The sequence below is a fragment of the Chelmon rostratus genome, chromosome 19 (assembly GCF_017976325.1).
Source record: "Chelmon rostratus isolate fCheRos1 chromosome 19, fCheRos1.pri, whole genome shotgun sequence".
NCBI classification, from domain to species: Eukaryota; Metazoa; Chordata; class Actinopteri; order Chaetodontiformes; family Chaetodontidae; genus Chelmon; species Chelmon rostratus.
The window spans coordinates 17,372,737-17,510,629 of record NC_055676.1 but is presented as its reverse complement, the minus strand read 5'-3'; the positions used below and the strand labels follow the sequence as shown (position 1 = coordinate 17,510,629).

General features: G+C 41.7%; 8 protein-coding genes and 2 non-coding genes across 17 annotated transcripts; 4 read left to right on the top strand and 6 right to left on the bottom strand.

Moving 5' to 3' along the window:
* The first annotated feature begins 17,659 nt into the window (after positions 1-17,659).
* On the top strand, positions 17,660-35,984 carry sec16a (SEC16 homolog A, endoplasmic reticulum export factor). 5 transcript variants are annotated; one of them, XM_041959866.1, is made up of 32 exons: positions 17,660-17,717; positions 19,280-21,588; positions 22,195-22,719; positions 22,840-22,988; positions 23,211-23,299; positions 23,498-23,615; positions 23,939-24,137; positions 25,004-25,187; positions 25,358-25,500; positions 26,042-26,103; positions 26,387-26,525; positions 26,645-26,887; positions 26,979-27,076; positions 27,172-27,253; positions 27,354-27,471; positions 27,593-27,704; positions 27,810-27,915; positions 28,148-28,288; positions 28,717-28,830; positions 29,038-29,239; positions 29,349-29,809; positions 29,955-30,002; positions 30,267-30,431; positions 30,522-30,602; positions 30,710-30,766; positions 30,914-31,034; positions 31,167-31,304; positions 31,447-31,529; positions 32,389-32,460; positions 32,878-32,937; positions 34,228-34,296; positions 34,399-35,984. In XM_041959866.1, the coding sequence occupies exons 2-32, from the start codon at positions 19,354-19,356 to the stop codon at positions 34,471-34,473; spliced, it is 6,489 nt and encodes a 2,162-aa protein (XP_041815800.1). In that variant the 5' UTR covers positions 17,660-17,717; positions 19,280-19,353; the 3' UTR covers positions 34,474-35,984. The 5 variants fall into 5 exon arrangements, with proteins under 5 accessions (XP_041815800.1, XP_041815798.1, XP_041815796.1 ...); XM_041959864.1 differs by having other exon boundaries at positions 19,280-22,719; positions 32,878-32,916; XM_041959862.1 differs by having other exon boundaries at positions 19,280-22,719.
* Positions 35,985-37,129: 1,145 nt separating this feature from the next.
* LOC121623469 (embryonic polyadenylate-binding protein A) lies at positions 37,130-39,859 on the bottom strand. 2 transcript variants are annotated; one of them, XM_041960740.1, is made up of 6 exons: positions 39,446-39,859; positions 39,228-39,360; positions 38,742-38,854; positions 38,437-38,536; positions 37,851-37,972; positions 37,130-37,666 (listed from the first exon to the last, which is right to left on the bottom strand). In XM_041960740.1, exons 1-6 carry the CDS (start codon positions 39,534-39,536, stop codon positions 37,557-37,559), a joined length of 669 nt encoding a protein of 222 aa, XP_041816674.1. In that variant the 5' UTR covers positions 39,537-39,859; the 3' UTR covers positions 37,130-37,556. The 2 variants fall into 2 exon arrangements, with proteins under 2 accessions (XP_041816674.1, XP_041816675.1); XM_041960741.1 differs by having other exon boundaries at positions 39,228-39,342.
* An 806-nt stretch (positions 39,860-40,665) lies between these two features.
* rpl28 (ribosomal protein L28) lies at positions 40,666-42,854 on the top strand. Of its 2 annotated transcripts, none has more exons than XM_041960378.1 (4): positions 40,666-40,800; positions 41,322-41,445; positions 41,989-42,107; positions 42,251-42,854. In XM_041960378.1, exons 1-4 carry the CDS (start codon positions 40,705-40,707, stop codon positions 42,323-42,325), a joined length of 414 nt encoding a protein of 137 aa, XP_041816312.1. In that variant the 5' UTR covers positions 40,666-40,704; the 3' UTR covers positions 42,326-42,854. The 2 variants fall into 2 exon arrangements, with proteins under 2 accessions (XP_041816312.1, XP_041816311.1); XM_041960377.1 differs by having other exon boundaries at positions 42,231-42,854.
* A 3,703-nt stretch (positions 42,855-46,557) lies between these two features.
* pdcl (phosducin-like) lies at positions 46,558-64,111 on the bottom strand. The gene is made up of 14 exons (XM_041960702.1): positions 63,923-64,111; positions 63,755-63,838; positions 60,065-60,181; positions 57,947-58,087; positions 57,715-57,858; positions 56,201-56,382; positions 55,149-55,232; positions 54,601-54,847; positions 53,484-53,770; positions 52,803-52,950; positions 51,290-51,644; positions 48,547-48,731; positions 47,983-48,164; positions 46,558-47,646 (listed from the first exon to the last, which is right to left on the bottom strand). Exons 1-14 carry the CDS (start codon positions 63,927-63,929, stop codon positions 47,083-47,085), a joined length of 2,727 nt encoding a protein of 908 aa, XP_041816636.1. The 5' UTR covers positions 63,930-64,111; the 3' UTR covers positions 46,558-47,082.
* A 2,873-nt stretch (positions 64,112-66,984) lies between these two features.
* rpl37 (ribosomal protein L37) lies at positions 66,985-70,400 on the bottom strand. Its single transcript, XM_041960098.1, has 4 exons — positions 70,354-70,400; positions 69,481-69,616; positions 68,874-68,958; positions 66,985-67,095 (listed from the first exon to the last, which is right to left on the bottom strand). The coding sequence occupies exons 1-4, from the start codon at positions 70,354-70,356 to the stop codon at positions 67,026-67,028; spliced, it is 294 nt and encodes a 97-aa protein (XP_041816032.1). The 5' UTR covers positions 70,357-70,400; the 3' UTR covers positions 66,985-67,025.
* LOC121623594 lies at positions 67,843-67,923 on the bottom strand. The gene has a single exon (XR_006007836.1). It is a non-coding gene; the product is annotated as a small nucleolar RNA SNORD72 (small nucleolar RNA).
* On the bottom strand, positions 69,685-69,765 carry LOC121623595. Its single transcript, XR_006007837.1, has one exon. It is a non-coding gene; the product is annotated as a small nucleolar RNA SNORD72 (small nucleolar RNA).
* Positions 70,401-73,329: 2,929 nt separating the features above from the next.
* On the top strand, positions 73,330-88,040 carry st8sia5 (ST8 alpha-N-acetyl-neuraminide alpha-2,8-sialyltransferase 5). Of its 2 annotated transcripts, XM_041959997.1 has the most exons (9): positions 73,330-73,917; positions 78,806-78,913; positions 79,240-79,335; positions 81,912-82,004; positions 83,661-83,747; positions 84,498-84,642; positions 84,798-84,910; positions 85,616-85,708; positions 85,817-88,040. In XM_041959997.1, exons 1-9 carry the CDS (start codon positions 73,772-73,774, stop codon positions 86,277-86,279), a joined length of 1,344 nt encoding a protein of 447 aa, XP_041815931.1. In that variant the 5' UTR covers positions 73,330-73,771; the 3' UTR covers positions 86,280-88,040. The 2 variants fall into 2 exon arrangements, with proteins under 2 accessions (XP_041815931.1, XP_041815932.1); XM_041959998.1 differs by lacking the exon at positions 79,240-79,335.
* A 2,371-nt stretch (positions 88,041-90,411) lies between these two features.
* Positions 90,412-118,857, top strand: LOC121623290 (lipoxygenase homology domain-containing protein 1). The gene is made up of 41 exons (XM_041960532.1): positions 90,412-91,138; positions 93,672-93,786; positions 95,569-95,649; positions 97,107-97,291; positions 98,085-98,183; positions 98,668-98,816; positions 98,909-99,032; positions 99,222-99,472; positions 99,550-99,685; positions 99,895-100,055; positions 100,137-100,223; positions 101,056-101,191; positions 101,317-101,471; positions 101,576-101,736; positions 103,115-103,191; positions 103,288-103,484; positions 103,564-103,756; positions 103,873-104,033; positions 104,120-104,453; positions 104,578-104,729; positions 105,407-105,540; positions 105,999-106,147; positions 106,266-106,370; positions 106,452-106,580; positions 106,681-106,848; positions 106,945-107,126; positions 107,288-107,404; positions 107,989-108,151; positions 108,404-108,558; positions 108,675-108,884; positions 109,429-109,552; positions 109,699-109,907; positions 110,042-110,227; positions 110,889-111,016; positions 111,115-111,232; positions 113,547-113,724; positions 116,192-116,377; positions 116,773-116,943; positions 117,702-117,840; positions 118,120-118,275; positions 118,377-118,857. Exons 1-41 carry the CDS (start codon positions 90,412-90,414, stop codon positions 118,855-118,857), a joined length of 7,269 nt encoding a protein of 2,422 aa, XP_041816466.1.
* A 4,876-nt stretch (positions 118,858-123,733) lies between these two features.
* Positions 123,734-134,844, bottom strand: rnf165a (ring finger protein 165a). The gene is made up of 8 exons (XM_041960517.1): positions 134,736-134,844; positions 127,483-127,783; positions 127,265-127,393; positions 126,995-127,124; positions 126,272-126,376; positions 125,810-125,905; positions 125,610-125,710; positions 123,734-124,650 (listed from the first exon to the last, which is right to left on the bottom strand). The coding sequence occupies exons 1-8, from the start codon at positions 134,794-134,796 to the stop codon at positions 124,533-124,535; spliced, it is 1,041 nt and encodes a 346-aa protein (XP_041816451.1). The 5' UTR covers positions 134,797-134,844; the 3' UTR covers positions 123,734-124,532.
* Positions 134,845-137,893: the final 3,049 nt, after the last annotated feature.

The window sequence follows — 137,893 nt, the reverse complement described above, 5'->3', positions numbered from 1 at the left end:
CTTCATGGCTTTTATTGCTACATTTATCTGACTGCTATGAACAGTGAGGCTACTTTACAAATTAAGATGGTAAGTTATTAAAATATGTTGCATCATTTCAGATTTACCCAAAAATATTTCAGATGAGCTCCACTTTGACCAGATAGAGCAGAAAAATGCTAATTACACATTAAGTCATCATAAATATCCAATAATAATGCAACAACATTACAGTATAACACTCAGGGGCCACTTTCTTGTGTGGAGTACTTTTACTTTAAAGACACTTCACACATGACACTTAGGTGCTTTTATGTACTTTAAGTTGCATTTTCTGTGCAAGACTTTTACTAGTTTCTAAGTAAGGATCTGGAGACTTTTTCCACTGCTGAGAGTAACTATAAGTATATTTACTGAAGTGCTGTACTTAAGTACAATTTAGCAGCACTTTTGGTAACATCCAAAACATATAAACTTGTAAAACTTAACCAGCTTCAACTCAATCAGATGATAAAATATTATACATTTTTTTCAGATTAAGCCTCCAAATAGTACAATGTTACAATCTTCATCAATCAACCTTGACTATCAGTTGTGATAACATGATTTATTAATTATATGTCTCTAAGTAAAAATGAGTACTTTTACTTTTGATACTCCAAGTACATTTTCCTGATAATAGTTCCTTGCTTTTACTTATAATCATGTTTTTTAAAGTTTTATGTGTTTTGCTTTTACTTGAGCAGAAGATCGGAACACTTTTTTTTTTGCAGCGCTGACATTAAAGAAGCAGAACATCATATTCTGTGTAACATCAGACACGAAAGGTAGAACCGGAGAAGCCAGTCGGTCGTGTTTTGTTCTACAAACACTCTTGTGCATCTGATGTGAGAATCCTGATCTTCACGTATCTGCTTGAAATTTGGTCACCTGGACTCCAAACCACAAAATCTTTATTTAATGAAACAAGGACACATTGGTTGGTTACCATCTTCATGGATCCTTGTTCCACAAAATCCTCCAAACGCGTGACAGCTTGTAATCTTTCCAGTTAAGTCTTCCCACAAGCATTGCATGATATATGATATTTCTACACAATGTACAGTATTGCTGACTGACAGTGAGTGAGCATGTCTGTTCCTATTTTCTTTTTTTTCTCTCTCTCAGGGCAAGTGAAACTGTCAGGGAGTAGCTGCAGAGTTTCAGCACCCCAGGGCAAAGATTATTTTATTATGAAGCCCACGCACATGCTGGCCCTTCTGTTGGTGTGACTGCCAAATGGGCCGGCGCCAAAAGGGGATAGGTCTCTTGAGGTGCACGAAGTGTGGGAACCACCGGGAGAACGGGGAAGGAAAGAGGGAGTGTGAGCAATCAGCTACAAATTTATTGCATAACAGAAAAGCAAATACGAATTGTTGAGGGAAGGTGTCGGGAGAATGAAATAAAAGAGATGTGTACGGGCTTGTAGTGTGGTAGTAGAAAAACACCTGACCCACCGTGAGAAATGTCAAATCTATCAGGCACACGCTCAGATCAAGACATGCTGTTAACACATGCCCTCCTGCATCCTCGGTGCACGTAGTGAGGTGTGGTTTGGTCTTTAAATCAGAAAGTGCTGATTTGAGGTGCTGGCAGAGCTGGTTGTCTTTTATCCGTCATGAAATCTGAACTCCTGTTTCTGCTTGCGAGACTCTCCCTGACTTGAGACACTTATTTGTTTTTCGAGGGGGAAATTTAAGGCCATGAGAAAATGCTCTGTAATGGATTCACAAGGTTGGAAAGGGGAAGACCCAAAGCTCGGAAAACAAACTCTATCAAAGCTTAATATAGAAGCAAAACCCGGAGAGGTCAGTGCTAAGTGCAAGAAAACAGTGATTTCTTTGAGATTAAATATAAATGCGACTGCCCTCTGCAGAATGAACCGTGGCCGCTCAGACCTGCAGTCTGACCTGCAGCACATTGCATTTAATTCCTTCAACTCAGACTCCCTTCCTTCCTTCTTTGGGAGCAGGAATGGAGCGAGGCCAGAGGTGATGATAAAAAGTAGTTCCTTCTCAACTACATGATGTCATCTCACTATCTGACCTCAAAGTGTGACCAGAGCTGGACGTATTATTCTTGGTTCACATTCAACAAGTGGCAAAAAAGCGCAATGACACAGGGGAGTGTATGTGTTGCTGGACAAAACAGGCATTGAACACTGTTATTTAGCACCCAGACAAAATTGTTTAATTCTCTTTAGAATAACGATCAAGTCCAATTACATGATTTTTTTTAAACAGGATTTTCATTAATTGAATATTTAAATGATTTAAAACAAAATGTTGCCCAAGCTGTGCTCAAGTTCATCTAAACATAAATTAGCAGCTTTACATGTTTTGTGCATTTTGGGGTGACTTTTGCTGAAATGACAGTGTTTTCTTCTCTCCTGTTAGACTTCATTTGTGACAAAACCATGAATAAAAAGAATTTTAATTCTCTCTGATTGTTTTTTGCTTTTCATATAAAAGTAGACATTTAGAATTTAAAAGTGTCAAATTTTCCATCTTATATATGATACATTTAATGACACAGATTTGACTTGATTCTATATGTGTATGTGGCACAATCCTGAAATTATGAGGCTGACAACAAGATTTGTGTCATCGATTTTTGTGTGTGTGCTGCTGTTGGTTTATGTGTGTTTACTAAGATGAACATCAGATGAACTGACCAGAAAAATCAGTCAGCATTTTAGTTAACTAAATGGCTGATCAGCCTCGAAAAAGGAGGTTCCTTTTAGTCAAAACTTCTTAATCCTCATTCGGCCTTTGAATAAAAACTGTTCAGGTGATGCTTTGGTTGCAGAAGTTGCCGGTTTTCTAGCTGCTATAGATTTTCTAACTGAATAACCTCATTTATAAATTCACCAATAATTCAAAAACCCATCTTATTGATTTATATCTAAAAAACAATGCCTCTTCTCCAGCCCAGAGAAAAGAATTGTGCCTAATCTGCTGTTGCTAAAGGCACTTCACACCTTTGACTAGCCCAATCTGATGGCTCAGTATTTACCTGGCCCCGGGCTCAATTGGCTGCTGTTTGTTGGAAAACAAACCCTCTGTTGGTTATTTGAAGATAAGTGATTGGAAAAGCACATCACTTTATCAGGAGGAACACTGACCCCCCCTGTGGTGTGGAGCCCCTCTCGAGTCCTGGATCAGAGAACAGAGGTCTGCAGGTGTTCCAATTATCACCCTCCACTGATGGCCTTCACATTCAGTTTTTAGACAAGCCTCTCATATGTATGGAAGCCATGCTGATGTCAAACATGCCCAGACACAGAGCATGAGAAAAGGGTATTACAGATCAAGCGCTTTGCCACATGTGCATCATTTAATCCCCAGTGGCAGGACACCATAGAAGACAGACCCCACTTTTCACAGCATGTCTGAATATTGTTGAAAATTACTAGAATGGATATAGAATAGATACAAAAATAATTAAAAGAGTATTCCACAGATTTAGCATTGCACTCCTTTAACATCGTCAGACTCATGACGTACAGTTAAAAAAGGGGTCAAAACTGATGCAGGAGAGCAAGAGGTCTTTATGATTAATCTATGTCAAAACGATGCCTACATTTCCCATAATGCAACTCGGCCACTGCCAGTTTGGTCAGAGATTCATGTGTGTTATGCTAACAGCTGCTAATGTGCTGCTATCCTCGAGCAGATGACTCCCTCAAGTGACATCACTTGAGGCAATTTATCAATTTCATGTAGCTCCCTCTGGAGGCAAAAAGGACACAAAAAGAAAGCTGCTTCATTAATTTTCTGTCAACAAAACTCAAAAAAAGCCACTGGACACAAAGCCCATCTAATATAGCGTGGACTACCTGACATTGTCATGTACATCACATTATCACTAGATCAGATTAAAAAATTCTGTTGAAAATGTTGTGAATTTTCTCTTTAGGGTAGATTAGTTTGACTAGAGATGATTTCTACACCAGTGTGCTGCAGGCTAGTATATCTCTGGCTACATGTATGGTTTCGAGTGTGTATGTGTATCCGTACGTTTGCTGAAAGACAATACAATGCAGGAAGGGCCTGGCTCCGTGCTGTCCTAGACAAGGCATACATACCTACACACACCACACACACACAAACACACACACACACAACGTTATTTTGGGTCCTTCCCCCATCAACACGGCCCAGAGTGAGAACAGTGCAGGAAATGGGCCACCATTCACAACCTTGTGACAGAAACGACAACTGGAGAAACACACACATACAAACACACTCACACACAGTTGTGTTTCCATCACTTTTGGGGACACTACACAGACTTGCGTTCATTTCCCGGAGCCTTACCCCAACCTTAACCCAAGCCTTCACACTAAAATTGAATGATTTATGTTATGGGGACTTTCTTTTTGGCCTCATAAGGAAGACGAGTCCCCACAATACAATGTAAGCAGATTTATGGCCCCACAACGTGAGTAATCACATCCACACACACACACACACACACACACACACACACACACACACATACACCAAATACAGAAAATCAAAGCAAATCACCAAAAACCATAAATTAAATTTGCTGCCCTACTAAACAGAGTTCAAGGCCTTGAGAAGGGGACATTGGGTGGTTTTGGCTGGAGTCTGGAGCAGTGCAGCAGGCCATGCAGTTGGCCTTTACAGGCCCACTGAGCCGATCCATAATAGCTGCGCGAACGGGTCAGGGTCACACAGTTGGAGGCCTGTGCTTCACTCTGCGGCTCACTAACAACCCATAACCACCCCTATCTCTCTGTCTGTCTGTCTATCTGTCTTTCTGTCCATCCAGCCTTTCATATCCACCTCCCCATCCCACCCCGACATCTCTCTCTGGGTAGTGTGTCGATGTGTCTCTCCTGTCAGCCAAAAGCTGCAACGCTAGAACAAAGATCCTCGTTATCCCGCTGAACCCACAGCCACCCGCAACCCGTCCGACCACAGCCTGATTCCCTCTACTGCGACCAGTCTGTAATAACTGTCTCTGACTCCTGTCCTTCAGCCGAGAGAGCCGAGGGGAAAGAAAGAGTGAGAGAGTGACACAATGAAAATGAAAGCAAGAAGTGAGAATGTGACCTCAGCACTAATTTGGCGCTGACGTGCTGCTAGTCCACAGCATAGAGGAGACACAAACCAAAGTCTCAGTCTAGCAAAGGGATCAAACTAACTGGATCTATAAGCCTGGAAGCTCTATGTGTGTGTGTGTCTGCACACGCACAATGTGTGTGTATGAGCACAAAGAGTGAGAATATTCACGATGAGAGGAGATATTTGTTCAGCCGGGGAATTTACTGATGAGATTAGCTCTGGTTAGGGGGTTTGGGGGTGTGGAATGTAAACAAGAGGCAAGCGGAGAGAAAGACTTTAGGAGAAGATTCAACTCCCCCCCTCCCTCCTTCCCCACCACCACCACCACCATTACTCTTTCTCCTCCTGTGGCTCCAAAGACAAGCGGGTTCAGGGACCAGCCCCTGAAGCTTGTGTTAACTTTATAAATTGTCTTTCCTGCAAACATTTGTGTGGGCATTTGTGAATACGCATACACACAAGTGAGACAGGAAGTACGAAAAACTCCATTCTAGCCTCAGCTGGAATGGTTGTGCACGACAATGACGGTTTAGTAACCGCACAGCTGGACCGTGTATTCGTCCTGAAAGAATTTTGAGTGCAGTCTAGCTTTTTTTCTTTTCTGTCATAACTGACTGAATGTGTTCATTTAGAGAACGGTGACAGTAAATAATGATCTCCCTCTACATCACTGATGGTACTAATGGACGCTAATGGATGCCAGTATGCTTTCTCCATCTCTCTTTGAGAGCAGGCCAAGTTTTGGGGCACAGAGAGAGGGTTTGTGCAGTGTCAGCCAAATTAGGACGGCAAATTCAGTCATTAGAGGAGTCATTTTGGTTTATGGCAACTTGATTATGTATTTTTGGTAATCACTTCTATCAGCTGAGATAACATTGTACTCACTGGCGTAGGTTTAAAGGATAACTTTCGTTTTTTTACAATCTGGACTTTATTTGTAGCATTAAATACGACCATTTAGACACCCAGACAACTTTGGTGGCATTTGGAGTCGTTTTGAAGAAATTAGCCCCAGCGGCGCGTATATCCGTATAATGCGAGTAATCGGGGCACGTAGCGGGGCATAGCCTCTATAAACGCATAATCTGCAGCGAAACTCGTTCATATTCCAATATTTTGTTGTGATATGCTGGTGCTATTCCCCTCTGAGCCCGTGGTGGCATGTTATCAATATACAGCGTCTCGAGGAACCTACCTCTGACGTGGATGATGTCATTTTCGAGCGAGGCGCGCTGCAAGCAACCAGCCACAACACGGCTAACTCTGCGGCGGTCGGCTCTGGGGCTAATTTCTTCAAAACGACTCCAAATGCCACCAAAGTTGTCTGGGTGTCTAAATGGTCGTAATTAATGCTACAAATAAAGTCCAGGTTGTAAAAAACGAAAGTTATCCTTTAAACTTGACTGCTCATGTTTCTTGCTTCTGACATCTTTTTAATGTGAACACATTCTAAAATCACAGCAATTAATTTTTTTTATTGATAGTGAGAGTGTACAGGCTCTGCTTTGAGCTAAATGCTAACATGGCTACAGTAGCAGGGAATATGTTCACCATGTTCACTGTCTTAATTCAGCATTTTAGCTTGCTAACATTTGCTAATTTGCACGAAACACAAACAACTGAGGCTGATGGGAATGTGATTAGTTAGCAGGTGTTTGCTCATAAACCAAAGTATTGGAAAGATTTCAATTTTGACCCAATGTTTCAAGATGAAACATTAGGATCACCAAGTTATAGCCGCTCATCCTGACTTCAATGGCCTTATAAAAATTCATAGCACTTCAACCAATATTTGAAGAGATGTTTCCTTTAAAGCCAACAAATTTCACAGTGGCACCAGTAGAAGAGAACCATGACTTTCTGGTAAAAAGTTGTGCCAATCCATCCAGGAAATGCGGCATTATTTCACCACTTTAAAACTGTGTTTTGGTGGCGCTGGATGAGAAGTCAGGGGAACGCTTAAGATTCAGCCTCTCGACACCATGGATATCGGTACCAAATGCCATGGCAACCCACCCCATAAATGACAAGACATTTCACTTTTAAAACAGTACTCCAATAAAGATAAGATAAGATAAGATAAGATGTAACAGGGAAATTTGAGTGTTACAGGCAGCAGGCAATAGTAGTAGGAATAAGAACAGAATAGAAAAATACAAAATACAAAATAAAAGTTGACTATATATGTACATTTTATACAAGAACTACAAGAAACTCGACTACCTACAGTTCGATTCGGGTATGTCAGTCGAGACTAACACAGACTTCAAGCAGGGATAAGGAGCAGGGCCTCGGCCTGCAGAGGTCTAGTCAGCTCACTTCTTTCTAACTTCACAAACCAGATTTAAACAGTTTTTTAACTTGCAGTCTTCAGCCTCAGCTGATGCTGCGTCAAGTGCTTTCACTTGAGGTGATTTATCAGACATTACACAGCTCAGTCTGCAATTTCAGAGAGGCTTACACAACAACGTACGCAGTATAACTCCCTAAGTCTTGTAAAAAGGCTTTGATGTGTGACATGTGTTCTCCTTCCACCAAAAGGTCAACCTCATGGCGTTGCCAGAGGAAAAGTCACAGCATCACTACAGTCAGCAGGCTGTTGAAGTATTTTAGTCTGGACCAAAGCGGTCAACCGACTGACACACCAACACTGGCATCCCTGGTCATGCCGCTAGCCTGGCTTAGAACAGCAATGTTGTAATATACCGGAAATATCCTTTAACAAAGACGTCACTGTACATCAACACACACGTTTTTGTTCAGTCATTGAAACTGGAACATGTGACCTTTTTTTAAAGAGAACATCCTCTACAGGGAAACAGTATATGTGCTGTACACTACGTATTATGTCTTGTCACTCATGATCACGCTGCGCTTAATCCATCCCCTTTATTTCTGCTTGAATCCACATGCTGGCGCTGAAGGTGTGTCAGGAACATGTTGGGTCCCATTAGAAGATTGTATACTGGTGTGATCCGTCTTCCTGGACCTCCTGAAATCCACAATGACCTCCGAACACAGGGAAGACCAAGGAGGTCATTGTGGATTTCAGGAGGTCCAGGAAGACGGATCACGCCCCCCTCCTCGTGGACGGAGAAGTGGTGGAGCGTGTGGACAACATCAGGTTCCTGGGTCTCCACATCACATCTGACCTCTCCTGGTCCATGAACACCTCCCACCTGGTGAAGAAGGCACAACAGCGGCTCTTCTTCCTCAGGAAACTGAAACGGGCTGGACTCTCCTCTCGGTTGCTCATCAATTTCTACAGGGCCACAATTGAAAGCATCCTCTGCCTCAGTGTGACAGTGTGGTATGGCAGCTGCACGGCACAGGAGAGGAAACAACTGGCACGGGTGGTTAAAACTGCACAGGGCATCGTGGGCTGCCCCCTCCCTGACCTAGACTCTATATATGAAGGCCGGGTCAGGAAGAGGGCAAGATCCATCGCCACGGACCCCAGCCATCCGGGCCGCAGACTGTTTGTACCGCTTCCATCAGGAAAGCGGTACAGGAACATCCGCACCACCACTAACAGACTGAGGGACAGCTTCTTCCCCAGAGCTGTTAGAGCTATCACCCCCAGCAGCCCCTCACTGGAGTGAGAGACTGTGAGAACTGTGAACCACTGCACACCGCACTTTACACCTACACCTCCACCTGCACCTTCTGTGTACTTAACTTTTAGGTACACACATTCACTTAACTAAGTTATATTCTTTTTTACTATATTGGCACATTTTCATTGGTATATTTTATTGTCCACTGGTATATTTTATTCTGTCGGTACATTTCACTGTGTATATTTTATTCTGCTTGTATATTTTATTCTGTTTGCACATTTCACTTCCATATTTTATTGTTTATTGTTTAGTATATTTTATTGCCTTAGTGTATTTTCATTCTGTTATATTTTTAATTGCTTTTACAAATATTTTGACTGCATGTTTATTTAATTTTATTGTAGTTATCTTAATTTTATTCTTTCTAGTCTTCTTATCTTTCTTACTATCTGTTCCTAAAATGGGGGTTACAATGAAAATTTCATTGACATGCTCAATGACAATAAAGACTCTTGAATCTTGAATCTTGAATCTGGTGTCCAAAAACACGCCTCATCCCATTTCCCAGCTGCTTATTTTGGGGACTTCCTGATATGCAGCCTGACTGTGGTGAAGAAGGGGTCTCTCATCACGAACTGGGCCCCAGGAGTGCGCGGGTGGGGCTGGAGGTATTCTGAAAGTTGATAGACTTTTCCACAATGTATATGATTGAAAGAGTTGTGGTCACTGCACCAGTCAAGAATCTGTTCCATGGCCTCGAGACGTTGACTGTTATTTGGCGTGCACATAAGTGTGTGTGAGAGAGACGTGAAGCAGACACAGACGCTGAGATTTCCATTTACCCCTGAGTTCCACGTTCATTACAAATCCGTCCAGAGCAAAGTGAATGTTAAGACGCTCCAAATTAACCCTGAGAGTGACAGAAGCAGCGTCAGCTGTCTGCGGTATCACTTTCCATCCAAATGGTATGGATGGGGGTCTGACAACTGTCACCCTGACCTTGCTTCTCTGCACCACTCTCTCAAGACTCACTAGACTCTCTGGGGCGGGTGGGATGAGATTACCAACATTCACAATCCCTGCTGTCTCTCCCAAATCACAGCCATCTGCCAATCACAGAGATATACCCATGATGGGGTAGTTCAAAGCATATGTAGACACTAACATGTTCGGCTCTCAAAGTATGTCTTCAAGTGGGTTTATATTTAAAAGACTTGTTTGTGTGTGTTTGTGGGCCTCCCTCGCACGTCCTTGAATCCCAGAAGGCGACGACTAGTCCGCCAGAATATGCTGACTGGTTTATTGGCTGATTAGCGAGCCGTGTCTGATTTGCAGACCTAAATGTCACAGAGATAAGTCACATACCTTCCTCTTTGCACGCTACATTTCACTAAGCAAGTTAGATATTACTCTACTGACTCGGCTCATCTTCTCTGTACCTTCATTCTCATCTAATCATCTGTCCATGTCTTTCACTGAACTTTTCAAACTTCTTTTGTTCTACATCTCTTTCATATTCCTAAACAAGACTATGGGTCTACAGCCATGCTAGCGGCTCTGTTTTGCTGCAGTTTTGCTGGGAGCTAAATGATAACACAGACTAATATGCACTGAACACTACAGGGAAAGTTAGCAGATCATCAATGTCATTGGGACATTTCATCTGGGGACCATCTGTACCAAATTTTCACAGCAATGTTTATATTTATAAATGTCATTAAAAACTAAAAATGCCATCACCAAAGTAGTTAGAATTAATTCCTCTGAGGACCTTGAATGTTTGTCCATGCAGTAGCTGTTGGGATATTTTAGTCTAACCAACCAGGCAACAGAATTAAATTGCCATCCCTTGAACCATGCCGCTAGTATGTCTAAATCAGAGGCCGTCATATGCAGTCTTGAGGTATAACTTCACGTTGGGTTTTTCCTTGAGCCCTGGTGGTCGTTACAGTTGTCAGGCCAATCAATGGAAGAGGTGACATGGAAAATGCAGCGACAGGGGCCCCGTAATCCTGCCAATGACAGACGTGATATTAGCTGTCGTGCTAGAATGCATCAAGTCTGTACATGTCAAAAAATGGATGCTCACGGTTGATGCTGAATTTACATTTTCAAGCTCCTGCTACGTTGGCTGCAGACAGTGACTATCATCCGGGAGCAATCAATTAAAGCCAGAACCCTGTTTTCACATTAACCTGGTATCTGATCCGATTGAGGCTACTGGTTTCAACCGAGGCCAAGCGAAGGGGGCGAGGGAGGGCAGCGTCCTCAGGGGGATGCTGCAGGGTGTGTGAAGCAGTGGCCTGCGTGCCGTCGGCCAGCCGCCCGAGGGGGAGGCACATGGTGCCAACAGCTGCCACTGTGAAACGCTAACCCCTCTAAATGCTCAGTCCAGTAAACAACGCTGGGCTGAACACATGCCAATGGGGGAGCCTGGGTGAGGAAAGGGTGAAGAGGGTGAATGGGGCAACCCAGCTGACGCCGTGGAGAAAGGAGAATTGACCCCTGTGAAATGGCTTATTAAAGTGTGGTGGTCGCCATTCTGGGGGGCCAAGGCAGGACAAGACAGAGAGGGAAACTCAAAACCCTCTTTGGCAAACTGAGTGTGGTGCAGGCCACAAGCCGCAGACAGGAAGCCCCAGATTCAGGAGATACTTTTATTGGATGCATTTACACAGACAGAACACACCACATGCATGAAATGCTGATGACTGATGCTTTTATTTTCCTTGCCGTACCCAAAGACTAAGCATGCAGAGTTTATTTTGTCTCATGACTGGACGATGGGTGGAACAAGATTTGAACTCTGCTAAGTATCCATCCTTTACTGATGCAAATATAATTCCATGAGGCCCATATATGCCTTCTTTTACCATTTAAATTGATAAATGAAGTGCACTCCGCGGCGTCTGTTGCAGCTATTGGAGCTACTGAAGGTTCCCATGCTCTCAGGCCGGGTAGGGAGTGGCAGGAACAGATGTGTCTCCCTCCTACCCTCAGTCTCTCCCTCTGCTGCTTGTAAAACAATCCATCTTCCACTTGCAAAAAAAAATACTTTCGCTTTAATCAACATGAACACAAAATTAGCCCTAATCTTGTAACGCAATAATTGCATCCAGTCCTCACTGATGGTCAAATGCAATACAGGGCCGTTGCAGTAATCTAATAAATGCTCTCCAATCTGTCTTCTCATTTCACTCTCACTACCTCTTTTCACTAACATACGCACTCAACCAGAAACACAGATCAACAGATTTAAAAACTAACTTTCTATAAATAAATGTAAAGCTAAATAGCTTGTTGTGAAAGGCAGAACAAATTCTGAATCAGCACGCTTTATAGATGGCATTTTACTCCAGTGCTTTTCATACATGTCTGTTGGCAAATCAGCTGAATTCACCATTGTCCTATGATAGATCACCTGAGCAACAACTCCCCCATCTGGTAGTTTTTCAAGAGCCTGAAGGCAGCGTATCCAGTTGGCTGCTGACTGACCACTTCTCACTCACAGCATGGCATCCTTTATATGGAATATACAAAATATACAGTATATGGACTATATGAATATAAAGAATGTACAGGATGCTTTCTCAAAGCAAAAACACAGGTGTATTTAATGACCTGAGTAAAGAATACACTGATTTATGTTTGTGCATGCTGGTTCACAGGCTTCTTTGAATGTTCTTAGTGACAGCTGTCTTGCTACAACAAGTCCAACTGTATATCTGGGAAAAAGGCCAGTTAGACTACAGCTTCTGCGTGAAATGTTTTAACACCACTTATTATTGTTGTTATTGCTTGTTAACAACAAGCATCCTCATTATGTAATGTCACCCTGGCAAACACAAGACCACCTTTAGACAGTGGCGCCACCAAGGAAGGGCCAGGGGGGCCATGGCCACCCTGATACAATCACTTTACATGAGTATTTCCATTTTATTCTACTTTACAATTCAACTTCACTATAATCCAGAGCATAATCTTGCATGTCTTTACTCTACTACACTTATTTTACAACTATAGCTGACAGTTAATTTTCAGTTTAAGATTTTCCATGCAAAACACAAACACATCATAACAATGATTCAATGATAAAATATTACATAATACTGAGTGGGACCATTCAGCATTAAGAATGCTTTCATTTGTAATGCATTTAAGTGCATTTTATTACAAATACTTGTGTAATTTAACTGAAATGCACAGTGTGAATTTTATACCTCTCATCTCAATCCTTCTTCACTCGCCCAAACATATAAAAGACATTTCAGGCCACTAAGTGTAACTTTCAGTAGTTCTGCTTCCCTCAAAAAGACTGCATCCATCCAAACAACAATGTTGAACCATTTCGGGAGTTGGGTTTCTCATGCCAGCAATGAATCCTAGTTTATTATTAAGGCATGTGAGAGATACTCTGATAGGAGGTCTTCTAACATCATCCTAATCTTTGCATCCTGTGGTGTAAAACCAGGCCCACACCTGCCCATGCAATCTTTCCTATCACTCCATTAACCACCAGTGTGTGTGTGCATGTGTGTGAAAGGCAGAGATAGATCGAGGACAACAAAGAGCATGGCAGTGTAGACCTAAATATCTGACTCTTCTGCTGAGCTCCTATCGCAGTCATCACACACCTGCCAAACCTGACAGCTGATTACAAGCATGCGTGCCTCAGCATGGATGGACTCACTCTGGGGGCTATTGTTCAGAGACCCTGTACCATTAACAAACCACAGGGCTCAGGTTGATATTCAAGGGCTTATCAGGAGTTTAGACAGTGGTTAACCAAACATTACCCACTCTCCTGGCTTTCCTGTAAACACGACCTTAATGACAGGGTAGGCAGAGTCTCTGAGGACAAACACTGTCAGTGGCACATAAACAGTGTACCCACAGGAAGTGATGTTGGCCACAGATATCACAGATTGGCCATGTGTTGGAGTCATGAGGTCTGCAGAGCGCCGCTTCAGCAGGAGGCCCAACTGCTGCCTTTCACTGAAACATGAGAATTGATATGGGTCCCTTAAGGATGCTAAATTCATTGAAAATTGGGTATTTCTACAGATTAAGTCAATAATGCTGAGCGTACGGCCTGCGGGCCAGGGATCATTGTCTAATTCACAATGAAAATAAACTGATTCACAGCGGAAATTTTTGTTTGTTTATACCAATTAGTCAGAACTGTAGAGAGGGACAGAAATGCCAGTTTTGCAGGGTGGGATGAATTAAGATGTTACTAACAGAGAGAAGGCTGATCTTTGTATGATGGCCTGTCAGGCTGTGCAAAGTGCTTTAGGATCAGATGGAGATCTTTGCAGAGAAGGACAACTATCAGCTGACGAGGGAAAGTTACACAGAAATTAGGACAATTTTGATCACATAATTGTGTATTTCACTCTAAAAGAGCGTAAATGTGCCTTTCATTCAGTCCCTGGAAGTAACAGTTTATGTTTATGAATCAACTTTTGAGTGACTGCATGGTGGAAGAGAATCAAGCAATATTTAAAATGTGACCAAATCATTTAGAATTAAAATGCAGGTGCAGCTTGTAAATGCAGTAAGAAATCTGATTTATCTGTCATATGTAAGCCAAGTGTCAATCAAGTTAATTTTGCTAACAAGCTAAGTTGAAAAGTCAGTTAAGAATTTTAATGAGAGATGAGTTATGGGCTTTAATGTTTGTAAATTTTATCTGATATATATTACTACTGTTTATTAACTGGTTCCTGGACCTGGCAAAGCAAATTGAGTATCATTGTTCTAAGCATTGTTTGTTTTTACATTCATACAAACATGGAACTTATATTTCTTTTATGCACTTTAATTTAAATAACTCAATCTTATTTCCAAATCCCCTTGTACTTCATTCTTTATCACAGCTCTGAATTGGCCTGTTGCAAACAGAGCCAGGGGGAGATGAACTGAGAGCAGTGGGGTATGTGATTGTGGTGTGTGTGCAGAGGTGGGTGGGTGTGAGAGACATAGTGTGTATGTACTGTATATGCATGTAAAACCTAACATGCAGCTTCAGTCACAGCACCACATCCTGAGTTATGTGGTTACACTTTTCTTAATCCTCTCTCATAAGCACAACAGAAACATTTAATAACAGTTTAACACACTATAATGAGGATGTGAGCAGATATGAGGACATTATAAGTGTTAATATCCAGTACTTGTCTTTCAGTCCTATACACACACACACACACACACTCAGTGTCCACTTTATTAGGTACACTTGTACAGTCTAATACGATCCAGCTGTTTTGCCATAAAGTCGACTTTACTGCCTGTAATGCTCAGTTTTCTTGCTAAAGTTATAGAATTTAAATCGTGTTTTAGCACTGAGGTCATACTAGACTAACAGACTGGTTTCTATTCACTGGTGTTTCTAATATTCTGCCCCCTCATAAATGTAGACACGTTGAAAAAATCTCTCAATATAATGCAATCCAGTAGAACACGACCTTTAAGTATGACCTCAGTAATTAACATAATGAAATTCACATATTGCCAATAATGTCAAAAAAAAAACAAAAAACCCCTGAACATTATGAGGTTTGTAAAGACAGAAGTTATGTCAGGGCTGTAGTATTGGACTGCAGATTGTACAGGTGTACCTAATAAAGTGGACATGCAGTGTATATACACAAAGAAGACATGCAACAGATGATGTAAGAACAGCTGGATTATTGAAGACTTTGTCAAAATTTGTCAGCTGGAAAAACTTAACCAGTATGTGTTATAATGTCATTTTATTTATACAAATAATATTGAGTGCTTAATGACTTGTGTTATTACACTTGTATATTTCTTACAAGTGATGACTGTCTTTCTTGTTATTACTAATAAATCCTGTATTATAATTGCGTTACATCAATTTAGAGGCAGCAACACCTAAAATAATGTAAAACAATCAAGTTAAGGATGGTTTAAATATGAATGGGATTAATCCAGAAACACGGTACTGTATTCTGACTAGTTGTTACATTATCAGCAACTACAAGGCTTTACGCAGACAGGATTACTCAACACACTCACCCTGCACCAAGAGGACCTCACAAGCCAGGGGGTTTTAGGTGTAAACGTGAAGGTCTGTTCCAACCTGCCCTGTGGCCCGTAGTCTCCAGACACAGTCTAGTGGGAGGGGAGGTTTCGGTTGACAAGTCTGAGCAAAAAGGAAAAGGAGGTGTGTGAACAAGATGTAGATCTGCATGGGTGTTTGAACACCACAAGTGTGTATCTGTCATTTCTTTTACTTGACCAGATTTTTCCATTCCTTTAACACGGGATGAGTTTCATGAATTTAAAAAAGCAGACCTCTGTAAGTCTCATGTGGCCTGCCCATGACGAGGGACTAGTGGTTGCATGGAAAGTTAGATAAAGCATCACTATTACTGTACTGAACGACTCATTTTGAATTGCATGTAGTGGAGATAACATGAATATAATATTATAAACAAATATTATAAACGAATGTAATATTATAAACAAAAATCAGGAGTGATGCGAATATGACTACATGTCTCTCAAACTTCAACAATTTTAACAGAAGCGTAATCAAATGGCTACAATTACATTTCTGTCCCTCTACACTATCAAAGCATTCAAAAACAGTCATTAGATGGGATTCTTAAACATATTAACACTGTGTTAATTTACTGCTAATGTCAACATACCACTTCCTGCTATTTATGATCCGTGTTCAAGTCTCCCACTGACGAACCGACACGATGCTTTTATTATGAAAACCCTACATGCTATGTTCTGTCGCGGAGTTAGCAAAGTCTCAATGGCAGTACGGGTAACAATATTCTTCGTATTTTAGCTCAGCCATAAAACACTTAGTGCTAACAACAGGTAATAAATGTATGAACATGCTTTGAACTCGACATGACATATTACGACCTGACGTGCTGAGTCAGGCGATCCGAGGGATATAAACCGGATATAATGAGCGTAGTTATCACATGGCGAGCACCTGAGGTCGTAACTGTCGTTCACATTGGCTAACAGAAATTATTTATAGCTGTATCAACACAAAGAAGTACAGTAACAAAGGTAATGCAGCGGATAAGTACTCACTCATTTTCATTCACGCACAAATCACTTGTAATGAAAGTTATTACAATAAACAACCGTAGACGGCAGCCCCCAACAGAATTAACACATTAGACATAGAAACACCGTCAGGGTAAGATCACTTAATAACACTAACTTGTAACTTTGGGGCCTTGTCTACATTGTATATTGTAGAGAGAATTATTATAATGTATCAGTGTACAACAGTGAGAAATTTATAGCACACTGCAAGACTACATTCAAGTGTCTAGTTTCATGACACAAATTAGTGGCTAATATGTAGATGACATCCGAGCGCCGCCCAGTGGACAAATGCACACGTTGCCTGCAACTCAAAATGTGCATAATGATGTGACACTTAAATAGAAAACTTAGATTTTTTTGTTGCATTGTTTTGCATTGTTATGTCTCTCTCTCTCTCTCTCTCTCTCTCTCTCTCACAAACACACACACACACACACACACACACACACACACACACACACACGCATTTCACATATTCTGTGTCTACTATAACTTTGATCTGGAATATAAAGAAACTCTATTGGTTTTGAACTTGATTTATTTGCTATTATGTGTTTTGAGCTATTGCAACACTAAAATGTGCAAATGTGCCAATGCCTTAACAAAGCCGCCCGTTTTTTAAAGTGCTCTCTAGCCCTCAATGAGAAATAATAGGTATATAGGTTGGGTACATAATGGTCACAATAAACATAGTAAGAGAAATGAAAAAGACAGAAGTACTGCAAGTCAAGAAAGTGAATAAAAAATATGTAAATGGCACTCCGATCAATTCAATAAATTGATTCAGGTGTAAATACACAGAAATGACCTTTAACAAGCCCTGCCCCTTCTTGACGCAATCGTTGTTTGGCCTGTGACGCTGCTTGTACACGTAGCCTAGTAGGATGTGTCCATTGAAGATGGTGGCGGTGTGTCAGACTCACTGTCCTGCACATTTGTAAGAATTTATTTATATCCGTATACATTTCCGACATCGGGTAAGAGTGAATATATACCATAATTAACAATGTTTTACACTGAACGTTTTAATCTGGCCTCTACAACAGGCAAGCAACTGTTACCCCTATAGTTAGCATAGGCTAGTTAGCCACCAATGCTAACGTTAGCTGACCAGGCAGTGAACCTGTTAAATTATGCTCGACGAGCGGCCAGCGACCTGTAACTGCTCGATATGTACCCCTGTTAGTGTTGAATATGTACAAAAAGGACAAATAATTCATTTTCGGGCAGTCTGTAGGAGTCTTGGCTTCGGGCAGATCAGGCGACTTTAGATAGCAGTGCTTTGCTGGTTATGGCGTTTAGGACATGTAGAGCAATGTAGCGATACCGTTAGCTGTTGAGCCAAGCACTCTGGACCTTTCCTCGGAGGCAGTTTAATGTGTAACATTAACCTGATGTCGTGTCAGACCAAAATGAGTGAGGTACCGATTCGAGTTCAATAATTGTGGGGTTGTGATCAGAAGTCGATAGGGTATTTGCCAGCAGGCTAACTTTGGGAGTTTAGTTTCATGTTGACTGTAGGTTAGTTGGCACGTCTCCGGCGCTAACGTTAGCTTACGGGTTGCAGCAGTTCCTGGTGAATTTGTAACCGGGGGTGCTTGAAAGATCCGGCTTCACGTTGGTTGTGATCATCTGGCCCAGACTACTTGCCTACTAGCTCTTCCCGTTGGAAAGATCTGATCTCCCTTTCTTAAATTTCAAATGCTCAATGCACAGTGTATATATCTAATAAATAATCTCATCAAGGCACAGCGAGTGGTTTTACGATCCTAGGTTTTGTATTTGTGGCATTTGTATTGAAACGTCTCGACAATTACTAACGTTTCAAGCAAAAGCAATAATGCTGCAAATGCCAAAGTTAGCAGCAGGACTTACGTGACGCTTGTTTGTTAAGAGTTAAGTAAGAAAGCTCCTGTTTAGAAAGTTAAACCCTCAGATCCGCATTCCCTTAACTTGAACAGTTAAACTTTCATGTTGTGCTATTATGTCAGTAGTTTCTAGAAGCCATCAGAATCAAAATGATCTTCTTGCAAAAGCTGAGGTGTGTTTTAATAAGTTGTTAAGATGATGAGGAATTTCTGATTTTCCTCTGCTGCAAAATGGCCTTGCTGCTTTGCACTTGTTTCTGAGATACTAACTTATGGACATTATTTTGCTTTTTTTTTAAAAAAACAATTCTAAATGTTTGACTCTGTTTGTATGATCTTGTTTCCTGTCATTGTTCGAGTAGGATGGACACCAGACTTTAAAAATAAAGCATTTGACTCAGATTTTGTGATGTAATCAAAGTTGGCATTCATTACAATTAGTCAGCTGTCTTGTACTCAGTATAGATCTGTATGTATTTATTTGTCATTGCATCTTAGAGTCCATGTAGAAATTGCCACGTTGTACCACTTGTTTAGATAGGACTGCAACACAAATAAAGGTGTGGTAAACTCCATCAGAGGCATGTGTAGCTCTTTGTAAACCACTCCATCTTTCCTTTTCTTTACCCAGCTTTGCCTGACTTCAGTCTCTTCAGTGACATCTACTAGAGTGACCTGGTCCTTGGACCTGTTAACACTGCAGCCATGCAGCCCCCTCCTCGGACTGGACCTCCAGGAGCATCAGGCCCTCCCCCCTCTGGGCCCAATATGTTCCGCAGGACCAGGCCGCACAAGCATACAGCAGCAGCTACTGCCACAATGCCACCCTCTACTCAACCCATGACAGACCCTTTCGCTTTTGTTAGAGCTCCTCCCCCTATGGCTGCAGGTGGTCTCCCGACAATACCCAACAGCAATCTTCCACCAATGCAAGCCCCACCTAACCCCATGTACTCTCAAGCTTGCTCAGCGCTGCCTCCACAACCACATGCAGTGGAGGATGTCCCAGCTGTTCCCCCTGGCCCACCACCATCGTCTTTGCCAGGGGTGACCCTGTTCAACCCTCACAGTACAGCATCCCCAGGTGTTTTCCAAGCACCCAGTCCCGCAGCATACGCATCCTCCTCACATAATGAACAGGGCTATTTTAATTCTAGAGAACAGACACCATCCATGGCCACAGAGCCACCACTTGTGGCCTCAGCCCCAGCACCAGGCCAGATACCTTTAAACCAAGAATTTCAAGGACATCCTCCTCAGCCTGTGCCCTTCCAGCCTGTGCCTCCCACCACCTCCTCTTCCCAATGGGCCCCTGATCATGGAAGTCGCCCTCCATCAGTTCAGAACTATTTCCAGCCTACCAGTGACCCTCCTCCACAGCCTTTTAATTTACCTCAGCAGACCCAGATGTACCCCACCCACACCCCTCCACCCCATCACGACACCTCCACCCCTCCAACACAACCTGGACATCCTCAGACGCAGGCCCCTCTTCCTCCCCAAAACGCTGTTAAGGCCCCTGGTTCTCAGTGGCCTGACCCAAATGCACCCCAACATCATAATTCCCACTTCCAAAGTCAGAGCTACTTCAGTCAGAGCTCTGCGCCCCAAGACTCATGGTTCAACCAACCTTCACAGGATTCAGGCTACCACCAAATGGGGACTGGTCTGGGCCATCCTCAGCCCCGGCCTGACTCTGCTGGATCTCACCATGCGTCCAATACAGGGCCTGGGCCTAGTTCTGCGCCTGCCCCAGTCCCAGTCCCATACTGTCAGGAGTCTGGTACACTCTCAATGTTCTTTAAAAACAATGATGTGGAAAATGAAGAAACTCTGGCTGGAGAGAGAAATAAGGCAGTAAATGGTAGTCCTGGATCTTTTCAGCAGAACAGCAACCCACAAGCCCACAGCGGCCATGCAGATGTTCCTTTGGATTACCAGGAACCTTCTGTACAAGATCATTCTCACCTACCATACATGAATGATGGCAACCATGCAACACAGGGGATTACCCAGAATCCCCCTGATTCCCAGTATGATCATGTGGAGAATTTGGAGTGTGTCCCAAACCAGGAGGTATTACCCAGTGAAACCCATGGCAGCCCTGCTGCTACTGCAGCCCATGGAGTAGACCAATTTGAAACTGGGCCTAACCTGGAGACTCCAGATTCTGTTCCAAGGCCAATGAGATCTGCCAGTGTGTCATCCAACTATAGTAATATGAGCCATGGAAGTGGAACTGGCAGTCGTCGGCATCAGGGAGTAGTAGGTACCTTTATTCAACAGGAAAGTCCACGTCTCACTGATGAAGCTAACCTGTCTGCTGCCACTGGAGGCTACTTTGAACAGATTGACACTTCTCCAGCTGGAGATATGGGTGCACAACAGAGCTCCCTGGAGCAGATGTGGCCTCCCACACCTAGCCCTCCTAAACCAACTGGTACCTTTCAGGCCAGTGCTAACAGCTCTTTTGAACCTGTGCGCTCACATGGGGTCGGGGTACGTCCTCCTGAAGTTGACAGGGCTAAAATGGTAGCAGAAGGAGGTGCTGATTCTACACCTGGAAACCTGGAGCAGCCACCAGATAATATGGAAAATATTTATGGCCCAGGGCACCCCCTACCTGCTGTGGCTGGAGGTAGTGCATCTCATCTAACACACCCTATGGTTCACTCTCACTCACGACCTTCATCCAGAGCTTTTGGGGCCAGTCGGCCCTGTGAGAGCCCTGCTACTACTCTGTGGGCTCAGAACGATCCAGCTAGCTTGGGAGCTAACATCCTGCTAGCCCCTGCTGCACCAACAGTTCTTGCCCCTCTACGAGAGCCCAGTGCTGATGTCATTCAGCCTCCAGAGGATGGCCCACTGGACCTCCAGCCCTCCCAGAGAGTCCAGCCAACTTCACAGCAACACTCAGAGAACCTAGAGAACCCACCAAAGGTGAGTGAGGAAGAGCCAACTGACTCTCAAGGCAACCTGGGCTATGCGTCTCTCCTTGTGCCTGACTCACTCCAACAGCCTGTTTTGATTGCTCCGCCAGTGTCCAATTACAGTGTGATTTCCCCCAGTACTCCTGCTCAAGCAGCCAGTCAAAGTAGCCTTAGGGAATCTACCCCACCTGTGAGATCACTTGCACAGGGGCATGGTGGCAGTCCCTCTCAACCACCTTCAGTAACCTCTAATCAGAATCCCCTGTGTGCCCCTGGACCAATAAGCTTCAGTTCTTCAGTTCCTTACCAGGGGCCACTCAATCTGACCCGAGACAACACAGAAGCCGCAACATCAGATGTCATAGCTCCATCACAGTCTCAGCCAGTCCGCCCTCTTCTTTCCAGGGGCCAATCATTGGGTGGAGACAGCCACTCTGCTCTCCAGGTTAATTCGCAGGCTTCTCTTGTGACTGCTTCTGTCTCTAATCATAATCAGCCAGCAAATTATGAACTGCTTGATTTTTCTATGCACCAATCACAACCCCAAAACCAATCATCTGGCCATCCTTCCTCTTTACATGAGTCTCCACAATCTAGTAATGGATTTTACCTACAGGTCACCAAAGATGCTCAGCAGGGGTTAAGTGTGAAAGGGAATGCCCCTGTCCAGACTTTGGCCTCTTCATCTACTCCACAGGCACCAACACCCTCCCAAGCAGCTGCAAACACCCAGCCGCCACCAGCTGAACCTACTAAGACATCAGACTCTCAGGCTGCACTGCAGGGACAAAATGTTGCCCCTCCTGTTCCAGTGAGTGGAGCACAACCCTCTCGTAGTCAGTATCCAACTCCAGTGCAGGGGCCTGCTGCAGGAAGTGGTCCTCCTCCTGCTTCTGGCTACCCTCCAGGGCCTCGTGGACCAGTCCCTCCAGGAGCTTCCCAGCAAGCTCCCGCAGAGCCACCTCGACCACCCTCCTCTGCAGGCAGCCAGCAAGGCTATGGGCCCCCTCCTCCAGTGCCAGGGCAGATGTATGGTGGCTATTATGGCAATTATGGAGAATACCCTGATGGCAGAGCACCTTATCCCCCTGGCCAATACCCACCTCTGCCCGGGGATCCTCGAGCACAGCAATATTATCAAGTATGTGCAAAGTCCTTTTTTCCTTCTATCTTCCGTCTATATTCATTGCAAAATGCACAAGAAGCTCACACATGAGCAACTGCTACCATTAAAATGCCTTTTTATGCTTTTATCTCTCAGGATGCTCAGTACAGGAGCAGAGCAGATTGGTATGGCAGATATGAAGGGCAGCCCTCAACTTACCGTGATCCAAACTACCAGTACAGAGAGCCTCCACCAGACCGACCCAGCTCCAGGGCCAGTCAGTACTCTGACAGGCCGTCATCCAGGTCAGTTGAGCAGTTTCTCAGCCTTACACCATCATGTTAGACATGTATTTTATGTCAAGCCAGCTCTGTTGTTGTTTTAGTAGTTAATTTTTGCCTTTTTGAAGTTTTTTACTTAAGAGATTATTGAGAACTTAAGAAATCCTCTATGGTGGGTGAGTTAGGTTTTGTTTGTTGTAATTGACCGACCTGTAAATTTTGCCCTTTGTTTGCTTTCCCCTGTAGGCAAGGCTATCCTGAAGATTTCCACAGAGCAAACCGAAGTGCCTATAGTGAATATTATGCAGATTACGCCAAGCACTATGATTATGGAGGTATGAGTCACTGAGTTCAAAGCTGTGATTACTTACTAGTATGAATCTGAACACATTTTTACCTTCTCGTACACTGAATTTGTTGTAAAACAATTAGTTCACAAAACACATTAATCTTTCTGTGTATATAAATGTTTTTTCATGTATATATTATTATATAAATCTCCCTCTCTTCCTCTGCATATTTTCTGTGGAAAGGATACAGCTATGGACAGTATGACCCACGATACAGAGGGTACTATGATCAGTCCTACTGGTCTAATTACAATGACAGCTACAGAGGCGACTACTATAATCAACAGATGTATCCTCCCAGGTATGCAGAGAAAACCAGTTGCACACTCCAGAAGTTGTACATCTGAAATATATTGTTGCTATTACATTGATGCATATTTGGTAACAGATCGAGCTGTGTAAGAAGGTGTTGTAGCTATTGATCTGTGTAGTGACGTTGTATAGCTTCTATTGATTTAAATGGAAAATGGAAGTTGAAGGTTATCTCAGTGCAATCTGTGCAGTCTGAGAATAACTACTTTTAGCTGTTTAAAAAATGTTTACATCTGCTTCTTCTACAAGCAGAGTTGGTTTATAAGGATGTAGTGCTGTTTGATTCACACACACTGTACACTTTACTCACAGGAAAGAGGGCTATGATGATCAGTGGCGGTACTATCCTGGTTATGATGCCAGTTTTGATGATGATTATCGGCGCCGTGGAGAAATGTACGGCGACGACTTTGACCGACGCAGCATCCACAGCGAGCAGTCGGCACACAGTGTGCACAGCTCTCACAGCCACCACAGCAGACGAAGCAGCTTCAGCTCACGGTCACAACAGGTAAATGTGCAGATTTTTCTTCTATGCATAGGTATTTTTACCTGTTATTATCTGGCTTAACCACAATACAGGAGAGTCCAAGGTTGAGGCACTTGTGGACATGCTGTAGATGCCGTGCTCCAAACTTGCGCCCTGCTCATTTAACAGGCAATTTGTCCTCTAATTGCTGAGGCCTCTGTGTTTTCTGATGGTGTTTGACCACAAATTAAGAAAAGAGAAGTCTGGGAATATATTGAATATATTGAGTTTGGGGTTCCAAGAGAAGACTAACATGCTCTTCATCTTCCCTTGGTTTATTGTAAGGTTGTTATTTTGTACTCAACTCAGATGCTTCTTTCCCTACAGTACAGAGCGGGAGAGTGAGGAGACTGAATTGCTAAATACAAAGCTTTAGCCAGCAGCTAGTTAGCACAAAGACTGAAAACAACAACAGCATCATATATTCATAGACATCAGAGTGGTATCGATCTTCTTGTCTGTCTCTCGGCAAGAAAGCAGATAAGTGTTTTTTCCAAAATGTGGAGCTGTTGCTTTAAGGGATTTCTTCTGTTATGTTTTACCATCACTTTTAAGGGTGCAGACAAAATGCAGCGAGTGGTTGCTTTCCTGTAATATCCCCTGTAGGAGCTACCCTTCATTATTAACTATGCTTTCAAGCAGTCTCATTATCATTGCTGGCTCTCAGCTGCTTCATTCATAACAGTTCCTTGGCCATTTTACAGTGGTCACCAATTTAGAAGCATAGCTTCTAAAGTGTAATGTGTCAAGTGCAATAGCTGATAACGGCTACATGATGTGTTTTCATGGTGTTAGACTTGTGTGAAAAGTATGTGCTGGCGTACTAAACTAGCCTTTGCACCCCGCAGAGCCAGGTTTATAGAAGCCAGCCTGACTTGGTGTCAGCAGTCTATGACACCACATCATCCACATTGGCTGTGGACTACTCCTATGGACAGTACGCGAACCAGACTGATGCTTCCCAGAACTACGGCCAGTACCTGTATCCCTCTGAGTACACCGCAGACAGCACCTGGATCGCCCCTGAGCAACGTAGCTAACAATCCTTAGTTTGCCTTTCAGTGATTAGTCTTGCTTTTAAAATGGCAATTGAATTTACAGAGTTTAGTAAATACTAATTACACCCCAAGATGTGGGACATTATACACTAGATCCTTTCTTTGTCTATCCCACTCTTAGTCTGACTTGTGTTTTCCCTCTAGCTCCTCCTCGTCCTGCAACCCCAGAGAAGTTCACCATACCCCACCGTTGTGCCCGCTTTGGGCCTGGTGGTCATCTGGTCCAAGTTCTGCCCAATCTCCCCTCAGCTGGGCAGCCTGCTCTCGTTGATATCCACAGCATGGAGGTACATTTTTAGCCGATTTCAGCACTTTACTGTGGGCAATTTTGGTCCATTGTTTTAATTTCATGAAGTGTCAGAAGGGATTTAGGGTGCATAGGGTGTTAATGATGCTGCTACACTATTTTTGATGTCATAGGTTATGATGTATCATCAGTGTCTATTCAGTGGGAAACAACAGAGTATGTTTTCCCTTAGCTAGACCTTTTGTTACTATAGTTGAAATACTGTCATTGAATATGGGTCAGTGTGACATTGAGAAGACCTGTTACTTTTCTTTTTTTAAGGTTATTATAAATACAGACAAATAATCCTCCTCACTGGACAGAAAATGTTTGATTTAACAGTAAATGAGCTGAATCCATTTCCTCACATTTACAGACTTGTGCTTTTTTAAGAGAAAGTGAGGTACTGTGTTACTCTTAATTTGAATTTGGTAGTTTTCCTTGTACTTGTTTTTCTTTATATACAGAACTTGCATAAGACTTTAAGTGAGCAATGTTAAGGCCGTATTAGGTTGTATTTTCAACCATGTCTGTATTTGCAGACCATGCTGCAGGATACCCCAGATCAGGCAGAACTGCGAGCTTTCCCTGGTCCTCTTGTAAAGTAAGTCTATTCTCCACCACAAATAGCTTTGCACTAAGTTTTAAAGGACGAGGCTGCAATACTCTGTATTTTTGTTACTGTCAACAAATTCTATGAAAAGACCAAAACCAAGAGTGATGTCTCTCAGTACTGTCGACCTTTAAGTAATGCCATATCATGTATAAATGCATACAAACATTTTTTTTGTTTCATTCTAGTGTTGATATCAGTGTGTATAATAGGTTGTGCTGCTTTCACTAGTCACTGCTAACACTCCATTCTGCTCGCCACTCCTGTCCATCAGGGAGGAGACCCATAAGGTGGACGTGATAAAGTTCTCCCAGAACAAAGCGCTGGAGTGTTCTCGTGACAACAACCTCTTGGACAGGGACTCTGCCCGCCTGCTTTGGGACTTCATTATGCTGCTCTGTAGACAGAACGGGGTAAGACTGTGCAGACATAACTGTGAATATGCGAGACATATAATTGAAAGCAGGAAGGTGACTTTGGATATTTGCCCAACACAACATTCTCACTGTCAAACTGTGTTTTTTTTCTTCAGACTGTGGTCGGCACGGACATCGCCGACCTCTTGCTGAAGGAACACCGTTCTGTCTGGCTACCTGGCAAAAGTCCCAATGAGGCCAACTTGATCGATTTTAACAACGAACCACTTGCACGAGCCGAGGAAGAGCCGGGGGCTGGACCGCTATCCCTCCTATCTGACACCTTCATGACCGTCCCGGAGAACGTTGGCAAGGAAACAGAACGCTTCAGGGAGCTGCTGCTGTTTGGCCGCAAGAAGGTAAAGACATACTCCTCTGTTACTGTGTTTTAGTAATTTAGCTAGTGTGTTGTAAAAATCTGAGATAAGTTCCTCTTTGTCTGTGTAATAGGATGCGTTAGAAGCAGCTATGAAAGGAGGTCTGTGGGGCCACGCTCTGCTGTTGGCCAGTAAAATGGACAATAGGACACATGCACGTGTCATGACAAGGTAAAGTATATAAAGAAGTAGTTGCACCTTTATTCTGTGGTCATTTTTACAAATTTATGGAAATAGAATTTGATTTGTCTGTCTTTGTTGTTTAGGTTTGCCAACAGTTTGCCCATCAATGACCCTCTCCAGACAGTGTACCAGCTCATGTCAGGGAGGATGCCGGCATCAGCCACTGTAAGTATTGCTTTGGCGTATTCTCGTTATTTTTTCACAATTATTCTTGGCAGTGTTTTTCCCCCTAAGCTGAGATGTTTTCTTTTTTGTATTCATTTAGTGCTGTGGAGAGGAGAAGTGGGGTGACTGGCGTCCTCACCTGGCCATGGTGCTGTCCAACCTCACACACACCCTGGACCTGGATACTCGCACAATCACCACTATGGGTGACACTCTTGGTAGGACTGAATCAAAAGGCAGTCTCTCACTGCACTGAACTACGAAGGGTTTTCATTCTTCACCCCAACAAACTCGCTGCCTCACATTTTGTCTGTCTGCACTTGTTTTGTGTTGTGGCAGCTTCCAAGGGGCTGATTGATGCTGCACATTTCTGCTACTTGATGGCCCAAGTTGGTCTGGGATTTTTCACAAAGAAGAGCACCAAGATGGTTCTGATTGGCTCCAACCACAGGTTAGAGACACAGGCAGGCACACACAGTTATAAGGGACCTTTTTAGACATCAGTACAGTTTGAACATAACATGCCGCACAAATAACCATATCCTTTTCTCTTCAGTTTGTCCTTCTACCAATTTGCAACCAATGAAGCCATCCAGAGGACTGAGGCCTATGAGTATGCTCAATCTCTGGGCTCCCAGCCGTGCTCACTACCCAATTTCCAGGTAGATTTTTTTAGGACTAAACCATCAGACACACACGTTATCTTTTACAGAGGTGTTCTACAAACCTAATAATTGATTGCACTGACTGTATTAAATAGTAGTAATACTAGTAGTCTCCACAGACTATGAAAGAAATGTTTACATTCTTCCACCTGTGAGGCATTGCACATGATTTTGAGACCGTACCACTGAAGAATAACACTGTTCTCTGCTCTTTATTGTCTCTTATTAGGTGTTCAAGTTGATCTATGCATGCCGCTTGGCTGAAGCAGGCCTGAGCGCTCAGGCTTTCCATTACTGTGAAGTTATTTCTAGGACTGTCCTCATGCAGCCTGCATACTACTCTCCTGTTTTCATAAGCCAAATCATACAGGTATGCACTCACTCTGCATCTCATCTTTCCCTCTCTACCTCCTCTACTCAGATTATTATTATTATTATATCCTTTACTTAACCATGTGAAAGTCTTATTGAGACTAAAATTATATTTTCAAGAGTGATCAGGCCAAGAGCAATGCAATACAGGTGTACAGGTTTACTTTTTTAATTTCACTGAAAATTTATGAGCAGTCACATAGACCAGGAGTGCTACTTTCTTGGTCCTTTAAAATTGACTTAAATTCCCTTGATGTTATCAACTGACAATATCATGTCTGTCTGTACATTGTTCTAGGAAGAAGGAGCAGCCCATTTAAAAGCTTTTTTTGCCTAAACTCTGGCAACTAACACATGTATAATGGTATGAGATGTGTACCAGTTTTAGCATTCTAAGTTGAAATTTTGTGGGTTTTTTGTTTATAGATGTCTGAAAAGCTGCGATTCTTTGATCCGCAACTGAAGGAGAAACCAGAGCAGGAGTTGTTCAATGAGCCTGAATGGCTGATCCACCTCAGACAGCTGGATGGACAGATCAGGGTGAGGAGGAGAAGGAGTTGTTGTTGTTTTATTTACACAAAGGATATTCAAAGTAAAACATTTCGTTTGTTATATATTTTTTCTCTTTAAATATTCAGATATTTTAATTGATGCAGAGTTTAAAGAATTCAACTTAAAATTTCCAGCATTTGAGTTATTCTCTGTAAATTGTTGCCATAACAAATGTTTGCTGCCTGACTTTTTCAGAAGGGGGTGATCACATACAGTGAAGACAGAACAACTCCTACTCAGTTCGACTGCAGCAGCCCCAGCTCTGACTTGGACCAGCCAAGTCCACCTGAACCTTACAACATGCCTGTGGAGTTGGACGGCCCCACACCTGACAACCCACTAATGAGCTCATTACTGCCCGGGCCTCCTCCGCAGGGAGTACAGCTTATGCCTCCAGGTGTGTGTGTGTGTAAATGTATTTGTGTGTTTGAAAAACTGCTCTTGCGGTCTTCTTTTTACTGTGAGCCATATCCAAAGTGCATCTCATTTCTTCCACTTTCTCTCAGCTCCCACCTCCATCCTCCAAGATGGCATGGCCCCGCCTCAGCCATTACCCTCCAATGATGTGCCCCAGTTCTACCCTGTACCCCCCAGTGGACCACCAGGCCAGATCCCCATCTCAGGCTACCCTCCACAGGATCCTGGCTTCGCCCCTCCTCCCTTCCAGCCTCAACCTGAGCAGCCAGAAATGTACCCAGGAGCCCATCAGCAGCAGTGTCCCCCTCCTCTTCAAGTGGGCCAGATGTCAACCCACATGCCCCCTCAGGTGCCGCATTCACCTGTACAGATGAACCACCCCCCACCCCAGATGCCTCAGCACATGCCCCCTTCTCCCGGTCATATGCCACCTGTAGAGCAGCTGCCCCAGGCTCCATCAGAGATGCACATTGCTCAACCAATATCATCCTCCCCACCCAGAAGCTCCTTCACACCGCAGATGGACTTCTATGACCATATGGCCCACATGGTCAGTGTCTGGATGTCTTAATGTCGAAAACATGATCTGTTAACCTTCTTTTGTTCAGTAACATCACAATTCTAGGTCCACAGATGTGTGCTTTCCGTTGTGTTGCATAAATTTGATGGAACATCATTCTATTCTGGCACTGCAGGGTCCTGGGAGGAGATCAAGGACTACTTCACAATCTTCAATGCATATGGTGCGTTTGTGTGTCACATATAAACTGTTGCAATACTAGCTGGTTTTTTTGTTGTCCTGTGGAAATTTATCTGTAGTTTTTAATTTAATTTGTATAAACTTACACATAAATTCATATGTACTGAATGCAGAAAACCAGCAAAACCCTAATGCTGTGGCACATGGTTTCAGATATGTTCTGTGCAGTTAGAGGCAGCCCAGAAACAAGTTCTTTCTTCTTGTGGCGCTAAAGAAAATATTCTGACCAGTATTTTCTTGTATTCAGGCTTCAGGACGTCGCTCCCGCACCACCTCTGAATCTTCCACTCACTCTGGCGGACGAGAGCGGAGCAACTCTGCAGTCAAGCAGGCCTCTCCACCTCCGCCTTCAATCCCTGAACAGCCCCGCAAAGAAGAGGCCAAGAAAGTCAAGAAAGACTCCCCGAAAAAGGTTCATATTCACACATGAGCATAAAAATGTTCAAATTGTGCTCCTATAACGTTCTCAAGTGATCAGTGCAATTTCTTTTCTTTCACACAGGGTGGTGGTGGTGGCTGGCTGAACTGGCTCTATAGGAAGGGGAAGAATGAGGCTCACTTGCCAGATGACAAAAACAAATCTGTAAGTTACAGCTTTTACATGTGCAGGTATTCAGTTTCACTATTATTATGTGCTTATGTACTACAAGTGACCAGTGCTGATAAGAATACTGTGTTCTTTATTGTCAGATTGTGTGGGATGAAGATAAGCAGAAATGGGTCGACTTGAACGAGCCCGAAGAGGAGGTGTGTAATGTTGTAAAACTGGTCTACAAGCAATGCATTTTTTTTTTTTTAAGCAGAGTGGTTTTTCTTGTCTAACCCGAGTAACTGAAAATGAAGGTTTATAGATAAAACAGGTCTGATGTTATGGCTTTCTTAATAATCCTTCAGAGTAAGCCCCCTCCACCACCCCCCTCTGGCTTCCCCATGATGCCTCACGTGCCTGGCCCTGGAGGGCCTGCTGCACCCCCGAATAGTGGTCCTCCTGTCAACATGTTCTCCAGGAAAGCAGGTGAGACGAGGGTTATACGCTGTGGCTTCCCAAACGCCATGTTTGACCTTGCATGATACATTGTCGAACAAGTTAGCATTTACACTCGTTTACTCTATTTCTTGCCACTCTGATGCGTTTCTTTCTTCTCAGGCACGAGGAGCAGATATGTGGATGTTCTGAACCCCAGCAGAACTGCGAAACCGGGCGGATTAGCTCCTGCTCCTGCAGACATCTTTGCTCCTTTGGCACCAATGCCGATGCCCGCAAACCTATTTGTGCCTAGTTCAGGTGCATGTCATGTGTTAAAACAGTATGGCCACAAGCAGGGGTCCCTGGTGGTTACAGATGTTTTTGTTTGATTTTGGAAAGAGAGGCCACTGTATAATTGAGGATTGAAGGAATGAAATATTCTTCTGTATCTCTTGTGTAGCTCCTGACGATCATCAGCCTCTAGAGGGCAGTGAAGGAGGAAATATGGAGCAGAATTCACCAAACACCAGCGCTGCTCCACAGGTATCTCTTTCTCTTTATTGGTGAACTTAGAGTGTTGATGTTTAAGCATGTTTGTTGGTCTAATGCTGAAATGCATTGTGGACTTAACATGTATCAGCAATCCTTCTGAAATAGTGTAATTACTATAGTTGTGTCAAAATAAATTCAGTACAATATCCTATATTTTGTGGAATGAATGACCTCACATATACGTTAGGAATCTCTGATTAAATAATAAATATTCAAATTCTGAACGTCGTGACTAATAGTTTGAGTGCCATAGCTGGTTGAAAGATGTCTCTGCTCTGTTTTTAAAGGAATAGTTCCACATTTTGGGTGTGATGATGAAATTGATATGACTCTTACATCTGTATTGTACATATGTAGCTGGAGCCAGCAGCCAGCTAACTTAGCTTAGCATAAAGACTGGAAATGGGGGAAACAGCTAGCCTGGCTGTGTCCAAAATCCACCTACCAGCACCCCCAATTCTTACTAAGTCTGTAACCTTAACACCTTTTGACAGAGCCTGGTTAGTGGTTTCAATCTTTATCCCAAGCTAAGTTAGCCTGCTGCTGGCAGTAGCTTCATATTTTCCATGCAGACCTGAGAGTGGTATCAATGTTCTCGTCAAACAAAAGCAAATAAGTGTATTTCCCAAGGTGCAGAACTTTCCTTTAAATAGCTCTGTTGGAGAGCTTTCTTCTTCAAATAGAGCACCTAAGATACAAAACCATACCGGAGATCCTTTAAAACATGTCAACATGAAAGGCAGTGTTTTTAGGAGGTCATTACAGATTACACAGCTTGTCAACATGAAGTACAAAGCTGAAGCTCTACTCATCCACATTCTCTTCTGTTGCACTTTAATCATCGGTTTAGGTGTTCAACCCAATGTTGTTACCACCTGCCCCAGAGGGTCCTCCTGTACCTGATGGCTCACAGTCAGGAGAGGTAAGACGTTGTTCCTGTCAACTGCTACTGCAGCTACCATCATGCCACCACTGAATCATGATGCTCGACACCCTAACAGCCAGTGTGTGCAGTTTGCTTATTTGTATGATTGTAAGGTACTGTCAGGGGGTGTATGAAAGAATGCATGCATGTCTACTTAAAATCTGTGCCCATAATCATGCTAAATGCGGAGCCTTGATATAATGTAAAATCCCTGCTCCATTTGCTGATATAATCTAATTCTCTCCATGTCTGTTTTTCAAGAATCATAATTTTCTAATGCTGATTTATTTTTCTTCCATTCTGAACTGGTGGATAGTGGATACACATCTAATCCAATGCATGGGAGATTATTAATATGGGTTTGTGGTTTGTGTTTCTGTTGTCTACTGTTTATTTCCCTCCTGCTGTCTTCAGCTCTCGCGTTCTAGCTCAATGAGTTCTTTATCACGCGAAGTGAGTCAGCATTTAAACCAGGTACCTCTAGCTGGGCCTCAAACGGTCCACTCTCACCCCTGCCTGCCACCCACCTAGCTCAACACATCGCTAGTCGCACTCTCCACCCTTTGCACCCGAAGCTTCACCGCCCATCCAACCCAGGATGCCTGCTCACCTGCCTGCTGTCTCCAGCATTAAAACTTAACTCTGTATCTGTTATGAACAACCAAACCCAGCAAATGGTCAACAAATTCAAACTAATCACAGTTACCCTGACTAGAATGTAGTTCCTTATTTTTAGCCACGCTAGCGTCGCTACTCTGTGGATAGTAATATTGGTCAGCTGTTCTACAGCTTTGGTCCAGACTGAAATATCTCACCAACTAATTGGATGGATTATCATGAACTGAAGTACAGACATTCATGGTCCTCAGAGGATTAAAAGGATTTTCCTTTAGTCCCATCAGCAGGTCATTTTTTTTACTCATTTGGTGAAATATATCAACATCTACTTATTGGATTAGCACAAAATTTTGTACAGACATTCATTTTTCCAAGACAATGAATCATCGTTTTGGTGATCTCCCCACTTTTCCTCTAGCGCCACAATGAGGCCGACCTTTGTGGTTTAAGGCAAAATGTCTCGACATCTGTTGGATGGATTGACTTGAAATTTGGAGTCCTCAGGATGAATACTATCAACAAGAATCTGAATTTGTCTGATACTCTGGTTTATGACAGACACCCACAAAACTAATGAAATTCCCATCAGCCTCAGTTATACTTTGTGTTTGGTGCGAATGAGCAAATGTCAGCATGCTAACATGCTAAACTACTATCTTGAACATTCCCTACATTATCATTGTGAGCATGTTAGCATGCTGATGTTAGCATTTAGCTCAAAGCACAGCTGTGCCTGCAGCCTCACAGAGCGGCTAGCGTGGCTGTAGATTTTAAGTCTTGTTTACTCTACAGTCGTTAACCATCTACTTGAAAGGCGCTGGGTAACTTTGAGCCATAGATCAGAGTGAAGCATGCTGGGGACAGTTGCAGGACGACTCCCTTGCTTGTTCTCATGGGAACACTCAGCTTCAATAACCCATCACAAAGCTTGCATGGTTACTAAAACAAGTGAAACAGTGGTTTGTAATGCTGCCTCACTGTGGATCCAAGCCCTCTCTGCCATTATTTTTCCCTGGCTTCTGTTGTATAATTTTGCCAAACCATTGTGTGGCAGTGGGAGTGCATCCACCTCTCCGTCTCCGCCCAGAGAACTAATGGGACAGCAAACAATGCACACCCTGTAGTAACTCTGTTTGTCCTCTGCAGAGTCATCCTGCCCAGGGAGCGGCACCCGCTGGAGGCGTCACCTTTTATAACCCTGCACAGTTTGCACAGGTGAGGATTAAAAAAAAGACGGTTTAATAGTAGTGCCGGTTGTGTGCTCCTTTTCACATCATAATGTTCTTCCCTTGCTGTTCTTTTTTCCCCTCTTCCCAGACGAGTGCACCGTCAGGAGGCGGACACCGCTCTGGTCGTTTGGGCGGTCAGCGCCAGTACCCAGTGTTGAAGTAAAATCATCTTGCAGAGAGATTGTGTAAACAGACTTGTTGGATAGAGTGATAGCCTACCTGGAAGTAAACGAAGCACATGGACATACTGCTCTCTGTCTAAAAGGACCCTTCTTTTGCCTGCACCTAAGAAGAGCATAATCACAGTCTCCATAACGTCGATCTTTGTCCAACAGCGTAAACCACTCTTTCATCTTTTTCTTTGGTTTATTAATTGTCACTGGTGTATTTTTAACAGGCACGGTTTCCCTGAAGGGCTTTTTTTCCTGCATCCAAACAGAAAACAGACACATGTACAATGGCTTTCAACACACACACACACACACACACATAAAGGTTTATCCACGGATGCATTCGTACATAAACTGTATGTCCACGAAAGGCATCATTTAGTGTACAGTAAGTATGTTGCCCCTCTAAGCTGTCCAGCTTCCCCTCACAGAACGATCATCCCAGGTCCTGTTTTAGGTTTCCTTTTGCATCTAAAGTCCAAATGTCCATGTTTGATTGATTGTATGTGTTTGTGTGATGGATAGAAAGAAAGTGGCACCTTTTTTTTATTTCATATTGTGAACTTGTATGTCCATTTGCAGCTCTTCAGTGTTCTTCTGTCAACTGGAGACAGCAGTTCGTGTGAGAATGAATCGTGTCAATAGTGCACTGTCTGCTGTGTTGTTTGCTTTTCCTCAGTCGCCCTCCTGTAAAGAAAGGATGTTTGATGACACGGGAAAGAGACTCGTTCTGGCCTTGCAACTCGAGAGTCAGAGCAAGTCTGCTTTGTTAGGACGCTGCTCGTTTCAGATATTTATTTAAATGTCCTCCCTGCCCATCAGCAACTCTTGATTTTAAAGATGTGTCAGGGTCTTTCGTCCAAGTTAGGCTTCAGTTTCTCCTCTGAGAAACTTGACAATATCACTGAAATGAGGGGTGGTCTTCAGAACAGCAGGAATTGGGATCGAAACTGCATTTTAAATGTCGCTAAAAAAATCTATCCAAATATTTGTATATCAGATTGATTGTATTTATGAGCTGTAGGCATAAAGGCGTGTGTGTGCGTGCGTTTGGAGAGCAACTAATTTTTTTCTGATTAGCTTTGAAGAAATGCATTTATGATTCACCAGAGATGACGTGGATTCATATTCTTATTTGTACTGGCCGCTTCTGCAGACAAATAAAACTTGATCTAAATTATGAAATGAGAGCTAACTGTACTCTAAATACTTCCCTGTCATTTTTAATTTAGTGATATGATTTTTAATTTAGTCATTTGTCAACCCAAATGTTTCCCACTCATTGATTTTGTAGACACCAGATTATGAGAAAAAGGTCCCCTTTCGTTTCACAGAAGCAATTGTTGTCACCAGTGTTTCCTCTTGTAAAATTCTTGGCATAAATCAGTAGATGCAAAAGGTGGAAACAAAATAGTAATAAAGTTATTTTTTGCGCTCTGTAGCACTTTGAAAGAGATGTCTGTTGGTTTCATTCATTCCAGAATTTTGTGTTAAAAAAATAAATGACCATTAAATATTAGATGTGTTAAATCTCAAATGCTTAACTTTATGCAAGCGTGTGTACTCGAGGAGAGTCTGTTAGTTTGGAGTCACAACAAAACCAGGGCTGCCACATTTTTCTGCACGTTACTAGTTATGCAGATGTGAAGGGAAATGGCTGCAACGTGGCCAATAACTGAATGATTCAAAGGCGTTTCAAAGCTGCTCTAACAAGAGAGTAAATGACTGTTCTGTGTGAGAGAGGCAGAGCATGTAACTAATGCATTGTGCATCTTACATTAGGAAATCCAAACGCAGGCTGCTCAGACCTTATCAGTGCTACAAGTTAAAACATTATATAGTCAATGATATGTAGCGGCGTGAAGATTTTGGATGGCTGATCGAGCACCAGTGTGACCAATCTATGAAGCCATCATTTTTAAAAAATGCTCATGATGCACATTTTCTTCCTATTTTTTGACAGAAAATATTAAAGTGACCACAGTTGACAGAGCCTATGAGAGGTGTTACTCAACTGATCTGACACAGTGCCAGAATGACGTGTGATTCTCAAACAACAAAACATTCAACATCAACTCATTTAACTCACATAAGTATATGTTTCTCATTGCTCTCAAGCAGAATTTAAATGTAGAGGTACAACCGTCCTCTGATGAGCATCTGTGGAGCTGAGAGCTGTTCTCAGTTTGGACACAGTGCTTAGAACTTAATTCTAACAGTGACAATTGTAACATACTGATGCTATCCATGCCACCATCTTAGTTTAGCATGTTAGCATGCTGACATTAACTAATTCCCACTAAACACAAAGAACTGCTGAGGCTGATGGGAATGTCATTAGTTTTGCAGATATTTGCTCATGAACCAAGTTTAAATTTCAACCTGGTGATGGAACTAGATGAAAGGTCAAGGGATCATTAAAGCTATGAGGATATCTTGTCTGAATGTCTGGACAAACAGGGAATCGACAAAGTCAGCAGGATTTACCTCTGGGGACCATGAAAGTCGTAGACTGACAGACCAACACTGCCCTCCATAGAGCCATGCCACCAGCGGGGCTAAAAAAACACGGAGCTTCCTTAATTCATGTATCATCTGTTGTATTTTCTCTTAGCAAAGACATTTCACCAACATTACACCATTATGAGTACAATACAAAAACAAAATCATATATAATCATAGCAGGAATGTTGGCAGCACTTAGATAAGCACTTCTTTTATAGACTCACAATCCTCTCTTACAGCCCGCTGTAAACATTTCCATCAAGCACAATGATTCTGATGTCGTGTTGTGGAAGTTTGGCTCCCAGGTGGAGCAATACTGATAAATATTTCTAATAAGACAACAGCACTTATGTTCAGTCCATTTAGACCATCCCGTACTGGCAAAGTGAGCACCCGTATTAGAAAGGGACAATGTCAATGTAATTGGCTAAGAAGTGGCTCACTGGACTCTTCAATTATTTACAGTAAATCCAGTCAAACAGTAAGTTCACTCCATTATATTTTCCAAGTTTGTCAAAGTCATTCATGTGTTATTCTGTGTGGAAAACGGTGTAGTTCAATCACAGGGAGTTTAATTCTGTGTGTCCAGTGCTGCCTGTGCTTTCTGCACAGCAGCCTCCAGCATTGTGTGGTCACTGATCAGCTGTTGGAGAGCAGCTGGGTCCATCTCCAGGAGCATACCTACACCAACAGATGCATAACAATACAGTGGAACCAAAATACAAGAGTTATACAGACAACAAGCCTTTATCCACACCTTACACAGACTATACAATAAGGACATGTATACATTTCCAGAATGTTACACCTTGGAGGATGGCTGATATTGACAGGGAGTGCCACTACAGACAGAGTATCAGGTCACCTGTGATATCATTTGCATGAAGTGGATCCAGTTCCTCCACCAGTGCGAACAGCTTCTCTCCCAGCCTCTCTGTGTCATCAGCGTCCGACGAATCACTAATATCAGTCTCCTCCATGCTTTGCCTGAAGGGAAGCAGCAGGAGCATTATTTTAAACTGTAACTTATCAATGAATACTGGTTCTTTTTTCCTCTTTCATTCTGCACTTTTAAATTGCAAGTGGCCTGTAAGGTGGAGAAATGGTTGGGCAAGAGATTTATGATGATGTACTTTAACAAGGAAAAGGGGGAGAATGCATTAATCTGCACCTGTATGCAAATATATTACAGAGTAATGAGAGCCAAGATATGTTCCACAGCTGGAATGTAGCTAATTACATTAACATAAGTACCTAAGGTAAGTACAAATTCCAGATACTTGCACTTTACTTGAGTAGTTCCATGTTATGCAACATTATCGCAGAGGCAATTTTTTGTACCCTTCCTGTCCAATGGAAACTACGTAACTCCAAATGTGCTCGAATTTACATTTGAAACTTTAAGAAAATTTTGCTGAAAATAATTAATAATGAATTAATAAGTAACATACTCTTTAAGTATCTTCAGGGCGAAGTTCACCTGCTCCTCTAGCAGTTTTGGATCTGCAAGAAGGTTCAAAACTGCATCTTTGTGCTGCTCCAGAAGCATCCCTGTAGCAGAACAGTGAATCATGTTTTAATACATTACTCACTTGTTGCTCATAAATTCATTTGCATATGGATGATAATGAGACTACGCACCCACAGCCATGCTAACAGCTCCGTAAGGCTGTAGTTAGGCACAGAAATACTTGTCTAAGCAGTATTTTGTGGCATTCTCTCTGGTGTCTGCTAAGTCATAAAACCGGTTGCTCACCTGTGATTTTCTGTGAATGGCCGGTGTTGTAAACATCCACCAACTCAAACAGCTGCTCACCCAGAGAGTCAGAGGACACAGACACATCATCCTCGTCCTTACATGTTACCTTGCTGCAAAGACGTGCAGTCACATGAGTACACAATCTGAAAGGTTTCTGACACTCAAATTCCATGCTGTGCCATTTTTAGGAATCTGACAACTGCTTCTTGTTCAACAATTATAGACTGACCTGAGCTTGGCAGCAAATAGCTGATGTTGCCTTCATGGCCGAACTACCCTTATGATTTCCTCAGACTGTTTAATGGTATAATAATCTTTTTTACATTAAATATGCCCTCCTGCACCTGCATACTACGTTGCTCCTCTGCTGGGAATGCATCTGGCTCAGGAGTCAGGACTAACCCACATGCTCTCTAAGACCAGCCTGTTCAGGATGATGGAGGAAGGAGAACAGATCTGACAGCCCCCTGCCCACTGCAGTACCTGGGCTCCTGTGCCGGCTGCAGGGCTCTGAGAGCTTTCTCCACAGCTGCGGTCAGCTTGGCCTCGTCGTGCAGCATCTGACTCAGGACAGGACCTGGCAGCTCCAGTAACATACCTGGAACGCACAGCCAGGCTTGGGAACTTTGTTTGTTTGTATTTTCAAAATCACTATCATGCACATTTTGCTGAGAGAAACAGTTTGAATCAGGTCACCTCACCTGTGAGTTTTCCAGCATTCTCTTTGTGTTTGGGGTAAATCAGAGTGTACAGTTGCTCACCAAGTGTCTCCAGATCTTCTTCCTCATCCATGTTTGACTTCTTACATTAAGACACTGCTTGTAGATGCCATGTTGCGCCACACAGTAACTTTGGAATGAGCGGTTTTATAAATTAATTTAACCATTGACAACTTTTTGATTCATAGCTTCCAATCACATCAACATTCAGACGACATCCACAAAATACTAAACAAAATACGTCTAAAAATGCACACTTTCTGTACAGTGTTCGTCCTATTTAATTTGTGCTTGTCCTCCACGTGCTTTGTCGTTAGAACTTAAAGCCGAGCTCTCATGTTTAAGTTTAAAACAGCTGACAATTACAAACAGAATTTTTTGACGTTCATCTGTAAACACGAGGCGCACATTAATGACGTCAAGCTTTCGCCGAGAGCGGTGAGGTATTCCTCCACCGGACTTGCAGATAAATAGTACCCCCCCCAAAAAATAACAAAAAAATGACATTCAAAATATGATATGTGAACACTCTGGCAGAACCACTTCTGTAAAAGAAAATATGAATTCTATGTATGTGTTTTAAATGTGTTTCATTGTAGATTCGATAGAAAATGCTTTTAAAAATGTATCCTTAAGCGCGCAATGATCTGTGACAGAGGTTCCGTAAAGCGGTTTCCGGTCTCTCCAGTCCTTTTCCTCTGCTAAAAGGTAACGTGGTCGCCTCGGCGGCTAATAGCCGGTTACTAAAGTATATTTGTTGTGTCTCCCTACTTGTATTTAGTCACAGAAAGTAAGCTATTATTGATGTGTTATTTGTTGTGTACATCCCAGGTGTAAGGAATTGTCCCTAAATAGCGTAGAAAGGGAAAGATAAATTTGAGAGTACGTCGCCCAAGTTGGGCCTCGTCGTGCTGCCTCAATACCTTGTGCTGAACTGAAGAGCTAACTTTAGCAAACCGTAATAGAATGTGTAGCAACGGCTCTATGTTTTCAAGATATGAGTGCTAACATAAAACACAGTCTGTATTTAGTGATACAGTACTTGAACATTGGGCCGAAATTTACCCATTCAATTCAAAACCCGGTAGTTAATCTACAAATCGAGAAACCAAGTGACCACGTTTAGCTGATGTTGGTCGCTAAGAGAATGACAGCATACGAAAATGACGACTGTCATTTGCAAGAATTACAGTTGCTTTTAGTTAGCCTTGTAAATTATTTCACTAACAGTTGGTCCTGTTATGTCCAGGTTCATCATGTCGTCCCATTTGCAGTGGATGGTCATCAGGAACTGCTCCAGCTTCCTCATCAAGAGGAACGGACAGACCTACAGCACTGTAAGTACACTGCCTGTCTCTGCTGAGATCACCTGACCTCACCTGTTACAATCTAACAGTAACTACTAATTCTAACTCTGGCTTGAGTATGTGCTGGGACTGTACTTGAAAAGTGACCAACATGGGTGTTCTCAAAAAGTCTGTATGATGCTATTGATTGTACAGTAAACTATTATTTCTTCTATGCTACTAAATTTCTGGAAAAACATGTTGCTTTCTCTTTTAACTTGAATTTGCAGTGGCATTCTAAAGTCTCTTTGATGTCCGTTGGTACTTACGTTTACATTGTCATTCTTTGTGGCTTGATTTCTTGTATACTATAAGGAAAGCTTATATAGTAACACCAAACTCTCAGTACACCAAAATAAGTGCTCAGTATGGACCCTGTAGCTAACAGGATGAGATTGGACAGATCTTGAAGGTGACATTAATGCGGAATTCTCTTGTCTTTAATGTTACTGTCAACTGTGACAACACAAGCTGTGTAGTCAGTGATCTAAATGAATCCATTCATGTGACAGGAGCCCAACAACCTGAAGTCCAGGAACTCCTTCCGCTTCAATGGTTTGGTGCACAAGAAGACTGTAGGTGTGCAGCCAGCGGCCGATGGCAAGGGAGTTGTCGTCGTGCTGAAGAAGCGTAGAGGTAAATTTTTGATGCAGTTTACAGTGTCAAGTGGTTTATTGTTTATTGGAATGAAAACGGGCTTAGCCTGATGTTCTTAGGGTATTTTAATAATTTGCTAGAAAAGTTAGAATAATAGTTGGAAGTATATTTCTTAGTTAGTTCCATTGTTAAGAGACAGCAGCAACTTTTTTGTGTTGCTTCCTTTGATCAAGTGTGCTTAATTTACACTGATTCAAAGTAGAGATGCTCATGCTCTGAATTGAAGATAGTGAAGAAATCAAATTGACTGCTTTAGGATGCTGCAGTCACAAACATAAATTTAAATGCTATCTGTCCAATAGTTTTATCTTTGCACTCACTAATTCCTGGAATCAGCTAACATGGACTAAGGATAAGAAACATGGTACACATGAGTCTTGGTGCAGATGAACACTGCCCTGACAGAAAGCTGCAGAGCAGGTTTACTTAACCTTAGACTTTTTACAGTCTTAGGTCATTTGTTGTTGTGTGGATCTTTGTAGCGAATGTGGTTACATTGGTATATGTTTTCTTTCTGCACAGGCCAACACAAACCTGCCAGCTCTTACGAGAAGATCACCATCAACAAGAACTCCCGTGCCACCCTCAACAGCCTGAGGCACATCATTAGCAAGAACAAGTACAGGAAGGACCTGCGCATGGTGAGCTTCATCTGTGATTTTTAGACGGCAAAATCTCAGGTGTAGTTACTACATTGATAACTACATCTGTAATTTGTTTTACTCATGTCAAGAACATAATTTAAGTCTAATTTATTTCCACAGGCTGCCCTGCGTCGTGCCAGTGCCATTCTGAAGAGCCAGAAGCCTGTTGTGGTCAAAAAGAAGCGCACCAGGGCTGCCAAGACAGCATAAAATGATACACATGATAAATAAATAAAAGCTTCTTGTTTGGAAAAAAAATAACTATATTGTCTCTTGATAACATCAGTATTTCTAATATGTAGGATTTAGCAGATATGACAACAGTCATTTGCTTTGGTAATTAATTAAGTTATACCCAACATTTGTCACTGTATAATTATCATGTAGTCACTAATTATTCTGAGATAGGGTGAATGCGTGAAACTTCCTGCTAAGATCTGATCAATGAAGGATTAAGTCCAGGTTAAAACATGGAGAAGTTGCAGAATTGGCACATTTTTGTTGTCCAATTGAGAAAATTATGCACACAAAGCAAGCTGATGGATTCCTTTTACTCACGTGTGGCAATTTAGATGTGCAGGTCTTGTGAGAACAGTTCAAAACCAGCAGCTGAGCAGACAGTAAATGCCTGAAAACAAGTACAAACTCATATAAATGCAATAAAGCTGTTTGTGTAGTGTGTAAATATTGATAATTCTGTAGACTTGTTCTTGAGGCCTGTGCATTAAACATCCCACAACCTGATCTAAGTAGTTTGGCTGTTGTGGTCAGAGATAGGTCAGTAAATGGGCACTTAGTTTTACTGACCTATTTCTAGTGGAGTGTGTATCACCTTTTGCTAAAAGTTCTCAACATCAGAACAAGCCAAGTGTAGCTGAAATTTACACAGTTATTGAGAGGCTATAATTACTACATTTTTTCCGGGCCTGTTAAAGCTCAAATAGGTCCAAAACAGGTTTTTCAAATAGTTATACATAGAAGGACCAGAAACACCTGATTTCATCTGATCCTCTTCACCACACTGTCCTGATGTCCCAGTGACGATGTGCATGCTGTACTACATGTGACATAAATGAGCTGCAGCTAATTAAATACCAGGAGGGTGCCTGACTGTATTGATTATCTGTGCACCCAGTTGGCACATTGCTCCCTTTTTTAACCTTATTTTTGTACTACATTTTACATAAATCCTAGAAGAACTGAACACTGCGTTAACATAGTTTATGTTTTAAGCATAAAATTCTCATTTGATTTGATTATACTGAAGCAAACAGGGCCTCTGTTGCTTTAGTCACTGTAACCACTGATGTAGAAACATTGGATAGATTTTAAAGCAGCCCACTGGCAGCTTTCCACTCATGGCTTTGGAAAGAAAGAACAAACTGTTGTCACCTCCCCTTCAGTTAGAGCTGATGAAGTATACTGCACCAGCCACTGCTGCGGTGAAGCGCATCTCGTTCAGATGGACACACCTACGAAAGGGATCGGTGTCTGTGAAGATGTGATGGTGTGTGGGCTGTGGTCGCTATGAGGGGACTAAGGCCATTGCTTTTCTTCATGACCTTGGCTCTGCTGGTCCTGCAAAGTCAGAGCTTTGAGCTACAGGACACAATTCATGCACTGATTGAGGAGAACATCCACCTTCATGACCAGCTGGAGAACCTCACCCAAGCCCTCAGGGAACTCAAACGGATGCTCTGGCATCACTCAAATGGTACAGAGTTGAACTTTTATATTTTCAATATAAATACACAAATGAGTAAAAACAAAACATTTAAAAGCTTTAACTACTTGCTCTAGTTATTTGAAAGTGAAATAATTATATTGGAAAGCTATTGTGGGTGTAACATAGAGCCTAATTAGAAACACTGCGATATTCAACAGTATTCTAAGAAATATTCAAATGATTCCTCAAGATTCACCATATTCATTAGATGAAAAACATTCATCTTAAAGAATATGAGGTTTCGCAAAATAACTGAAAAAGCACTTATTGTGTAAATCATGCAGGTTCACTGGCAGTTGTATTTTATGAAAAACAGTGTTTGTCTCGCTTTTTCTCAGAATTTATATCCTTTTAATTTCTTCACTCTCAGTCTTATTTTTTAATAAACTACTCTGCATTTCATTACACACATTGCCAGTGCATAAGCAAATGAAACCTATGAACTGAACTGAAAAACAGAACACATTATTTAGCATTCTTTTCTGATTTCGCAGAATTTAATCTCAAGACACAGGAATCAGAATCAGAATCTCCTTTACTGGCCAAGTATGTGTGCACATACAAGGAATCTGACTCTGGTTTAAACATTGCACTCAGTGTACTTGCACAGGAAAAAAGGACAAAAAAAAGAACAAAATCACTGAACAGTGAGTCAAGTAGTGCAAATGGATATGGACTATTTGCCCTTAAGTTCATCCTCTGAAACAGTTGGCCCCCAAGGTCAAATCTGCTTTGCTTTCATTTCCTGTTTGTGTCTGTTTTCACTTCGTCCTTTCCATGCTGTCTTCATTTGTTCATGTTCTCATGTTGCTTTCTCTGTTGTCGACCTCGCCCAGGGGACTGACATGTTTATTCATGCTGCCTGTTATTTACTTTTCATGCATTGCTCTTAAGTGCTTATGAGATATTTCAATCCGCTTCCACATCTACGTCTCGACATGTCCCTTCTGTTTGTTTGATGCAGACCAGGATCACCGTGAGCACCACGAACATCACGACGAGGACGTCCAGCACCTGTGGGATGAATGGTCAGAACACGGTGCGTGTCGCGACTGAAACGTCTCAGTGAATTTGAAGAGGTCAGGTAGCAGATGTGAAAAGCTTCCAGCAGATTCAACTGCATTGATCTTACAAGTTGTGGCGGAGCCCATACCATTAGTTGGCATTGATTTCATCGCTATGCAGGCTGCAGTTACCCTTACGGGTCATGCAAGCAGCAGAGGGATGAAGAAATGTTTGGTAATCAGCTCTGCCCTCTTGCAGCACCGTACTGTTGCACACAAATAATAGTTTAAAGGTGTGACAGATGTCTTCCCTCCTGGCAGGCATCAGCGCAGAGACCCATCTGCTGTTGGAGCACGCCTTTTGTGGACATGACCTGCACGGCTCAGCCGCTGCCCTCCAGGAAGAGACAACCCTCCTGCTGCTGACATTACCCTGTCTCACCCTGCTGCTGCTGCTGCTGCTGAGCTCTTTGTAGGCTGCACTGGCCTGGTGTCCACTGAAGAGCCACACATGACCGCAGCGGCCGTCGACGTCGGCGACAAGCGTAGACTACACAAAGTGAAACCTGAATAGTGAGCTTTGATATGGTTACAGGGATTAGCTCCAGCCCTGGCTCGTCCTGTCCCCAGTGATTATTGAGTGGACGGGATTGGGAGAGTTGACCAATCCACAATCTGTGTTAGATCAATCACCTCTGGGGAATTTACTGAAGTGGAAAGGAGCCAGTTGATGCTGGTGTATCATCACAGAGGAAGCTCTGTTATAGACAGTCAAGTCAAATTTTATTTATTGGCCCAAAAATCACAATTCAGCTTAAGGGGCTTTACACTCTGACACCCTCTGTACTTAGACCTTAAACCTGGTGACTCAGTTACTCTCATTCCAACGTAGGAGTTAGGAAGTTTGTGTTGTTATAATTGTGATGATAATTGAAATACAGAAAGATACTTAACTTTTGGCTACTCAGTGTACCCAAGGTCCAAATTTCTAGATGTCAACAAACAAAGCTCTGACTTTGCGAGTATTTCTTTAAGTAATTGTGAGTAGACCTTATTGACAGCAGACATTTTGACTTCTCACAGCAGGAAAAGCACAGGTGGAACTAATAACGTTCAGGGTGGTTTTGCTTCAGTAATGAACATGAACTACACCTGTGTTTAACAAGTCAAAATGTCTGCTGTGGAAAAGGTCCATCATGTGTGTAAATACTAACATTCATTTGAGCTGATCTGTAAATATAATAAATGGCTACAAATAGGATGAAGTCTGCAGCTGAATGTGTTTAACCTTTGATTATCAAAATGCTGTTGACTTGCACAACTTGCTGAATGAGAAGTTGATATTAAAGCTGCATTTGTGAACAGAAGAAGCTGCAAACACACGCTTCTGTACTACGGGCGACTCGTTCATGTCATTCTTAATCAATCAATCCACTGTTAGAGTGAAAACATTTAGTGCAGCTTTAAAGGTGGAGTGAGTCTTTCTGAAAACTGTTGATATTTGAACTCAACACCCAAACAAATACATCCCTCCCTTCAAAAGCTGCACCCCCGATATTCACAGACACACAGTGAACATGACTGTGAGGAGATATTTGCTGAAATTGACATAAATGTACTGGGTTGGAATGACTCACCCCACCTTTAACATTCCTGAGCTCCTTATTGTTTTATTGTCCATCATCTGTAACTTGGACAAATGAAGATACAACAGGCAGCGAGTCCAAACATTTGTTTATTTTTCCCACTATTTGAAATGGTGCCGCACATATAAAAGTTAGAAAATTAACTTAAAGTCAAGTCTGGGCTGAAGGGTTCGTATTCTCCAGAGTGGAACACGTTTCATACAATGAAGATGCACATGGAACACAACAGGGAAATGTGTTCTAACACAAGGAATAAATAGTCATAGCTCAAACAAAACATTTAACTTGACACCTACATCATTCTCACTGTGTATAGGAACAGGTTCTCAATATTAATAATGGCTAGAATTTACTCTTATTACAGTAAATATAACTCATGTTTGCCATGGAATGATATCATGATGAAACTTGGTGATTTGTGTGCATTTACTTTTGGCTTCAATGCTGGTTGTATGTTGCTGTGTGAGTAGTAAAATGGAAATCCTGGCTCAGTCAAGTCATCACTACGGGGATCCACATACATAAAAGTGATCTATAGTCCATGCAGACTGTACTCAACTTTTCCAAGCATATAATGTATGGTATATATTATGGCTCTAGTCTATATCAAGGTCAGAGTCCTCATCGCTGACAGTATTCTGTATGATGGCTCCATTGCGAACCGTCTTCGGGACAATGGCGGGCTTGTCGGGCAGCAGGCCGTACTCCTGCAGCAGGGCCTCCAGGTCTACAGCAAAGAAGTCTTCCCCGAGCTGGTCTGTGAGGCGCACAAAGTTACCGATGAGGTCCCCTCCTTTGTAAACGAGCAGAGCCGGCAGAGCACTGTCTCTGAACAGTGCGCTGGTGCTGATGGCTGAGCTGCGTACGCTGCAGAACTTGACCAGTGGGTATTCCTGAGCCAGACACAGCAGGCTGCCTCTCATGGCCTCACAGCCCGGGACATCAGGCTCATAGATGTGGATCATGACCAGTGTGCTTTTGTCTTCCTTGTCCAAAGCCTCCAGGAAGTCCTCTCCACTGTTAAGCTCATAGACTTGCGCAAAGCGTTTGCCACGGCAGAGCTGACGCCGCATCTCTTCAATGCGCTGCATACGGTAATGCTGGAGGAAGTCTTCATCATCCTCTTCTTCCTGGAGCATGTTGTACTCTTGCATGGTCATCTGTGGGGTAGACAAAGAGAACAATTACAGGTGGAACAGATGTTCCAATTAATCCAATTTCTATTCTGAACTGGTAGATTACTGGTCTCCTAATTGGCTATTTATAACTCTATGACAAGGACAAACATGTTTTTCAGGACATTAAGATAAACATATGTGTCAAATAGTTGGCAGGTGCATTGATGCAAAGTGAAATCAAGTGTGTCACTCAGTTTACTAATCCATACTTAGACTGTGTTAGAAAATAGAGGATAGGATAGAAGTTTAGGATAAGCAAGCATTTTACTAGCATTTCTCCAATGTGCATTGTTTGTATTTTGTCCCCATTCTACTTACTTTGCCTTTTATTTTGTCCTGCAGCTCTTTCTGTTTCTGTTCGTCTTTTTCCAAATCGAGGTCCGAGCGGCAGCTCATCGACAGCTTCTTGATCAGTCTTTCCATCTCTTTCTTCTGCTCTTGTTTCTGCTCCACCTCCAGCTGCTTGTACTTCCTCCAATCATTGATGACCCCCTTTGGTCCTGAGTAAGAGTAACCAACATCACTGTCATCGTGGAAACTACTGCAAACATGTATTATGCCATGAGTAAGTACTACTGTACGTTCATATAGTGTGGTCATTTTCTAACCACACAATTTAATGCATTACTTAAGTATTTTGTATTTAGCAAATATTTTATCCAGCAGTTAATAAATGATCAAGAACTAGATTGCTTGACAGAAAAAAAATCACTATTATTTGTGTTTAGAAATTAGAATTGAATTTTTTTGCATAACGTGCGTGACACTACAGGAATGATGTGAAGCATGTTCACAGCAAATCTTGCCTTCTCATTACCTGCTGTTCCTATACAAAATGATGCATGGTGGTCTCAGTTGGTGTATATGTGCTTGCATAAGTACCTGTGTTAACAGCACTCCCATCTGCACTGTAGTCTATCTCTGGCTCATTAACGTTAGCGTCCCGGATGGTCTTGTTCTCCCCATCCTCATCCTCGTTGTCGCTGCCTTCATCCTCACTGCTGCTGTAGTAGTACTGCAGCTTCTCTCCCAGAATTTTGTCATCCAGAGTCGTCATGACAACGGCTCACCTGAGGGCAGCAGTTATTCTTGTGTTAGATGAGGGTTCCGATGCACTTCACTAAAACAGTTTGTCTGGACTGACCTTAATGCTACCATATGAGTGTCATCAGGTTTCTGTTCATTAACATGACTAAGAGCTCATCCTTCATCTTTGTACTGCTTGCAGAAGAAAGTATGTACATTAAGTAATAATAATATAAATTAATCCTATTCCTTAAAGTCAGACTGTATTTAAAGAAAAACAGCAACCTTCATTTAGTTTGGTAATTTGACTAATAATTTTCATGAGCATTGCAATTGTGACAATACTGCCATTTGCTTAATCTTTATTTAGCCTCATAAATAAAACCTCTACAGATTAACAACAGTTTTGTTTCACAATAGTCCGGTAGAGCATATTAGGCAGTGGAGTGCAATAATCCAGATAGACAGCCATACAAGCCGTCAGAGCCCGATTAGAAAGGTCTTATTTAAAAAATAGGACATCTACACTATACATAGCTTATCGTAAGTGTGTCACTTTATAAAATTTGGGCTGAAAGGCCTTTAGTGATGCACTGAGCCGTATGTAAGCCAACTCATATGCACAGATGGAGAAACTCGGAGGCAGATGCCATTGATAAATCCCTCATTTTTGACAGCGAAATGGACGATGATATTACGCCTTAACACTGCGTACAGCTCTTTTCTTCCATTTGGTTGCAATTTGATGGCAAAACAAAACAAAAACCCTCCACTGCCTTTGAATACAATGTCTCCAATACATGTACACAGTGGGAGCGAAGGCCCAAAGCCTGCACCTGACGTTAAACTGTCTGAGAATCCCTGCCGATGTGACAGCTACGATAGCTAGCTAAATCAGCTAGTTAACGAGCAAACTGTTAACGGGTATTGTTATTTATTAACCTATCTATCCGCCACTGGAAGGACAACAGAGACAATCAAATAACCTTGTTTGTTGTTATTTTTTTAGGACACGGGCCGAACCAGCAGGAACTGCTAGCGTTTGTGAATGTGAGCTAGATTAGCGTTAGCCAGCTAAGCTTTCTTACACTGACTCCCTGAGCACCAGTAAACATTAGCTATCATAAACCGAGTAAAGGTTAAATTTACCTCGACTCTAACTTCAAACACAGCTTTAAAACTATATAAAATATCCCTTAACTTTCGTAAGAATTATTTTGATCTTACCTTGATTATATGATTGGCTAACAGAAGCAAAATTTCGCCAGTTCCCACTGCTCCTGCTAATCTCCCAGTTGAGCTGCCGCAACTGTCTGCCTAAGTATGACGCATTCAATTATCACGGAGATGTGTAATGTATCGGTGATGTACATTGTCCCATTTCCCCTTCGTTTTTTTAGTTACAATCAAATAACTCAACCTAACAGCAGCCACTCACAGTTCATTCTGGCGCTATTGGTATCCAAGTTAGTATTTCGAAGTATAATATCTGATAGGTCATATTTGAATTAACCTTAACGGTAAAAATGGATTTTACTGAGAGCACGTAAAGGCAACACGATACCATGGTTCATCCCACTGACGTAGGATGTGGTACTATGCTCGAAGCGTTATTGTGCAGTTCCCACTTTCACAACTAGAGGGAGACAACATGAATATAAAACATGACATACTGATTACACTCCTATTGTTACTGTTAGGACGTTACTACATCGTTACTCCTTTTTTATTTATTTATTTTAAAAAAGGCACCATGATACCAGCAAGAGAAATGGGTTCACTCTCCCTTTTGTTAATACAAATCACTACAGAATTCAAATAATCTAAAAAGACAGATACAGATATGTATGTATATACACATATGTGAGGCCATATCTTGTCAAAAGGTATCTGTGAATTATTCTGGTTTGTCCCTTGCATAAAAAATCAAATATGCATCCTAACATACCCAAATGTTCTGAGGTACAGGGTGACGATGCTTTTTAAACCTTGCTGTGCATTCTGTTAATTGAAATTATACACCGCCAGTCTCTTCTGTTCCCATCAGCATTTGGCCTCAAGCCAAAAGAAATACTGGATTCACAAGATGCAGTGGGTGAGAAGTGGAAGTGGGAAAGGAGACTGACTGGACCAACGGATAGACAAAGCCTATAATCACTGCCAATTTAAATGAATGGACAATAATTCACTTTGTGTCTATAGTTTTATTTCAATTAATGGTTATATTGCATTGCAATCACTTTGTTTAAAATAAATCTACAGACATTACATACTGTTACTACTGGACACTGCTAAACATGTTTTGTGATGGTATTTCAGTCTTCAGGCACAAAGCACGGAAGGCAAAAGTCAGATGTTAATGTCCTCCCTGTTTGTTCAAGTGTGAGGCAGAGAGTGAGCAAATTAAGGAAGAGATGAGTTTTCATACAGAGCTCTGAGTCCCGTGTGATTCTCCGGTGCTGTTCAACAAGCATTACTGCATGCTCTCCACATGGACATCTTCAACACGTGCTTCTTTTGTTTTTTTAGCAGCAGACCCTTTTACCTTCATTTAGCGATCTCATTCCATAACCTTTTGTTGTCTGCAAAGAGTCATAGCTCATCAGTCCTTACTTCACTGTCATCAATCCCTCTTGGTGATTGCTCCTCAGTTGGTACTCTAAATGCCACATACGGACACGTCTTGGTGTTAAGACAAACCAGCCGCTTTAGTGTGGCAGAGTTTACTATATCAAAGCCAACTTTGCCTCCAAAGGTGCTGGGTTTCCAGTAGTCAGGAGAACATATAGGGTTTCCCAGGAGTCCTTTCAGGGAGAAGGGGGCACCCATCTCCACCATGCTCTCTCCAAATATGTTGCCTGGTCTTGTTTTCTCCAGCATCATACCAGGATAAAATTCAACAGCGTCGATGTCACCGTAGAACTCTTCCAGCTCGCGGGCTATTTCCTCGTTATCTGCAAATGGAAACAACATGCATAGACAGTTAATAAAAATATCTACAATACAGTGCACCAAGGACTGATTTGAAAAATATCCATGGTGACCAGATGATGAAGCCTTATGACTTTGGTGTTCCCCTTACTTTACCTGTAGCACAAATAGCAAGCGAAAAATTCCGCTTATCCAGGAGGGTATCTCAACATATACTGTGTGAGCATTAATTAGCATAATTAGCATAAAATGTGGTGTAGATGATGAATCCTAATATCTCTGCTGATCCTCTGATTTTTTCCTCTAGTGCCACCATGAGGTTTACATTTGTGGTTTGGAGCAAAATGTCTCCACAAGTATAAGATGGATAAGCATCATTATCAGGTCAAAATTTCAATTTATACAACACTTTGATTTCTGACCAAATACCTGCAAAGCTAACTTCATTTCCACCAACCTCAGCTGAACTCTGTGTTTAGTGCTAATTAGTAAATATTAGCATGCTACTATGCTTAACTAAGATGATGTACACAATAAGCATTGTACCTTTTGTTAGCATTGCCATTGTGAGCATGCTAGCTTGTTGACCTTAGCATTTAGCTCAAAGCACCAATGCTAGCTTTAAAAGAAAGCTTAAAAACTAGCCTTTAACTAGCTATGACTTCTGATACAGGCTTGAAACTTTTGTGCTTTGCCTCACACTTATGCACTGCTGTAGTTTACTTTTAAATTGTTGTATTTTACTTGATCTTGTGCATTCTATATAATCGATTTTTACCTATATTTTATTATGCTGTCTTTATTTTCATCTTTATTCTATCTTACTTTTACTATCATCATCAAGTGGGTTTTATTCTCCATCTTTGTTTACATCCAACTGCTCCAACTGTCATTTCACAAGTTGAACACTGAGTGAAATGAATGTGAAGGAAATCAGAAAACATCAACAACTGAAGACGCTGATACAAAAATGTCTTCCAGGATAGTAATGGAGGACATTGTAATAGCAACTGATAGCAGGAGAAAAGTCTTTTAAAAAAATGGCCTGGAAGGAAGCAGATGCCATTTATTCCAAGAATGCATATTCAGCTGCTCTCATGGACTTGTTAAAGCCATAAATCACGTGCTTTGAAGGCTGCACTTCATGCTGTGTGGCCTGTACACAAAATGGTTTCTCTTACCCGTGAACTGTGCGAACGATGTGTACGGCTTAAGGTTAAAACGCTTCCTGTACTCATTGAAGGGCTGCATGCGGAGTTGGCGGGACTCCTTTATGGTCCCCACGGCGACTTTAGTCACAACAGCATTTATGTTATGGCCACCGCCAACCTGCAGGACAACGGAGAATCACAAAATATTGGACACAAAATAACAGGGAGACATTAACATGTTCTAAAAAATTTCGCTGTTTCTTTTTGGCATTCCTCTGAAGTGCTGATCAGCTCATGTGGAAGTACGTAAAGATTGTAATTAACAAACATTAATTTAGTTTCCAGCCAGTACATACAAATCTGCATGTGGCAAGACAGGGAACCCTAAAACAATATTAGTTTCTGTTTGGCATATAAACCATTTTTGTAGCTGTTATTTCATTGTCTTCCCACTTTTCTGAAGTTCTACCTTGAGTCCAGATGAATATAAAGCATTAACTTAAATACAACAACCCCCACCAACCTCAGTTAATCACATAACATTATAAAAGCATTAACCAAGTCACCCTCTTTTAATCAAGACTATGTGTGAATGCCAAAAAACACTTTACATGCAGATTATATCCCATAGTTAGTGTATAACTAAGGCTTAGTTGTAACTATGGGAATTCCTGCATAATTGTTATGTTAAAGTTGTCTGTGGTTTGCTACCTGGCCAGCAGCTTGCCGAGAGAAGGCATCCACCAGCTTCTCAATGCCGTAGTGTGTGAGAACAGAAGTGTTGAAGAGGAACTGTGTGTATGAAAGTTCATCTCCGTTAATAAAGAAGGTGTCAGGCATCAAGGGGTGCCAGTGGTAGAGCTGGCTGAACTCCAGGGCGATACGGTTCCCATACTGGAAGTGGGAGTTGAAAAGCAGGGTGGGATCGAACTTCAAATGCAGCAGGTATCCGCTGAGGTGCTGCACGTACTCCTCTATCACTATCCTTATTGTCTCACCTGAGAGAAACGTGCAGAGACACAAAGAGGGAGGGCAGGGAGATTAACGTTAGAGCGCCTAACTCAAACTGAGTCACGACACAGCAGGTTCAAACTCAAGCTGACTCAAATAAAATGATCATCCATGAGCTTATGGAGAGGTGTGCTGACATATGCAGTTTTTTTTTTAAAGAAGTGCACCAGCTCTTGACAAACAAAAAAATACCTATAAATGCATTAAAGGAATAATTTGACATTTTCAGAAATAATCTTTTTTGGTCTCTTGCTGAGAGTTTGATGAGTAGGTTGATACCACTCTCATATTTGTCAATTAAATAAACCACATCTAGCAGCCTGTTAGCGTAGCTTATCATAATGATTGAAAATGGGGGAAACCACTAGCTTGACTCTGTCCAAAGGTAACAAAATACACCTACAAGCACCTTAAAAGCTTGATCATTACACATATCCCGTTTGTTTAACCTGTACAACAACTAAAGTGTAAAAAAACAAATTTCTGGTTTTAAGGGGAATGATTTCTTGGCTGGGTGCAGTGACTTCTTACAAGCAGAGGCTCCAGCTGCAGCACATAAACCCCCATAAACCATGATTGTCATTTTCACACTCAAACAAAAGAGACACAACATTAATTAGTGAGCTGAAGAGGTGCTGGTAGGTGGAGTTTGTTACCTTTGGACAGAGACAGGCTAGCTGTTTACCCCTGTTTCCAATGTTTGTGCTAAGCTAAGCTAATCGGCTGCTGGCTTGTAACAAATACAAGAGTGGCATCAATATTCTCATATAACTATTTAAGAAAAATTAAGCATATTTCCAAACTGTGTCCAGCTCACCAATGATGATGAGGCGTGAGGTCTGGAAAAGCTGCTCATCATCCCAGGTGGGATGCTCTGCCTTCAGGATGTCACATACTCGGTTATGCTCCCTCAGCCACAGCGTGGCGAACATTCCCAAACCGGGAAGGAGCCCGAACACCTCCTGACCAATAGCCATCTGAGACTCGGGTGGGATGTGAGAGGGGTAGCTCATCTTAACCGGTGCATCGGCTACAGAGGGAGGGTACATCTCGCCATCAATTAACTGATGGGAAAAATAATGATTAATGATTGTACATTACTCTTGTTCCATAGTCCTGTTAACAGCATGTTAAGGATATTTACGTCTATAACATGTTTCACAGAGTTAATGATAAAAGCAACACCCACAGAAATATTGACAGCACTGTGACTGAGCAACAAACATGGCTGACATGCCTATTTGATTGATGACAATTACTCAATGCCTTTTTCACTCTGTCCTTGTTAGAGAAAGTATTTGTTCCAGTCTTGCTGAGATAGCTCTTTGTGCACATTTTCGCTATTTACAGTTTTGATTCTTTCACCTGATGCTTGAGTTTTCCGTCTTTGTGAAGCCTGAGATGGAGCTGACGTTCCAGGTTGTCTCCATAAATGTGCCCTGCATCCACCTGTAGTGTCACAGGACGAGACAAAAATGAAGTGAGAGTGAGAGGAAATAAATAAAGGCATGGCTAAATTCCAGCTGGTGACATTATGATTTACACAATGCACCATTTTTATTTTTATTTTTGCAATTTTATTGACACAAACATTCATTCAAAGCACAAATGCAAAGTTATTGAAAGTTATAAGTTATTGTCTACAATGACAAAGCATCAGCGAAGCCAAATCCTATTAGGCTCTGACCACTCTTTCACAAAACCTAGACTATTGACTTTGTTCATTAATCACTGCCTCCCCACAAACCAAAGTCTTTTTCAAGGTCACTGATTCAGTTCTTAGTGGTTCATCCAACACAGACACTGAAGTATTGATCTGAGAAATTAGCTGCCTATTGTACTGATGAGTTAGACAGTATAAAGTCTCACTTTTACCCATTTTGATCTTCTTTTTTGAATAGCTTTCAGTCAGGCTTTAGATCTTGCCATACCACTGAGAAAGCTCTTGTTAAGACTTAGAATAGAAGTTTGAGAAGCTGAAGCTGGTTAGCTTAGCCCTGGTCGGTACCCACTGTTTCCAGTGTTTGTGCTAAGTTAGCTGGCGGCAAGAAAGCACATACTTTCCCTTTAAACCTGTTACAACCTTACCTGTCAGGCAGAACCTTCTCTGTTCACAGATTTGTGTTCCCCTGGCCAGTGTATGGCCATTACATTGTGGCGTTCCCCAAGGGTCCGTGCAAGGCCCACTGTTTTAATTATGTGCTTCCCTTCAGTCAGTTGTTACAAATCCATGCTATCCTCTTCCGTTGCTATGCGAATAATGTTGTGTTTTTATCAATAGTATATGCAATATTTTAATTTTTGATTTTTATACATTGTTTTTCCTCTTGGAAAGCACTTTGCAACTCTGCTGAGAAGAGTGCTATTCAAGTACCGTTTTTTGTTATCGAATGGACAAAAACTCTAAATGGACTAACCCCATGTGCTAAAGCCTTAGTGAAGCCCAGGCCCATGCGGTTGTAGGTCTTGAAGAACTGGTGGGTGAAGTGTTGTGCAAAGAAGGCGAACATGAGGTTGGAGCCCTGGGGGTCGGGTCTAAACGTCCTTCTCTTCAGCAACCTCTCAACCAGCAGCTCAGGGTCAGGCAGCCCAGCTTTGCCTGAACAGAAAAAAATCACAGCGTCATAGGCAGCAAAGGGCAACACACAGATACACCACGCCTCTAGTCATAATACTGAAGCAGCACGTCTGTGAAAACAGTCCTGACACAGTTAACACATCCCACTGCACTTCTGAACCATCCAAGGTCAATAATCTTCATTTTAAATTGAGCTTCTTCTGAAACACCACTGAGCAATAGACATCTTCTGGATTCTGGATTGCATATTGTTGATGCTGTCACACATTTGCAGCTCATAATGCATTAAAAAATCAAAACGATGCAGTGATGGAAAGTAACTCTGTTTACTCAAGATTGCTGCTCACTGTCCGTTTCCCTCAGAGTGCAGCAACTACGAAACACACGGGATACTCATGCAGCTGTTTCCACATTTCCGTGAAGAAACGATGAACACCACTTTGGAGATAGGAGGTGAAGTGAAATTGTTATAATTACATGTGGAATAATAACAATTTGAGTCTTGCCTCGCCCAGACAAGTAACTACAGGAGGGGTTGGTGTTGGGGTGGAGGAGGAATTAGAAGAAAACATTAGGAGAAAAAATGTGACTTCATTCATTCAATTAGTTTCTAATGGAGACATGAAAACAGATAGAAACAGTGCCAGTCGGACTGGATCACCAGTCAGCCTTCATTGTCCGGGCAGAATGTACACGGTGGCAGAGAACTGCACAGGGAACTATTTTAGTACAATTTTCAGGCACTTGTAGTTGACCTATTTCTATTCTATGATACTTAACACTCCACTATAGTTTACATGGAAATCCTGTTGTTTTTAAACCGCTACTATCTTACTATTATCTTACAGCTACAAGATAGCCAAAGCATACAGTAACATCATTCATCTTATAAAATATAGACTGAACTGTTGAACCGTTGTTGAACAACATAGTTACAATTTGCTTATTATCATTTTATTATAATCATTGTATTACTACAAATAGGTAGAGCTGAGTAATGTTTGAGCATTTTGATATTAGTGCCAATACAATAATTTGGTTTCGGTACAGATGTTAAAAAACACTTTTATTGATACCTTACTTTGTGAAATACTAACACATTCTGCTGCAAAATAGACAACAAAGCCACATTTAGTACATATTAAATGTTGTTTAAACACAAGCAGGCAAGAACCTTTGCATAAATAAAATCCAATATCTAATCTAGAATTTGCTAAATTTGACTATTTAAAAAACTATTTGATCAAAGAAAAAGTAAAAATGATTTCATATTACACTTATTAATTTGATCCACTGTTAATGTAAAAATGTTGCTTAACGCATCTTAAAACTCAATATAATTGAGCGACTAACCTTTGACCCCCAGAGGTGTTGGGCAGTCCTCTGGCACTGGGGGCAGAATCCGAGTATAGTAGCTCAGATTATAGTAGGATTCCCAGCTGAGGTAGCCATATTTTGAGTTGAAGGTTGGAGGGCTGGGTATTAAGTTGGACCTAACTGTTCAGAAAAAATAAAAAGTTATTGGATACATTGAGTATGTGGCAGCTCTGAGTGAATATCTTTGAATGAACAACTGATTCTGGACCTGTTAGAACCAGCCGCATGAGAACGTCCCGTAGGAAGGTGTAGTTGATGATGTCCCAGAGCCAGCGGAAATGAGTGAGAATGTAATGCACCGCATCTGGGCTGGGCTTCAAGAACTGGCGCACTCTGGTCCAAAACTCAGCTGTGGTGGGAGGACACATGAAAAAACAATCTTGTTACGGGAAATCTGGGCTGCTGGGAATCTAGAGTGGAAATTCACTCAGGATAACAAAGTCATTATCTCACTGTTTACCAGCGAACTAAGCAGGCTTGGCTTTGATTTCATAGCCTCGTTCCAGACCTGTGAATTGCCACCCACTTCACTGAACTGCCCAGTGATTCACTGAATGAAATGAATGGAGATGGCATTTCAGTCGGATTATCAGTGTAGGAATTTTAGCCTCCCGGGGGCAAGGCTGAATCACCACCCAGACTAAGAAGGCTCCAAAAGTCCGGGGGCTCCAGAAGCTCAAGGCTCACTGTGTGCTTCCTGGTTTGTAGTAATTAAATTGCACACATGCTTGAGATAATGAACCATTAAAGCAGAATATGAAGTAAACAGAAAGAAGCACTTGTTGGATGCTGGAAATGAGGTCTGTGGTCAACACAAGCTCAAGAGATTTTCACATTTTGTTCAGCAACATAAACTACGCCAGTAAATACGTCTGTGAGTGTGTATTGTATAGTGTAGTGTAGTAGAAAGCTCAGTGGTGACATTGAAGTCATGTGACCGTGGTTATAGCCTAACATAGCTTTTTACTACTTGCATTTAAGTTTCAAAAATCCTAAAAGTGGTGTTGTGCTGAACAAAATGTGCAAATATCGTAAACTTTGGTTTGCCACGGAGCTTATTTCTGCAGTAATCCCAAATTCATTTGAAAAATCCCATTGGCTATTTGTCGAGGGAACCAGGGCGACGCTAACGTCTGGGTTGGCCTACAAAGGTATGTCATCCATGCAGCGCTCTTGAACGTGACTGCTTTCTTGCAGGGATAGCGGGAGTCTTCTCTACTGTAAATACCTTAGATTCTGTTTATTTAACATAGGATAACCTAAAAAAAACATTTGTTCAAACAGTTCTGTCTGCTGATTGTTGATTGTAGTCGAGAATTATGACTTACAGCCATGTTTCTTTCTGCGTCTTGCTCGTGTGTGGTGCCTTAGCGAGTTTTTTCACTGAAAACAGCTGCCTTATGTGGCCCGAAATGATGTTATGAGAGCTGTGAGAGTGAACCAAGAAAGCTAAACATTGAGCTCAAACTCACTATTAAGCTCAGTTAAGTCCAGGGATGCTGCAGATTCTGTGATAATTCTCTGTTGGTTCCTCACTACAAGGGGACCACCTTTCACTCTGTCACATCGTCATTTGATTCTATTATAAAAATGTTGATGAATAGAATAAACGAAATATGAAAAAGCATGAAAGCACTGTGTTAAAGTTGGTGGAAAGTGTTTGGTGACCTCAGTACCCTGTCAGTGACCCTCGTTAAAATCCTCAAGTGCCATAAAGATATTTCACAGCGGATTCTGTTTAAGTATAATATGCTACATGTGGCTACTTTACTGTCTAAGAGCTGAAACTGTTATTCTCAGTAAATGTTATCACTCAATCCCATTTCCCCTTTTCATGTTTTTCTTCCTTTTCCTCCCGCTCCTTCTTTCTTTTTTTTTCAGCACAGTCAAAGCAATGGTTAATTGTTGCTATGCCCGACGAGTGTGACATAACTACATAACTGTTTGCCAAATACCTCACATCTGATTAAGGACTACAATGTGTGAGCGCTCCTTGTTAATGAGAAGTGGACCGGCAGACTTAGTAGGTGGTTCAGCAAAGAGATCAGCAGAAGCTGCTCTGATCCAGCTGGTCTCTTTCGGGCTGTTCCTCCGATTTTTCCAAATATTTGGGTCTAGACGAGGAGTCCTGACTATGTGAGCCAGGAGCTATGTTGCTCTATTTCCTGATTTAACAACAACAAAATGAAACAATCTTTTTCATCAGCCCACCATCTAAGCCTTTCTGTCTCATGTACAAAAGAACAGCAGAATACTTCAAATTCCTCTAAAGTGCAATAATATGGGAGGATATGAGCGCTGGTCTCATGCGGGTAAGTGGACTCACGGACAGTGCAGTTTTCTCCGTAGTAGCCGGTACGAGTGCAGTCACACTCGTACTTGTCTTCCCCATACCTCACACACACACCCCAGTGCTGACAGGGCAGATAGCAGCATGGGTTCACTGTGAAAAATGAGAGGAACTCATGTCAAAGACTGTGAGACGCACATAAACCCAGGCAGGCGGATCACATATGAAGCTGTGACATTGTTAGAAATTGATAAAACAGATCAAATATTGACTTGACACTCTGCTTCCTGCACTTCCCCATGAAGCAGAGTTCCCACACAAAAACATCTGTCTTGGCATGAGATGGGATCACCACCTCTGTATTTCTATGCTGCAAAAACATTTGTCTTTTAGCCAGACACTAAGTGTCAGACTGAGCCTTCAGGAACCAAAATATATAAAATATCATTAAGGTGAGGTGACGCCATTTAATTCCAGTTCCCAGTGCAGTTCTGGTTTTTGGAAAAAAATGGAAATTGGTCAAAATTAGAATTGTCAGTAGTGTCAGGAGAAAGACTGATAGTCCCTGTATAGAAATGACAAGAAATAATAATAAAAAAAACTCAAGAGAAGTTTAATTTTTGTAAACTTTCCCAGATGTAACTGTAATTTGGTACAAATCTGGGGGGGGAATAGAGACAACGCTAATACAAATAGTTAAATTAATTGCATTGCATTGAGTGTAAAAGCAGTGTAACAATGAAAATATTTATTCATTTGTCACTGCTTATTGCCAACGTTACTATTCACACATCTGGAACTGCTTTCTTGCTTGTATACGAATAACACATTTTGGTATGTTCAGCTGAGCTGCTGTGCATGCACTAAATAGTCGAGGCATTTAAAGCTAGAGGAGGTAATGTATTTCAAAGAGCATCTTTTGTTATATTTGTTGAAATTCTCTGTATGTCCTGACAGCAATCAATGAATACAATGTTCTGACAAAAAAAGAACAAAAATCCAGTGCCTGTAATGAACCCATCCAATCATTACATTTGGCCCAAAAGAAATGATTGGCTGGCCCACCTGTCTGTCTACCTACGCACCTGACCACCCGCCTGCACCCATGGGTCTTCCACAGGGCTAGGCACATGTATTGCTAAAGCTGCGAGCTAGCTGCACAAGAGTGGTAGAGAGAGTGTAGTCAAAATTTTGCAAAGCTAGCATGCTAGCTTGACCACTGTGTGTACTAACAATAGCCATGTTCATTAATAAATGTTTATGCAAATTATGACAATGCTAGGTGTTTTTGAGACATGAGGATGTTGGATATGGTTAGTGATGACAGAGATTTTGTTCGTGGACTCCTCCAGCAGTGCTCAGGCAGTGCAGGTATTCACTCTTATAACCTATAATTAGTAGCAATTTACAAAGTTCTTCCCGGGAACCTTTGCAGGAAATTATTAGTCATGTATGGACCCGTAAAATAAAGCGTTCTTTTACAGAAAAAGTGAATATGCTAATTAATTCCCTGGTAGAGAGTTAGCAAGATGAGAAGACTGATACAAACCTCCTATCAGTCCGTTTAGCACAAAGACTGGAAGCAGAGGGAAACAGTTCATTTGTGACGCAATCTGCTTGACAGCACTTCAAAAGCTCTCTAATTAATGTCTTACGTCTCATTTGTTTAATTCAGACAACAAATTAAGTGTAAAAACAACAATTTGATGGACTATTTTGTGGTTCTAAGCAGTAGCAACCAGCGGAGACTCCGCCACATAACCCCCACCCTCCCCTGTACACCAGGAAACTAAGCTAAGCTAAGTAAACTGAGCTAGCTAAGCTAACCAGCTGCTGGCAGTGGCCTTACTGATTAACAGAAAGATATGAGTGTAATATCAATCCCTTCATTTAACCCTCAGCCAGAGAGCAAATAAAAATAATTTGCAATATATTGTACTATTCCTTCCATATTTTATTGTTTATTGTTTAGTATATTTTATTGCCTTAGTATATTTTCATTCATATTTTTAATTGCTTTTACGAATATTTTTTATTGCATGTTGGTTTATTTTATTTTATTGTAGTTATCCTAATTTTATTCTTTCTAATCCTCTTATCTTTCTTACTATCTGTTCCTAACATGGGGGTTGCAATGAAAATTTCATTGACATGCTCAATGACAATAAAGACTCTTGAATCTTGAATCTTGAAAATAAGATTTAAGAGTTGTTTAAGATGGATTCTGTATCTAAAACTAAAATTAAAACCACAGAGATGTAGTACAGATTAAAACTGGCTGATTGTGATTATGTCTACCTAATTCCTTTACAATTTCATCATGAGAAAGTGGGAAAAAACATTCTTGGCTAATAAAGTCAGCCACATGAAAAGGCCTTTGTTCTTATTGCCAGAAACAAAGGGAGGCGGAGGGGAGGGAGATACACTGACAGGTTACAACAGGTTTGGTTCATACATGCTAGTTTCAGGGAGATAAATTTAATCGTCTTAAATTACAGCATGAGATAAGACTGTTTGTATCAGACATTCCTCCCTCCTGAGATTTATGCATTGATAACTACAAATTCATAATATTATAGAACAGTCAGGGTGCAGCATTACAAATCTGCATGTTACGTGAAGTGTGTGATAAACTATGAAGCATCCATGTGAAGGACAAACTCAAAAAGCATGGCTGCAGAGCACTTATATACACTCCACTCCCACATGCATGAGCGTGACGCTGCCTGCCCACACAGGGCCCCTCTGCCTCCCATCAGCACACTCAACAGATCACAAACCTCATCTCACTGCTTTGCAACTGACTATCTGATTCAGCAGGTCAGAATGAATTCAGATCTCACAGACAGCGGGAGAAATCCGCCCTACATGCGCCATAGTAATATAGAGTTACATTTGAAAATGAATCACAGCCCCTGAGTCAGCAGTTTATGGAGAAAGTTTTCTCCTGTGACTCAGTTTGTTTGACAATCCTGAAGTCTTCCTGTGTGGGCGACAATGCAACAATGACACAAGATCTCATTCAGATAATCAGAGGGTTTGGTTGTACATAAAAGCAGAAATCAACTGAAAAGAGGAGGATGGTGAAGTATTTTGTTTGTATGCGTGTGACCAGATGTGGTGGTCTGAGGGCAGGATGGTAATAATGGGGGTGGTTATACAGGTCATGTTACTTATCTGGCTACAGGTCAGGAAGGAAATATCTGTTTGGGGGGTTCACTGCAAGAAACATGTAGTTTTATGGAGCTGTCATTGCTGAAAGTAAAAGACTAAATGCTTCTTTTCTTAGATGAATACAATGTTATTACTCTGTGTCACTTTAATTTAAGTGAGAAGATCTTGAGGAGATTCTAAAACAAATTGACATGCATCGGAAAAAAAACATAATTTGGCATCCCAGTGCTTGGTTTTGTTAGACAATAAGCTGTCAAATATTAGTCTAATGCATTAGTGCCTCCTCAAGCTAATGAAGTCATGTTATTGTACAAGGAGCCTGCCAGGGCCTGTCTGTTATCAGGGTTGCCGGAATGTCTAGAAACGGAAGACCTGACAAAACCACAGGGATAAAGAAAACACAAGCATGCACGCACTTTGATTTATATCTGATAGAACATGCGTTTCCTGCATCTAACCAATGGCAGCTATTAAAGCATCAAATGCTCAGAATAATAGGACATTATTTTACAATATAGGCACCCACTGCAAACCCATTGACCTCTCACCTACCTGTGTTGGAGGTAACCTCATCACCGTGGCATCCAGGCTCCCGCAACAGCAAGAGAAGAGCCCAAACTGATCCTAGGACAGAGGCTTCAACAACAGTTTCAAGTCAGCTGGTGTAGAGGAATAGCAGGGTGAAACAAAGCCATACAAGCAACAATCAGATATACTTACATCTCATTACAGCAGCCTCAGTTCAGGAAAGTTTCATTCCAGCAAATCAAACTGGGAAAAAAGTGAAACAATGCAGACTTCTGGCTTGTTCAGGGAGCTGAGAAGAGGATATCCAGCTGCTGCAGACAGAGAATGAGAGTCACAGAGCAGCAGGGGCAGTAGTCCAGCAGGTTAACTCCTGTGTCTGTGTGCACACGGAAAGAGGAAAGTGGGACGGAGACGGCAGCCAAGTGTGTGTTTCCTCCTCTTTATCGCCCCCTGCTGGTGCACTCTCATGTTTGACTCTCATGCCGCACTGGCTTTCATTTTTTCCCCATGTTCCCTCCCCTCACACCAGGCCAATTTGATTTAAGAGTGTTGATAAGAGATATACAGTCAGGAGATTAAACTGTATACAGCATGACCTTATTTTGAAAGGTCCATGTCACTCCATCCTATAGCTTTTCAGTGTGGACCAAAGTGGTGGACTGACATTGCCATGCATACAGACAGCATGGCTCAAAAGGTGCAATACTGTCAGTTTCAATACATGAAACATACAAAATAAAAAGTCAGATGTAAACAGTGAGAAAGGCAAAGCAGAATGGAGTTGTTCAGCAGGTCAACAACAGGAACCACTGTAGGCGTTTCTGGGTCACTGGCTCGAATGTTTACTTGACGTGTATCACACAGAATTTACAGAGTGGGAACACGGCACGGCACGGCAAAAGTAGAGGTTGCGTGTCAGGACTGCGTGGATGTAATGTATGATATCAACTCAAAAGAGATGGTGATGCACTCTACAAGACTGTTTGCACAGGAAGTGTTATGAGATTTGATTCTTGTGTTATACTGAATTAAATTAGATCACAGTTTCCAAACATACTGTTGGGACAAATATATAGATAAATACATTTAAAACCAGAATTAATAACCTACTTTTAAAAAAACTTAAACCTTTCGATCAACTATTCACCTACCTATTAAACATCCATAGCAACCTTATCAACAATGCCCAACATAAACAGGAAAGCTTCAGTGAAACTGGCAGCTAAAATGCAAAAACAACAACAGTGCAAAGCTTCACAGCACTTTCACAGAGGTGGAGAATATTTTGGCAGCACAGAGCATAAACTCTGTGTCAGTACCAAGAGATATGTTGAGAAATACTGGTGCTGTAAAACCCTCACAGGCTTATCTGTGATTGATGGCATGCTCTCCCTCTGCAGTGTGCGGTTGCAGATCTTGTTAGACTTGCCAGATCTACCAACAGATTGGACGATAAAATTTGTTGACAGTCTGCAGACAGGTACTGCTACACACAAGTCTGAAAACTGGTCAAAGCATAATATATTCTTTCTGTTTAGTGACAAAAGCTTCATGGTTCCTTTACCTGCTTTGTTTAGCAACAAACATTTTCTAACATTGTTTCAAAGAAACAATGCTAACACTGTGCTCCTCTTTGATGCAATGTTTAAGGTCACTGCCCTGCTGGGAAAATAATCTTCCTCACCAATTCCCACCTGGATCTCCTCTGCAGCGCAACGCTTAACTTCTCCTTTGTCAGTATGTCGTATATGACATCAACCTTTCCAAACCCAAACATTTCCACCACGTTTGACTGCTGGTTTTCTCCACTGACGCTTTCCAGCTGCACCATAAAATTCAACCTTTTGACTCATCTGTAAACCAACTTCCCCCCACTCATCAGTGAGAGATTTCAGTATTGTTTGCCTCATGCTAAATATTTAGACTTGTTTTTGTTGTTAAAGATGTTTGGAAGCTGCAGCGGGCACTTCATCTTCGATCAGCACGTTCACTAAGTGAAGCACACAGGGCCGCTGCCAGGAGTTCTGAGCGGCTTGAAAGCAACCGAGAGAGTGCAGGCATGTTTCAGGACCCCTGTCCAGCACTGAGCCCACTCTGCAGCATCATACTTCTTGATGCTTTTCTGTCTAAAAGAGCTGTAGGTTTGATATACTGGAATTTAGAAAATTGGGTTTAATAAATACTTGGTCTACATTTCTCTCCAGTGCTTGAAAGAGATGCTCATTTCAACTTTAGTCCGTCACTCAAACAGTTTTAACTAACTAAACTGAATAATTGAGCTAAACAAGTGTCTTTCACACTGTGGCAAACTAGACTACAAAAATACATTTGTAAGGGTGCTATTTTCCAAGGGCCAGAAGACAAAAAGTGCAATTTTGGTCAATATAGTGTATTCGCCGTAAAAATCTAATTCAAATTAGGAGCACTTGTATCAAGGTTCATCTGAAATACATGGTGTGAGATCAGTGAGGAAACCTTGTCAAACAGCATGAAATAGGACTGATTAAAATGTCCTATGTGCCACTCAGGCACATTACAAAGAATTGTCTCACATCACCTCTGAGTAATGTATTTAACAAATTACTTCTTGATAAATGTGCGGTTTGTTGGCACAATCTTTGATTACTGCCTTATCGAAGATTGACTGGCAAACTTCTCATTTTTCACCTGACGTCTTGTTGTGTAATTGCCTTTATGTGCAGATTTTTCCAGCATGTTTTTGATTAGATTTTCTAATAGAAAATGGGAAACGGATCGCCTCAAAACCTTTGAAGCTAGAAAAGGAATAACAGCTCCTGGGCTGAAACAGCACCAACACACAGTGGCGCAGAGCTCCGAGGTGGGATAACATATTTCTCCCAAAATGTCTGAAACTGCTTCAAAACACATTGTGTAGCTTTGTGTCTTTCACACATTTTATTCAAATAATTTAGATTTGTTTATTCCAAATGAAGCAGGTGTGACCGTATCTATTTTTTACTCAATCAGCTCAGATCCCACTGATGTCACTACAAAACCTCCAACATTAAAACAGTTGCTCATTTTTCTGAAAACACCATTTATTTCAAGTTTGTGTTCTTACTATTGACAAAACATCTGAAGCTCATTTTGACTTGAGATTTGCACAAATGCACCAAGTGAGGATAAGTCTCAACACCCTGTATTTATTTAATGTGACAATGATCGTGACCTCTGTGTTTAGCCATCACCAGCCAGACAATAAGGCTTAAAAGATCAAGAGACAAGCCAGAAACTCCTGTTTAACATCACATTTATTTAACCAAAAATGTGTCTTTTAGGATGAGCTGGAGGCGGCCACTGCAGCACGTCTGGGTTTGGGGGTGGTGCCTTCCCGGAAACCATTCCTGGAAAATACAGGCAGAAGAAAGGTAAGTCAGGCTGCTGCAGACAAATTGCATGTAATCAGAGTAATTTAACTTAAAACCTGGTGTAAATTTTCAGTCCTTGTTACTGCACAAACAAAAAAAAACATTCTTACTCTGGTTATTAACAACTGTGCTAAAAGCTTTCCTTATTGTCACAGTTTACCATCACTAGTTACAGGCTTGTTGGCTAACTAGCTAGATAAAATCAGTGCAGCTGTTCAGAGCTGATGATTAACTCTTAACTATAAATATTTATTTCTCCTTGACTTGTTTAGACAGGAGGATAAACAGCAAGCCTGTGGCACACATGAAATCATAACATTAAGCAAGCTTGTGTTTTTGGTAAGTAAAAGAGTTTGACTAATTCACATTTCCTGAGATTTGGCACAACATCTCAAGGGCTTTTTCATAGCATTTTAACTTGTCATTTCAGGGGCAACACATTAAAAACACATTAAAACCATTAACAACAGTCCAGGTCCAATGAAGTGTCCCAGTTAGCCAGCAAACAAGACCACAATGGAACGTTTATGATAGTAAAATCTACAGTATGACTGCCAACATAAATATGCTGATAAAACTGATTAATATGAATTAGAAGTAAACAGGTGTTCACTTCGTTGGAGACAATTGGACCCCTAAGTGCTCCACTTTTAGAGAAGCCGTCTTGGCTCACAAGCTCTCCAGAGTGTTCATATTAATGTCAATCATCTTGTCTAACAATGCTGCTTACCTCAGAAAAAAACACTGATATCATATTGAATTCATTTGTTCAGACATTTTTTTTTTCACCATCACTGGTAAGCAGCATTGACAGGTCTTGTAACAGGAACAACAGAATCTGAATACTATGGATTTTTGCAAAGCACAATTAGGATTTCTGGCCTAACTCTGTAATATTTCGTTGATTTAAACACAGCCAGCAAGTAACGTGAAAAAAACAAATTGGTCACAATGCAGTACACCAGACTTCCTGCCACTGTTGGATTGAAGGCACATTACAGTTAGATACAGTTTTCTATTGTTTTAGTGGAAAAAGTGAAAAAAAAAAAAATTGATTAACCGGCACACTTGCATAGTGGACGGGTCATGTTAGCACAAATTTTTAGTTTACAGATTCATGTGTATATCTGCTCCCTGTAAAAAGCTGCGGCATCTTGTACGCTCAGTTTGCATCTTGTGAGTTACATAAATATTTGTTTCAAATGGTTTATACCCATGTTTGTTTTGGGGCGCACCATATTTTTCCCGAAAAAAACGCAATCTTAACGATACAACAGCAACACTGGTGATCATGCATTATGTAAACATCACAATTATGAAATCATTACAACCATCTGGGAAAATATGCTCATAATTAGCTTTCTCTTGGCAGCGACAAAATGCAGGAATCTTGTGTATATTCCCACTGGAAATATGTCAACACAACTCCGTGGTTGTAGTAGCTGAATCAAAATAATTTACTACAATCAGGTTTACTTTCAGTGTTTATCATGTACTCAACGGTTTTAGAAGTGATGTCAAGTTAACTAAACTTCCCTATGGTTTCCCTCCAAAATCTTAGCATCGAAATGACATTTAATCATTTGTGTTAATGATGAAAGTAAAAGCCCATTTCACATTTGACATAAAAAGCCTCAAAACACTGAACACAGACGGCAAACATTCTTTCAAAGCATAATTAACACATAACTAGCATCACATCAAACACCTGTAGTTCTGCTCTACGTTATTTTAGCTGAGTATAAAGATCTTACCTGAATCTGCGGTAGACAACCTTCAGGTGTCTCAGACGGCCGGTACCAGTGGTGTTCCTCCTCTTGGCCTTGGCGCTCCAGTTGTCTACAAAACAAACATCTGTATGCATCAAAGCAGCCTGGCCATTCACATAAATGTAGGGTTAGATAATGAACTAGCAATGTTACTGTGTAATGACACTAAGCTTAATGAAGGATTTGTTGTTCAACAAGCATTGACTTTTCTGGTCTAAAACAGTATTATGTCCATAGTTAAGGGATACAAGTATAAAAGAACTAGTGGGCTCTATCGGAGCAGAATAAACAATGACTGTGCCTGTCTGGACATCACATTTGAGAAAAACTTGTTTTTTTTTTTTAAATACCACATCACCCGCCACTGAAGAGTGAATATTCAGTGAAAGCTCCAACATTACAATAACATTAGCTGGGGCCCCTTTCATAACTGTAAGTCACTGTGGGCTGTTATGCTACGCTACGGCAATCAAAACATGCTCAAAGACAACCTGTTTCTCCTGTGCATTTCAAAGTTAACAGCATACTCCCATGCAATGTATTGAACACAAGAACAGAGTCTTATTATAAAACGTGCCACTGGGTGACTTACACTTTCTCTTGCGCTTCTCAGGGTAGCCACACTTGCCACAGGAGGACTTCTGCAGGTGGTAGGCCTTGGACCCACAACGACGGCACAGGGTGTGCGTCTTGTTCCGGCGCTTACCGAAAGATGAAGTTCCCTTCGTCTGAGAGGTAAAAGATGAGAGATCAGGCACAATCCCCAAATGCTTCACTGCAGTTCAAAGCTCTGACAGTCTTGTCTCAGCACAGAAGAATGAATCACAGGAAGTCATTTGTTCAGACATTTGTGTTTTAAGGACATCACTGACAAGACTGGTGTGGCAGTTATCAATACTGGTTTCTGGATGTGAAAGCTCTAATACTATCGATCACGGCCTCAGTTTGAGCAAAAGTACTGAAATACGGGTTGTTAAAAACTCAAGTCGTTTACAAGTCTGAATTTGTCTCCGTCGCATGCTAACAAGTGTATACACTTGGAGGTACATTCAGAGCTACCTGAAGTGATTAGCTAGTTACTATGCTAATCGCTACGGAAAAGCTAGTAAGCCATTAAACTGAGTACCACTACCTATACAAGACGATTGACAACACTAAATCATTCGTCGTCACCTATCGAGTATAAATGTAGACACTGAGGGTAATCTACACGTTATCCGATCTTCTCCCGGCTAAACCAGGCCCGTTTTGTGGACTGAAACTCAACACTATGAGAAGCAACTAAATGCTGTCTGGATGCGACAGAAACAACATTAACTATATTGAAATGGAGCTTAATCTCAAAAATTGTTTATCCAAACAGTAACAATATTCATCCGGCATCGAAACATCAATAGTCCGACTCAGATAAACAACACATTACACAGATGTTAAAAGATTTCTGTCAGTCAGCGTTGCAGCCTACCATTTTCGTCCAGTGGCTAAGGGAAAAGAGACCGGAAGGAGAGCTTGCACTCCATGAAATGACATCCGTGCTGCTTCCTGTGTAACAAAAAAATGTGGCCCCACGTAGCATGTTGCTAATGGATCGATTAAAAATAGCAATAGAGATATTAAGCAAAAGGACGCGTTAATTTAATTTCACTGCCCATTCCCGTATTTCACGTATTTAAAGAAAGGAACCCCCATTCACGAAAGTTCCCGTTCATTTTCACATAACGTGTGTAATTTATTTTAATCAGATTCAGCTTTAGTCGCCAAGTATGTGCACACATACAGCTAAGATACGTGGAAGTGTTGAGTGTTAGAAGTTTATTGACACTTAAGACACCAGATTGATGGCTTGTGGGAAGAAAACTGTTCTCAGCATCAAGTGAGTAAAGTTTATTTTCACAGCACTTTTCAAAACAGGAATCTCAAAGTGCTCCACAGTTAAAAAGAATGCATAATGGTTCCCATCATGAAAACACCAAGTAAAAACACAATATCACAATATATAGATAGAAAGATACTCACAATTAAATCAGCATAACAAACAAAAGAAAATTAAAAGACAAATAAAGCCAATAGGAATTACAAGCAGCAAACTAGAAAGACACGAGCCGATACAAGTGGGTTTTTTAAAAAAATGTTAAAATCTGGAACAGATTCAGCTGACCTGACCATAGTGTTGGAGCTAAAACAGTAAAAGCATGGTCCCCCTTTGTTTTGAGTTGGGATATTTAATCAGAAGATCTGAGTAACTTTAGCACAGAGGCTTGTGTTGGGTTATAAGTTCAGAAATATAAGAGGGTGCCATGTGATGGAGGACTTTGAAAGTGATCAGGGGGATCTCAAACTGAATACTGAAGCATACAAGAAGCCAGTATAAGTGGGCCAGAATGGGGGTAATGTGCTGTCCTTGTTTGTTTGTCAAAAGCCTGGCTGCTGCATTCTGAACCAGCTGAAGGTGAGCAATCACAGACTTGCTTAAATGTTACAACCATACAATATTAACCAATGCCTTATACGTTCTGCTGTTGGTATATTTCATTGTTTATTGTTTTAGTATATTCTTGTCTTAGTATATTTTCATTTCTGGCATATTTTTTATTGCATTTACATATATTTTTATCTGCATATTAGTTTATTTTATTCTAATATATTTATTTTATTTGATTATCTTTCTTATTGTTTCTAACATGGGGGTTGCAGTGCAGATTTCACTGACATGTTATGCTCAGTGACAATAAAGACGATCTTAAATCCTGAATCTTGAATCTTGAATGTCTCACGTCTTAAGTTTGCTTCGTAGCCATGGAGATGGCTAATCATGGAACTTGTATGAAGCATTGGTTACATGATGACAGGTGTTATAATTCTTTGCTGCTGCTGTGTTGTCTGCTTTGTGAGCTGTACTTGATGGTACTTGAAACAGATTGAATGCTTACACAGTACACAGAGAGTGGGAGGAAGTAGGCATCAGTAGGACCCAACAGCTCATTGCCCGGCAGCCATGGACATGTTCCAAACCCATGATGACAAGCTCTGGGTAGTGACATATAGAATAATATTGCAGATACAAGGAGAGATAAGATTCCTTTGCAGGGTGACAGGGTCAATCTGTCGAGAGAAGTGGAGTCTCTTGCATGCTTCTTTTTGGAGATATGATGTGCGCATCCAACTGGGAGGAGCCCTAGGGCAGCCCCAGAACATACTGGAGGGACTACATATCCAATCTGGCCTGGGACTGCCTCAGGGCCTGAAGGCCATGGCTCAAGAGAAGGCTGTCTTGGCTACTTTGCTCATCCTGCTGCCTTCTGGACCTATAGGCTAAGTGGCAGATAATAAAGTGATGGAGTAAAATATATTATAAGAATTCAAATTTCTGTGCCTCTATCTCACTTTTTGACTGTTCAGTGATGCAGATCACTAAAAGTAACATAACCAAAATTATGTTTGTTTGTTGCACAATATATATAAGTAAAAATAAAGTGTTAGGCTTGAGGTGCAAGACAGATACATTCTGACAGTTCCCACATTTCAGGTCTATAAGAGTCTGACACCATTATGACCATGTGATGGTTAGTCAAGTATTTCTTCTCTCCCATCCACCCACAATTCTGCTGCTTCTTAAGGTGTTAAAGCAACCCAGACTGCACCAGATGGACTTGGATGACGTGATCAAACAGCTGTCAAAGCCAACACTGGCAGAAATCAATGGCACTAATACAGTTATCAGCACCAGCGGCGAAAAGATCCACTGACTTCTGTCAGGAGTTTGGCTCTAAGAAGACGTCACTGTCATGGCATCAGGGTTTACCTCGCCACAGCGTTGCTGTCGAGGCTTGAAATTATCCCCAGGTCCTAAAACAGTGGTGGGACATGCTGAAGTTAACTTCAAAAAGCCATTAGTCATGTACTGCAGAAAATGTTATATTTCACTTCACAAAGTACAGAGGCTAATACTAGTGACACATAAAACCACCTCCATCAACCTGTCATACTGCAAGAAAATAAAATAATAAATATCCTGTGCAGTGCGCGCCAGCATCAGATCTGAAGAAATGACAATGAAATGTAATTGTAGACTATAATAAACAGTTTCGGGCTCTGGTACGTTTTGGCCTAAGGAGGTCAGGTGAACTTGGCTGTATAATGTATTTTGAGTGCGCAGGTGCCTCCTTGTAAAGGAGACCATGACCTTGGGTTTTGGCTGAGTAAGGAGCATCTGAATGAAGCGCGGCGCGCCCCCGGCCGCCAGGCTGAGAAAAGGCGCACCCTCCTCCTGCTTTTCCATTTCAGTCACGCAGTTTTGCTCAGATTGGAGATGAAGCATGGAGGATGTGAGTGTGTGTGTGTGTTACTGTCGCAGCTCGAATCGCTAATTTAAAGGAGGAAAAAAAAACGCGCGTGCCATCGATGCATTTGCTTTATCCGATTTAAACATTTCGAGATTGCTTCTAGACAACCAGCCGTCTGAGCGCGTTATTTTGGATAATCTGCATTGCTTGCGTCCGATCGAGCGGCTGCACCTCGTCGAGACGAGCAGCGCGCAGCATCCGCAATTCCACAATCTCACACGGGACGTTTCATGTTTTTTTCCGCTCGTCCGTTTGCAGAATATATATAAAAACACAGATTTTTTTATTTTTATTTTTTTATTTTTTTTGCTTTTTTGCAAAAGTGGACACAGGCCCACTAATGATTTGTAATTGAGGTCACAAGTGGCGTTAAATTGCGATGCTTATCATCCAGCACCAGTGATGCTGCGGCTCGAGAGCAGTAAAATAGCCTAGAGAGGTGATGGACGATGCCCTGTCCAGCGGGAACAAGACACCGGCGCTCCTGGTCCTGAATGCAGCGGAGAGAGACACCTAACCGGGTGTCACCGTCAGCCCTGGATGCTGCGCCGAAGGATGGCATACGCCGACCCGTCGTCGGGAAAAGATATACTCGGCAACAGATCGCTTTGTTTTATATTTATTTGCGCATTTGGACTCGTCACACTATTGCAGCAGATTCTCTATGGAAAAAACTACATTAAGAGGTAAGTGTCGGTTATTTCCGTTTATCGTCATTAAGAATAGGCAATTAGCGCGCAGGCCTGTTTATAACTCACCTGCTGTAAGGATAACGTACAGCCTTAAAACGCATGTCTTCATAGCTGTTTATGTGAGGCTTTTACTCGGTTTTGATTCCAGTTAATGGCTGAATGGTGAAAAAATGTTCATGATTGATAAACGGATAAATTGCTCAGTATAAATGAGAGTCTTCTGGATGATCTTCATGTCGGGACGTATTGGGAGAACAAGCTTTAATGGCTGCAAAGAACAATAGCAATTAACCATCCATCTTTTTTTCCCAGTGGCATAGAAACAGTTTCCATTGGATTTATTTTTTTGATATTTTCTGAAAATGAAGCATCACATTCATACCATACACAGTGCCCAATCTGTGTATGGTAATGGTTTCCCTTTCTTTCTTTTTTTTCGCCAAAGATCTTTATTTGATTTTCCGTTTCAGCCTTCTTGACTGGTCCTAGCCTACATCTTACAGAGGTATCAGATTATCATAATGCAGCTGAAAGCTATTGGAGCTGATGATGATTACAGATTTCAACGTGATAAAGATGATGTGTATTTCTTACTGGTCCCTGTCAATAAATCATTTTACCAGGTTGCACTCACAGCCCCTGCAGAGCCATGTTTTATAATACTTCTGCAACAGTATTTATCTGTCTGATATGGATTCTTGAGCTGAACCCTGGCTGGAAGTCTACTTTTGCATCTAAACCCACTTAAAGACCCATAAATTGCAGCCCCCTTTCCTTTACAATCTGAGACAAATTTCAGTGTGAGACGAGCAGATGCTGAGAAGCCGGGATGTTTGATCTTTAGGTGGTTTAAAGAATCTCACAAAGAACACAAAATCTCACTCCAAACAAAAGGAACAATCTGAGAAAACCCCACCTCCAGATATTTTACAGACAGCACATATATGTTTACATCCAAGCAAACATATATGTGCTGCAATCTGAAAGCTCCCCACAGCTAACCCCTCCCCTGCCACCCTGCTGGGCTGGTCTGACAGTACTCAATGTGGATTCATGGCATCCCCACCTCTGCGGTGAGATGCATGAATTCAGACCCGACACATGCACCTTTCTTTCTTCGCCTGTGCCCTTACTCCTAGCGCTCGGCCTAGGAGGTGGGTCGAGTGGGATGGGGTGGGGGGGGGCAAGCCGCACAACATAAACCAGTGGGCTCAGCGGCAGCCATTTTGCTACAGTCTGTCTGCACACACACCTCAGTGCAAGTGGGGGAGAGAGAGGAAGGGGAAGGCAAGAGTGAGAGACTGAGAGCGAGCGATGAAATGCTTGTGTTTGCATGTGTGTTTGTGTGTGATGCAGTGTGAGAGAGAGGGAGAAGACGTCATCTCATGATGTCTCTCCAAGCATAAACAGTCAGATGTCCACATGGGTTCGACCACACCCAGCCTCATCCCCCGTCAAGCCCAGGCGTTAGGAGATGCATCACAGAAAAAACTAGTCTACAAATTGAGGCGTTTATGCTAGAACGGCGGCAGAGGAGACATTTGGGTGCTTAGATTGAATGATTGGATGAAATGGGGAGTAACAGTTCAGATCTCCAAAGGTCAAAGGGCCCTTCTCTAAATGTAGCGTTGTATTTGACACATCTGGCCGTTGAGTTTCCTTGGAGTCACTTTATGGTGTCGCATGAATCCTCTTCCTACCCTCCTTCACCCACATTAGGAAGCAGGTGTGGGAGGATGTAGGATTATAAAATGGCAGTGGCAGATTGAAGAGGGAGGGTTATTATATGATCAGAGAGAGTGACACACTTCTGCAAAGGAAGTCATCTTAACTTTCAACTCTATTTGACTTGAAGAGGCCGATATCTAAAAATACTTGCAGCTGGAAAGAGTCGCAGCAGAGGCCCCAGGCTGCAGCGGGCTGGTTAGTAACCGCCTGACAATGAGCACCGTGCATGTGGCTGTCACTCATGATTATCTTCATTGTTAATGTGTAAAACACCAGGAAAAAGGTGCCATCTTTGAATTTCTTGAAAAAGAATATCCATTTTCAGTGATACAAAACAAATAGAGCGGACATAAATGACACAAATGATTACTTACTTGTTGGCTTTATGGTAAATACTCTGCAGACTGACTAACTGATTAATCAAAAAACGAATCACTTCTGTACATGTGACTCTTCATGAACCCTTCTTGATGCATTATGTCTTTGGGTCTTATCTCCCTGATTCTGACCAGTTTTCTGTGTTTTTATTTTTTATTTTTAGTTTCAGCTTGCAGATGACAGAGCTGTACGTACATACCAACGCATGGGAGCTCTATTTCATAATTTATAAGTCACTGCACTTTACAGGAGTGATCCCCTGTTAAAAGTTAATGCAGAGAGGAAACAAGAGAGAGAGCGCAAGGAAAGCGCATCTGTTTTTGCACAATCTGATATCGCCGTTGTTGCTGTTGTTCCTACAACTATAATTAAGGCTGCTCCTTGGACCATTATTGCAACTGTCATGTTTCTATGACGCCGTAGCTTTGCAACTGGGGGAAAAAGACCAGAAAAACACACGAGGCGATCATGGTTAATGCTGTGAAAGGGTCTATTTTAACCCAAACTGTGATCTTTTCCTCAAGCTAACCAAGTGTTTTGTTGCGTAGTCCTGACCAAACTGCAGCAGAAAACTGAAAATAAAAAAGAAAATGAAAATAATAACGATATGAAAATAGATCCCACAATGGACACAAGCTCCAGTTTGTCTCAGTCCCGTGCTTGGCCCATTCTTTCACTATGACCTGCTCCCTTGATGTTTCTGGAGCAACATTAATTATGATGTAAGAATAACACCAGCAAGGCCATCTCAGATAAACCTCTGTTTATTATTCTAGTTCTGGTTTTGGTAAGGACAATAAAGCATCTGCCCATCTGAAGTAGTCTTTAGTGGTTACACAGGACATACTAAATGGACATCTGAGTCGATGTGCCCACCCTTTCCTGAAACCCGAAATCTCATAACCCTTAAGTGTCCTTCCTGCTTGCAAGAAGCATGAACAATGCTGAAGGGCAGAACCAGAGCACATTAGTGCTGCAGAACAACTTTGTGCTTGTTGTTTATCTGATCTAATGCGTACATTACTTTCTGGATTGTGCACATAATCGAGTCAATGGGAGGTCAGTTGGCTTTTATTATCTGGATTGAAGTCTGTTGCTTGATCTGCGAGTTGGAAGCAGCAACATGAGATTGATTAAGGTTTTTTTTGACAGTCACAACACTGGAAAATATCAGTATTGGACAATCTCTGTGATATCGATCAACTCACAGCATTTTAGTTAGAAATCAAGATTTAATTTAATTGCATGGACAGTTGTCCTCTCATAGGCACACATCCCAAAACCGAGGCACAAACATCTCTCTGATTTTAGGGTGCTCTGTTCTGCAGCTGGCTGCAGAGTGTCGTTGAGATGTTGAAGCAGCACTCAGAGGACCCGAATGTGCCAGCAGATCAGCGCTGAGATGAGTTTGACGATGAATGCCCTCGCACATAATGCACCCAGAAAGGCTCTCTTTGGGTTCAGTTTCCCTGCTGAATTTAGCACAACACCCACAGAGCACTCACAGAAATGAGTCACACATGAATACTTGCATAATAATCAGTCCGTAAGAGGAGAAGCTGTTCACCCACTGATATTTGGGTATGGAATTTGAATAGTGTGCTCACAAATGAAGATGTAACAACTCCTACCTAAAGGAAAAGTCTGGTTATATTCTATGTATTTCATAATCTAAACAAATCCCATGAAAAGACCAAAGCCTGATACAGCGTATTCCTCTGTTACATAGACCTTGTTTGTCGTCCAAAAACTGAGTACAGTACATACATGATCTTTGAAATACAAGCCAACACATAAAACCTGTGACTGAAAATAGTCTCAACAAATACACAATTTTCTCCTGAGTAATGTTTGCTATAAACAACAGTGTTTGCCAACAGTGACAAAAATGTAGAATGTTGCAGGCCATATCCTTTAATTCACAATTAAATATGCTTGATTTGATCTAAGTTTTCCTTGTTCTAAGCCCAAAAATGACTCCTCGTAGATTACTGTGAAGCCCCTCCTCTCTCTAAATGTCAGAACGCACAACATCTGCATAATTTGAAGGCTATGAACCACCTGCACCGAATGGCCTCCTCTGATGTGATGGTTTTAGTGAAAAATTATGTAGCAGAGGTCCAGATATCCTGACATCTATATTCACAATGCAGCCAAAGCTTCTTTTCATTAGACGCAGACAAGTTGAGATAACCCCACAGAAAAAAAAAAAAATGTTTTCACAGGCTGTGTAGTGCTAAACATGGCTAGTAAACCCATTTTTATGCACAAATCCCCCTTTAACAGTGATATCTCGTTGAATATATGGTATAAAGAGGCTATTTTGTACTACCTACACTTAGCAAATCAGTTGGCATCTCTTCCTAAGAAGTAATTTGACATTCGCAGCAGCACTGGCAGCAATTATTGCTCCTCCCTTAACTCACTCTGACTTTGGTATATTGAATTACAAGTCTAACACTCGTGCAGGCCAATATTGCAGGGTGTAAGTGTTTGACTCACACTCAGGATAGTGGCAACAGCCCAGCAGAGCATAAACTAATCGTTTAAACCATGATGTCATTAACAGACAATTCATTTTAACCATGTTTGGTGTCATACCTTGACTGCTTTCTTGAGCCAAAAAGCTGGTCCGCCTGATTGTATATGTGTACGAGTGCGTGAATGTGCAAATTTGAGCTTTGTGAGTGAACACATGGGCTTGGTTGTATGTGTTTGACATTTGCACAGTGAGGACAATAAATCCCAAAAATAAACTGACTCATTTTCTTACTAGTGCGCAACAGTTTAGCCGACTCAAAGGGGACGAGACAGGAAATTGGACCGGTCCCGTTAATTTCTCGGATGATGGATCTCTGAAGCCTGCCAGAAATGGAAGGAAAAGGTACCTTTCCAGCCTGACTGACTGCACAACACCTCTGACAAAAGAGAGTGTGTGAGAGAGAGAGAAAGAGAGAGATGGAGTGAGAGAGAACACAAGTTTCAAATCCATCTTAGTGACGACCCAGCCCTGCATGTGTGGACTGGGCCGCTGATATGCCCACCAGGCTCCTCAGATGCTATAGAGAGAACACAAGCAGCATATTTGCATTTTTTTTTCTCTACATGTTTTGAAATCTGCAGATTTAGCAAGTTAGCAGGGGTGGTGATGTCACAGGACTACATCACGCATTTAACTCTAACTTAACCTACCTGTCTGCATGTTGACAGATGTTTCCGTCAGAATTTTCAGCCAGATTCACAGATCTCCGTAATAGTCACACCCTGCCTAGCCGATATTAAGAAGAAAAAAAAACGCCCTCAAAGGTAGGCCAGTTTGAAGGCATTTTAAGTATTTTCACAGAAACCCAAGAATGCCTCTTTCTTTTTCATTAGTTTGAAAGGTATAAACTCTCATATTTTTTCAGTGGTGGTTGCACTTCAGATTTGCTCTTGCATGTTGTCTGATCCTGTTCACCTCGACCCCAGATCTCCAAACCCCATCCCCCCTCCAGAAGCTGGTAGAACCACGGTCTCCTGTTGATGTACTGGCTTCTCCTCGTTCCTCTGTGTCCCATCCAGCACCCATTTCCAAATGCCTTGTCCTCCTCAATATGTGTCTCATGTGTTCTGCACAGCTCTGTGTGTATGCCATGTACATAGTGTGGACACTTCTCTGCTCCCCCTATCTCCCCTTCTCACATCTGCATTGTCTCTCTCTGCGACCTGGATTTACCCCTTTTCCACTTTACTTTCCTTGTTACAATAAGACAGGAACCTGCCAGATTTTTTTCCCCCCAAAGCTCCAAATCCTAATTGCACTGAGCAGTAGATGTCAGTATCTGTGGTAAAATGCTGGTTAGTCTGGATTGGTTTTTAACCAGCATTGTACAGTTAAACAAAGATGCCATACGGGATGAAATTCATCTCATCAAGTGAATAATTGTCTTGCTTTTAGAACTGAACAGAGAACACTTGCAAAGGTTTCATCATCTTAGCTAAAACAAGCATGAATAGCCCCATTCGAAGGGTCAAATATATGATACAAAACCTCAGAAATACACTGCATCATCAGGTGGATGTAGACAACCAGTTTCATTGTTCCTTATTTGTACGACTCCATCCCAGTATCTTGTTCCTTTAACGCATCCCTCCATTGTATTGCTCGTTGTGTTCTTTCATGACTATTATTATTTTTAACTCATTTACCTCCACAGCCACAGGTAATATTTCCATCTTCCTAAACACCACACTACATCCTATCTATCTGATGACAGCAAACAATATTCTAACAAGCACATATTGCAATTGCTGCCATTTTGGAATTAAATCCCCTGACCTTCCCTCGAGCATTACTTTAAAAATAGATTCAAATGTACCTCAGAAACTTTGATTCCTGTACAGATCGATATCTTTATTTATATAAAACTAGTTTATTTAGAGAGAGATGACTGTCAGTTCTTTGGCCTTTTGCCCAAAACCTAAAAGGAAAATTGTAGATCAGGGCTGATGAGAGAATCCCTCTGGGAGTGAAACTATTGCTGATTATACGAAATCATTTGGATGTTAATGGACATCTCTCACATTTTAATGCCTGCGTAGTAATTTGCATGTAAGTTTCAAGACTTTAAGTTACATTTTGATGCACTTACTTAAGTCATTATGGAGTTACAAAACCATAATCCATCATATAATTAGATGTAACAATGTGAGGAGTTAAAGAGGTTTCTTCCTCTCTATGGTTTGAGTCCCCTGACTTAGATATTAAATATTTCTTATTATTTAATATATCATAAAACCTTTATTTGTCAATTTCAGTAAATTCCCCTCTAAGTAAAAATGCAAACTCCAACACACAAACACACATTTTATCCAGACTGCACATGGATTGCATGTAAAAACAATGCTCTGCTGCATCAGTGCACAGATAAATGGCAACTTGTTGACACCTTGATATGAATTCGACCTTCCCTGCAGAACCATTTTGTCAAATCCACCAACACACAGTCACACCACCATACTGAAGACATTATTTTGTATGCTTTTGGTTAATGTTGCCATTTCAATGCAATGACTGTTTTATATGTGTAAAATCAATCTCGCAGATTCTTTAGCTCTAGTTAAAAATACTAATTTCCAAAAACCTTATTGCTTATTTCCACCATGTTATGATAACCTGTTTGCATGAACACCTGTGCATGTGTTTATACACACAATCTAACGAAATATCAATAAATCAGCCACTGAGTCAAAATTTCATGTTATCGCAGTTAATTACAGTATATAAATGTATAACTATTCTGTACTACCTCACACAAAAGCATGTCCACCAGGCACTAAACTTAAACAAGCTATGTACTGGAAACAACCCCAACTGTTCTGAATTAATATACAGCATATATATATATATATATATATATATATATATATATATATATATATATATATATATATATATATATATATATATATATATATATATATATATATATATATTCCAATTACAGAATACGAGCGTTAAAATTCTCCCCATAACCTATTAAGTAGGTAAAAATATGAGAAGTATTAATTTTGTAAAGTTAGTGTATCACATTGGTTTAGACTAAGATGTAACAGAATCTGGTGCAAGTGTCCAGTAAACAGTATGTTACTCTCCTGTTTGTGACGCCTAAAATCAGTTTCATCACTTCTGTCATTTGTCATCCCACAATGCTATACCGATATTCTATTATTTCATTAAGTCAAACCATAGACATTTTGTAGTAAATATAAGATTTTTTCCTTTACACGCTGTTATATATATTTATATATATTGCATTTTATCCACTATTTGTTTATTAATTCTGTTGATTCTCTTGTGTGTGGAGCGTTTAGGCAGAGGATGACTGTGTCTGTCCCTCCAGGTATCTGGAGAACTATGATGGCTCCTTTGAGTACAACTCCACTGCATGCAGGGAGCTCAGACAGGAGATTATGGACGTCAAAGTCCTGACAATGTGAGTGATCATTATGACATGTCCAACAAATGTAGCCGACAACCGTGTTTAGGATAACCTCTATTTTTCCCCTAAGGCAATCCTCAAGCACCTGTCAGGTACGTATAGAGTCAATTCACCACCTGATTTATGATATATGAATGTATTTCAGCTCCCAAATGAAGTCAATATCAGGTTTGAAAACACAACTAACAATCCTAATTAGCATCAAAATATTGTCTGTGGGACCTTAAAAGGACTAGGAGAGAGAGTAGCAAGGTTAGCCTACAGCCATGCTAGCTGCTATGTGGGGATTAATTTAGGCACAGCACTGCTTTAAGCAACATGCTAACATTAGCATGCCAAGACGTTAACAGTGAGAAAGCAAACGTGATATTTAGCAGGTGTGGAGTTTTCCATGTTCAACGTTTTAGATTCAGCATGTTAGCATGCTAAACAGCTCTAACTAGCACCAAACAAAGTACAGTTGAGTCTGAAAGTCACTGGGTTTGCGAGTATTTTGTCAGGAATTAGTATTGGGCGAGCTATGATTTTGGCCTGACGGTGGCGCTTGATGAGAAGCCACCAAAGTTACTACAATACGTCCTGAGGGGAATATGAATGTGTGTACCAAATTTCATGGCTATTCATCCATATCCAGTAGCAGTTGAGACATTTCCCTCAAAAACTGCGAATGTCAACCTCATGGCGGCACAAGAGGAAATGTCACAGGATCACAGAAGCCGACAGGATGATCCTCTGGAGACCATGAATGTCTGTACAACATCTCATGGCACTCCATCCAATAGTTGTTGAGTTGTTTCAGTGTGAACTGGAGTGGCCCACAATGCCTTCCCTAAAGAACGCTGCTTGCGTGACTAAAAATACACAACAAGAGACAACAGAAGAGTATGTAGTGTTAATATATGATTGGCAGTATGTATTGTGAATATATTTCAAACATGTTCAGTTTATTTAATAGTAAGCGTGGTAGGTAGGTAGAACAATGCTCAAAATCTTGCCACAACATCCAACTTTTAGCATTTTATCACCAAAATTTTATGGCTGAAAGTTGTTTTACTTTTATTGTCAGTCTAATTGCGTCTCACTGCTAATAACACATTTTCACATAATGCAGCAGATTATTTGTCAGATTCATCACACCCCTCAATGAGCCAGTTGTGCCGACGGCAATTTGAGCAGCGCATTTCCTCATGAACGTGAACCTTGTCCAGTGACCTTTTGTGCGTCTCCCTCAGGCTGCCAAACTTTAATGTCGAACGCATTCTTGGAGCTTGATGAAGGGCCATGGGCCACTCTGACTGAGGCAGAGAACAGCTGCTGTCACTGTGCCAGACAGACAAGTAATGGTGCCACCCTGCCTCCCGAAGCAAATCACATCTCGCAATCATCTCAAGGGAAATGTCAGATCAAGGGCAGCTATTTACAGACACGCTCGATGAAGCCACTGTCTTTGTATTAGCGATTCTAGATCAAGCAGCATCACAGAGTAATCACAGAATGATCACTGCAATTCTCTGTCCCCTTGATTGTCTTCTTAAGTCGTCATGGTGATCTTTCTTCACTTTACTACCCTTGTAGAGACATGGTAAATCGGAAAAAACATGGCCATGGGTATCCCTCCTTATTCCACAAGTCTCTCTGCCTGTCTGCCAGGGTGAAAACCTCAGAGCTGTTTGAGCGATGGCGAAACCTGCAGGTTTGCAGATGGGAGCAGAACAAAGAGGAGACCAGCAACTTCAAGTAAGCATGACTCAGTCTCAGCCGAAGACATTTCATCATCACCCCTCAATTAGCACACTGCACACACTCTTTTCTTCTGCTATCTCTGTTTAAGGCACCACCTTCAACCCCAGTGTCCTAACTGGTGTCCTAAACAGCTCAAAAAACATACTCAACATTAATTCAATACTTTAAAATGCCTTAATTTTATAATGATGATTTTTTAAAAATCATGATTTTTAACTGATAAGCTTCAGACGTCTGCCATTTAAAATGACACATCACTTCTGTTTTGAAGTCTAAGAGACTCCAGCTGCAAAACACGATGAAATAAAGTGAAATATATTCTCTATATCTGTGATTGGTGTTCGCACAATCGTTTGTGCAAGACTGCTGCTAAATAGGTCTATGTTGGAGTTGAATTGACCCCAAACATAAACAACAATGCAGAGTAACATTCTGCACATTTCTTAGTCTGTAAAAAACAATTTGTTTGTTCATAGCCCAATAATATACACAAAAACATGCATGAAATGTTTTCTTTTGCATTTTGTCACCTTCATCAAATGTGAAAGCCCAGTTTGTTTTATAATAAGATCATGAGAAAAGAGAAGAAAATATTCAGCAAAAAAAGAGGTTTATTTTGCAAATATTGTTTTCACACGTACAGAAGTGGGCTCTATAGTAAAACTAATAATTTTGCTCTTGCTACTAATTTGAAGTCATTTATAAATAAACTAACCCCATCCTCTCCTTGGTGTCCTCCTTAAGGATGTCTCTGTCTCGCTGCTGTAACGCTCCTTCATTTCTGTTCACCACCAAGAGGAACACTCCTGCAGGGACCAAGCTGAGGTACGAGGTGGACACCAGTGGTATCCTTCCCATCACCACTGAGGTCTTCAAAATGTTCCCAGATGTGAGTCCATCACTGTTTGCTATGTTCTTCAATATTAGCTTCTCTTATTTTGCCGTTGGTCTGATGCTGCAAACCTGGTGACAAGATCTATTTGGTTTCAAGAACCCTCAATGCTGTTTGTCTGAATTTAACAAAAATATGTCTGCCTCATCCAGGATATGCCGTATTCCAAATCACAGTACAAGAAGTGTGCTGTCATTGGAAATGGCGGCATCATCAAGAACAGCAAATGTGGAAAGGAAATTGACTCGGCAGATTTTGTCTTTAGGTATTCAGGTTATAATCCTTCAGTGTTTGTCGTGATAATTAATTCATTAATTTTGCTCACCATTAAGATTGTGATTATTAGGATTTATTTTATTTTGGGGGGAATAGAATTTTTGTTTTGCACTTGGCAAATCACCCCCAGTTTTACATTTTTTATTATAAATCTAACATTTGCATAATGTGTACTTAATATGGGTTCTCTGTGACTGGCTGTTGCTAGGCCTCATTCCCCTTAGCTACTGTTGCTATGCCTGTCAAGCTTTTCTGTTCTACCTATGCACTGTGGACGATTTACAACTTGAAATTCTTAATAATTTTGTAACAACGGGTCCTTGATTACAGACATATGTAAATAACAGCACACTACATTTTGTCTATCAGACCTGCTAATTTTCAGGTGCACCAGTGCGACCAATGAAAATGCTTAGCTGCACTGACAGATTTTAGTGAAGCATCACTCGACGACAGCCCCATGCACACTGCTTCAACATGTTGAGAAATCCAGAGCTTGACAGGCTAGTTAAAGCTAAGCTGTGATTGGAGGGGTTTAGCAAACCGTAAGCTAAGTTTGATTTATTGTTAGAGGCCAAACTATCATGTGATTAGTTGTGCAGCTCTAGATTATGTCTTCCCAGCATGCCTAGTTTGAGATGTGTCAAATCAAATGCATTTGGACTCCTTTGTCAGTGGATTTTCTTCTTTGCAGGTGCAACATACCTCCTATTAATGAGAAGTACACAGCCGATGTCGGCACTAAAACAGATCTGGTGACAATAAATCCGAGCATTATCACGGAGAGGTACTGTAAATATGGGTGTGAGCGAGGAGTCAGAGTGATACCTCTCAGTCTGTATTTAGTGTCCTTCGCTTTTGGCTTTTTTCATCTCTTGTTTGACTTCCTCTGCAGATTTCAGAAGCTGGAGAAATGGCGGCGACCGTTTTATGAAGTCCTCCAGAATTACGAGAACTCCTCAGTGGTGCTTCCCGCTTTCTACAACACCCGCAACACCGATGTATCTTTCAGAGTGAAGTACATGCTGGATGACTTCGACTCGCAGAGAGGCGTGTTTTTCTTCCACCCGCAGTACCTGCTTAACGTGCAGCGTTTCTGGGCAGTGCAGGGCGTCCGGGCCAAGCGGCTCAGCAGCGGCCTGATGCTCGTGACCGCCGCCTTAGAGATGTGCGAGGAAGTCCACCTCTACGGTTTCTGGGCGTTTCCCATGAACCCCTCCGGCATCTTCATCACTCACCATTACTATGACAACGTCAAGCCACGGCCGGGCTTCCATGCGATGCCCCATGAAATTTTCAACTTCATTCACATGCATACTCGTGGCATCATTAACGTGCACACGGGGCAGTGCACGTGATTCCTCACTCCTCTACATTTTACCTTTTAGTTGGTTCACTTTGAATCAGTTTAGCCTGCTGTTTTATTTCAGTCAATGAGACAGTTCACTTTTTCCTCCCTATTGAAAAAGAGAGTAGGCCTTCGGAGCGCACACTTCTTCGCTCTCACTAATTCAACGACACACTGAAGGTTGCTTGCTTTAATTGCCAACATACTTCTCTTTTTGATGTGTACCTTAAGTTATTTATTTAGTCAATCAAATCACTATGGTTATATCTGACTTTCTAACCATAGGATGCTTGTTTTTAATGTGAAAGTGGTCTTCATAGTGATGTTGTTTCTGTGAAGTTTTCTAGTGGCTCTGCTGTACAGAGGTGTTGTTTTCTACTCAACGTTGCACAAATATTTACGCTGAAATGGGTCGCAGTGGGTGTCTTTCTGCCCCTCATCCCCCCTCTCTCTCTTCTCTCTTTATCTCAGACACTCTGTGGGTGTGGCAGCTTTTAATGTTTGTGTAAAACAAAACCTGAACCTTGATATTAAGCTAATACTCAAAAACTGATGAAAAAAAGACAAAATTGTAACATCCAGTTGTCTACTTTTGTAATCTATTTCCTATTGGGTGAATATTTTGAAACGCTACTGAACTGGCCTGTTTTCAGTGGCCTACCTTCTCCCATTTTTCTTCTGATATTTGTGGTGAAAAGGGGTGTATGAGAGGAGCAGTGAAGAGGAGGTTTTCGGCAAAAGTCAGACAAATATCTCACAATGACACCAGTTCATGAAAACTTTGACTTTCAAGGCCGCCGTCCAATTTGTAAAGCAACATAGCTCTGTTGAGCGATCCAGCCTCTCGCTGTCATTCATGTCTTAAGCCATGCTGCCTTATGAGATATCAAACCCTCTAGATGATATGCAATGCACCCGTGTGTTTTGCTTATCTACAAATACATAACATTAAACTCAATCTTAGTTTGTCTCTTAAAGGACATATAAGACTCTCTAAGGTATAGAAATTCATGTGCAGCTCTCAGCTTATATTGTATTGGAATCAGCAGTTCTTACTCCCTGTGAACTCCACTCATAACCATGTAATGCTCTGCATGACTCTACTCTATACTTGGCTTTGTGTGTGCCTGCTTCGATGATCACTGAAATATGTTTACACTTAAGCCTCTACTGATGTTCACAGTGCTTTTGGAGATATATACACAAACCTTTTCACAGAAAAGATGAATGGATTTGTCGCAGTGAATTGTATAATAGTGGATGCAGTTTTCATTGATTAAAGATGCAAGGATGAAGACGGTTGCTGCCCTTTTGTGAAGTGCTACGACACTTTTATTACTACTGTGTTATTTCACCTTACTCTTTGAACTGTGAGCATTCAGTTTGCAACTGAGCACTGGAAAGCTGTGTTGGGTTTTTTTTTACTGTTTATTATGTTGTAGGCTACACTGCAAAAGGTTTTAAGAGACTGTAAATTAATATTTTGTCACTCCTCTGTTCGTGCTTGGCTGTCCTTTGTATTCAAAGGGCATCATTGCTAATAAGATTTAAACATGCTGTTTCTTTCCTCATTTATTCAAACTCTTTGTGTGTTAATGCACAAGAGATATGAGTTAACAAATATGAACACCAAAAATCTTTTGGCTTGACCTCTAAATTGTTGTACAGACACAACTAAATCAAGAATGGAAAAGGAAGGGAACTGGTCTGTGTACTGAATGGAGGTAATATATAACACAGTGCTTCTTAACTGACTCTGGATCATTCTTTATACTGGTATTGTGTTTGTAAATAAACTTCTTTGGATTTTCTCACTTGTATGTTTATGGATTAATTATTCTTTTGTTATGAGTGGGGTTTGTCATAAATAAGAATATATTTAATATGCTGCCTGATTAACAAGATTTTTCAGATTTTGTGTTGACCGCGACATGCTGTGCTTGCTGAGGGCGACACAGGACGACACAAGATGCTAATTTAACTGCTTCATTTCAGACCAGTTAACCTTTGGTTTGTCTCCTCCAATTAGCTCGTTAAGCAAAGCTACTGTCAACACCTCAATAATTAAGCAGCAGCCGGTGTCAGTGTCCTCTCACAGACTGACTCAGTGAAGGATGGCTCCACCGAGTCGGCAAGCACAAGAAAGGTTAATGCAATCAGTTAGAAATTGAATTTTCTAATGACAGTTGACTTAATATATAGGATGGATTTTAAATAGGTTTAAGGCAGTATTCTCAACTAGGCATATTCATACTCCAGGTGGGTGCCTCTCCATGAATGTAGGATATGCTCAAAGCCTGTGTAGTTTCAGAAACTTAAAAAATCAGATATAATGATTTGATTAGAAATCCAAATGTTGAGTTAGCTGAGCACCAGGTGTGAATGAAAGTGTGTAAAACGTTACTTTGCAAGCCGGCACAGAAGTCGAAACAGTAAGCTAATGTCACAATTAGCTAAAAGTACCGGAAAAAAGCTGAAGTAGTTAACTAAAAGTACTGGATTAAAGATTTAAATAAGCAAAACTACTGGATAAACTGTTGCAATAGCTAGCAAATGTTACCTAGAGGTTAAGGATAAACAGTTAGCTAACTTGAGTTAAAAGTAATGAATAAACAAGCAAAACAGTTAAACGTAATGACAACAGTTGAAAGTAATAAGGCAGCGAAACATACAACTGATTGATTGTCTGAACTGGACTGTGACATTTTGTATTTTATTGTTACGGGATGATTCCTCAGTGCACTGGGTCAAATGAGGTTTGACTCTCTGCTGTAGGTTGGATAATCTGATGTTGAAAGATCAATATGACCAAACTCTGCCCTTCCCCCTGATGCCTGCATTATCAGGTGTCAGGTAGCAGCAATAAGACTAATGGGATGATTTGGCTCATAGTCAGGTGCAGATGTGTACGCTGGTGTGATGGAACTGCAACAAAGATATGCATATGAGGAATTTGTGCTACTGTAAAAACTGTGTTACTGAAGACAGAAGTCTGTCTTACTTTTAGTTACTATTAGTGTAATATTTGATATTTGCTTGGTATTTTTCACATTTCTTTGTCCATTTTAAAACAATACATCATTGCAAAATTAATTAATTATCCATAATTAATTAACTGAAAATATTTTTTTCCGCTAAACAAATAATTTGAGGAAAATTTTGTGCATACATCTGAAAAGACACCTCAGCCAGTCTTACACTGAAGTTGTCTTGAAAATCTACGCTAGCAAAGAAATGTGCAAGAAATTCATACTGATTGCTTATTGCAGTGAGCAATGTGAATCAGTTGTATACATCACTGAAATATGATTTCAGATTCATTTCACACTTGAAAATGTGACCAAATATTTTATATATGTATTATATATTATAGAGTGAAACTTAATTGAAATGCATTTGCTTCTCCGGACCATATAGTTCTTCCATGAGCCTTTTAAACTAGGTTGTTGTTGTTTCCAGTCTTTATGCTAAGCTACGATAATCACCTGCTGGCTCTAGATTCATAATGAGCGTATATATGTGCACGAGTCTAGCATCAATCTCTTCATCTAACTTTTGGTAAGAAAACAAATGAGCATATTTTCCAAAGTGTTGGACTGTTCCTTAGAGTTTACGCTGAAATGTGATTTATACACACACATTGTTATATCAGAATAAACAAAGAGGAGTAGTTGTAAGGGTGAGATTATGTGTGTGTGTGTGTGTGTATGTGTCTGTGTCTACCTGTCTGTGTGCGTGTGGCTGCAGGTAAAAGCGAGACGCCCCCGGCCCGTAAAGCGATCCTAACACCATGAATAATGGAGAGTACCGTGGCAGAGAGGATAAGTTCTCTGTGCAAGGCTCCTTTTTCACAGGGCTTTCTCCCATGGGTCACGTGAGTGCTGAGGTGACAGTAATTTTTCATGAGTGGTGTGTGTTGGTTGTATGGCCATATATTGCCCAGATAGGCGACGTCCAGGCAGTCATCTCTCCCTCTGCATGTCCTGAGTCTGTATACCTGCAGCCGCACACACCCATGCTGCTCTGAACACCACAGTCCCTGAACCTCCCTGCAGCCAAGGGTCAAATGAATTGTCTTACACGATTAGAAACTCAAGGCAGCACTTACGAAACTAAAGGCCAGGGAAGTGGATAAATAAAAGATGCCGTCGAAACAGAAAAAATCCACAGCTTCAGAAGAAACCAAAGAGGTCAATGACGAAGTGGAGGAACCAGAGCCAGAGTTAAAGGAGAGGAGCAAAGGTGTGACCCGCGGGGATACCACAAAAGGAGAGAAGAGTCGGAAGAAACACAAGAGTGCCGAGAGCTCTGAGAATCAGGAGGCCCCAGAGAAAGAGAGGAAGAAAAAAGAGGGCGAAAAAGTAAAAGAGAAAAAGAAGAAAAAGAAGCCAGATGATGATGCTGGTGCTGGTGCTGTGATTGAAAATGAAGCTGAGGAGGGTGAGCAGAACAATAATGACCCCAAGACCAGTTCCAAAAAGGAGAAGCTCAAAGAGGAAGTGACTGAGGGAGCAAAGGAGGAAAAGAAGAAGAAGAAGAAGAAGAAATCCTCCGCAGAGAATCCAGAGGGGGAAGAGGAGATGGGATCCAAGGACAAGAAGTCAAAAGATGGCAAGAAGAAGAAGAAGTCTCACAATGATGATGATGAGGAGCCTTTGATTGAAGAGCAGGAAGAGGAGGAGGACTCAAAGAAAAAGAAAAAGAAGAAGGCAAAGAAGGGATCGGCGGACAGTGACGAAGATAAAAAGAAAAAGGGTAAAAAATCCAAGAACAAACAGGTAGACTATGCTGTTATCTACCAGAATGAGCTGCTGGACTACCACACCGATTCATCTGATGGATATGAGGATGAGTACTACAAAAAGAAAGGTAAGAGAAGTATTTTAGGTTAGACTCAGTTTCATGACATACGTGATGTATGTACTGTACCTGCCGCAGTGTCCCAGCTGGTCACATGTTGATTACAGGTTTCCTTCAGTTCCTTTCAACTCTGAGCAGGAGCACCCAGGGAATCCCTCTGTGATTGTTCTTGGGTGAAAGCTCAGTTATGTTCCACATGAATGGAGCCAAACAGAAGCTCTGAGGTAGACAGGTGCTGGGTGCCGTCCCAGTCTCAGGGGCTGGGAGAACCACCAGGGCCAGAGGCAGGGCCCAGAGCCAGAGGAGCTTTCTTGAAGCAGACCAGAGGTTTTAAAACAGTTTTAAAACCTTTTTTGTTGTTGTTTGGTTAGAGGGAAGAAGAACCGAGTTTGACTGTCATCCATTAGTCATGAATAAAGTTGCCAATCATCATTTGAAAAGCGACCCATTAACCCATTAACAGCACTGTGTTTTTCTGAAACGATATCCACTCATAGCAACTAAGACATGATATTGTTTTTATGGTTATGTTTGGCATTTACAGAGTTACAGTTTGGGAAAGAATGTGGTCTAATACTGAAAAGGTCTAGACAGGAAGTGCTTTCTGTGTTATTAAACTGAAACCACAACTTGTCCTTAATCTTAACCAAAGTGCTTTTGTTGCATGAACCCAGCCACACACTGGCCTGAGAGACTAGTAAACACAATTTGGCATAAAGGAGCATTTGGAAAATGCAGCATTCAGCTGTATGCGAAGGTGTTTTTAATGAGGAAAATGCAGATAAAAAAATGTGACATTTTCATTGTATTTTCCAGCATTTTTACTGCCAGATACATGCTTCCATAAAGAAACTGTGGTAGGGATTGTGACAAGGGCAGTGAGTGTCATTATTTAGCATCAGTAGCAGTGATACATGCCTGTGGACATGTCTTTCTTACCTCACTGGCTCCCTTAGGTCTCTGACACTCCAAGGAGTTTATCACGGCTCAGTTTTACCAGGCCACTGTCTATCTGATTTTATCAGGTGTCTCTCTTTCACTTTAATCCGGCTTTAATAGCTCTGCTCACTGTTAATTAGGTATCCATGTCCCTATCGACTTTGGTCAAATTGCTCTTTATCAGGTCTCTGACTCGCCTTTCCTCCTCTCCTGGATGTTTTGTCTTCTATCTCTGCTTCCTCTTTGTGTGTGTATGTCGAGTTATGTATATTGTGAATTTCCCTTCAATTCCTACAGGGAACCAAGTCCACCAGTCTACCTAGATTGGACATCACGTTATCCTCCGTTGGCCATACCTTCCAGTCGATCTTACATAACCACAAGAGAGAAGAGTTTACATTTACGTACAGGCGTGCAGCAGGACTATAGAATTACCATTACTGCATAGGCTGAGCTATTGAGTCACAGGCAACAGCCAATCAGTGACTAATCTCCTGCTCAAGATTTAATGTTGAGACTGGACTTCAATCTCAGGCTTTTTCACAAATCCTTTCCAAAAAATACAGATTATTTGTTTGTGTGTTGGGATTTACAAACATTTAATAAGTCATTACCAGCATATTGAATTGTGACTCATACAATAAGAAGATCTGATTATACATCAACTTACAAGAATAACAGTCCACAGCCATGCCAGCAGCACTGAGGCTGTACATAGGCACAATGGTGCTTTGAACTAAATGTTAACATGGACGTGCAACCTGGTCACAATGACAATACTAACATGCAGATATTAAGCAGGTACAGTGTTTACCATGTTTCCCAAATTACAGTTAATTAACACTGAATACAAGGTAGAGCTGAGGCTGATGGGAATGTCATTAGTTTTGCAGGGATTTGGAGCTAAACCAAGGTAACTGAACTACAAAGTAAGCAAATTGAAATTTTGTCCTGATGGTGGAGCAAAATGAAAAGTCTGAAGGTCACTAAAGTGATTAATGTTCATCCTGAGGGGGGCATGAATGCCTGTACCAAATTTCATGGCAATCCATCCAATAGTTAGTAGAGAGACATTTAGTCTGGGCGAAAGTGCTGGACTGACAGATCAATACTGCCAACCCTAGAGCCATACTGCAAGCATGCAGTGCATGTCCACTCTTATCTTCCCCTCCTCCATAACAAACCCTCAAATGACACAAACTGAGGCACATTTCAGAGACTGTGTATTCTGTTTTGATCCTGTTTACCCTCCCATCAACTCAGTGGCTTGGTCAGATGAAAGGACACATTTGTGAAATGTGAGAGAGGCTTGGCTGCTGCAACACACCAGACATGGATTCGCTGCAGATTCGCCGCATTGAATTCCCTGGCAACCGTGCATGGAAGGAAACATAATGCTGCCTAATGTTTATAGATTATTGGACACTGTGAGAGGATGTGACTTTGTGTTTGTCCTTTTATTCAAGTTTTAACTCTTTTAATTATTAAGACCTTGTTAGATTTATCCACCGTACGTGCTCTCATTCTCTCAGAATTGTAATGTTTATTACGACGTGGACAACGCTGTACAGATTTCCTCTTTCCAATCTCCTGTCTCTTTCAGTGTATGAGGTGGTCACTGTCACAGGTGATGTAAAGGGAGCCGGGACAGATGCCAATGTGTTTGTCACCCTTTTTGGAGACTTTGGCGTCACTCCCAAGGTTCATCTGGCAAGCAAGTGAGTTTAAAAGGGTTTTTGTTGATGTCACTGAATTATAGCGTTCTTTGATAAATATGCTGTCTTTAAAACTCTAAATCAGGTCTCTGTGACTCACACTGCTGACATGTTTGAACTTACTGTGTTATATCTGTCCTTCAATTCAATGAGTCAAGTTGAGTTCATTCTATTTCAGTTAATACATAATGTATAATTAGTAAGCTTGGCTAGTTTTCTTTTTGGCTATTTCAATGTCAGCTGCTAACTGTTAACGTTTTCTATTCCTCTCTGATCCTTCAGCACAGAAAAGAGGTATTTTCTCATCAGTCTACTAAAGGATGGTTATGATTCTGTCCTTGTGTTGGGTTGTATTGTGCATATAACACTGTATGAGAGATCATTCCTGCTCAGCATCAGCCTGCCTTTAATCAAGACAAAATCAGTTTGCACACATGGATCTCTTTGACCTGTTTGTCAAAAGCTGAAACTTAAAAGTCATTTGATGCACGTTCATAGCATAAGGTTTGGTTGTGGTGCAGGAATCTTTCTTCTATACAGTCATATAAAGTGTCGGACACAGAATATCTGGAGTAAGGAGGAACTATGTGACATGGCCGGTCTTCTTTTCCATTGAGAGGCAAATGAAAGAAGACCACGATGTCATTTCTGTGGATGATCAAATGACTCTCAGGGGATCTTATCAGCAGCAGGCTCCCTTTATCCCTGCACACCTCGATTGACAGATTGAGTTACCTGTGCAGCGTATAGGATATACCAACTTATTGTAAGCCACATGGGACCATGTCACCCACACCTTGTGGTGGTCTCATTCATCCATTTCAGACAGAATCAGCATGCTATGTATTCAGAATCTCCATGGTATGTGGTTGTAGTGTTGCTCAGCTGATGAAATACTACATATGGTAATTGATGAGTCATTTTTGTCATATGAGAAACATACTGCATAGTAAGGAGTTTCACCTTACTCCAATATATATTAGGTCCTGCCTGTATTGTGTAATGATCAATTAAAACCACAACATGATACAGGTAAGGGAGGGCTGCTATGTCTCCAGGCATATTTGCCCGATTGAAAATAGAGGCAGAGTAAAAATGCAACTTTTTGGAAATTCACTGTGATTATAACATTCAAATTGCATGAATTCCAAAGTTTGCATTGGGTTTGTTTTTTCACATAATCAATGTCTCCCCATCATTTTCTTGCAGTTCATTTTACACGGAAACAGAGAACAAGGGCATGTATTCACGTGTGCTGGGCAGTATTTCATTCTTGGCAGTTCTTTTACAGTATATGACACTGTGCTCCTTAATTATGGGAGTCTTGGCATTGTCTGTGGGTTGAATATTGTAGAGAGAGGAGAACAGATGGAGATGTGGGTCAGAGACAAAGGCAGGCATTCTTTGTTAATGAAAAAGAGGGTGTCTGATTCGCTGTGGTTGGCAGAGGGGATCCTCTGTGCTCACAGGCCCGGTTCGTCTCTGTGTAGGAAAGGAGGAGGAGGAGGGAACGTTGAAGTGGCTGAGCCTCAGGAGGTTTCAGATTATGCCACTGCATGAGACCACCAGGCCACCATAAGCCGGATCAGGCAGGGAGGAGATGTAATTTACAGTTCTGTAGTTCAGTTGTCTGTCTGGACTGTGTTTCTTCAACCCCTGTAATCTCTCCTGATCAAATAGAGCATTCTCTTTGTCTCTCTCTCTCTCTCTCCCACATACACACACACACACTAATTTTGTATTTCTCCCAGCTTCTGACATTTTCCATGTTTCCTCAATTTACAGAAGTCGAACTGCCTTTGAAAAGAATAAGACTGACGTTTTCCGCATCAAAACACACAACGTGGGGCCTATGAAGAAGCTGAGGTACTGTACAGCAGATTTAATGTGACAAAAAACCCCAAAGTGCTGACTACGTGTGATGACATATATAGGACTGAATTATGTGTAAATATGCTATAATACCCCTTTGTTGTTTGCATGGCTGCAGCAGATGCACGAAATGCACAGCTGCAGGTCACTGACAACATCACAGTTTATGCTTCATAGTTAAGTATACCTCACACAGGATAACAGCAGCTTACAGAGGGGATCACACAGGAACATTTCTCACTTATTTTCCAGCTGTGCCACTGGCCATCAAAGGATTTCATCCAGTGACAGGAGGTTAAGCTCCATCTGTTGTTGGGAGTTAGTGTCTTACTCCCGAGGAGGCTGAGTTACATCACAGCCGGCAGACGTGAACAGTGAAATGAGGCAGCAGGACACATTTAAAAGTCAATGAGTGCAAAAAGTGGAGATGCGGCACTGTGGCTCAGAAAAATAATAACTGTGGAAGTGTTGCCAGTATGTGAACCTTGATTTTCGATTGTTTTATCAAACTGCTTTTTCCAAGATCAAGAACGATTCTACAATATTGTTGAAGACATTTCCAGATGAATGTGAATCTATCCATTTACTCGAATTTTGTTATAGTATGAATAAATATTATAAAATCAGACAAAGGATGAGAAAGCTTTTCACTCCACAACTGCATTTCAGTTTACCAACCTACTTGTGTTAAACTGCAGTGATCCTCAAACAAAAGTAACCACAGGTCCTGAAGTTTATAGGATCCTGTAACAATTCATATGCTCATCTGTCCCCGTTTGACTGCAGCTACTCATAAACTGAATGTGCTATTAGGAGTCCAGCTATTGAAGGGTATCTGGATTTATGTGTGCAGTCTGATAAGCAGCTGTTAAGTGTGATAAGTGTTAGTTTTGGAGCAGCTTGAGATTTCATTAGTGCTACCAACACTGCTTCATGGATTGTTCAGATTCTGGAGATGAAATGTTGTAAGAAGCAGTTCGAGTGAAACCCTGGTAGGCTAAGGGTTAAGGTGCCATGCAAGATCCAGTGGGGAACCCTTGTTGAATGTGGTTTTCCTCTATCTTCTTGTCATTTCCAGACTGTTGACTTTGCTACCAAATTAGTTCACTTTTCCAAACTCGCTATGATGTACTGATCACCAGCAGTTTTACAGGTTATTAGTAAAATAATGCATTGAAATGAATGAGAGTGAATATCCTAATTTTAAAGAAAGTTTAAAGAAACTTTGTTGTCGTAAGGTTACTGGGTCAAATCTAGCCCAGGAAACTTAATGTGTGCAGCCTTCTGCTTATCTCTACTGTGAAATCTAACAACAAAAAACGATAGTTTCTACATTGTTTGGTATTTACCACTGCAGAAAAACAAAGGGATGGGTGCATGTGATGTAGCGAGCTCAGTTGTGATTACCTACAGGTTGAGTTCACGTCACATTATGACGGTTGACTCCACAGGATTGAGCACGACAACACAGGGATGAACGCCAGCTGGTTCTTGGACAGGGTGGTGGTGACCGACATGAACCGGCCACATCTGCGCTTCTATTTCGCCTGCAGCAACTGGCTGAGTCGTGAGGAGGCAGACAACCTGTTTGTCAGGGACCTGCTGGGCAGCATGAACCCCATGGACGTCCCAAAATGTAGGTCACTGTGGGACAAACACATTACACAAAGTAGAAACAAAGGTTCACAAAGGCTAAAAGTAAATAACAGTTGATTAAGATTACTAATACCTCCACCACTTTTCAGAGAAACCCCTGGGTTTGAACAGAAAGACTACAGTTTGAAGATGCCCAAAAGCCATTAGAAAATACAATATACTCAGGCCTTGAAATCTGATAGCTAATCAGACTGCAAGTCCTGTTCAGCTATTTTCCACCATAAACCCTCTCATCAATTGAATGAGTTGAACCAAGAAGAAAGATATCGTACTGTATTCCAAAATAAAACCACCACAACTGAACAGAAGCATATGTTGTTGTTTTTTTTAGAAACTTGCCAGTGTTAGCACCGTGTGTCTGGCCAGTTGTGCACAAAGGTGTCCGATATCCTGCAGATCCTACTGTGTCAGGCTGTAAATGAATTCTATCAGAGTGTAATCCTCGGGTAAAGCAGCCCGTGCCCTGTGTTGCAATGTGATCTAGCATCTTAGTAGCTGTGGTCAACCAAGCAGAGCATAGCTGTGAGGGAGCAGCCAGAGCAATATGGCTGTAACTCACCAAACACACGCACACACACAGTTATGAATATTTATGCTGGAAACCTTCTCAGTGTGGATTAGCAAGGAACCCGAGAGTCCAACTTATTATTATGACACAGTGTTGCTAATTGCGTCTTATCTGGGCGGAAACAAATGTACTAAACTGTTAGCCTTTATGATGCATTGTTTATGTAAATCGCTGTTTTCTTAATTTCCTGTTTCATGTTTTGCAGTAAATAAGTACATAGTGAGTGTGTTCACTGCTGACATGAAGGGAAGCGGAACTGATGCTGATGTCTTCCTAAATATTTTTGGAGAGAATGGTGACACAGGTACTTAAAGGCTGCAACTAATGATTTTTTTCATCACTGATCATCCTGTTGATTGTTTTTTTTATATTAACTGATTAACCACACAGTCAATGCAACATAAAATGTTGGACAATATTTAATTAATTTCCCAGAGCCTAACGAGATTTGCTTGTTTTGTCTGATTTACAGACAGAAACAGTCCAAAAGATATTACATTAAGCAACCAGAGAAAAACTGAAATCCTCACATTTGTGAAGCTGCAACCAGCAAATGTGCCATTTTAGCTTGATAAATGAATACATTGCAAAATAGCAGGCGATTAAGTTTTTGAATAATCTATCAACAAAAAAACATTTCAGCGCTACGCTCAAATACTCTGATTTGCCACCATTAATAGCCAAGACACATATTATTGTACATTTCTAGTTACTATAATGACTGTAGCTGCCTGTGTGATTTCAGTGTGTTTGATTCCTATTCTAAAATACTCTGTTTCTCATGAAAGGAGAGAGACGACTGGACAGTGACAAAGACAACTTTGAACGTGGGTCAGAGGACAAGTTTACAATAGAGGCACCAAACCTGGGAAGGCTGAGAAAAATCACCATCGGCCACAACAACAGAGGCTCATCAGCTGGATGGTTTCTAGATAAGGCATGCACAATGTGCCATGCAAGCAACATCTTTACAGAAGTCCACACATACATGAAAACACTGATGTCATCCTGCATAATGTGTCTCTCCAGGTGGTAATTGATGACATGGGGAATAAAGAAGTCTATGAGTTCCCAGTTAATCGCTGGTTTGCCATGGATGAAGATGATGGCAAAATACAGAGAGATGTGTTGGTTGGATCCATTCAACCGATGGGTGAGAACAACACAAGCCACTATACAAATGACATAATCAGCGCAAAGAAGTAGCTTATAATGTCGACGTACAGCTGCTTAACTGAATTTCAACTTTAACATATGGCCAAAGGCAATTATCATATCTAATTCTGTTAGAATTTAGTGATAATTCGTGATTTTTTTTGTGCATTTTTCTGCATCTACTTAGGAATCATATACAATGTACAAGTGATGACTGGAGATGTGAGAGGTGCAGGCACCAACTCTAAGATCCACATGGTCATGCATGGCTCCAAAGGTGTGAAGAACAGTGGCAAAGTCTTCCTGGAGGGTGGTGCTTTCGAGCGTGGTCTCATCGACATTTTCAACGTGGAGATTTGCGAACTGATCAGCCCACTCAGCAGAGTCACCATCGGGCACGACAACGGGGCTGTTGGTGCTGGATGGTACTGTGAAAAGGTACTGCACTTTTGTTTTTGGTAACAGAATGAGCCTCAAAGTGTCACTCATCTACCAAGTACCTATTTCCCTTCTAGGTGGTAATATACTGTCCATTCACGGGCATTGAGCAGACGTTTCCATGCGGGATGTGGCTGGATGAGGATGAGGGGGACGGACTGATTGAAAGGGAGCTGTATGAAATGGTCTCCCTCAGGCAGAAAAAACAAAAGAGTGGGTGGTTTCATTTGACTCACAGATCACTGTTCAGTGAGAGAAACGCAAATCACATCTTCTATTAACCTAAAAGGAATTCAAATTCCATTTTATCCAATTGTATTTGATTCTAAAAAACATGTGGGCTTCTTATTTAGGGGCCTTTTGAATTCTTAAAAACAACGCATGCTTACATGAGAATCAGATCTAGTCTTCTTCATCTCCAGAGTACCCATGGTCTCTGTGGATCTGGACATCAGATGTGAAGGGGGCAGGGACAGATGCCCAGGTGTTTCTGCAGATCTATGGAGAGAGGGGCAAGTCTGATGAGATCAAACTGGAAAACAACTCAGACAGTTTTGAACAGGCCCAGCTTGATAAATTCATGGTAAGACCTTGATCATCTGCTAAACTGAGCCCATTGCAGCGTCTTCCACTGTTATTTGACCTTCTTTTGGCGTCATTGTAGATTGAAATGCCAGACATAGGAAGACTGCTGAAACTGCGCATCTGGCATGAGAAGAGACATCCATTCGCTGGCTGGCATTTAGCAAAGGTGAAGCCCATTGCTCTGTCTGTCTGACCACATTTACACCTGGTTAAAATGCGATCTGTATCCGGACATGTCATAAGGAAAAACGCATGTTAATGCAAGATCTGCTTCACCACATCTGGAGGTAGTCTGGCTCTCAAGGCTAGCCCCAAAGTGGCCTACCCGCCAGTGCCGCAACACACCCGCACAAACTGACACAGTATGTTTTTCTACAAAGAATGGAATAACGTAATGTATTATGTTTGCTGAATTTACAAGAGGGGACAAGTAATTCAAACTGATAATAATTAAAACTTTTTCAGTAGACAGCATTTTACAAATTTTATAAAGTAGAGTAGTAGTTGCGGAGGACAGCGATCCAATTTCAATGAGGATAACAAGAACACATTAAAAATGTGTGAAATGTGTAAACACGAAGGCAAGATTGGAACGTTTATTATCCGGATACAGATCTCATTTTAATACCAGGTGTAAATGAGTTTCCTGACCTTTCAGTGTAAGGTGTTAAGTCTGTTGTATTATGTCCTCCCATTGTTATACTGAATAAGAGTTTAATCTTACTCCTAATCACAGAAATAATGATAAGATGAGGCTGCAATCCAAATGTTTCACAGAAAGAAAAACCTTTTCTCAGCCACCAGCTTTCAGAAAAACCCTGGTACTTCTTTTGGTGTGGCCTAGTATACATTGCTTGAAAGTAACTCTATCTATCTCACTGGAGATTGTCAGCTGTTTGGTAAATGTTTGTTAATGCCACTGCTGCAGTCTTCATTTGTCTGAAGGTTAGATCATGAGCCAGAACTGAAGACGAAAACATGGCTGTGACTTTCTGCAGGTGACTTTGCTCAAGACCTTGACAATGGAGAAATATTCTTTCCATTGTGGCCGTTGGCTGGACATCAATGAAGACGACAATGAGATTGTTAGAGAGCTTCCGGCTATTGGAGCACTCATCGATGAGCCGCTGCCCTGTAAGAAACACGCTGAGGACATCCCCATGAGAATTTGTTGAGTTGATCATAAAAACACACAAGCTTTTCGACAGAGAGTTCAGTCATGACATTATGTGAATGTACTTCTCTGGTTCCTTAATCAGTGATAAAGTATCGTGTAACCATCTGCACCGGCAACGTCAGCGGCAGTGGCACCGATGCCAGCGTCTTCCTCAACATTATCGGTGACTTGGGTGACACAGGGGAACGACTCATGATTATGAGCAAAAACAACGTCAACAAATTTGAAAAGGGCAACGTGAGTGCGTCATTAACACACAACGAACACAGAAAATACGTTAATGTTGTCAGGGAAATGTGCTGTGAGCATCTTTAACCAGTTTTCTCTCTGTCTTCCCTCAGCATGATGAGTTTCTCATTGAGTCTGTGTCCTTGGGCCAGGTGCGCAGAGTGCGTGTCGGCCATGATGGCCGCGGTGGAGGCTGTGGTTGGTTCCTTGATAAGGTGATGGTCAGGGAGGAGGGCCAGCCAGAGAGTTTGGCCATTGAGTTCCCCTGTTTCAGGCAAGGCAATAATACTACAGTACATATGACTTAAAGGACTAGTTTGACATTTTGGGAAACACAGTTACACGCTTCTCTTCCTGAGAGTTGTATGAGAAGATCGATACCACTCACATGTCTGTACGATAAATATGAAACTGCAGCCAGGAGAAAGTTAGCTTAGCATAGCACAAAGACTGGAAGCAAGGGGAAACAGCTAGCCTGGCTCCAAAATGCACCATCCAGCACCTCTAAAGCTCTAGAATCAGCACGTTATATCTCGTTTGTGTTTGTTTTAAATGTAGAAAGGTGTGGTTTTGTAGGGTGTTATGTGCTGGAATATTTACTGGCATAGTCTGTGCTGGTTGATTCCAACCTTGTGATGACTGCTGGCTCTAGCTTCATAGTAAATGGAGATTGATAGCAACATGCTTATATTTGAAAAGGAAACAATTAACATAGGTTATCATAAAACAAATAAAAAGTGTAGTTTTTATACTTTGGTTTCTATATGGATTAAACAAATTATTCACTGTTATGTATCAAAATTTGGAGGTGCTGGTAGACAGACTTTTTTAAACTTTGGACTGAGCCACGTGAGCTGTTTTTTCCTGCTTCCAGTCTTTATGACAAGTTAAGATAACTGGTTGCTTATTTATAATACAGATATGAAAGTGTCTGTTTGTTTTATGTATTGTTATGTACATCATTTTTTAGTGTAGATTTTTCTTGTTAATTCTTTAATCTGTAACCCACCAAAGCACCAACCAGTGGGATAAAATTGCCCAACGAGCCCTAAAAGCCTCCTTAATTGGCCACGCTTACTTTCACTAGTTCTCCAGTAGAGTGTGTTTAAGCAGTTAGGCAGCTGATGGATGTATTTTGTGCTACAAATGGCCACTAAATGCACAGTGGTCAGCCAGATCTCTCCCTCTGTAATTGGAGCCAAACCACAAGGCTGAGGTGCAGAGTTACATCTGGAAAGAGGCCGTCTGTCTGTTCTGCTCCTGTCTGTCTGTTACTAATTTCCTAATCTAATCTGTAATCTTTGGCTACTTAAAATGTTTGGTGATTTGATTAAATGGGAGCTAATGCATTAACCAAAAACTTAAACCTGGTAAATGTCATTGTTGTGCAGAGATCCAGCTAATGAATTTTAATGTTTGAGTCTCACCTTTTTTAAACTGAATATTTTCTTACCTTCTTGTCAATAATAGTGTCTTGAATTTGAGAGATTCTGTAAATCTCATGAGACCATTCTGGCAGAATAAATGTTATAAATGAATAATTAACATTTGCTCTTCTTTCCACACATATTTCCATTTTTTGCTGGGAGGGTTGATCTCATCCTGCGTTTACTGCTATAGGATTAAATGTGTGTGATTGGGCTTTTCTTCAGGTGGTTGGACCGCAACGAGGATGATGGACAGATTGTCCGTGAGTTGGTTCCATCTGGAGACGGCCTGCGTCTCTTTAGTGAGTGCACAAACCAAGAACAACCTGAAAGAGGTAAACATATCTTCTTAATATTTCTATAAATTACATTATTGTTCTAATTTCCATCCTCCTAAGATGTCAGCTACCACATCGCAATCAAGACGGGCAGTGTGAATGGGGCCAGCTCGGATTCCAAGGTGTTTGTCAAGCTGTATGGGGAGAAGGGCGATACCAACAAGATGATACTGGCAGTTTCCGACAACGACCTCAGGAACTACTTTGAGACGGGACGCACTGACATTTTTACCATAGACACCTTTGACATTGGACAGGTTAGTTCTTCAGACATGTATACACTTCGCAGAAAAAAACATTTGTTTGTGTTAAATCTCATGTTCTCTGTGTTTACAGATAAATCGCCTTCTGATTGGTCACACTAATGAGGGCTTGCGGGCCGGATGGTTTCTGGACAGCGTGCAGATCTCGGTACCGGTTCATGGGAGACAGTACATGTTCCCGAGCCACCGCTGGCTCTGCAAAGACGAGGCTGATGGGAAAGTGGAGGTCGAGATCTATCCAAGTGAGGTCTTGGACATCGAACAATGTAAATAACAACAACGTAAAAAGAACTATACAGTCAGAATATATCATTTTTAACACAGTAACAGTGATTATGAGTTATAATACTGTCATAATACTGCAATGCTCCCTCTCTAACAGTGATCAACTATGAAGTAACAGTGGTCACAGGGGACGTGCGTGCAGGTGGCACCAACGCCAATGTCTTCTGTCAGATTTACGGAGATGAAGGAAAAACCGAAGTTCTGGCCCTTATGAGTCGCTCCAACAATTTTGAACGTGGCACCACTGAGATCTTCAAGGTCTGTATAAAGCCAGTGTCATGTAATGTCAACGTATGTGGGAGATTTAAGTTCCTGGTTTGCCCACTGTTTCATACCTAACACAGATCGAGGCTCACGATGTTGGTAAGATCTACAAGATACGTATCTACCATGATGGGAAGGGTATCGGAGATGGCTGGTTCCTGGAGACAGTGGACATCAAGCGGCTGACAATGGCTATGGTGCAGGTTGAGGTGAAGAAGGAGGACACCAAGAAAGACAAAAAGAAGGACAAGAAAAAGAAGAAGAAAGAAGAAGAGGAGGAAGTGGAGATTGTTGAGGAGCTGCAGGAAGTGGTGGAGACATTTACTTTTTCTTGTAGCCGCTGGCTGGCCAGGGATGAGGAGGATGGGGAGATTGTGGTGGAGCTGCTGACTGATGACAACGAAGACCTGGAGGGTGAGTAGAGTACGAGCGTAATGTGTTTCTTCCACAGGCTAGGTTGTTTTTATTGTGACATTTTAAATGAATGTCACTCATGACGTGCATTTTCTCACTGTGCCTGAATGTGTTTTCCTCTCAGTGAACTCATATGAGGTTCACGTGTTTACCGGGACTATGTGGGGGGCGGGGACTGACGCCAATGTTTACATTAACATGTATGGAGAGATTGGCGACACGGGGGAGCGACGGCTCAGGAAGTCAAACAACCTGAACAAATTTGAGAAAGGCCAGGTAAGCTTTGCTTCTGTCGCTTCCAGATGTGCACATTTCTATCTGATAATCTGAGTGTTGATATAAATGTTTCTGCTTTAAAGGAACAGTTTGACATTTTGGGAAATACGCTTTCTTGCAGCGTTTGATGAGAGGTAGCATATCACTCTCATGTCTGTCTCTTAATTATGAGGCTTTAGAGTTCCCGATGGGTGACTTTCTAACCTTTGGATAGAGCCAGATTTGCTGTTTTCCCCAGTTTCCAGTCCTTATGCTAAGATAACCATCTTTTGGATATATAGATAATAATTAAACTAAAAAATTTATTTAGTTATTGAGCTCAAAAGTTATAATAATCTATAAAATCAATTAAACGACGTGGCACTTTACAGCATCTTATCTGCAAGATTTTCAAAAGAAATGTGTTCTTGCCACCAGTTATCTGAGGTTTCTTTCTTCCACTGTTCGTAACGTATTGTAGATGTATTTGTCTGACCTGCTGTGTTCTACATGGTCATGATTGTTATCAGTGATACCTTTTTCAGGATAAGTCTCAGCTGTCAAACAAATGTTGGATCTAAAGGTTGCAGGTTGAATAAAGATCAAATAAATAAATAACGAGGCTCTAATGGACTGCTAACCTAAGGCCTGTGACATTTCTTGACCCTTTGTCACTGGCTTGTTCGCGTGTGTCCCAGGAGGACATTTTCAGCATCACGGCGGTCGACCTGGGGATCTTGAAGAAACTGAGGATCCGACATGACAACAGCCAGGCCAGCGCCGGCTGGTTTTTGGACAGAGTGGAAATTGTAGACAACAAAGATGACACCACGTAAGTCATGATGATGTTAGAAGGAGAGCAGAGATCCATCAGCTCTTTAATTCAGATGTGTTACTGCATCTTCACACAAATCCCTTGAATAATTGAACCAGTAAATTATGAAAAAATACTTAATAATTTTCTTCACAAATGAAAAATAATTTACACCTTGCTGAATCTCTCTTTACACCAAATCAGTGGTTTCACAAAACAGCATCAGCCAGCATAGCAGACAGAACATCTACACAGCATGTCTGTAGAGCTCCACCGTGTGGTGTGAAATGGTATTATTTAGGTGTTCTGGGTAAGAGACAGCCAATCTGTGGAGACTTTGGACCAATCTAAATAGAGATTGCCATTTTCTCAAGTTATTTTTGGACTTGGAAACATTTGACACTCCTAAACTACACACAGGTTATTGTATTGTTACTACAGGCTGTACACTGCACATGCACTATATTGTTTTTTAGGTACTTTTTCCCTTGTAAGCGCTGGCTGGCTATAGACGAGGATGATGGACAGCTTGCCAGGGAGCTGGTTCCTGTGGATGAGGCCTTTATGAGGAAAGGGGATGATGATGAGGAAGACTCTGAAGCCACACTTGGTCTTGAACAGAAAGGTGAGAGCAACCTTATGGCTGCCATGAGAAAGAGAGTAAAACTCTGCTGACGAATCAAAGTGACCTCTGATGAAGAAGTTTTATTTATTCATTCTGTTTTTTATTATTATTATTATAGCCATGTCAACAACATACACCATCAGGATAAAAACCGGTGACAAAAAGTACGCAGGAACTGATGCTAATGTCTTTATGATCCTATATGGCAACAAGGATGACACAGGTAATTCTTCAGACTGTCATTTATATCTGTGTGCATGTGTGTTTAAATTACTGAATTATTCTGTGATGTGCATATCTACAGGAATAATTAACCTGAAGGCGTCAAAGACTCATAAAAATAAGTTTGAGCAGGGTATGACTGATGAGTTCACAGTGGAAGCTGTGGACATCGGGCCACTGAAGAAGCTACGTATTGGACACGATAACTGTGGTACAGTAGGACAGACTCCCTGCCTGTACAGCAAATAATCCAAAATTAGTCAGGATCTGTCTACATAATGTGATCGCAATAATCTGTGTTGATGTTTAAGGAGGAGGATCAGCAGGCTGGTTCCTTGACTGGGTGGAGATTGATGCTCCGTCTCTTGGACAGAAGCTGCGCTTCCCCTGTGGTCGTTGGCTGGATAAAGGGGAGGATGATGGGGCCATCGTGCGGGACCTTTTCCCTAATTCCCTTCAGACGGACCTTTACACACCATGTAATTCCCACTGAGTCACTGCATTACAGTCCAAATCACACCTGATGAAGATATTTGTCATTTGATGCACATAATTTTATTTTGCTTATTTTGTAGTTGTCCCTTACGAGATTAAAACCTTCACAAGTGACTTGTTTGGAGCCGGCACAGATGCAGATGTCTTCATTGTCCTGTATGGGCGAGATGCAGTGTGCAGCCAGCAGAAGTCTCTGTGTGTCAACAAAAGGGAGAGGAGGATGTACTTTGAGAGAGGAGCTGAGGACATGTTTATTGTTGAGGTAAAATAGCCATAAATAGTATAAATAAGTAGAACTAGTTCATTCATCAAGCTCTGGAGACCAGGCCAGTGCAGAACAGCAAGGCCATCAATGCATATCTGAATGCATTGTTCATTTAGTGATGTTCTCACCTTGTTCTCTCTCTCTCTCTTTCTGTGCAGCTGGAGGACGTGGGGGATGTAATTGAAAAGATCCGTATTGGCCATGACAATCGCGGGGTCAACCCAGGCTGGCATCTGGACAGAGTGGAGATCAGACGTTTGCTCAGAAAGGGAAAGGTACTGTCTGCAGAGGTGGAGGAGTATTCAGATGCTTGAAGTAGCAAGACTGCAAAATAAAAACACTCTATCACAAGTACCTGCCTTGTAAATGTTGGGTTAATGTGTATATTATTAGCAAAATGTACAGAAAGAGTCAAAAGTCAAAAGTCAATTTGTTCCACATTAGAACAGCAAAGAAGATAAAGCAGCTTCACCATGTATAGTTTTGACTCCAAACTACTGGACAACCAGTAATCCAGAACCAGCAGAGGTCTGCAAGGTTTGCACTGGGTCATGAGATCTGATAAGTATCCTGGACCTAAACCATTCAGTGATTTAGATTTATTTAGATTATAATACATTTGCCTTTTCCAACATTTTGCTACTCACATCTACTGGAAACACACACGCACTATTTTTGGTCAGTAGGTGGAGATGTTGTCTTCACAGATAGATGAGAGTAATCCAGCACTGTCACATACTGAGGCGAGGCTCAGACAAGGACAAGACACTATGTTCCCTGATTCCTAACAGGCACAAACACACATATTAGATCATGGATATGTTTTAGCCATGTTCCCCTCCCCCCTGTCCCTCTGTAGGGTTCAGAGACTGTCATCTTCCCATGTGAACGCTGGCTCGCCAAGTCAGAGGATGATGGAGAAACAGTGAGAGAGCTGGTGCCCTCTGACATCATCACTGAGAAACTTTCACGAGACGGAAACCTGAAAGTCACTGAAGTCGAGGTGGAAGATGCTCTGGAGAGTATGTTATCACACACAGAAAAAACAACAAATTCAGCAAACACCCACAAACATGCAGGATTTGTCTCTCTGTTGTGTTCTTTCTGAACATTATTTTCAAAACTAGAGACAATTTTCCCTGAATGCGTCTCTGTTATGTAACAGTGTCATCAAAGCAGGGGTTGGAAAATTGCTCTCTTTCCACTCTATATTCTGCCAATAGCCTTAAAACCGATCCCCTTGTGCTTGTCTGTGATCATGGTCCCTGCTACAGCTCACATATACAAAGTGTCAGTGATGACGGGTGATGTGTATGGAGCCGGCACCGACGCCAAAGTCTTCCTCACCATTTACGGGGACCTGGGGGACACTGGAGAGAGGAAACTCAGCAAGTCGGAGACAAACAGCAACAAGTTTGAACGGGGATCTGTAAGAAAACACACATTTCGTGACCATTTTTCACCACTTGTATTTTTCAGTCTGGATAACTTAATTACAGAAAAAGCACAAACACATAATCACACTGTCACATTTTATGTCCCCAGGTGGATAAGTTCACTATAGAGGCTGTCGACCTCGGACAGGTTTTCAAGATAAAAATTCGCCATGATAACAGCATGGTGAGCGCAGACTGGTACCTAGACCAGGTGGAGGTGGTGGACGAGGACACGGAAGAGGTCTTTCTTTTCTTATGCGAACGTTGGCTGTCCAGGAAGAGGGAGGACCGACGCATTGAGAGAGTCTTCTATGTCAAGGTAGGTGTGATTGTGTGTAGAGGTGCCTTACGATCATATGAACAAATGGCAAGAGAGACTAAATCCGGTTGCTCTGGATAATCCACAAACCTCATTTTAAACATTTGTAATTAGATCAGCTTTCCACTGACATATAGTCCCTGTGGCAGCTGCTCACAGTGAAGTGAGCTGATTTTGAGTTTTTCAGATGTAAATTTTCAAAGCTCTGAGGACAGCAAATTAAATTTTACCTTCGCTTTATTGCGTTTTCAGAGGCAAATATATGGAAATCTCCACATTAAACTGCATGCAGCTATCTGCATGGCAACACTAGGGGTGTATATGTCTTTTCATAATTTGGGTGACCTGAACCTTACAGTACAATTAGACAGCATAATGTTTTATTGCATACATTGCTGCCATAGAAATGAATGGTAATGAATATTATAACACTAAATCTTTAAACTCATACATCAAACGTAGACTAGGTGTGTCTCTATGGATCTTAGCATGTATCTGTGTTGGTGTGTTTGTCTATGTCATCGTGTGTGTTGTGTTCTCTCAGGGTTATGAAGGAGTTAGAGAAAGCCTAAACAGTAAGAAGAACTCAGCCCTGACTGTGAAGAGTGTTGACAGTAATATGAACAAAAAGAGCAAAAAGAAGAAGGAAGAAGAAATTGAGCTCCCAAGTAAGAAAAATCAAGAATCTTCAGCACTGGATGTCTGATTCATCCTCTCTGCTCTGTGAATGTTTATCATTAATATTCTAACACAGACATCTTTACATAATCTCTCCCTCTCATGAATGAATAAGTGTTGTGCTCTTCCTGTGCAGTCATACCATACCACATCACCATCTGCACTGGACTGGAGCGCGATGCGAGCACCACCAGCAGGGCTTATGTGATCATTATCGGGGCCAATCAAACCCAGACAGAGAGGTTGTGGCTGGACCTGCTGGATGGGAGGCAGGGCTTCGAGGCCGGCTCTCTGGAGAGCTTTGAGTCCCACGGTTCAGACGTGGGGGAGATCAAAAAGGTCGAGGTGAGGGAGGGGGGGAAAGCTTTTAGAGCTTCAGTGAAGATCTTGCACTCTCGTGCATCCACGCACACACACATGAAAGCAGAAAAATACACCCACATTGTTTGAAATGATGATGTTTCTCTCCCTCCCTGCAGCTCGGCCATGATGGGGCCACTCCTGAGAGCTGCTGGCTGGTTGATGAGCTGTCTGTTGCTGTGCCAACCAAAGGGGTCAAATATATCTTTGCTTGCAAGTGCTGGCTGGCCAAAGATCGAGGAGACGGTTTGACTTCTAGAGTATTCAATGTGCTGGATGCAGAGGCCATTTCCATCTCCCAGAAGGTATGTAAATGTGAGCATATTGACTTAAAGCATATAACATGCTTAAGCATAGAACATATAATCACAGTTTAAGCAAATTACCACAACAGACTACTGTCACTGATGAAGCCAATGGAAGTATTTCCATTAAAGCAAATTGTGTATCTAAATTAAAATTAGATCCAACGATACCAGAACTGATTTTTTATTAAACTGTCACCCCTTTGAATCTTGATTAAACATTAATAAGCCAATCAATATTTTCAAATTGTTTAATTCTCCTGGTTTGGATGGAATTTCAAGACATTTGAGTGCATTAAAAGTATAATTGGCAGCATTATTGCTATAGATGTGATTTATTGAAGACAGTGGTTTTGACATTGTTAGATGAGATTATATTTGAATAAGTAGCTGCAATTGTCCCTAGTGTGTGTGTTTTATCATAGTTCCCTTAGTTGTGTTTCTCTTTGTATTTAATAAATTTAATTATTTGAACCAAGCGCCCTCGAGTCTGCATCTGGGTTCTAACCACAGCTCCCATAGTTCCCCTAAGTTCCCCATAAAGTCTCCACTCCGTGACAGCATTTTTTTTTTTTTTTTTAAAGGTAGTACTGCTTCTGGGAGATGGGTACAAAATTTGAAGATAATACAATGAATAAAATGTCTAATGTTTCCATGTCAGATTATTTACGAGGTGACCGTAGTAACAGGAGATGTGCAGAATGCAGGAACAGACACCCTTATCTACATGTCTGTGTTTGGAGCCAATGGCAGCACAGAGGAGATGCTGCTGCAGAAGAATGAGGACAGGTAGCCAAACATGGACATCAGAAATAATATAAGATAAAGAGACTCTTTCTTTGCGCTGCAGGTTATAAACTTTGTGTTCTTTGCTTGGCGGATAACAGGTTTGAGCGCGGTCAGGAGGACACTTTCAACATGGAGATCGATGATATTGCCCCACTGAAGAAAATGAGGCTTCGTATTGATGGTTCTGGCAGTCGACCTGACTGGTTTCTGGATCAGGTCAGCTCACCTGAGTACTACTGCATGCTTAAAAGTTGTAACTCTGGGACTGTGTAAGAAGAATCGAGCTTATCAGACCTCTGTAGCTTGTTCCTCATCTCTGCTTGAGGCTACATAAGCTGCTGCAAGCAAAACACACTGAACCCGCAGCAGCTGAGTTGCATGAAGGTAATGTAGGTGGCAGTAAAGAAGAACAATGCATAGAACAAGATGATATCTCTGGCTCAGCTCTATTGATTTTGACTGTTTAAAAACAGTCCATCAGTATTCTGGCAATTTTATATGAGTGCAATTCTAAATTGGCTAAGTAACCTAGAACCAAGAGAGATAGACACGTGTTCATGTTAACATGAGATCAGCTTAAATCTTTAAGCATGTTCAAGTCTCCAGAATGAGCTGATCATGCATTGTGCACAGGTTCCCTTCCTCTCTTTTGAAGAGCTAATTAATTATCAAGAAGAAGCAGCAGATCTCATCCATAAAACATATAACCAGGAGCATAAAAAGACAGTACAGTAACTGCTAGCCTCTTCCAAAATCAATAGTACAAAGCCGTCACAGGTTGTGTTTTTACCCTGGCGCTGTATGCTGTAGGTCACAGGATCATCAATCTATTATATCACACAGACAGATACACACACACACATTTATCCCCGCCTGCAGGAGAATGGTCAATGATTCACCCACCCACACAGACACATACACACACTCTTACACAGCAGGGCCCAGAGTTCCTGGAGTGAGCATATTGACCCATTTTATTCACCATGCTGTTGTTTCTGTCATCACGGACACACACACACGCACACGCGCACACACACACACACACACACACACACACACACACACACAAACAATAATGAGAGCTGTGTGTTTCTGTATTCAGTAGAGAGAGAAAGACAACATTTCATTTTAAATTTCCTCTTAGTGTGAATTGATGTGTGCAAATATCACACATTTTTAATGCACAGTCCAGCAATTTAATCGACCGCATTAATATACATAGTTTCCCAAAACGGTTCAGTACTTTTTCTCTTCGGCTGACCCTGTGAGGACAACATCACTGCTCACCTCCAAATTCAGTCTGATGTCTCAAGCCAAATGCTTTGATGAAATAGAACACATTTCCTATGCAAATGTCTTCTCTGGTAAAGGCACCATGCCTGCAGAGCAGCAGAGCAGTCAGGAACAATACCAAGCCCTGTCCGTCCGTGCCTGGGACTCAGCGGCTGCGAACATCTCCTTGACTTGACCCTGCACAGAGCCTTGTGTGTTCAGCATCACAAGCAGATGTGCTGCCTTTATGGATTGCTGGGTCTGTGTATTGAAATGGGCACAACAGTGCACCGGGCGGACTGCCAGCATAGTAATCTGCTGAAATAAATATGCAGAGTGGAGAGTGTGGCTGCCTGGGCCGAGTCTTTGCCTAGTAATGAAATGTTTCCCAGACTAGTGACAGACATTTTGGAAGAGGAAGAGTTTGTGTACACACCGGTAACACATTGCTGTCCATAATATGATAATGGATGACATAGCTACTTATTCACATACTGATCTTGTTTTTAGCCATGCTACTGGCCAGTCCATCGCTTTGATTTATACTGAATTATCTCAACAACTATTTGATGGACTGACGTGAAATTTTGTACATTAATGGTCCCCAGAGGTTGAATCTCACTGACTTTGGCAATCCACTGACTTTTCATCTCGCACCACCATCAGCTTCACATTTGTGAAATGTCTCTGGATTGCCATGAAATCTGGCACATGCATTCGTGTCCCCCTCAGAATGAATTGTAATGCCTTTGTTGATGCCTTAACTTTTCCTGTAGCACCATCATCAGGTCAAATTGTTTACTTGTGCAGTACTTTGGTTTACGTTTTGCGTGCTAAATTCAAAAGTGAGTATGGTAAACGTTATAAAAGCTGAAAACGAGTGTTAGCATTGCCATTGTGAGCATATTAGCATGCTGACAGTAGCATTAAGCACAAGGCAGCACTGTGACTAAGTTACAACCTCACAGACCTCGCTCTATGAGTCATTATACAGGAATTGATGGTTTAAGCTCTTTCCCTCACTGGTTGGATATTCTTGATAGCAGTCGATTCATATTTATTGCATAAAAGCTGACGTGACTTAATCTTTGCAATATGTAATATCAGTAACTATGATTGTTACGTCTAAGTTAGAAAAAGTGTGCATTCATACTCCTATATTACACTCCAGTGAATCATAAAAATCAATGTCAGGGTTCTGAATGACATTTAGAGGAAGTGTGACATCATATTTGAAGAGCTAACTCTTTGCATCCAGGTGATCATGCGTAACCTGACCACAGAGGAGGTGTCTGTGTTCACCTACGGGGAGTGGCTATCCAGGATGCGTGGACCCAAGAGAACCATGATCTGCGAGATGGCTGCTGTTGTGGACGAGGAGATGATGGTGGAGCTCACCACCTATATCATCCAGGTTAAAACAAGTGATATTGCAGGTACGCCTTCAGCACAGTCAGAGAGCTTTTTCTTTCACTTTCCCTGTTAACTTAGTACATGGTGGTGATTGCAAACATCTATATGAAGCTTTGGGTAAAACTTGTGTATGTCATCAGACACACTGTATAACAGAATTATTTTGGCTTGTGGCCCCATAACAAAGTTTTATCTTCTTGTAACTTTTCATCACAGGTTGAACATGTCAGTGTTTCTTGTTTTGTTTTTATTAATCAGTAATTCACAAGTAAAAAGCAAAGACTAGAAAAAAATCTGAACATATCAGCAGAAATTTTGTCCAGCATTTACACCGGAAAAAGAAGGGGGCCAAGGATTGATCTTTGGGGAGCACCTTTTATGTTAACATTCAGATCAGACCAGTGTGGCCCAGGTGTATTAAACAGATTATTAGTCATACCAACATTATCCATCCATCCATCCATCCATCCATCTTTTCATGTCTGGGTCAGGTCAGGTGAGTGAGCAGCTCAGACGTCCTCTTTCATCTGTAGAATCCTCCAGCCCCTCCTGGGGGATCCTGAAGGACTCAAAGGTCACATGAAAGACTTCATCTGTCAAGTGTGTTTTTGGTCCACTATGATGTCATCACCTCAGTGTTCATTGTTTTCTGAACTCCTGCCCTGTAATGCCAAATCAGTGCTACATGCTGTACAGGCTAATGCTGTACAGGCTATTTATGTCTGTAACCTCATTATTTCACATCACTGTCCAAAGCTCAAGGCTGAGTAAGATTGATATGTTACATTGAACCTCATTCTCATTTGACCTGCCCTTGTCCAGAGGATTGTGTTTTCCAGGAAACAAAAAGTGGAATAATTTCTGTTAGACTGAAACATTGTAATGAAAGAAATCCTCCTCAGAATCCCTCCATGCGGCTTTGCTCCCTCTTTTCTTCATGCAGTATTTTCTGTAGCTCAGTAGTGCTGCTGATCAATACGATAGTGTGGTGAGAAGGCTGAGCCGACTTCAAAGGACTGTTCTCTGCCCTTGGCAGTTACTGGAGGCTAAAATGTAGTTCTGAACCACCACTGAGGCTCTGGGAGGAATAATGAGGCTGGCTGGCAGACACACGCACACACATACAGGCAAACACATGCACAGAACATTACATAGGCAATGCTATGCATGAGGTAATGGTCTGCTTTGGGATCATTGTGGAGGTGATTTTCATGTACAACCCCAATTCCAGAAAAATTGAGACGCTGTGTAAAACACATTGCTAATCTTTTTGAGATATATTTAATTGAAAACAAACAGTACAAAGACAAAGACAATATAATTAATGTATGACCTCATCAACTTAATTGATTTTTGTAAATATCTGCTTATTCTGAATTTGATGCAGCAACATGTTTCAAACAAGTTGGGACAGGAGCAACAAAAGACCTGTTTTCACAGGCAAACAGGTTGATTGGTAACAGGTGATAGTGTCGTGATATGAAAGGAGCATCCTGGAAAAGCTCAGTCGTTCACAAGCAAGGATGGAGCGAGGTTCACCACATTTGGATTCTTTGGAATCAGTGTTGTATGGTATGACAATTAATTGAATGTCAAGTAAGTGCTTGTGCGTATAGGAGGTATATGAAAAGAAAATAATAATGTAAAGATAGCGGCGACACAAAATGCAGTTCTTAAGTAACTTTAAAAATATCTGAATTTCTAATGTTGTAAATACCTTCATTGCTCATTAAAACCACAAGGCTGTGGTCAGATTCATAGCCCAGTGTAAAGACACGTGTAGAAAGAGGACACTGAAAACATGCTGCAGACTGAATGAGGTTTGTGTTCACCATTGCCTTGTACACACTCAGTGTCCACCCCACTGTAATGAAATAATAAAGCACAGCGGGATTATAGATGTGCTCTCTGAGTCAGAGAATGCAGCTTTCTCTGCTGCTCATTTTATTCCATGCACTGCACAGTGTACTTGGTTGTTGGCTGTCAGTGTGTTTCCTCAGGGCTTTGCGATCTCAGTATTTATTTCAACAAATAATTCAACAAAGCCTTTCAATGGTTGAGATGCTTTGCAGTTTAAAATACCTACAACAAAGTGCAAGTACTTCTACATTTATAATCACAGCACTCAAAACTGCTCACAGACAAGGTCAAGTGCATTTTTTATAGTTTGTATGAGCTTCATGTTGTTGTAATTTCTAAGATATGATTAGAAATGCCATTAAATTGATGCATTTGAAAACAAACTATGCTGTTTTCTACATAAAAATTGATTTCATTTGGTGGTTGCTAATTTATGTTTCCAAGGTGTAACTTTATGTCCTATATTAAAGCACATTGATACAGTATATTGGCAAGCTCACAGTTTGTCACATTGTTCTCTGTTTAATCCAATCCAGTGTTTTTGTGTTTAGAAACTTGAAACAGGACATCGAGGGAAGCAGAAATCCCGATTAATTTTTCTAAATGGGCAACTCTCTGCTGTCTCCTCAGTGGCAGGCACCGATGCCAACGTGTGGATCATCATTTTTGGAGAGAACGGAGACTCAGGGACGCTGGCATTGAAAGAAAGCAGCAAGTCCAACAAGTTTGAGCGCAAGCAGGTGGACACATTTCGCTTCTCTGATATCCTCAGCCTCGGAGAGCTTTCCAAAGTACGAGTCTGGCACGACAACACAGGTCAGCCACTCAGATGTACAGTCTGCATGGTGGGCTGATTAAATCTGCACCTCCTAACTGTCATGGTGAAAAGTGCTGTATAGTTTGCTTACTAAAACTTAAGTTATGATCGCACAACCTTACCTAAATCTAACCACTGTTAGTTAGACATCAGGGGAGATGCCTGAGTCACCGCTTGTCTGACTTTGATGAAACCTGGATAGTTGATGGCTTAATGGTGCAGCTGTCCACGGTTAACTACTGCTACATCACTGTCTGGCTTTGAAGAAACCTGAAGCGCTGATGCAGCTTTTTACTCACTGGCCTGAAAGATTGCTGCATCACTCATGCTTCATCATTCTTGACAACATTTTTTACTTACTGTCTTGTTTGCTTCCTGATCCCATTACACTCAGGTCTTGCTCCAGGATGGCACTTGGAGTATATTGACGTGAAGGATGAGCTCATGGACAAAACATTTCGTTTCCCATGTGACCGCTGGCTTGCCAAGAATGACGATGACGGACAGATAATGAGAGAACTGGCCTGTGCTAACAACGACTACTTAGACCTCAACGAGAAGACGAGTAAGGCCAGAACATACAGCACATTTATATGTTAAAATTTCAATCCTGGTTGATTTGAGGACACCTGCAGTTACCATAGTAACGGCAAGTGCAGTTTAATACTACAGGTCCCCAAATTATAGAAGTAGCGTTAGCCACTCAGTCAGAATTTTAACAGAAGTGCAGCTGGTGTATCGGTTTGCAGTGCAGCCAGACAAACTGATCATGATCAACTGTGATCTGATTTCGTACCACAAGCTGTGTGGGTAGTTTGCACATTAAATGCATTTTTTGATGGGTGATCACAGTAAGCGCTAACGTAACGAACCTAACAAATACATTGTTTCCTGTGGCTTCTTCACGGTAAGTGCCACCCTGTGTTTTGCTGCGCTTTTAATGTCAAGGCGCAACAATCGGACGGTGTGTTTGCGTTAGCAGTAACTTAAAGTTACAGTGCGAGAGAGAACAAAGAGACTGACATCAATGAGACAAAGTTACGCTGGATTATGTGCTGCATCATTTCCAGCGCAGGAATGGCGAACTAACACTGAAAACTACAACACTGAGAGATAAGTAATGAATGTAAATGGTTATTGCTGATAAATGCTGACCATAAATCATGAAAGTCCTTCTAACTTTTAATCATCCAATATATTTTTGTGCTATGACATCCATGTGTGTGCTGCATATTTTGTGTGGCAGTGATGCAGTGCAGGACATGTCTGTTTGAGGACAACTGAAACAATTTACTTTGACTGTCCATGTTTTCTCCCTGAAAGAGTACGAAATTTGTATCACAACTGGAGACACAGATGAAGCTGAAACCAAAGAAAATGCCTGGATCGTACTTGAAGGGAAGAAGGGCCGGTCAAAAGAATTTGTAATGGAGAACTCCTCAAAGAAGAAGAGGTTCTTGCGGTAGGTTTTTGGTGCGAGAGCGATTCAAAGAGTCTTGTTTGCATGAAAAAGCTTCAAGAAATGTGTTTTCTCTCCCTCTAATTCTCGCTTTACACTTACTATGATAATCCCACCAGCACCAAGTACTTGAGCTCAGACGCCCAACGCTGCAAACCTGCTATCACGACATTACACCATCCTCTAGAAAATCACACTGAACAAATTGTCTGACATGAATTTAAAGTATGTGGACAAATTAAAGCTACTCACTCTCACATGCTTATTTCCCTCTCGTTTTAGGGGAAATGTTGACAGGTTTGAGTTCTCGTCCAAGAACCTGGGTGACATTGCTGGTATCTGCCTGGGCCACACTCCCAAAGATGGAAAGAAAGTGAGGGGGGAGGCTTACTGGCATGTGGAGGAGGTCGTCGTCACGGAGAGGGAACTGGGAAACAAGTAAGACATCGGTTGCTGCTCAGTGACCCACATCTACATCCAGTCATTCTTTCTTTTTGGTAACAAATTAAATTCTTTCTTCTCTGTATCTTCACCACCAGGTACATCTTCATTTGTAATGCCCTCATCCCACTCTCCCCAAAGAGGGATGATTTCTTGACCTTCGAGTGCACAAAGGCCATCGAGAGCTTCGCCAGTAAAGCTCGAAGCCTGGTGCCCGTCAAGTACGAGATCATCGTCATCACGGGTGATGAGAAGGGAGCAGGCACTGATGCCAATGTTTTCATCACTATCTATGGCTCCAATGGAGATTCAGGCCGTCGGCAACTGCGGCAGAAGTTTCGCAACCTTTTCGAACGTGAGCAGACGGACCGTTTCCTGCTGGAAATGCTGGACATGGGAGAGCTGCAGAAAGTTCGGGTGGAGCACGACAACTCGGGTCTGAGCCCTGGCTGGCTGCTGGATCGCGTGGAAGTCACTAACACAGCCAATGGCGTCACTACTATCTTCCTCTGTGGGAAGTGGCTGGACATTAAGAGGGCTGACCGGCAGATCGCCAGGGTTCTCCACCCGAAATACTAGAAAAAGTATTATTCATAAAAATTCCCATTGCAGAGTGATCTCCCCTCATGTTAAAGCAATGACCAAAGAGATTCTGCTTTGGCAAGTTTTATATCTCAGGAACTGAGAGATTTTTACAATCATAGTTTATTTTTTATGATATTATAGTTCATTATTTAATACAACTTGGGAATATAGCCTGCAATGAAATACTGTGACAATACCCTCTTAGGTCAGGAAACTGAATGTGCCATTCTTTATAAATTTCATATGTCAGGGATGGTTTGCTCAGTTGCTTTGTTATAATGGAGGTTTTGTAAAAGATTAAACTCTTTTGTGATACTCAGAATCACAGTGTTCAACCTGTGTGACTCTCAAAGATTTAGCAGCTCATTATTGGCTCTGCAGTTCATTGCAGCTCTATGGAGTGTGTTAGCATCTCTTAACTCACTGTCGAGGTTTTTACAGCCTGCAATTTTACCGCCTTAATTTCACCATCTCGTCAATTGGTTTCGAGCAGCAGGCAGCAGTTTTCAGTAGAAAAGCTCTGATAAACTCACTGTACACTACCTGCAGGCAGACAAAGTGTGTGACTAGCTGGTTTTAGCTGCTAAAGAGCAGATTTTTCCCTCAGAACAGATGAGAAACAGAGCTGAAAGGAGTGTTGATAACCACTGCAAAAACTCAGCTCTCAAAAACAAGAAAAGCAGAAAGAATATGGGAAAAGCAGGACAATCCGCAGCATGTTAAAAATAGTGCAGCCAGAATAAAAACATGAACCAGAAAGAATATTAAGATAATTAGGACAACAAAGCTTAAAATAAATGAAATGTTCTTAACATAAAAACTGCCTGGTAAGAAGATATATCTCATCAAACAAAAACAAACATGTATTTTTTGATTTAAGATATTTTGTCTCACTTAGATTTCAGCTTTTGTAGTTAGGTTACTAGAAAAACAACTCCAAATGAATGCTAATTGGCTCTGTGCCTGCTGGGTATGTAAGAAGGCTAACATGTTAGCTTTAGCACATTTATAAGGAAATAACGTCAATTTTGGGTTTGCAGCTTGTTTTGCTGCCCCCAAGTGTCCAGAAATGTTCCTTCAATTATTACTGCTTTAAAGTCATTGATACACATTGTAGTGTGTATCAATTTATTCACATTAATATGTTATTTAAAGCATGAAGATGGCTGCATCCTCTTATTTTACCTGATAGCAGCTTATTTAAATGTCAAAGGGTGAAAGTATAACCGGATGTTATCGTCTGGGAGAAAAGCAGAGAAAATAAGATACAAAAGCAAGTTCTTGTCCATTTTATCCAATTTATTACAAAAAGAGCACATACAAAAGGATAATATACAAGCCATGAAATAAAATTAAAATTAAAAAAACAAAACAGAACAGTTTGGGTTTAGCAATGCAACTTTTGAAATCATTATCATCATTATTAGTAGTAATAATAAATAAAGTACAAAATTCCACCACATGTGAATCTAACATTTACCCATAATATGCTCATCCATTTCTTCATCAACACACTCGTCACCATTAATGCGCTATTGCTTTAATATTAATGATAAATAGTTCTATTTTCAGATAAAATATCCTATATTGAAAAACATCGCGCAGTCACAGCTAAACAGCAGATTTTCATACAAGGATGTCGGCAGCCCTTTCACTGGCACTTTTTGGGATATTTTCTCTTCAGCTTTGTTTTTCAGTTTCAAACAGCAACAAAATTCATATGTTTTTTTTTCTGTTATATTCTTTGTATATATTTTCACCATAGACTATTAAACCATTGAGACTATATTGAAACCTGAGAAAACATGCATTTTTAGAAAAGGTTGTGCTTTAAAATCCTTGCCTTCCTTTTAGACTGTGAAAGGAAACAGAGGATAGAGTCTGAGAGACGGACGGTAAAGTAAAAACGAAAAAGGAGAGTAGGAGATTGAAGATAAACAGAACAGAAAAATGAACTAAGGAAGAATTCCTGTAGTATCTGTAAAGCCCACAGTGAAACATGCCTCTTTATAGAACTATTTCCACAATATGTAAATACTTCAGCACGACAAACCAGCAGCTGTTTTGGACAGTTTGACTTGAATTTTGAGGATAATGGCTTTTGTAGACACCTGTCAAAAGCTCCTTCACGACTCATTCTTTTAATTAATTATGCAACCAATAAGGCATGGTGGCTTCATGGACTGATTGTTATTATGGTTTCAGTAATATGGAAATATCTCCTAACACCTAAAGCGAGGCACTTGTTATGCTTAAGTCTACAAACTATTCTGGAAAAAGAACTGAAGAGAAACACCGGAGAGGTGAAAATGAAAGGTACAAAGAGTTAAGACAAAGGAACATGCTTCACAGATGATCATCATTAAGACCCATAGTGCATTGTGAGAAGCAGAGCGTGAAAAATAAAAGCCAGAGATCGTCATGATAATATTAAATTGTCTAAACTAACTTTTTTGCCAGTGAGAGGGTTCCCATAGTTAAACAAGTGAGTGCAAAAAAAAAAAAACCAAAAAACAAAACCAATTCACTTCATTGCAGTTTGTCCACTACATCACAGCATGGGGGATCAGAGAAATTGCATTGAATGGAATGTAACCAAGATCCACAGCACCACATGAGAGAGAGAGAGAGAGAGAGAGACAGAAAGAGTGAGAGACAGAGAGAGAGAAAGAGAGTGACAGAGAGACAGACGGAGAGAGAGAGAGAGAGAGAGAGAGACGGAGAGCGGGCTCAATAGCTCAGCCTTGGACAGTAAACATCGCACAGCCAGCTTGTGGAGGTCGAACAGCAGGGCTCTTTTTTTTTTCTTTTACTTTAGTGTTCCAAAAGGTACAACTGCATGCAAAGCATTCCCATTTAAAACAATGCAAAAATGAGGTAATAGTTTTTTTTCATAGCATTTTTATGTTATTTCTAAATAAATAAATTATGATTCAGTCGCCCCCTCCCAACAGAAAAAAAACTATATAAAATTAAATACATACCCACAATATCTACAGTTAGTAATAAATTATGATTGTTAAATACTTAAGGCATCTCAACTGACAACACCCTGTGTAAACTATGAAAACTTCATCACAGATGACTCCACTACAGGAGGAGGCAGTGTCAACACTGGCAGTGCACAAGACAGGGAGGAGTAATCCTTGTTAATTGATCCTTGGCTCACTGAGGCTAAAAGAGTCTCTGGGCCAGGTCTTCTCCTTTACGATCACAATGCATAGGACAGTGAGGTTCCTAAAGGCATCCTTTCAACAGGCGGCCCCGTGCAACTCAAGCGACAACACCGAGGTACGAGAGTCACTTCCAAAAACATACTCGCCATCTGATTGGATGAACCATCTGTCTATCATGGGCTGACTTCAACCAATCAGATCCACGAATCATAGGAATCATCTTCTTGAAGCCAGTTGGGAGAAGAGTGAAGCATCTTTTCCATGCAGAAGAGCTGATTGGTCCGGACCACTGTGGTTCGGGCACACGCGCTTAACTCGAAGCCTGGCAAGACGGATTCACATGTGGCGTGATCTCGTGTTATCTCGCGCTGTTATCTCCAGCTGCCCGCGATGTATGAGCGGCATGCCATGACGCATGGATGGCGTTTTGATCACTGTAGCAGCTGATTTAAAATGAAAATGTCAGATCAACGCATTATCTTAAATTTGCTGGTTTAAGTCCGGGGTGACGGTCAGCATGTGTCATAATAAAGTCTGTACTTCAGCCATTTTAATAGGCCTCATTTGAGCAGTTGAGAAGGAAGTTGGTGAACTTCTCATCTTTGGCGTGATTATACCGCTAGAAAAACGAAATTTCATGAGATAACGTAATAATTAACTCGAGATCTGGAGATAACGGCCTGAAAAAATCAATGCAAGCCTGCACAAATGGTTAAAACAGAGGAAGAATAAGTGAAAACCGGGGGGGGGGGGGGGGGGGTCCACATGCTTGAACAGACTGAATGTTCTCCTGCTGTTCCGCCGTCTTGTCTGTGTGCACTGCGAGCGCGAGGCTGCCTCAGTCGCGCCACGTTCTACACGTTCTAGCAATACAGCATAGCAACCAGCTTAGCAACCACGAGGGGAGGTCTGTCACACGAATACACAAGATCAATAACGCCAAGCTCCTCTCTCTGCTGAAACACTGCATGAATCTCTACCTAAATATAAACCGAATGCAATACCAAGGAGAAACCGTTTGTTGCTATAACTATTGTCACATGTGCTTGTTCTTTAGGCAATAAGGTAAACATCAAAAATAGGATCCCATCGTTGCCACCGAGGAGGACAGGGATGAACACACGCTACACGTCAGGGGAGCAGCCACTGACACCGTGCTCAGTTTTTTTTTTTTTTTTTTTTTTTTTTGTTAGTGTTGAGAAGATAGTCAGAGCTTCACAAAGTCATGCAAAGCCATCTCTGTGCCTTTTAAAACTGAGCTACCAAAGCTAACAGCCCACAATGAAACATGCATTTTTTGCACCCCGATGAAGATCCAGGTGCGAGGTCTTCCTCCAGCCTCAAGCTGCTGCAGCTTTCTTTTTCATCCCTTTTTTTTTTTTTTTTTTGGCTTTGCCTCGTAAAAGCACTCCAGCGGCCTATCAGCCTGTCAACCTACAGTGAGTTATACGTCTAGGAGTCCGTGAAACACACTCACACTTTCTGAACATCCACACGTTTTGTTGGACACATTCGTTAAAAGTCACACACAGCGGGGCGGAGCGCGCGCGCACTAACACGCTCGCACGCACTCCCGCACGCACACAAACACACGTGAACCTGCGTCAGGCTCAAGCTACACCGTGACAAAATGCATTTTGGTTAAAAACAAAAAAAACAAACAAACAAACAAAAAAACCACTTTCTACCTAAACACATGACGACTCGGATCACTGGGCGACCGAGACCTACTCACGTGACACCATCTCACATGACACCAACCCAAGGTAAATGTACACCTGTATTGCAAAAATGTCAAAGCTGCATGATAGGATTAAAACACTCAGCTAGCCGGTGCTCGCCCCCCCTCCCTCAAGAAGGCGAGAGCGCACCAGATATCACTTGTTGGTTACTGCTACTCTACTACGACCACAAATGATCTTTAGGTAAACATGGCATCAGAGCATTTAGTGTCTGTTAAGTTTTCTCGTGTGGCAGAATATTTATTTTGATTGACGTGTGTTTGAAAGGAGAGAAATATATATATGTGTGTATTTATATATATATAGAAAGAGAGAGAAGAGAGAAAGTAGCCAGCTCAGTGTGGGGTTATGTGTTTTCCACTCTCAGGACATTAAGTCATGGCTTTGAGGACATGCTACACAGCCCGAGGCTACCTACAGTACAACACCACAACAGCGACAACACCCCACTTACAACCAGCAAGCTACAAGTAAACCCTGTGTACATGAGTATGTGTGTGTTCGCGTGTCTTTAGCCTCCAGAAGGATGTGCTTCTATATAAAGAGAGCCCCTTGTGGCCTCTCGCAGTTGCAGTTAGTTATCCTGGCTTGGCTCAGTAAAGCGTGAGTCAGAAGGGTGGTGATGTCACATGAAGTCTGGAGACATTTGGCAAAGCACCCAACAGGAGGAGGGTAGGGCCGGCAAGCCGGGGGGTTGGAGAAAGCAGGAACCACACGAGGGTGATTGACAAGGTGGGGGGTTTAAATCCCATCAGCTGTCAGGGTTCAGCTGTGTTTCGATGTCAACTCGACAGATTGGACACTTCCTGCTGGTGGCCAGCCATTGGTCCACGCAGCCCTGGTGGAAGAGGTGCATGCAGGGCAATCTCCTGGAGGACAGAGAGAGACACAAGGTAAATGTTGATTCACCTTGGCAAGCACAGCTCTCCTTGTGCATACAGTTGTGTGACCGCAAAGAACCACAAAGAACCGCAGAAACCAGCGTGGAGTTAATTTTGTTCATTCAGGCACGCAGAGACGACTTCTGCCGAGTCATCAATCCTGCACGCCTGTCAGACAGCTGAGACTCCACGCGCTGTAAGCCGACCCTCCTCCCTCACCCGAGGGCATAGTTCCTCACCCCTGAATTTCACTCCCCGACATGGTTTTGAATGCATGCGTAGGCGCACATGCTCATGTCGTTGCTTGGAGGAATACTTCGACGTTCTGTTTTCTGGCAGAGCGTTACATGAGAAGATTGATGCCACTCTCATGTCTGGCCGTTTAATATGAAGCCACAGCCTGCAGCTGGTTAGCTTAGCTTAGCACAAAGACTGGATACAGGTGGAAACAGTTAGCCCGGCTCTGACATTGTCAGAAGAGAAAACCAGCCTATTAATAGTCTTTTCTGTTGCTGTGTCAGCTGTTTAAAGCTGAATCAGACAGATTAAAGCTGGACTTCTTATAATATGGACTGACACTATGTCTAATGAGAGCAAGAGGGAGGATTTGGTTATTAGTTAATGGTTTGTAATATATTTAACATTATTTGACAAATTGAATTAACAGTAGATGGCTCAATGAGTCGAGATGTAATTTAGAAATGATCAAGTCTGCAACTTTTTATGCAATGAGAAAATATTTATATATTTAATGTACATTAGTCCTACATCCAGCAGCTGGTTAGCTTAGTTTAGCACAAAGACTGGAAACAGAGGGAAACAGCTAGCCTGGTGCCATCCAAACGCAACAAAATCCACCTATCAGCTCCTCTGAAGCTCGCTAACATAACTCGTTAGTGATGATTTCATGAAAAAGTAGGCTTCTGGGGTTATGAAGAACTTCTGACCTGACGTCCTCTCCGTCCTCCAGCATGGACAAACAGATGGTGCATTTCTCATCCACATCTGTTTCCTCCTCCTCCCCGATCTTCAGCTGCAGGGGCTTTCTCTGTTAGCAGGTCAGATTACAGAGAGCCAAACAGTCGGGTCAGAGAAGCCCAATGTCAATATATTCAATAGTTCATGTCTTCATATGTCATTACACTACCTTCTTGTATTTGTGTGGAAAGGTGAATCTCTCTATGGTTGTCTGAACAGCTCCTCTGCTGACGCTCCCCAGCCGGTCCTCCAGCTGCAACAGCTCCTGACGAAAAAGTGGACACACAGTTGAGACGAGTATAGAGGAGAATAAAATGGAATACGAGGTGAGACTGGTTTGTCAACTGATGTCTCGAAGGTCAAGAATGAACTCATATTTTAAGTATTTAAGTGATCAAAACTGTAAATTCAAACAACAACCGAACTCCATCTGCTGAAGAAGGTCATGTGGTCTGATTGAAAGCAGCAGAACAGCTGCTAAATGCAGCTTGAAGTGAGATTTTTTTGACTAGTTTAAACAAAATTAAAGTTCTCTAATACGCTAAATAAAAATGCAGATGAGGTGGCACAGTGACACCAGGTTTGACACTGTTTTATGGGAAATATGAAATGCATCTAGAGGTAGGTTTACCTCATAGCTCTCTCGTACAGCGGTGGCGTGCCTCGAAGGATTCAGACTTTGCAGTGCCAACAGGTGCAGCTGGGGGTACGGGTAGTTTCTGATTTCATGCACAACCTAGCAAAAGAGAACTCTTCATCATATTACAGCATTATAGTCGGTTTTCCTCTGTTGTTTTGATGCATCATGAGAGACAGAAAATCCATTTTTGAGAGTGCTGAAGGTGGCACAAACACCAAAACTGTGCTTCCAGTTGCAAAACAGCAAAAACCTGCTGCAAAGGGTGGTAAACTCTTGATTCCATCATGAAAATTACAATCTTGTGTGTTCCTTAAAAAAATCACTGCTTGAGGGTAGAGGCTTGAGGCTACTAATGGCACAACACACCTGAATCTCCATGCGAACTGTCAGTGGTAGAGTTGCATTGTGGGTAATGAAGATGCCAGGTTTTGACAGGTAAGAAGAATACGTGGAATAAAGGAGGTGATACCTCTTGTTGTGCTTCATCGATTTTGATCCTTTTTTTTTACTTTTTTAATCATTTTTTGGACCGCAATTGTAGATCAGTGTAGTATTCTTTTAAAATGAATGTATTTGTTTTAAAAATTGCATTTGTTGCCTTAAAACACATCAAATCAATGGAGGAAAACATTAACTTATAGTTCAAGATATCCGTCAAACACAGGACAAATAAGAAAGCAATTGATAATACAGCTAGCAGGGTGACCAACATACCACTTGTGCAGAGGATGTGTTCCTGGGGAAGTGGTGCATTCGAGGGGAGGCCAGGTAATGCTGATAGTGCTGTGGAAGCTGCTGGAGCTGGTACTGGTGGTGAGGGAGGCCAGCATCAACGCTGAGATCCCTGCAGGCAGACAGACATGCGACTGAATCAACATCATCACACATGCTAGGCAGTGTGACAGACAGACAGATGGGCACGGAGATGAAAGGACGGGGGGTGATCATTTCTCGACTTTACAGGACTCCGCGACAGTGACTCACCAGTCGGTCCCTTCGGCCAGGTAGCGCTGCTGCTGCTGCGTCATTGGCTGTGGAACATGGAGGGGAGGGGAGTACTCATAGCCTGAGCGCAGCCGGTGAGGGTTCAGGGGAATACGCTCCTGGGTTCTTCTGCAAATAAGATAAAAGATGAGCTAAAAATGTTTGACTTGGTTTTCTGTTTGTGTGCATCTGTATTTGCATGCAGGTAGCCGTTCTACCTGGAGTGCGGGAGAATCCTGCGGTGCTGCGCTTCAAGAAGCTGCTGCTGGATGAGGTATTGCTGGTGTAAGGCCTGAGGTAGGAATGGAGGCCCCGGCACGTCCTGGAACTGAGGGGGCGCAGGCAGGGCAGTGAGGGGCGGATGGTGTGCCGGGGGCAGGTGGGGGGCCAGGCCGGTCTGAGGCGGCTGGCTGGCGTGTCCTAGGGGGAACTCTGCCGAGATGGGCGCCTGCGGAGCGCCCAGGTGAAAGTGTCGGCAGGAGGTAGCATGGCTGTGTTGATGCCTGGTGAAGTGTGCTCCTATGGGAAATAAATGCAAGGGATGAGAATTGAGCCAGATACGCCTGCGACCGCTTTCATTCAGACAGACAACACAGCAGACAAAACAAGTGAAGTGACACACTGCAAAAACCAACACTCTCAGGCATTCTCACGTAGACACACACACAAAAACATTTAAAAACAATTACACGGAGAGAACATAAAAATAGGGGAGACCTGACACAGGAAGAGACAAGACAGACAAAACAGCAGATGGAGGACACGGACATTGAAACCCCTGCGGAGCACCATCTAAACCCACACACAGATTGCACCCAATGGCCTGCCTCTCCACTTGCCATAGTACAGCCAGCAGGAAGGATGGATCTTCACTAACAGCCTGGTGTGTTTCCAAGACGATCTACAGCACAGAGGGCTGTCTGTGGTCCACTGCTAGTCAATTTAACTGATTAAGGCTCAATAGCATATCTGCTGTTTGAAGGAACAAATATTCAGGTGTAGATTTCTCATTAATACCCTCCACCCCAACGAGAGACAATTATCCGCCTATTTCTACCTTCCCCAGCCCTTCATATCACAGGCGGAGGAGGCGTGCGATTGCATGGTAGTCCCACAGAATTACCTCGGTATCGAGCTGCACAAAACAATCAATATGAATTACTCCGAGCTCAGAGGAGGGCGAGCTGGGAGGAGGGTGAGGTGGGGACAAACAGCTACTACTGCAGCTTACTAGTGCAGCTTTCTGGAGCAGACAGCAGGGTCTGAAGGATGGACTGTGCTCTGTGTATAATGAGGTATCTCAGTATTGGAATAATTGTCTCATCTACTGCTGCGTCACCTGTTTCAAGCTGAGTCAGGCAGATTAAAAGCATATTAGACACTGTATGTCTAATATGAAGAGGAGAGAGGATTTGGCTGGCGATATATTTAGCGTTTGGTGGCGAATTTAATTAACAGGAGATGGTCCACTGAGTCAGGATCTAATTTACACATTATCGAGTCTGTAACATCCTTATGTAAACATCATCCAGCAACACCCTTCAAATAAATGTGCATCTACATATTGTCATTTATTTAAAGGAAAAGCTGGACATTTTGGAAAAACGCGGAGAAGATGCTACTCTCACATCTGCACTTTATAAAGCTACAGTGAGCAGCGGGTTAGTTAGCTTAGCACAATGACTGGAAACAGCTAGCATGGCTGTGTCCACTGATAACAAAATACACTTACAAGCAGCACCTAACCTTACCAATAAACATGCTGTTTTCTGTTCATTTGATCTGTACAGCAACTAAAGAGTAAAAATGATAATTTGCTGTTTCTTGGGGCATTATGTGGAGGTCTAACAGTATTTCTGGGCTTTGAGCAGTTGCCAGGCAACCAGCTCCAGGAAGTTGCTGGTCCCAGCCAAGAAACAGTCTGTGCTCTTTGGGGTTTTTTTCTATTAAAAACACAAAATATAATGTGTTAATCAGTGCGCTTTAGAGGTGCCGGCAGCCAGATTTAATTTCGTTATCACTGGACAGAACCAGGCTAGCTGTTAAAGCTAAACTAAGCCAACCGGCTGCTGGCTGTATTCAGGTAGATATGACAGTGGTATCTTCCAATCTAACTACACACAAACAAAGCAAATAAGAGCATTTCCCAAAATGTCAAAAATATTCCTTTAATCATTGCTAATGTGACATATTTTCATGGTTGCTGGTTTGCTATGTTGCATGTAACCTTGGGACATGGGAATCCAGTGAACCCTGAGCGCCGCAAGCAAACTGAAAACAACATTGGCTGAGGAAGTAGAGCAGAAATGTCAGACTGGTGGTTGGGATTGTTAAAAGGCCGCACATCACTTTTGTGTAACGCCTGTGACCCGGTAAGACTTGACTCAATGTGAAGCTTCAAGTAAATATCAAATTATTTGTCTCTGGGCTCCTTCACAGCATGAACCAGTGACATTAATATTTGACATATTGCAGTGCTGCCAGCAGTAACAGCCCTGATGTTGTTATTGTTACATCTCTGCCTCAGCTTTGACTTACAGACGTGAAATGCCTGATTGGTGCAGCGCAGACCCCCACCCACACACACACATACATACATACATCCACCTCTCCTCACCCCTAAACTGCTGCACAGGCAGCCCCTCCCCCACGGTGTGGCTGCGGCATGGTGTCCCTGTGTGAGTGACAGCCCATAAGCCCTGCCCAGCCGCGACTGCAGCAGTCTGACATCAAACCTGTCTCTCTCTCTCCCTCACCTGCCCTCCCCCCACCCGCTTCCATCACTGCAGCTTTACAATCACACCTCCTCTCTAACATAATCCTGTCTTCTGCCTAGTTTGGTGGTCTTCCATCATGTGACAGTGAGCCATGTGCACGCAGTTTCTCGCTGTAAAACCCTACACCACCCCAGCTGATATCACTAATTAGCACGATCACAATCACAGTGTGGGACTAAGGAGTGAAATGAGCCTCTGTGTTGTACAGTGGACTGAAAATCTGCATACAAATGGCTCTACACTGCACACGCTTGCACACCACTCACTGACCTTGATGCTTAACATCGGTCAAATAAGGACAGAGTGGGTGCTGGGTGGAAGACAAAACATCTGATATTAATGTGGTCTGTGCGAGTGCAGCTACTGTGAAAGACTACATGCACTACAGCTGCTGAGTTATTTAAAAGTCTGTTGCTGTAGTCCGTGGAGAAAACTGCAGCGCACACATGCTGCGTCTCAGACACACCTTGAGTCTGCACATAAATAACTGACTATTTCAGACGTGAACAGCTGTAAGACTCAAGTGGCTGGAGCGTGACAGCAGGAACTTTTCAAATTTATATTTAAAAGGATAAATACTTGAAATGAATGACACCTGAGCCTGCGCTGCATGTTGTGACCAATTGCCCTACTTTTTAACTTTGCACAGAAGCAAAGGCCTTGTAATGCATTCTTTAAAGTGAGAGCAACTCTTAAACCAAGATTTGCACATTAAACAAAACGTAACATTTCGAGGAAAAATAAGAATTTAGAAACAAAATTATTTTGTAGGACCAGTATAAATATTCATAAGTTGTGTAATTAAAAACTCTTGTCAGACAACATAAAGTACAATATTCTTATTAACAAGTTGTAAACAAAAACTTGAAGCCTTTAAGGCTTTTGATAATTTAAAGATATAACAGAATTCCTGCATTAAATTATCAAAAGCCTTATAGGCACTTGTAATGTGACATGAGCTGATTTGGGTTCAGTTATGCTGCTGTCACAAGCTACCAAGGCACAACTGGGTGACTTTATTTTTACATTACAAAACTGTGAGCAGCGCCAGGCTGCAAGAGTTAATTTGTTTAAATATGTCAAGGTCTGTTCTGTCAATTAACAAGGACTAGATGAAAGAGGCCAATAGTTTACGACATTACAAAGAGACACTGACAGAACTCTTCACAGATTGCCATTTGGTGTTTGACCCACATCGATTTCTCATTATGCTACACATTTGAAGACTTTTAGAGCAAAAGCTGGAGTTAGATGAGAAGATTGCTAACACTCTCATATCTGTGAGGCTATAGCCATCTGTCCTTTGTTAAATCCATACAAAAAGTATCCAAATAACATATCTTGGTTGGTTATGTGCTAGACTATTTCTTGGAGACTATGTCACAGCCAAAAAATAGTCTGGCACATAACCCCCCTAACAACGGCAAATTAATGTTTTCAAACTTCAGTTTTTGTACAAATTACACAAACAAGATATAAGTTGTTAATTAGTGAGCTTTAGAGGTGTTGGTAGGTGGACTTTGTTGTCGTTGGAAAGAGCCAAGCTAGCTATTCTCCCTTGTTTACGGTTTTAATGCCAAGCCGAGCTAGCAGGCTGCTGGCTGTAGCTTCTGTAGCGTGGCATTCAGACACGACAGTGGTATTATTCTACTCATGTAACTCTCCAGCAGTAAGCAAACAGAGGTTTACCCGAAAAGAACTATTGCTTTACCAGCACACAGAACTGCAGAAACTACGGAAGAATGCAGCCCAGTAGTTAATGTAATGAAGAGACTTTCTGTCTCTTTTTGTGTTTGGCGATATCATGTATATCATCAGATGATAAATTAGCCATGCTGTTGATAGCGTGATGTATCAGTTTCATATCTTTGGGTGTATTAGGCTATGCTGTAAAGCAGTGCTTTATGGTTGTATTAAACTTTTAGATGATTTTTGCACCAATCTATTGAAGTATCTTGATTTCTTGGGTATTTAATTTGCTGGATTAAACACATTTGTACATATATTGAGAATTGACTAAATCACCATATATAGACATTAAAATACAAAATCAAATGTACCATGACATAAGTTTTTATCCATATTGCCCAAGGTTGTTCCAATGTTAACTCATCACCAATGACACCAATGAGTGGATGTGAGGGAGGCTGTGTTCTGTTCTATGAACAACAGTGTATGGATTAGGAGAGAATGACAGCGTGTCACATTAAATATCAATGCCGGTGTGTTTCAGAATAAACATGCTTTTTTTTTCTTTGAAATGATAGGAAATTTGGTCGACCCTACACCAAAGTAAGCAGAGCATCAACTTGAAGAAACTCTGTCAAAGACAGCTGAGAAATGAGAGCACATAAAGAGTGAGGGGACCGTCTCAGTGACAGCACAGTGTGGAGGGAGGAGGGGAGGAACACATGGAAATCAGCAAAAAGCACACTGAAGGTTAGAAAGAAAACTACAGTCTTTATTGGAAAATATTAGTTATGTGTGGCACTGTGTGATAATAGTAATAATAAGAGTAATATCCCCTATATAACCATAATAATACCATGCAAATAAAGACCAAAGGCAAGGCCCGACCATGCTCTCTGTAGGGTTAACAGAACAGAAGCAGCATCCAATGAGTAGATGTGTATGCTTACAGCACATTTCAGTATAGCAGGGACATCTCTACACAAAGTTTACATTGGAATCTGCTGTTCAATGTGGAAAAACAAAAGTATAAAATGACCATGCATTAGGATCTAATACAAGAACATAAGGTAGAAAACCACAACCAAAGAATAAAAGACATTTTCATTCTAAAAGGAGTTCTACAGCAGTGCAGGATATACACATCCCTGTAAAATGGATAGCATTCTGGAGGTGTCTAAGGAAAGACTTAGGGGGGCTGTGCATGATAGTGGATCGAAAAAGGGGGATTTTTCAAATGGCAAGATGAGTTAGACCTGAGTCTCGCCAATTTATTGTGGCTGACAAAATCAATTCAGCTAGCAGGAACAAAGGCTTTCACACATGGATAGGATTATGACCAGCTCTTTGGACGCCACTATAAACAGGTGCAGTGGACCATTAAAGGTGAAAATATCGTCACACAAATTGCTGTGATTGTAGTACTGCGCGTATCGGCCAATTGGTGAATCATTGGTCAAAAAGGATTTAGAGAAGGTGATCATACAAGTGCTTTGTATTGATGACAAAAGCTGGTACAATGCACCTTTGCGAACAGGGGATGGAGACGATTTTCAAAGAGTTCGATCAAGCCTGGCTGTAATCGAATCGGGGAGGATCAAAATGTATCCACTTTACAGAAATTTACAGCAGAATGTAGTCTATCCACACTGAATGGGAGAATCACAATGACAGTCTGTAGTAAAGTCTAATGCTACAATGGGTTATTCACTGAAGAGCAACATGACAGTTTAAATAAAGACAAACTGTTTTCTACAGAAGGTGTTATTCTTTAGTCTGTTACACAGAAGGATACGGCATGAGTGGGAACTCGGTTTTTTAATGCCAATGTCGTCTTCAGATGGAAAGAGGAAATGAGGAAGAAGGGGTTCACAATACAGCTAGATGCAGAGAACAGGCAGAGGCTACGGCAGACAGCAGCAGATGATCGTTAGCTACACAATGGAGGGGGACAAAGGTCTGAGAAATGCGGAATGTAGAGCCAGCCTCGATACTATGGAACAGGAAAAAAGAACACAAATAAAAGCACAATGAAATCATTGGTGCTACTGCATGTAGTTTTAACAATGCACGTCAAATCATTACCACTACTATTATTATTACATAATCAACACAGATAGCCTGCTGCAATGGAGGATGATGTTATTGTTATTATGCCCAATTCAGCGAGTGTGATTATTCATATTTATGCTGTTCAGATTGCTGCTGGAGCACCTGCGGCGCAATTTGCAGGTCTCATCTGGCGCTTTGAATCGGGCAAATATTTTTGAGGTTCAGGGCAAAATGGCACAATTTTATAGCCCATTTACAATAGCCAGGCATAGCCCCTTATCTGAGCTGCGGCCATTACTACCTGTCTTTAATGGAAGAACCTTTAATTGACGTTAACTCGTGACTTTCAGGGTAAAAATGAGCGCAGGAAAATCAAAAGACTAGATGGCAGTTGCACACAATGGGGTTAACGTCCCTGGTCATGTTATCAGTACGCCTGCTTGGCCATGTTAATGACAACTCCAGCAAAGATGTGGACGTTATTAGCAAAAGCTGAGCTAGTCAAAGTGGCCGTATCAAGCTACGGGTGTTGTTCGGTAACGTTAGCTAACGGTGAGGGCACAAAACTGCTGCAAACGCACGTAAACACCGCGCAGTGAAAGATAAGGCGGACCGCGTTAGCCGCTGAGCACAGCTGAGGATAAAAGAAGAAGCGGGGCTGCCGTCTGACAGCTGCGGTCATTTGGTGCGATAAACCAGCCGTGAATTATCCTCACACACGCGGCTCTTTGAATGTCTTCAGCCACGCTGACAATTTAACAGTTTAACTCGGCAACATTAACGCGACGCTACAGCTAGCAACGCAGCTAACGTTATCTACGCTCGCGATTATGCTGGCTTGCGTTTTTGCTAGCAGGTGTCAGCTCTGTTTACATCATTTGAGGACATTTAAAAGAGGAAACGCCGAGAATTTGTTAGGGTTAAGATAAAGAAATATATAGAGCTAGTCATACCTCTATTTCTAACTGAGCCGAAGACGGGGAGAACCAGATATCCAACATGTACTAACACCATCCTGGGTCCTTCTTTGTTGTGTGGGTAGCCAGCGAGACAGATGGTCCATGGAAATGATCCCCTCCAGTCCCCAGCACATTCAAACGGGCAAGCTGCGCTGCCTGCACACACGGACCCGAGCAACCAATCACTGAGCGCCTCCGATCAGGACCCTCCGGCTTTGGCACCCTGCTCCACCAATGGGATGAGCGCCGGGGCGGGGACGTCTGTGTTTTGGACAGCCCGCCCCCTGCCGTGACTGAATCCACCAGCCCAGCGGTGCTGATTCGCATCGGGGACCCTCAAATAGACATGAACCCCCTTATGGTCATTTCATCGCAGCGAGCCAAATACAATGTTTATTTAAGATGTGGCACATATATTACTGAAATTAGGGACATCTAGTAAAGTAAATCCGAAATTAAATCCTAATTAAATCCAAATTAAATACTACCCAGTAATCAGTAATATATTACATTTATTTGTCAGCCATAGTTACCAGTTACATTGATTTTATATACAAAACACATGCTCATCTAAAATAATTTGATGCTTTATTTAAGATTAAAGGCCTTGCATACCGTCACAGCTGTTTTCAATCATTATGGCTGATAAAACCTGTTCAATGTTGGAGCTTTGCAGAGCTATGCTGCAATGACATGAGGTCACCAAACTCAATGCATTAATAGGAATTTGTCCCACAAGAAAAGCTTGACAAGAAAGTGAGATAGCAATCAATAATGATGTACTAATATAATATTGTATGTTCAACACTCTCATACTTAAAAGAGTGCTCTGGTTTAGCATTGCACGCCTATGTTTGGTCTCACGGTGGACAGTTAAGAAAAGGGATTAAAACTGATGCAGCAGGACCACAGATTTTTCTTCCACATGTTCTTTTTCCTTGTCAAACCCTGCCTACATCACCCACAATGCAACTTGAACAGCAACTGTTCAGTTGGAGATTATGCCAGTAGCGGGTAATGTGGCCTCAGGCCTTTAGTTTAGAGATACAGGGCATGTCCGATAGAGGTCTGGTTAGCTCACTTCTGTGCTATACTATGACAGGCAACCACACACCACTGCCAAAAATAAAACTTGCAAATGTAATTATGGCCTGTATCACTATTGATTGTGATAGTTGTTGTGTAATGAAAATGATAATTTTATGAATAATTATTGTCTGGCAATGTTATGCTGAATTCCTGCCTGAATGTTAGCTACCTAGCATTCATTAGCTGGCAAATAGCCCATACATTCGGAGCATTTTGCACTCGCTATCTTTGCATGAAGTTAGTTTATATTCCTAATATTGTTGATGGGACCCAACCAAGTTTACTTGCAAATATGTTCATAAAGACAACAATTTGCGAAGCCTTGGCCACAACATCTGGACATGTCTATGCATAACAATGCATAGATTTCTGTGTATATGAATATGGTTGTGCTTGTACTTTATTAATCCCTAATCTTCGCCATTATGTGTAATGAACCAAGAGAAAAGACAAAAACTTAATGTGTTATATGTGTAAATAATTTAGAATGGCAGGAAATTAGTGTTCAAATGTTCATGTGTGTTCAAACACACAAGATTAAATCAAAGTATAGTTTAATCCTCTTTACTTTGGGACCATAATTCCTTTGAAATGCAACCTCTCCCTATGTTAAACAGTTTCCGTACAGCAGATATGCAGAAAACTGTGTGTGTCCTGAAAGCCTCTCTGCCTTAAGTGTTGAGCCTGAAGGGTGGAGGAACAGATGGGCATGAGAAGGCTGAGGGGGTCACAAAACTCTTAGTCCCATATGTCCTCGTCTTCCATTTCCCACCATCTAATGCTTTAAGCCCGCGGTGCCACACAAAGAGCCTTTCACGGTGCTTTACTATCAGTGAAGGTCAAACTACTGCAATCAGTTCCCTTCATTCACAAACAACAGACATTTGATATGAAATACTGTCAAACAATCACTTAATACTACAAAGCTTTTAGAATGCACAACATAATTCGGTAGCTACCACAATATTGTATTTTCTTGTAAAATCAACGTACAGTCTGCCCTCATGTTCACGTCATGCTTTCAGTTTCAGTGCAACATGTCAACAAACAATTTAATACCCTCAGAGCTGCAATTAACAGTTATTTTCAGTATGGATTCTTTTTTTCCATTTTACTGCTTAGTCTGTAAAATGTAAAAAAGTAAAAAGCTGTCACAACTCCCCAGAGCCCAAAGTGATGTCTTCAAATGTCTTGTTTTGTTTGACCAAAACTCCAAAACCCCCAATATATTCAATTCAGTGATATATGTCAAAGCAATAAGTCCTGATATTTGAGAAGCTTGAACCAGAGAAGATTTGGATTTTTTCACTACTTTTGCTTGAAAACTCGATTCATTAGAGTTCAAACTTGCAAGATTCTTGACAGAAGGAAGTCTGTATGTTGTGCTCACGAGTAATTCGAAGTAGTCACATGCATTGTTTTTGTCAGTGTGGAGCCCTCCGGTCGTGGCTGGAGCGGCCATTAACCAGTGAGCTGTCACTCTGAATAAACCTGGAACAGCACTCGTGACACACAGAATCTAAAGCTGCATCGTCCAACACTAAAAAGACATCTGCAAGAGGAAGGACACTTATTTCTAGCTTTTGAGAGTGAGCCAGCACACTCACTGCTCTGTGAGGCCACCACTGCCCTGTAAAAATTAGCATACAGCTGATGTTCTGCCCCGAGGGTGAAAAGAGCTGGCTAAAGGGCTTTGGTTTTAGGAGAAGGGCCCCACAGACTGAATTTCTCCACTCCCTCATTGTCCTCTTCATGTGAACTCCATATGTCCCCCTAGCGGCAGGTGTCACAGTGTGACCTCTGACCCGGCGAGCCACTTTTGTGGGTGAGGGTGAAGCTGTATTGTTCACAGGAGGCAGTTGTCTAGACTGTTTGGCTGCAGGATGAAAGAAAACAATGAGACCTCTTATTAAATATTGTACCTTGTGCTTGTGCAAAACACTTTTTGATAGACTTTTGGGTAGAGGTACATTTATCAGTGTGCTGCCATTATTAAAATATTTAAATATGAGGGAGAACTTTGTCAAGTAGAATTGAAGCAGCATTGTTTGCTGAAGTTGCAT

Bases quoted from the DNA above. Each gene is read 5' to 3' on its own strand.
- sec16a (XM_041959862.1), top strand. From the start codon at position 19,354: ATGCAGCCCCCTCCTCGGACTGGACCTCCAGGAGCATCAGGCCCTCCC. The intron at 30,003-30,266 runs GTGCGTTTGTGT...TCTTGTATTCAG, and splicing joins CACAATCTTCAATGCATATG to GCTTCAGGACGTCGCTCCCG. The intron at 31,035-31,166 runs GTGAGACGAGGG...CTTTCTTCTCAG, and splicing joins CATGTTCTCCAGGAAAGCAG to GCACGAGGAGCAGATATGTG.
- LOC121623469 (XM_041960740.1), bottom strand. From the start codon at position 39,536: ATGGATGAGGAAGAAGATCTGGAGACACTTGGTGAGCAACTGTACACT. The intron at 38,537-38,741 runs GTGAGCAACCGG...GTTCTGCTACAG, and splicing joins CCATTCACAGAAAATCACAG to GGATGCTTCTGGAGCAGCAC. The intron at 37,973-38,436 runs GTATGTTACTTA...GCTTCCCTTCAG, and splicing joins GCCCTGAAGATACTTAAAGA to GCAAAGCATGGAGGAGACTG.
- rpl28 (XM_041960377.1), top strand. From the start codon at position 40,705: ATGTCCAGGTTCATCATGTCGTCCCATTTGCAGTGGATGGTCATCAGG. The intron at 40,801-41,321 runs GTAAGTACACTG...TTCATGTGACAG, and splicing joins ACGGACAGACCTACAGCACT to GAGCCCAACAACCTGAAGTC. The intron at 41,446-41,988 runs GTAAATTTTTGA...CTTTCTGCACAG, and splicing joins CGTGCTGAAGAAGCGTAGAG to GCCAACACAAACCTGCCAGC.
- pdcl (XM_041960702.1), bottom strand. The intron at 57,859-57,946 runs GTCCAGAATCAG...TTTTCTGAACAG, and splicing joins CATGCGGCTGGTTCTAACAG to TTAGGTCCAACTTAATACCC. The intron at 51,645-52,802 runs GTAAGAGAAACC...TTCCATTTGCAG, and splicing joins ATCGTTCGCACAGTTCACGG to ATAACGAGGAAATAGCCCGC.
- rpl37 (XM_041960098.1), bottom strand. The intron at 68,959-69,480 runs GTAAGTCACCCA...TTTGTTTTGTAG, and splicing joins TGAGAAGCGCAAGAGAAAGT to ACAACTGGAGCGCCAAGGCC. The intron at 67,096-68,873 runs GTAAGATCTTTA...TGTATTTTCCAG, and splicing joins GTTGTCTACCGCAGATTCAG to GAATGGTTTCCGGGAAGGCA.
- st8sia5 (XM_041959997.1), top strand. From the start codon at position 73,772: ATGCTGCGCCGAAGGATGGCATACGCCGACCCGTCGTCGGGAAAAGAT. The intron at 79,336-81,911 runs GTAGGCCAGTTT...CTGTCCCTCCAG, and splicing joins AAAAAAAAACGCCCTCAAAG to GTATCTGGAGAACTATGATG. The intron at 84,643-84,797 runs GTGAGTCCATCA...TGCCTCATCCAG, and splicing joins TCTTCAAAATGTTCCCAGAT to GATATGCCGTATTCCAAATC.
- LOC121623290 (XM_041960532.1), top strand. From the start codon at position 90,412: ATGCCGTCGAAACAGAAAAAATCCACAGCTTCAGAAGAAACCAAAGAG. The intron at 101,192-101,316 runs GTAAGAAACACG...TTCCTTAATCAG, and splicing joins CATCGATGAGCCGCTGCCCT to TGATAAAGTATCGTGTAACC. The intron at 106,581-106,680 runs GTACAGTAGGAC...TTGATGTTTAAG, and splicing joins TATTGGACACGATAACTGTG to GAGGAGGATCAGCAGGCTGG.
- rnf165a (XM_041960517.1), bottom strand. From the start codon at position 134,796: ATGGTGTTAGTACATGTTGGATATCTGGTTCTCCCCGTCTTCGGCTCA. The intron at 126,377-126,994 runs GTATGTTGGTCA...CTCTTTTGCTAG, and splicing joins ACACATCCTCTGCACAAGTG to GTTGTGCATGAAATCAGAAA. The intron at 125,906-126,271 runs GTAAACCTACCT...CTTTTTCGTCAG, and splicing joins CTGTACGAGAGAGCTATGAG to GAGCTGTTGCAGCTGGAGGA.